Source organism: Scatophagus argus, chromosome 12 (assembly GCF_020382885.2).
Source record: "Scatophagus argus isolate fScaArg1 chromosome 12, fScaArg1.pri, whole genome shotgun sequence".
Taxonomy (NCBI): Eukaryota; Metazoa; Chordata; class Actinopteri; family Scatophagidae; genus Scatophagus; species Scatophagus argus.
Genome location: NC_058504.1, coordinates 15,461,606 through 15,577,087, shown reverse-complemented (window position 1 = coordinate 15,577,087; position 115,482 = coordinate 15,461,606). Strand labels below are relative to the sequence as shown.

At 40.4% G+C, this 115,482-nt stretch overlaps 1 protein-coding gene across 4 annotated transcripts; it reads right to left on the bottom strand.

The window, feature by feature from the left end:
- Window positions 1-31,206: 31,206 nt before the first annotated feature.
- On the bottom strand, window positions 31,207-110,716 carry gria3b (glutamate receptor, ionotropic, AMPA 3b). Of its 4 annotated transcripts, none has more exons than XM_046406394.1 (16): window positions 110,356-110,715; window positions 109,709-109,867; window positions 87,746-87,985; window positions 69,781-69,968; window positions 58,290-58,343; window positions 57,158-57,319; window positions 56,280-56,447; window positions 55,784-55,888; window positions 53,731-53,835; window positions 51,762-51,968; window positions 49,244-49,617; window positions 48,521-48,719; window positions 40,718-40,965; window positions 39,821-39,935; window positions 34,541-34,788; window positions 31,207-32,997 (listed from the first exon to the last, which is right to left on the bottom strand). In XM_046406394.1, exons 1-15 carry the CDS (start codon window positions 110,432-110,434, stop codon window positions 34,543-34,545), a joined length of 2,649 nt encoding a protein of 882 aa, XP_046262350.1. In that variant the 5' UTR covers window positions 110,435-110,715; the 3' UTR covers window positions 31,207-32,997; window positions 34,541-34,542. The 4 variants fall into 4 exon arrangements, 3 of the variants coding, with proteins under 3 accessions (XP_046262350.1, XP_046262349.1, XP_046262351.1); XM_046406393.1 differs by lacking the exon at window positions 39,821-39,935 and adding an exon at window positions 36,237-36,351; XR_006844899.1 differs by lacking the exon at window positions 31,207-32,997 and adding an exon at window positions 36,237-36,351 and having other exon boundaries at window positions 34,655-34,788; window positions 110,356-110,716.
- Between the last annotated feature and the right edge of the window lie 4,766 nt (window positions 110,717-115,482).

The window sequence follows — 115,482 nt, the reverse complement described above, 5'->3', positions numbered from 1 at the left end:
GTTGTTCACAGTGGCGTGTGATTATTACTCAGTACTTTGAAGCAGGAAAACACCTTTCATGACCTTCCTCACTGATTTATTGTCTGTTGTGTGAGTGTGAATGGGAAGGGGTGGTCACTGATGTGTTGTTTATGCATGAGTTTTATGTGTTCTAGCCTGCGGACAAGCTATTTTTCATTGGTGTACTTTGTTTGCAATCTTGTTCTGTTATGTGGGTGGCACATAGAGTGGTGGTCCTGAGTGAAGAACTGATTCAAAACCCTGGTAAATATTGCCCAGTGTTGTTACTGAAAAAGGAGAAGCGGTTGATGATTTCATCACATCATGAAAGAGTGGAAAAGAATTGCAAATTACATCCTTAAACAGACTACACATTATACAATTATATTTAATTACATCTGGACCTTGTCGGGCTGAACAGTATGATAGCAGTCCTGGAAGAGAGTCAATGTCACAGTGAGGTCAGCACCACTCTGTGTACAACACCACCAAATAGTCTAAACATGTGTCACTCAGTTGGACCTGGGGAATAGTATGACATTCATGTTACCAAAAAGCCAGCTGAGGACACTGCTTTAACAAGATTGAATGTGGCACTGTGGTTTCTACATTTTCAACATCCAAGGCAGACCCTACTTTTGTTCTTTTTCAGATGTAGACACTTTGATCTCCACGTCCAGAGGTAGCCTGTGGACCAGTTCATCCTTGAGCCTTGAGATGATGAAACCAGTGCACTGAGCTGGGTTGAAACTTGGGGGCTTGATGGATCACCGGCTTAGATTAGATTTCAGGCAAGTGCCACAAAACATCTGTCTTTATTTCTTGAGGACAAAACCTGACATTTGAGTGCACTTGACCTACAGGGAGGTACACTCTTTCATAATATGAGCTCACCCTTACAGACACTGAGTAATTGCTGCTTTTCGCTCAGTATTGTGGAAGAAATTAATGGTGATGAATGCCTTTTAGAGATAAGAATATGGGGATTTCATCACTGTGAAATGTCTTCAGCATGAAGCAGATCACTATAAAAAGGTAAAAGCCCATGAGAATTGCTACATTTCTCTTACTGCCACTGTATCCCAGTCCACAATGTGTTTCATTTCTCCACCTCATCCACATAAAAAAGTGATTCTAGTCAGCTGCCACTGAAGGGCAGCATTGCCAAGCCATAAATCAATAATACTGCATGCCAGTGTCCTGATGAACTTGAACTTAAAACATAAGGTTTGTTATACTGGGTGAGTAATGAAATTTAAATATTCTGTATGTATATCTTTGTAGAGCTTCTCAGTGGAAAATTGATCAAATATTAAGCATCCTCTCTCTTTCTCTCCGAGGACTTCATTTCTCCATTGTTAGAATATAAGATGCAGTTTTACCCTCACAGGGCCTGTGACTGAGGGCTAAGCCTAAGCATGTTTGCCATGCTTTTCATCCAAGCAGCAGGCACAATGACTTTGAGGAGATATTCAGGACTGGAATAGTTAGGCACAGGCATCTCCTGGGATTTCAACCCATAAAAAAATAAACCAAAAAAAACCAAAACATTTTTATATGAGGAGATGCTTCAGGCTAGTTATTCTTTCAATTTTTTTCATTGTTTGTTTTTGTGGAAAGAGGAGGTCAGATGGCCCTGAGGTGAAGGCCTCTGTCTGAGTCACCTGTACATCTACTACCTTGTTTCAGATCATACAACTTTAATGGCTACGACAATTAAAACCAGTTTTGTCATGATTGGTTTTTTGGCTTGGAAAAGAGGAAGAATAATTTTCAAAACATCCCCTCGGCATCAATGCACCATTCATAAATGGTGTGCCACTCTATCCTCTCTGAGCTTATAACAAGATTTAGAGATTTTCCCTGCCAGATGATGGAGTTCTGCAGGAGGAATAGGCACCCTTATATTTTACCACAGAGAGTTGAGTGGTGGGATGAGCCTCATGACTTCAACAAGCTGTTGGAAGATGATGGCTGTCTGCACTAAACTAAAGGGGTGCCATCTGTGAATTTCTCATTTTCTCAACACGCTGATAAAAGAGCACAAATTAAAGTCAACTTTCAGTTGCCATCATAAGGAATCTAAAGTGATTTATAGCCAGTAGAGTATGATCATTAGATATCACAGTAAATTGTTTTAGACCATTACCTTCCAAGGAGTCATTGTTTCTGCACACTGAATTACAGAGATGTAACGTTGGCTAATTGATATGCTGTGGCATTTGATTTCCTACCTATAAAAGTCCTGCAAATTGGACCACGTCCCCCATTTCCCTGAACAATGATTAATTCATTGCCACTGTGGGTGTCTGCCTTAAGAGTCCTTATCGAGATGGGATAGCTCTGTCTTTCTCTGCCTTACTTTTAACACTGTGCTGGTTTTGTGCTCATTTATTTGCGGACTGTTGTGTGTGGAACTCTTTTGGTTTGCTTAATTGATTTTCTTTATTCCACACAGAATTGGTGCATTTAAGTGGCCTTTTTAACATGCAGAGGATTCTTTTGTGTGTGTGTGTGTGCTTTCTCAGGGCAACAACATTCAGGGGAATCAGTAAATAATGCCATTTTGGAGTTGGACTTGTTTATTTACTGGTTTTGTTTTAATATTATTTTGCAGGTATTTTGCACTTATTGAACAGGGACATTATAAATACAAGCAGGAAACCTAGGGTGACAGGGAGTGGGGGTGGGGGTGGGGGGTGGTGGGGACCTTTTATTTACAGTACAACAAGTACAATAAAAGGTTCTTTTATTGTTCTTGTACTTATATGGTATGCATCTTAACCTCATTCAGTAGCTGTCTAATTAAAGGTTCTGCACAAAACAAAAAGCTCAATCAAAAGTTACAAATGTCCAGAGCAAAATTATCCATTATAAAAAGTTAAATAATTATATGCAGTTTATGGCCTATATATTGTGTAGGATAATTATTATCTTCATATACTGGTAGTTTGCACTTTAAAAATGCATTGTATTTTATTAAAAGAATGGTTTTAAATTGAAAAACCTCAATCTGAGAGTCAGTAAATCTGTTAAATAAATGTATGGGAGTGAAAAGGTACAAGTACCTCAAAATTGCACTTAAAACAGTATTTGTAATTTGTTATTATTCTGTAAATTTGAGATAGTAAATTTGTTAGTAAACAGCATTTATTTTTTATTGGTTTTAGAGTTCTACCAACTCCTGAGGGAAATACACTATATAGACAAAAGTCTTGGGACACCTGACCATTACACCAACAGGGACTTTAATGACATCTCATTCTAAATACACAGACAACTTTGCAGCTATAACCACTTCCACTCTTCTGGGAAGGCTTTCCACAAGATGTTGAAGTGTTTCTGTGGGAATCTTTGTCCATTCATGCAGTAGAGCAATAGTGAGGTCAGGACTCTGTGTGGGCCAGTCAAGTTCTTCCACACCAAACTCATCCAACCATGTCTTTATGGACTTTGTTTTGTGCACTGGGACTCAGTCATGCTGGAATAGAAAAGGTTCTTCCCCAAGTTGGTGCCGCAAAGTCTGAAGCATAGCATTGTCCAAAATGTCTTGTTAGGCTGCAGCATAAAGATTTCCCTTCACTGGAAGTAAGGGCCCAACCCCTGAAAAACAGCCCCATAAAGAGGTGTATCTGGATACTTTTGTCTATATAGCATATCTGGCTCTTTAGCACCATATGCTACACTATGCTCACCAGCATACTCACTAACTTTGGCTGACTGCTGTTTGATGCTGGGGAGGCAGAAAACAGCTGCCTTCTTGAAACAGTAAAGTTGTGGGCTTTAAAACCAAAGTAGACTAACTGTACTTTGTACTTAGGTCCATGAGTAGCCAAGAAAAAGAACTTCCTCTCTTGATTGGTAAAAATTTCAGGATCTCAAGGAGGAAGCAGATGTATTTCACTACAGTTAACCAATGCCAGTTTAAAGTGAAATCGCAAAGGGCTGTGTTTAATATTTGAACTTTCTTTTTGTATTTGAAGTTTGTGCTCACTCTCAAAAAACCTCCTGCCGCTAAAAGCATTTTTTCCTGTGCCAAGTTTTCACAGGCAGTTTATTAAACAGTGATGATTTGCTGTGAGAAATGTATTTTTTTTTTTTTGCCTTGCCTCAAGCTCAGGAATACTCCTCTGTGAGTAGCCTTGTCAGTAACACCACAGCACCATCAGCAGAGACATGATTCTGTACATGATTGTATTTATTAGTGAAAAGCAGAGGACCTGAGAGACATGCAGTACACTCACATAACACAGTGACGAGTGACAAGCTGAGGAAACCCAAGAGGAAAACAACGGTGCCATTGATCAGCTACATAATACTGATATCAAATAAATCCAGAGTAGCACATCACTGTTCGCTTTTAATATTTGAACAATAATTAAGCATTAATTAAGTACTATTAATATGTTATTTAAAAGGCTTTATTCATGCTCAGCTACAATAGCCATTAATTGTAGTATAAATTTAAAAGGAGGCCCAAAGGAAAAACACTTATGTATATGCCAGCTGAAGTCATTAAATCTTTAAAGCTGTACTAGCCTAATCAATGTTTTGCATTAACAATAATTTGATCTCTGCTATTGCTGAAAATATGAGTCAACTCTGGAGTTGTCCTCTGCTCTTAGGCTAATTTTGGCCCTTCTTTCAGTTCACTGTTCTTGTTTTACAGCTAAAACCTGCTGTATGATACAATGATGACCTCTGGACAAAAATGATGATGATGTCCTCTGGACAAAAATGGAGCTAGAAAGGAAATGAGTAATTGGCCTTCATTTGTCTTGCAGTAGAAAAACGAGCTGTTTGTATAAAGGCAGCTGTTTGCCAAAATGTTCACCACATCAGTTTTATTAGGTAATTACTTGCCATTATTGTGTTTACAACTTCTTGTGCTGCCCCCAAATGGCCAAAAAATCACTAATTTCTCACTTTAAGACATTTAAATCTATAATAACTGAGTCGTCCCATGAGGAGTTACCATGTCAAATGTTGTAGCAAACAGTTATCTATTTAAACATCCAGCAGATACTTTATAATGAAACCCAGGCATTTGCTTTACTCATTTGTTTCTGGCCACCTGATAAATGCAAGACCAATAATCACTCTCTTTGTAGCTCTGATTTTATTCTGCACCAATAATAAGGTAAAAGGTTCTTTAGCAGTAAAATGCTCCTCTACATGGGCCAAACTAAAAGCTCATAGTACACCTCAAATAAACTTTTCCCAAAGATGGTTTTTGTCATTTTAGGTTGCTCTTATCACACTAATGTATATTCTAAGTGTTCATTTTTTCCAATAAGTTTGGTTTTAATTAGTTATTTGTTGCTATAAAAAGGAAGTGAAATGCAGTGATTGAATAGCTGAGCTCTTGGATTGGACAAGGTGAGTGTATGGGCTGGAAGTCGATATGATGGCTCCACCACCTGATCAATACCTCACAGCCCCTTTCTCCAAATAACATCACCAGCACAAGGTAATAACTCAAGTATCCCTGAAATTTTGTCTTCATTTTTGGACAGTGGGGAGAAATGGAGATGTGTTGTCCACCTTTACATATGTCAGAGGTGTGAACCTAAACAGCAAGGCTGTGGGCCAGAACACCAAAACACTGAACTGAAAGATGCTAAACCACACATCTGTATAGGTGAGGGAAAACACAGAATTAATTCTTTGATAGGTTCATCACTATTTCACAAATGGACATATGATCCATGGTTTATGTATAAATAGGGATTACTATCCATCCATCCATTTTCTATAACGGTTATCCGTCAGGGTCGCGGGGGAGCTGGAGCCTATCCCTGCTGACTACGGGCGAGAGGCGAGGTACACCCTGGACTTGTCGCCAGTCAATTGCAGGGCCTAAATAGGGATTACCCCCACTTTAAATACTCATATATTTAAAGTGGGGGTAGCATATGAGCCAAGAACACTGAATGGCTAATGGCCAAGTTAGACTGTTAACAACAATGGCTAACAAAAATGCAAATAAAAATCAACAAAAAACAAAAAATATCAGAGTACTTAAAGCCATTATTTCACTCAGACTTTTCACGCTCTGCTGCCAGCTCCATTGTCGAAGGAATGTTTACACTTTGGGTTTTTAGGCATCAAATTGCTCAGTAACCTCTAGCAGGTACTGTGATAGAGAGATCATTTTCTTCTTGTAGACACTTGTATATCTGAATGTGAAGCTGTTAGTCCAATAAAGAGGTGAAATATGAGTGAAATGCATGTTTATATGAGCCTTTATATGTGCCAGGATAGTGGTTTATGGCCTCTCCATTCCCTGGATGTTTTCCACACTGCTTGTTTCTGAGGCTCATGTGAAGCTGCCACCTCTGAGAGTACAACCTCTGCCAGCTCCAATAAACAGTCACTACCCATATCAAACCCTCTAAGCCGGACCAACAGCATGATCAAGAGGTACACCTGAGGTGAACCCAGAGGTAATCTACCCTTCAGCCTCTCTCTCTCTAGCATTCTCTTTTTTCGTTTCTCTATGTCTTTTGTGTTTTATTTGCTTATTTTTTGATGGTTTTCAATGGGAATAATATTTTGCAGTGTTACCTCCTTGATTTGACTGTACCAACTCCTCAACTATATCATGTCATGATAATCTAACACTCTAACGTGCCAGGGTTTTCCATTTCCTACACAGGATCCAGTGACCTTAGTCCATTTCATATATTTCCAACCATGCATTTTGTCACACATCCTTTTTTTCCTGTCTCCCTCAGTCTCACTATTATTCTCAACTTAGAGGCCCCACTTCCCAGCACAGCCATTGCTGGGAAGAAAAATATCGGTTTGCTCGGGTCAGTGTTCATATTTTTCTTGCTTATGGGGTGAATTCACCTGTACTCTAGAAGATGAATGACTCCAGCAATCTCACTGGGAAATGGCAGTAGTTAAACAATACACTCCTCCTCAGCCTCCAAACAGCTGAACAGGCTCCAAAAAAAATGTGAACTGGAGGTGTGAAAAGGCCAACCACTGAAAGTAATTGCTCTTGTGTTCACCAGAGAGAAAGAAAACAACTTACAAAGAAGTTGTTTGCAGCACACCATGAAAGCAACAGATCAAATTGCCCAGGCAGAAGTGGCATGAGTTCAATCACCCAAAAATGAACTAATTCATTTTAAAGCACGAATTCACTGCTATTTTGACTCTCTTTCTGACAAACACTCTCAAACCAAAGACCAGTGTTAATGCTGTTGCACCAGGCACAGTCACATATTGGTGACTTTGAAAGGCAGACAGCAGTTTGAAATGCGTACTCTAATACTCGAGAGGGCTTATATTAGTCTAGGCTTATTTGTATAGTTTTCAACATTATTTCTCTCAGTTATCAAAACAACTTGACAGAGAACTATGATGAAGGGATGACTGCGAGACATACTGTAGCTTTCCAAGTGAGTGTGCAGATCAAACACAGATGTAGTGGGTTTTAAGTAAATTTACTATTTAAATTTGACTGACTGCACTGCACATGCAGTTTTACTATTCAGTGAGCTTACCTTACTGGATATGCAATGATAACCATAACCTCAGGTCTTGTCTGAAAGCAACACTGCTTAAAACAAGAGTGCAACCATGCTTCTGTGTACCTGCACCTACACACTATAGTGCTTTAATCTAAATGCCAACAACAACAACATGCTAACATGCTCACAGTGACAATGCTAACATGATGATGTGTTGCAGGTAAGGTTGAACATGTTCCCCATCTTGGTTTAGCATGATAGAATGAGTGAAGTTCCGATAGCAAACACAGAGCACTGTTGGAGGCTGTCTATCCTGTCTAATCTAGCCATGTGGCTGTATGCCACTTGGCTGAGTGCCACTTGCCTAGGGTACATAGAGTACCTTTTCCAAACCAAAAAAGTTACCAACCACAAATGTGTACAAGTCATACAAACATGAGATTATGCTTCATTGGAAAAACACTATATAGACAAAAGTATTCAGACGCACCTCTTTATAGAGCTGTTTTTCAGAGGTTGTATTCAGTCCCATGTTTCCAGTGAAGGGAAATCTGAATGCTTCAGCATAACAAGACATTTTGGACAACACTATGCTTCAAACTAACAGTTTGGGGAAGATCCTTTTCTACTCCAGCATGACTGTGTCCCAGTGCACAAAGCACAGTTCCATAAAGATATGGTTGGATGAGTTTGGTGTTGAGGAATTTAACTGGCCCACACAGAACTCTGACCTCAACACCTTTCAGATGAACTGGAACTGAAATTGCAAGCCAGGCCTTTTTGTCCAACATTAGTGCCTGAGTTCACTATTGCTCTACTGCATGAATGGGCAAAAAAAATTCTCTCAGACACACCACACAGCCTTGTGGAAGCACAGAAGAGTGGAAGCTGTTATAGTGGCAAAGCTGTCTATGTATTTAGAATGCAATGTCATTAACGGCCCTGTTGGTACTGGTTGGCAAAGGTCAGGTCCCCCAATACCTTTGTCCATATAGTGTATGCTCAGACAGCATGTTTTGGTTTGACAAGAGAAAAGGTTTCCTGGAACAAGAATTTCAGGCAAAGGTACTATATGACTAGTTAACTTCCCCCTCTGCAAAAAAGCTTCCTCAATTATGTTTTAGACAAACTGGATAGACTTTTTTAGAGCTTAGGCACATGCCTCAGTTGTGAGTAGTTTCAAACTCAGTTCAAATCTTCTCTACTGACGATGACTGGTGGAAACTGGAATTTTACTAAATATGACCCAGCAAAGACAGTGATCATTTATAAATGACCATGGTCATCACAGGATGTACTTCCAGCTAAATTAGAAATCCTAGAAAAGTGAATAAGTCAACATTTTTTTAGATTTATTGCAGGTGCCATGATACATAAAGCCCAAGGTTCTCAATGATGTAGTTTTCAAACTATCAAGATTTAATGTTGCCAAGCCCTCAAAGCCTGTTAGTGAACCACGATGACCATAATTCAGTGCACCTATATGACACAGTGCATCTGTGCATCAGAGCATCAGTGCTCCTCTGATTTGCAGTCTGTCTGTGGCAACACAGACCAAATGGAGAATAAATTTGAAATGTGGCCTCAATGCTCAGGTGGAAGCACAGCAGTCAGACTATGTTCCATATGTCATCAGCTCATACGAGTGGACATGGGCAAAAACAACGTCACGGATACAATCTCCCTGTTCCACTGTGTTTGATCAACTAATATCTTAAAGACTTTGTTTTCTTCTTATATGCTCATATTCTGTAAAGGTTAGGTTTGATGTAAATATGTTTACATTGGCCTGAGTATGTTAAAGAAATGAGAAAAAGTAATTAATAAATTCCCAACCAGTGCCTCCAAAAACCTGTAAAAACCTTGGCATTGTGAATTTCGTTTATAATTTCAAGTCAGTATATTTATTTGTTTAAATGCAGAGAAGTCTTTAAATGAGTGCAAATTTCTGCTCTGAATATCTTGACCCTGAAAAGTGCCTCAAACCCCCAACTGTCAGATTGTGTTAAGACTTTTGTGCTGATGATCTCAGCTCCTTCACGCCCTCTATCTCCTTCCCTCCATCTCATTATCTCTCCAAACATCATAAGTTATTCAGAAGCCCTTAAAAGGCAGACCATACCCTGACACAGCAATATCCACCAGGAGCCCGCTGGTTCATTAAAAAACCTAATCAAACATGCACAACACAAACACACACTCACCGAAATACACACAGCAACTAATTCAGCTTTCTGAGAAGCGTTGCCCTGTGGTACTAGTAAGTTCCAGTCTCATATATTCCCTCTTATCACAATGCACGTACAGGTTGTCCCCTCTGAAAAGCCTTTCTGTGAACAAAATAAGATTTATGAACATTTGGAAGGAGCATGTTATCCACAACCTGTCAGCAACCCGTAAAGCTTTGGTCTGTCACATGCGGAGCTGCTGACCTGAAAACATTTTCATTATGTCATCAACTGTCACATACCTTGATAATTTTCCCTTCTGGCATCCAGCATTCAAATTACCCACACCTGGTTGCCATGTTGGTTGCATGTTTTTGATGAAAATCTCTTGCTAAGAAGGAATGCTTTTCAATAGTCTTTCAGTGGAATAGCTTTGGGCTTTATTAGGGACCATACGCCTGTCAGACAACACACTCCTGATGTTGTGTTAAATCCCATACGCAGCTGTGCGTTATTCGGTGGTTCTTAAGGTATGTGTGTGTACGCTGTTGGGTAAACGGCCCTCTTCGGCTTTATTACCTGGCCATGAATCACGAGCCTTCATTACAGCCTGCTCATTGTGCTCTGAAGGTTAAGCAAACCAATTAGAGTTCCCCACACGCCGTTGGGGTTCTCGGCAACAACTGCATCCCCACGTCTTGCATTTTAAATAGGCAGGCGAGGGCTGGGATTAAAGACAAAAAGGAAGTGGAAGCTAGGAATGAGAATGTGTAGGAGGATGGGAAGGGCTCATAGTTGGCACTACAAGAGAGGAGAAAGAAAGTATGGCAGAGAAAAAGAAGAGAGAAGGAGCCAGACTATGAGGGAAAGAAAGAGAGAAAGAAAGAAGCCCTATTAAAAGAAATGACACTGTCATGGTTCACTGAGTGCCTGCACTGGGCGGCAGTACCCCTGTGCTTAATGCTCTCTGGCTGTCAGTGCCACAGTCAGCAGCATTGCCTGGCTGCTCCCAGAGGGATGCTGTGTTGGTCTGTGCTCTCGATTAATTCTGCCACTTATTAGAATTGATACTGGGGAAGGACTCAGCGAACCAAAGAGCAGATCCGATGGGGTGCAGACATGGCACGCTGTAATCATAATGTGAACTTTAATTTTGAGGGTTCCTCGGCAAGACAGATCTGGAGTTTAGTTACAGCCATATCGCCATCAGGTCCTTTGATTATACATACGTTTGAACTCCTGATGCATTGGTTATGATACACGGAGGCCTCTTTAATTGTCTTCACATTCATTTTCCTTGCATTACTTATACTGTCAGGAAGACATAAACGCCTGAATACATCTGCATCAGAAAGAATTTGGCACCACGCATTGAAACTGTGAAAGTAGTCTCATATTCAGGCAAACACCCTGGGGACTCAGGTACGCTGAAGGAACTGTCAAAGAACTGTTTGAGAAACAGCTGAAATTATAGCTTTCATACACATGCAAAGCGGATAAAGGTGCCTGAAATTGGTTCTTTTCAGAATGGTACAAAGAAAGGTCACTGTGTTGGCGAAATGTGACGAGGGGTAATGTTTGATAGTATGTGGCTGTTTTGGTTTTTTTTTTTTTTTTTTTTTGTTCTTTTTCTTGTCTTGGAGGATACAAAATTTACATGACCGTTGACCTTCTCATAAGTTTGTAGACATTTTAAATAAGCTGGAACTAAACTCTGCTTTTGTGCAAGAAGAGGAGACAGAGGGACAGAACAAGGGAGACAGAGAGAGAGAGAGAGTGAGTGATCTCATCCAGGGGATATAAACATGTGAGGCTGGGAAAGGCTGACGCTGGCACACTAAGTTGCCATATTAGCATTTCAGAGGGAATAGTAGAGGAATCAGCTAGGAAACAAAAAGGCTGGATCAGCATCGACTGACAGAACCAAGGACTAATGTTCAGTGAGAAAAAAATCTCCTCCTTCTCCTCTTCCTCCTTGCTTTTTCTTCTGGCCCTGTTCAGCCAGAACATCAGCTGAAGATGAATGGCTGTCGGGTATCTGGTGTCATTGTATCTGGTGTCTTTTAGATGTGCTCATTGTTGGTGCATAGGCTTCATATTGCTACACATTTATCATCATTGTTGTTACAAGAAAATGATCTTTTCTCAATTTTTGTGTCCTCAGTCATCATGAAAAGGTCAAGACCAATTATCAGTGGTGAAACGTACAACTAGTCCGGTGTTATACTTGAGTACTGTTGGAGGTACATGCACTTTACTTGAGTAGTTTGTGTTATGTCTATTCCAGCACAATTCAAAACCAAATACTGTACCATTACACTTATCTGAAACCTTACTTTGCACATTAAGGTTTTCCACACAATGATGCCTTTCTAACCAACATTAAATAAAAATGTTTGCATTAGCTCAACTGATTTTTTACATTGTGGTATTACAACTTTTATTTAAATAACTGATTTTAATACTTTTTCCACCACTCCCAATTATAAAATTTACATTTCTTTTCCAAGGAAATCTGTGTTTAAAAACGCCATGCTCATGTTATAATAAAATAATAAAACAATCATTTATGTTGCCATATCAAATATTTTGATGCAGTTTTTCTTCACTGCAGCCAGAATTATTCTTTGCACACCAAAACACATAAGGGAAAAAGAATGTCTGTGTTTGTCTGTAGAACTATTTACTGTAGATGTTTACATCTCTGTAGAGTTTATACTTGATGCGCGCATTTGCAGATGTATCACTGGCTGAACATGCTGTTGTGTTCCCTGGTGTGTGTAATGTGGCTCCAGCAGCTGCCCTGGCGGTTAGACAGTCCAGCCGTCTCTCAGCTGCCTTCTGTCAGCGGAGCTGGGCACAGGGGTCCCGGCTGCTGCTCTGTCAGCTTGACCTGCTTTAAAACGCCACCATCATCAGAGGAAAAGAGCCTTGAAATGCCTGTTACTGCTGAGCGCCGTCTTCCCATTCACAACCCTCTGAAAGCTCCACTCGCCACAACCTGATAACAGCTCCAGCAGTTTGGATGGCATCCAAATAGCTGCCTATAGTCTTGACTCAGTGAGAAAGGGCAGTCCAAGCGCCCATATTTTCATCATTGTCCTCCTCTACTTTACCCGCCTCTCCTCTTTCATTTGCATTCCCACTTTGACTTTCACACATTCACTCACTTTCCCTGTGCCGGTTCCTGAATTTTTTGTTAAAGCCCTCCTTAAAGGATGATTCAGCACTGATAAACTGTGTTACTTGACAAAGTCACTTCAGCCTTTATAGTGTTCAGTTCAGTTCCTCTCAGCACCAGTTAAATTGTATGCTGAGATGGGAGTTATATTTACTGCCGTCAGCAAGTTTATTATGGCTTGTATTGTTGGTAGGTGCTGTTTCCCTGCGATTTTTTTTGTAATGTCACATCTCTTGGGATAGTTTGTATAAACCAAGGTAAAAGCATTGAAGTTTTATTTTGTTTTTTTTTTTGCGATTTTATGGCCTTTGTAAATTATTCATGTGCTACTGTGTGGGTCATTTTGGGAAAATTACTTTGGGACATCCCTGTTCTCATATTGAACTCACAAGATGTGCAATTTTTTTCTGTTTTTTCTTTTTTGTTCTGTGTCAAGCACATCACTAAGTTTTGTTGCTGTTGTGACATTTGGGCTTTGATAACTTGTCTTGTAAGGTTATGGGTCTTGGGGCAGAAGTAATTCTGACAACAATTTTTCCCGTCTTCTTTTCCCATACCACAGTTGTGTAAGTGGTCAGACATTAACTCCTTCGATATTCCACTTGGAAAAAAAGCAGTCACCAAAGTTCGCTCGCTGAATTAAAACTTGTTCTCGTCTTTCCAGCACCCCAGAGTACAATGCAAATGCTCAAAAGTTCTCCCTCCATTGAAGTTATGTGACTGGAATGTGAGAGCTAGTTTGACCCAGTTTCTCCATTATCACGAAATGTTGAACATGCAAAAATGGGAAGATGAGCCTTAAAATGAGAAGACCCAGTATATCCTTGAGGCATATGGCTGGAATGAAATCTACCTAACCCAGGCAATCTGTTTGCCAGGGAAGAAGACATTCAAGCCTTTTTGATATATTCATGTTGCACTCATCCACTGAGCACCTGCCTTCATCTCATCCCTGCCTTCACTTGCTTCTTGGCTTCTTGTGTGGATGGCTCCAGTCCCACAGGCCCTCTGGCACTCCAGGTAATGGAATCATGAGGCTAGTATCAGTTAGACATAGAGGATGTGAACATCTCGTCTCAGTGTGACTAAAGAGGCTGATGAGACGTGTCCTCGGCTTCCTGTCAAATCGTAAGCCCCTACAGTATCATTATCCCTGACCAAGAGAACACCTTCAGCTGGTGGATAAGCTGATAAGGTGATGTCATTACCTGTATGATAATGTTCGGACAAACATAACATTTGTTATAAATTTAAAGAGCCTCTCCAGACATGTTTTATGAGGTTTATAAAATACAGTGTTTTGAATAATAATTTGTGTCAGGTACAATTTTTCCATAAAAAGTTGAAAAGTTGTTAATATTCATAAAATAAGATCTTTCCTCATTAACAAATGTATGTAAATATATTTCAATCAGGGGAGACTAATAAGAAAGAAAAGTGAATAATATAATTCAAGTAAAATGAATTTAATGAGAATAAAAAGACTTTAATAGACAAAAAAACAGACTTTGGTGCTTAGACCCTGGCAGGAAGTAGATCATCATGGGAAACTCTCTGATGAATGAGGTGCTTCCATACGAAGGAGACTTTCCCCAAAGCTAGACATTGGTGGTGGTGATGAGGGGTGATACTGATTTCATGAAAGGGAAACTTGTAACTGGAAGGTTTGATTAAAGATGGCCAGCCATCACAGTAACAGTGCTGAAGGGATGGTGGTGAGATGCAGTCTTCACAGTGCTGAACAGACAGCTGAATGACTGCAGAGAAAGAGAGAACATTTTTAAAATTTGAGAGCTTGCTCGCAATTGGCTAAAAGAGAAACAGAACAACAATGAGATAATGGAACTTAAACTCTTGGTCAGAAAGCCATGGAAAGTCAATGCAGGCTAATAAAAATATTTTAAAAAAACCCAAAATAGCAATAATGTCTGCATATTGCAGTGCTCTCTCTCTCTCTCTCTCTCTCTCTCTCTCTCTGTCACACACACACACTTTGCTTCCTGTGTTGCCAACTGTAGGCTTCAGCGTGTATTTCTGTTTCTGTTTATTCCCTCACCCCTCTCACTATATAAATCGCCTTTCACTGCAGATGGTGCAACAAACAAACTAAAGCCATTTGAGTCATGTTTCATAAAGGAAAGCCAATTATTGAAAACATATTAAATCATATTCTTTTCTATGAATGACTTAAATTACAACATTTTGGACCCTAATTCACTCTGCTGCATCATAGAAATGTCTTTCTCAGGGTCCAATTTATAACAGGGAATGCTAGTGGAAGCTTAAGGCTTCCTTGCCGCAGAAGGAGGATGGTATCATGATTAATTTAGGCTTATTTTGTCGGCGCAGGAAGCCACAAAAAAGCTCATTACAATCAGCTGGGTTTTGTCACAGTCCGGGCTCCCTCTAATCTCCCGTAGAGAAGCAGAGCGATACAGCCTCTCTGAATATGCATTGATGATGATTGCATGATTTATGCATGAGCGTCATGGCACCTTAAGACTATCCCGCCCAATAGAAGTCCTTGAAATTCTGAAATTAGAGCTTTTGTCACTTTTAACAGAATGTTTGTTTAGGCACTTGACTACATCACTCACCCACTACATCACATTCTTGATATCAGTATCAGTACCCGACTGAATAAGTGTTTAACGTGGAAATATAAGACTGGCTTGTTTGTTTGAATATTTACCGAATGCTTGTACAGCGCCATTAGGAGACATGTTGTAAGCTGTCATATTGTGTTCAGACTACATTCAGTATTCAGTGTGTTGCACGTCTCTGTTTGACTTTGGGCTTTCATCGACATTACCTGCAATTAGGCTGTTGTAATTGCCTGACTTGCCAGCAAAGGACTTGAATTAGGACGGTGATTGATGGTTATATGAGTCACCGGAGTGATGTGTGCATTGACCTTCCACTGAGCTCATCTCATGAAGGCGCTGACCCTTCGATAAACACAGACAAGGCCTCCCAGACAGCCCTGGTGTGTGCGGCTGTTGCAACGTGCCCCAGAGCTTTTCTGTTAGCTCTGATAGATGATGATGCACTTGTGTGTATACTCCTTTTAATAGTTTTCTCGACAGTTGCTGCATTTTGCTAACAATGACCTGAGCAGACACCTGACTCTGGTGTGTGCAGTGGTGGATGAGGTATTATTTTACTTAAAGTAATATCTATCAAAAGTAAAAGTACTTATTATGCAATACAAAGTATTACAGTACTGGGTGATTATCACTGATGTATTAATGTGGAAGGAGGATTTTCTTGTACTAACTGGTCGAGGTGGATCATCGTAGAGTTTGCTGTTCAGTCCATAATGATAGTATACACGTGTTTTTCTTCATCTGAAATGTCACAGAGATGTACTCTTGCTGTGATATTATTAGTTGAAAATGGTTGTTTCAAGCTTATCTTTGTGCTTTCTTGTCTCATAGGTTGCCAAGGAACATGTGTGGACCTCCTGCTGTGGTCCTTCTTGGCACCAACTATTGTTATTAGCACCTGTCATATTTCTACATTATTATTATTGTTATCATTACTACTACTCCTACTACAATCATCACTATTATTGTTAATATATATTTTTTTAGTGTTCCAATACTGCTATTATCAATGTTGCCAGTCACCGCAGATGGTTGCCCACGTAGAGCCGGGGTCTACTCTGAGGTATGTGCCTTCTAAAAGGAAGTTTTTCTTTTTACCACAAGTCCCTACACATGGCTTTCATGATCTGTTAACAATGTAAGGACATGGATAGTAATATATGTGTATTTATTGATCAGAATGAAGTCTATATGCTACACTTTGGGACTCTGTGAGCATTACGTTCCTCTGCACAAGAGAATGAGACATTTACTCCACATTAGTACTGTCATAACCACTCACACTGATGGAACAGTTGGAGATTAGGAGGATTTATGGTGCAGCTGAGGGATTTTAAGATTCTAAAATTTGACTAAATGTATTTTGAAAGTAAGTTTTTTAACATAGGCATACATATGTACGTTTAATGTGGTTTGACAGCATTTCAGTGACTATATATAAATTTAAATGTGTATATAAATGCCATTGAGCAAAATTTTAGATGTTAAATATTTTATCTGCTTGAACCACATTTTCTTCTTCAGTTTCTGTGACTTGAATTTGGTCCCCTTGAGCTCACAGCTAAATAAAAGGCTATTTAGAAATCACATGTAACACAGACCTACCAAAGGACTTTCACATCCATGAGGGAAATTAAAGTCAGTAAGTCATAAATGATACGTGTTAACTTATGGACTCCTTTATTTGCTCCTGTTTTTTTAAGATAAATGTCTGCATTGGCTGTGCATTCTACAGTGAATCGTCCTATTGGAGTTCCATTAATAATGTCTTTTAGTGATTCCCAACGCACATGGGTGGGACTTAACTTGACTGAACTAATTCTGCTCAGCTGTTCTGGAATTAAAAACTCATAGTTTCCCACCTAAGGGTTATTCAACTCAGTTTGTTAAACCTACTTTCAGAATCAGGCCCAGGGTTCACAGTGACAAACAATAGATAATTACTACTCCACTCGGCACTTCTCCATAGCTTTACAAAGATTTTATTATTTTTCAACTCACTGTTTTGGTTTTCTCTTTTGGTTCACTATTACCGCTCTAAAAGCCTAGCACACATCACAGCTGTGGGTACCTTACAGTTGGTTTATTGTTTTGAAAAGCTTGCTGCTTGAAATCATAACCTAACTGTACATTACCTTCCCAGCACCAAATGGCAGGTGGACCCAGTTAAACACACTGAGTTGTTAGAAACCAAAACGGAGATGAGAGGAAATATTGGACTTCAAATAAATGTTAGTGTTTCTTTGAGTCTGTTCGATGTGGAATTGTTTGCTAACGTGCATATTTTCCGCTTCACACTTGCTTCTGAAAGTGAACATTTCTTTGTTTCTGCACACACTCGAATTAGAAGATTCAGGTGGACTGGCACATAAGTTACTGACAGATCAGTGATCGCTGACCATAGAGATTAACAGCTCAAGATGAATGATGTGAAGAGGCATTCCTAACATCTTTGGGAAAATTCTGTCTCTTGGGCAGTGTGCCCTCCAGTTGAAGTGGAGACTGTGTCCTTCTGTTAGCTGATTAGCAGCAACACTAAAAAGTACATACCAATCTTGAGCCTTTGATGTCCATTTGCAAACCGGTACTTCCCCTCCCGCCCATTTATCATCTCCCACTCTCACTTTGCTCGCCAACTTTCTTCTCTCCTCACTCTCTCAGCTCCCTCTTCTGAGCCAGATCTCTTCCATTTTCCTTTTTGCTCAGGTCTGCAGACTGAGACAGACTTATTTAACAAGGCCTGGCAGGCTGGGCGGTGGATGTGGCAGCTGTGTAAAAGAGGTTGATGTGGCCCCTTCTCTACCACAAGAGAGTGAATCCCAGGGAGGGAGTCTCCAGATGGGCTCAGTTTGAGGCAGTTCACCCCTGGTACCTCTAGATGAGCTCCATACGGAATAACACTGCATATCTGAATACTAAGTGCAGGTTGAGAGTAATTAATTACCTGACTGGATTTAGATCTGTATTTACATACAGCACCTGATACTTTTTCCTATTTGTTTGTGCAGTAGTTAAGCTACATTTCTCATCTATACTAACATGAACGGCATACAGATCACATAAAAGTATGTTGTTTTTATATTAATGCTCATGAAACTGCCCTCTGTCACTACGCATTCAAATATGTGACAGATGCTTTGATCTTTTCCTGCTTCAGTGCTCCCCTCTCCTCTGACTTGTACAGGCTGCTGGTGCTCTTCCTGCATGCCTCTGTGCTGATACTGCTTTCCCCTGCATCCCATTGATTCAGGAGCCCTGAGTGATAGATAGGTTTAATAAAGCAAGGTGCAGTCCCTCCAAATGAGCCAAACGTAGGATTTATTACCAACATCTGCATTTTAAGGGGAGTAAACAGGGCCTAAGCTGGGAAACAGTTTCATGATACTCCCACAATCCGAATTCTCGGCCAGAAACATTCAGGCCAACATGCCTGTTACACAATGCGTTTTCCTCTCCCCTGTCCATCTCTCTGTCATTAAAATCTCACATCCGTCTCCATTTATCTTTCCCCTTCAATAAAAGGAGTCACTGATTTTCTGAAGCTCTTCTTGGCATCTCTCTTTCTCTTAGTCACTCATGTTTATCTGTCTTTTTTTCCCTTTGTCTTTCCACTCATGTTCTGATGGATGTTACCTCCTTTTGAGACTGCAGACCGGTTTCCCTTTCAAGTCAAAGCGCTCATCACTAGTTTGTCATTGTGTATAATGGTATATATAAACAGCAGCAAATTTATTTGTTTTGTTTTGTTTTTTACTGTGGTGGTGCTGCTGGGCGCTAAGTGGGGGTGACTTATCCATGCACAGTGCCAGTGGAGTTAAATCTCTGCTCCCCTTGGCACTGAAACAGTAGTGTGCATGGTTTAATTTCAGCTCTGAAAGACTGTCGTGCTGCAGTGATAACGCAGGCCTGTTTGCCAGTGATTGGACTAATTAATAGGCTCATAGATGATTCGCCACTGTCTTACCCGGTCACAGTGGAGGAAGACAGAAAAAGGAGCAAGAGGAAAGGACAGCGCAAAAATAAAGTAGCCTGACCTGTGAAATTCAGACCCTATTTAGAAACGGTAGGTTCAATCAATGACTTTCTTTCATACGACAAAGTGGCAGAGGCTGTAAAATGCCTGAAAACGGCACCCACTGGTGACTGCAATTTTTTTCAAGCATGTTTGCTGTTAAAGCATTTTGACAACTCATTTGATAGTTATTAATACATTTATCAGCTCTTCCACAGCGCTCACACATGTCTTCATTTCCCTTCTTGTATTCCCTGCTGCTGCTAGAAAATGTGATACTCTGAAAGGTTTACACAGGACTTTGTCCCTCCCTCTGTCTCACTGCAGATGACCCACTAAAGCTTTATAGAGCAAGTGTTAGTCTGATAGCCATCCCTCTGTGTAATTACACCCCGAGCTGTGATTAAATGGAAAAAAAGGGAACAAAAACCAATGTTTACCACTCATGAATTTGCCAACTGTATGTTTCACAATGGGGAGTGCTTTTTGTGGTCAGACCAGACAATAGTGTAAACGCATTTGGCAAATTGTCCAACTGTTAAGTCCTGAATTTAAGAGTCAGTGTATTTATGCCCACACTTTGCAACGTTTTACAAACTCACTACACTTTCACTTGTTTTTCACCCTCTGTCTACTCTGTACATCGAGTGCATAATAAACAGTATACAGTGTTTTACATTGCAGTGTGTGTATTGCATGTCCAGTGTATGTATATGTTGTTTGTAGTATTTAATTCACTACAGCTTAATGTATATGTGTATATATGCTGTAAGCCTTGAACTTCCCCTCTGGGGATCAATAAAGGGTTATCTTATCTTAAAAAAAGAAAGAATTACTATTTAAACAAAGTCAGCAGAGGGCAACCTACAAGAGATCCTCAAATATGTGTGATTAACTTACTTCTGAGGCAAGCGTATCTTTGCTAGATTGTTTTGGTGGTTTTTAGCAGGAACTCATGAAGTCATCTGCTGGTGTCTCACAGGCATCTTCACAGAAACATTTAAAAATTTTTTGAAAATGTCTTGAATAGCAACAAATCTAGAGCAAATTCCTACCAACTACTGAGCACATCTGTAAGGACCAAATACATTAGAAACCCAGATACTATACACACTATATAGACAAAAGTATTGGAGCTCCTGAACTTTACTCCAACAGGGACTTTAATGACATGGTATTTTAAAGACATTGATGGCTTTGCAGCTATAACAGCTTCCACTCTTATGGGGAGACTTTCCACAAGATTTTGGAGTGTCTCTGTGGGAATTTTTGCCTGTTCATGCAGTAGAGCAACAGTGAGCTCAGGTGTTGATCCAGTCATGCTGGAATAGAAAAGGGCCTTCTCCCAAATGTTGCCTCAAAGTTGGAAGCATAGCATTGTCCTAAAGGTCTTAGTATGCTGAAGCATTAAGATTTCCCTTCACTGGAAGTAAGGGGCCAAGTCCAGCTCCTGAAGCCCCATAAAGAGGTGGATACAATTGTCCGTATAGCATATCACCAAAACCCAAAAAAAAAACATGTTAGAAGAAGTACTGAAAACTCTGAAGAGCTTAAGTTGGGGCAACTGGACTGGCTTCTTAAGTTCTGATTTACTGGTCACAGGTATTAAAAGATGGTAGACCTACCCAGCCAACACGTGACTACAAGGGGGTTGAATGGGTCTTTGTCGCACACAACCAACATGTGATTTCATAGAAGAGCTGATTTTGAAAACTCATTTTAATGTTTGATGCACATGTTACAATAAGAAATATTTATTTATATTTTCACATTCACTTTATTTGAATGTCCACATTTATGCAACATATAAACAGAAGTAAATTAACTGTCTCAGATGTCTTCTTTTTTTGTTCATCTTGAGCTCACGTAAGAGCTCAGTCCACTTCCTGAAGTCACAAAGCACATGTGTGCCAACGCCACCAAAGAACTTGCCTTGTGTCTGTCCTAACCAGCTGAGCCTCAACCAGGACCAAAGCGCCGTCAGGAGAAGAATTGTGCTGTTTTCCACCCAACCTAACACTAAGCCTATCCATTAAGGTGAACAGTGTGCACCGTGCACTGCTGCCTTAACTACATAACACTGTTTCTCTGCCTGGACCTCTGGGGTCAAAATCATTGTGTATTCCTGAGCTACTGGTTCACAGTTGCTTGGGGGAGTCCGAGAACACAGCACTGTGTTCGTAAGCCATTAGAGCAGGGCTGTAAATGATTCATATTGTACAGGCAGGCACGTTCATGCTGGTGCTGATTTTAAAGCAGCAGCTGAATGATGTCCTCTAACTCAAGGTCTGGGGTCCCTGAGTGAATATTACACCTCAGGTCAGTTCTATTAATGAGGAAGAGGTGATTTCCTTCTCTCTGTAATGTTGTTCACATATGTTTCAGGAGACTTTTGATAAAATGTGGCATTGGAGGGCCATTAGTTCAGGGATGCTCCAGGTGACTGCAAAGCTGATGGTAATCTGCTCTGGGACAATCTGTGCTGGCACCATCCCTGAGTGGGAATGTGTCAATCTACTAGCAGTGAAATGAACACCTCTTATACTTTACACTACTACCTTTTTCCCTTCTCTGGGGGCTCATTCTCTCATTTTTCCCTAATCTCTATCTTTCTTTCTCTTGCCCATCTCCTTTCCCTCCCCGAGCTTGTATTTTGCCTCAGTCAATGCCTAAGAAGATGAAGTGGAAGGATAAGGTCACAGCATCTGTAAAGGCTCTCATTGGGGCTTAATGAATACGATTAATTCAATCGGGGGACTTGTTTGGATGGCCATGGCCTTTGTCCAGTCATGATTAAGCGATGCTATCAGTTATCAATTGTAATGAGCTTTTGTGGCTGTGGGAGACAGGCGCCAGCTGGTGAAATAATAACATCTTCGTCTGATGATAGTGGGTAAGGCCAGACACCTATCTCATCACGACCTAATGATATGATGACATGTGGGAGGTAGTATGGACATAAAATATTTCATAGTTCAGTAGTGGTCAGATGGAAATATCAGTACACTGGTGCATTTATGTACTGTGATAATGTTTATGATATTTCATTTGACAGTGTTTGTTGTTGAAATATATAATCAGTAATAACAAAAGCACATGTCAGCGTGAAAGCAATGTGACAGCGTGAAACTGTTCTCATGTAGTGATGAGTCCAAAGACAGCTATCAACTAAATCTGCAGCTCCTCTGGTTTAGCTGTCCGGCTTTCAACTTTACTGTTTTGGTTCACTCTCCCTGCTTTGATAGTTTTATTTTTGGCCACAGCAGGCAGCAGTTTTCAGCAAAAAAAAGCTCTTAAAACCCACCGTACACTGTTTGGCATCAAATGGCAGACAGACAAAGTAATTGACTATCTGGTGAACCCAGTGGAGCATTTAACAGCTAAACAATATTTTCCCTGGGAAGCTGGTGGAAAGCAAAATAGAGCTGAAAGGAAAGTGAATATTGGACTTTGTCAGCTGACTAAAAGCACATCTCCAAATGAATGTGAATAAACAACCATTTACTAAGTAGTTTGTCATATAAACTTGAAAGTTGGTAATATGTCAGTGCTGTTGAATAGTTCATTCAGTTTTTATCAGTCTAACTCTCAGAAAGAACTCAATTAAGTGTATTTCCCAAAATGTGAAAATGTTCATTAACATGACTATATAGTATGTTGTTTTGAAGCATGTCCATTCCACATGTTTAAATGTTTTAATGATGTTAGATTTTTAACAAATATACCACTAAATTAGTCCAGTTTTAACCCAGATAACTAACAATGCGGTTTGCTTGTCATGTCAGCAGTGTTGCTCGTGCCCACACATACTCACTGAGAATGCAGCATCTGTATGGTCTTTGCCCTCCAGATTTAAATAATTCACACAAAGCACGGTCTCCATTCAGTTTTTATGAGCCCCCAGTGGCAGTTCAAGGCGATTTCAGCCTGTTTATATCACAATCTCCCTTATGTGCCTACATCCCAGTCTTTCTTAATTTTGCATTAGGTTGCAGCCTGTGAAATTTATAACCTCTTTGTTCTCTTCTGTTTTTTAATAATAAGCCCCAACACCATTATAAAGATTCTTTAGGCCTTACAAAGACCTTCTGTCTTTGTAAACACTCAACAACACCATGATTCATGGCACAGGTTATGTAAGTGCACATATGACTTTTAAGATAAACCCAAGGGCAAATTCCTGGATGACTTAGAAGTCTACCAACAAACAGAAACAAACAAGCCATCATGCAGAGGCACCAACAGCTATGGGAAGAGTCTATTCTGCAAGACGGCTGAGCAGAGCTGCACCAGGCCTGGAGTGATGCACTATTCTCATCTCTCTCATAACGTTATTAAAAGTTTGAGCCTGGAGGCCATTGAGGTTTAGCAGAGGATTATTATTTCAAGCTCCCTGCAAAATAAATCAATCCTTTATCAAAGTCTGCAGTCCCCATGAACTGCGTAATCAAATTGAACAGTGTTCTAGGCAAGTATCCCGTTACTGTTCTATTAAATTGAGCTATCGCTGAGGGAGATATGGCTCAAATATAGCCTTCCGCATAAGACATGGGTGTTATGCGCAGACAATTGAAAAATCCCATAAATGTGCCACTGTAAAACATTTTTCCTAAAGGATTCCTTCTTTGAAGATTTTTTTTTCCTTTCTCATCTCACCTTCTGAATGGGGAAAATATTTTGTGTTAAGTAAAAAGATCAGTGTGAGAGTCCATATTAGGCTATGTATGGCTAGCTGTAATGGCCACTATGCATTTTTAATACATTTTTAGACTATTTCACTCTATGTAGCTGAATTCTCATTTACTCAAAACTCTTTGCAGTCTTAACTTTGCGTGAGGTAACCAAAAAGGCCTCTCTGACATTTAGAGAGAATATGTTGGTCGGACCCTTTCCTATTGTTATATCACATTGCTGTAATGCAGTTTCTGAACAAGCGTTCCTCCCGTTTCTCTGGCTCTCTTTTCTTTCTCTCTCTCTCTCTCTCTCTCTCTCTTTCTCTCTCTGGCTTGGTACGGCTGTCTGCTTGCTGTGATTGGATGAGGTCTTCTTGCAGGCTCCGCACTTCTATTCAGCCCGGTCCCTGTTGAATAGCGTCCGTCAAGCGGCAGAGCAGATGAAGTGTTTTTGCTTTTATGGGCAATGAAGGAAATGACACTGAATTTGAAAATATGCTGATGACTACACTTGAACCAGCAATTCCTCTGAATTCAGGAGAGGCTGTGTTTCCAACGCCCCCTCACCCCCACCCCCAAGTTCTTCATAGGGTTTCTCAGAATGTTGGCGGAAATTTCACCTTGGAAATGATGTGACATTATACTGTCCAGGGCAATGGATACAATGCGCATCTAAGACCACACGAGAAGCTGTGTTGTATGCTGGATTTCAGTTTTTTTGTTTATTCCAGTCAGTCCTCTGCACAACGTGGGAATGCATAAATACTTGGATGTAAACATTTTGTAGAACAAGAATGTAATGTCCCTGAGTCAGCAACATGAAATGTACAGGCTGAAACAATTCTGAGGCTGAGAGAAAATCAAGTCATGCACATTTCCAGGCAGACATTTTTACCCTGACCCTATTCCTCTTTTGAGGTATGGAACTGTAAAGCTTATATACAAGCTAAAGAGCTATTTAAAACCTTTCACCTACTAAAAATGTGACAAAACACCTTCTCATTAATTTTCTTTTCAAAACCATGGGCATTTTTGCCTTAGGCAACGTCAGCATTCATACAGAGGCATAGGTATACAGTAAATTTGTATCAATAACATGTACATGTGCAGAAATTCTTTGAAATATATCCTTTTCTTCATGCCTACTTGCAATGAAACTCATATGCAGCTGCTTTGCATGCAACACACAGATGGTGTTTGCACTTTAAACCTCTTTCACTGTAACCTTGTATGTGTTAATAAAAGGGAGAATAGAAATGCAATTTAAATTGGAGCTTTGATTGAACTTTGATGATGCATTGACAGTGTTCTGAGGTGCACCCATGCTACGTACTTGCATGACAAGAAAGAGCCACTCTGCCTTTAAAGCTCTAATTAGCTTCTAGAGGAGCGACTGTGACAGCAACATCACTTTCTGTTCAAAGAAATGGACCGTGTTCCACATCTACTGTACACGCCTTATTCCACAACAGTAATGAACTGAACACATCCCTTTCTGTTTGCCTCATGCAGGTTTTGTTTTTGTTTTTTTTCTTACATTCTCACTTTCAGACGGTACATCTTATTTATATGCCAAAGGGCTTGTAACATTTAAAGTGCTGTCAATTATGAATAGAACCATCAAACAACCAGACTATTACTACATCTTTTCTTCTTCCCCTCACACTCACTCACAAAAACACTCTGGTTTTGGTTTGCTTTTCTGCTCCTCATTCTTGTTATTCAGTAACGTCTGGCCTGTAACTTGTTCCCTTTTGTTGATGGAGTTGTAGTAGAAACATTTAAAACAATGATTGGACTTCATGCACTGTCAGATGCTGACAGAACCTTTTGCTTTTGCTACCCCGAGCCACTAATGGGCTGACAACAACTCAAGTACCAAGTCTAGAAATGTGAAAGTGTGCTTTGATATCCTGTCACGTTAATCTTTGTAGAGTTCTTACTAACTGGGCTCATTAAAATACATTATCAATACTTTCTGGTAAGACTGCAAAAAGACCGGCCTTGGTCGCCTTGCATTGTAGGAAATACAGGTAACTCTGACTAGCTAGGCTGAACACACCAGAAAATCTGGCAGACAGCAAGTGATAGAGGGCTGGTATACACTGAGGCCCAACTGGGGAAAATGAGTTGCAGGTGAGGAGATGGGCAGGGCAGCCAGGTGGTTGGGTGATCACCAGACAGAAAGATAGGATCTGAAATGACAGGAGAACTAGTAAACAGCCATGAAACAGAAACCAAACACTGAGAAGCCTGTGAGCTGGGAGAATTCATGACAAAGGATACATGCTATGTTGCAAGAGTATGTGTTACATCAGCTGTAGTGATCTTGTTAAAACAGGAGCAAATAATCGATGTTGGAATGAATACTATAAATGCTGCATTCAAAGATTTGTTTTTAAATATATGAATTACTTGCTCTACAAATCTCATTCTATGTAAAAAGTACCTTAGCTCTGAGCAAGAAAGCAAACAAGTGTATCTTCCAAAATGTCAAACTATTCCTTCAAGGCTACAATCATTTTAGTATAATTGTAAGTCTATGTGTGACAGTAATTTAAACTCAAAAGATTCTTTTGGGAAACATGGCCCAGATCAGTCAAAGATATTATTGCACATGACTCATGGATAAGTCAACAAATGATGTAGTGACCAGTAGGCCGATCTGTTCTTTTATGAAAATGTGAGAGCCTTATCTCATTCCCCACAGTTGAAAAAAAAAACCCATTACATATCTCCACCCCGCCTTCGTAGGACAAACAGAGTGATTTAGAAAATGCTGCTGTTGAGCAACAACACACAGTTGAACTTTCATCAAAAGCCAATCAGTGGTTTCTAGAGGGATGGACCACAGCTGACTCATATTCCCTTTTGTTATTGTGGGGAAGCAATTATAACATCACAGAAAAAAACTGCTATGGTATTTGGATTACACATTAGACTGTAAAGACCAGTGACCCAAACAAACAGTTACCAAAACAATTTGCTTTTGTGAGAAATCAAACAACTTGCTGCATGGTGGCAGCTGATGACTGATGACCACTTCACTTCATAAGTGTAGACTAAGCTGTGGAATATATTTGAGTCAACATGAATTCTCTTTCAGTCTGCCAAATACCAAATGTGTTACTGTGTAAAAGTCTGCTGCCCTGAGCTATAATGTGAGTAATAATAATACAAGTTCAATGTCCAGATGTGAAATCATACTGAGCTACTCATTTCTAATGGGGCATATTAATGAACCTCTGCAGGACTTCAGCCCCTGCTACTTTGGTTCATTTCTGTCTAATCCAACACTGGAAGTCCTTTCAGTAGCATCCTCTGTCCTACACATGTTGTGTGTAAGTACAAAATCACATACATGAGCAATCAAAGCTGTCATAAATCAGTGTATTATACTCAATGGCTCTGTTTTTGCTCGTACACAAGACTTCATTTCACTTCCAGAGCAGCTGGAATTCCTCAAAGCTTTGATTCAGCAAGATGCTGGAGGTGCTCTGTGGGGATGTTGGTCCATGCTGACTTGAGGTCAAAAGTACCAGCAGATTTTTCTATCCATGTTGTGAAAATCTTCTTTCATCTCGTCCCAAAGGTGCTTAACTTGAGAAGAGAGCTGAGAACCGCTGGAGTAGATTTAATGGAGAATCCACCTTAATGAGTATGTGGTAACTGGTGTAATTTTAAAAGGGGATTCTACATTTTGGCAAATATGCTTGATTGCTTTCTGGCAGAGAGTTTGATGATAACATTAATACCAGTCTTTACTTTTATCTATTTTTTTGATCTAGTCGATTTAAGGTCACAACTAGCAGTTGATCGATTTAAAAGTATTCTCTAAGACGTTGAACTATTTCATTATTTGATGTAGAAAAGGCTACAGGACATTTCACTTAGCACTTAAAGCAAGTTTTGAAACAATTATTATGATAAAATAATTGTAATCCAACTTGTGATTTGAAGTGTATGCTACAATTATATTTCTTAATAATAATATTTTCTTGACAACCCAGCAAACTCTACATTCTGATGAAAGCTCTAGAGGACATCTAGTAAGTGGACCTTAAGACACATTTATGCATTCTGACACAAACGCAAAATACTTTTAATAAATGTCCAATAAAGTGTATTATCATGCATCAATTAATATGCTTACACATGCTGTGTTATACTGTCTCAACAGACCAATTTCAGATGCTACAAACACACACCTACACAGAACAGCATTATAGTCTAAACCATATAGTGTGTTTACTTCATATATTGCTTAGAAACATTTCATTTCAATACAACACTGTTTAACCATCAAGTTTTACTGTCTTACTGAGAGAAAGCAACGTTGTTGAGTAAGAGATATCAATTTCCCCACAGAGCCTCAACAATCAATAATGTAATGCAGCCGCAAGATATTTTTAAGCAAGAATTTCAACATTTTCTATAAAACCTCCCTGGGTGCACCTTTCACTTTTTTGGATGGAAATGAGAGAAATGTGGGAAATCACGACCTGCGGTGTGACTGGGGCACGTTGAAGGAAAATGAAAAACGAAAACAACATTTGGCAATATGTTATGGAGCTAGAGGGTCTGAAAATTCACTTTCCCTTTAATCCACTGCGACATTCATGAAAATGGGGAGATGACGTGCTTTGTGATATGCCACCTTACATTTGTTGATGTCTGCCTGTCTGGCAAAGACACACTGAAGCCATGAAGAAATCCAACTGCAAAACAATTGCAGTTAATCACAAGTAATGTTCAGGTGTACATAGGTTTAAGTTTCACCTGTGTGTAGTTGCAGAAAGTAGTATTTGTTGGACGAGCCTTTTTATGTCTGCCTGTCAGCTTGAGCAACCCTTGCCATTCTCATCTGATATCTGTCGTTGAGGTGTTTTTGGTGTCAGGATCGCAGTTGGCTATACGTGTTTTGTACACTGCTGCACTCGTTCTCTATTAAGTCTAGACCCTGAATCTGTGGTGCACATGACTCCCATGAGGACAGCTGTCTGGGCAGATGCTGGAACTGGCACATCCATCGCCAGAGATCACATAGTGTTTAAAGTCAAATCATGAGTCCTGCCCATTCAGGTTTAGTCAAACAGTAACAGGATCTCCTCTTTGCTATCTGCATGCTGGCTGTGAGTCACTCTTGCATTACTCGCCGTCTGGAGAAGTGGGATTTTGCATAAATGGGAGACATGCCAACAAAACACGGCAGACCTGCATGATTTAAATCAGTTATGATGTTATAGAACAAGTTGGTTGCCATATAAATCTTTTCTTATTATAGAGTATAATGATAAAGGTATTTCTCTTGTAATATTGTCTTATTGTTTCAGTAATACGTTTAAGGCTCCAAATATCTATCTATCGATCTATCTATCTATCTATCTATCTATCTATATATATATATATATATATGTGTGTGTGTGTGTGTGTGTGTGTCTGAAGCTGATCAGTGTCAACTGAACTTGAATGTCAAGAGCAGGTCTCTTCAGGTGCACTTAAAGACAGCTCGAGCTAAAGTAGGGAAAAGGGTGGAATGGAACAACTGAGTTGGAATCTGATTTTTCCATTGTGTCTTTGGAGACAGGAAGATAGGGTGAAAGACTGCAGTATGCTGCAAAGTGAGGCAGCTTGTACGAGGCTTTTTTTTGTGTGGCTCTAATCGAAATATCCTCCACGTGACACATCTTCCCTCTCTTTCTTGCCTGCTCAAGCACACGACCTTGCTTTTCTTCTCTCATGCACGCACACATGTAACCATCTTTCCCCTTAGTGATGGAGCCCATGTTAGATCAGATTAACTTTCACAGCCACAGGCCCGTAGTAGCGGCAAGCACGAGAAACCAGCCACGAAGTTCGACACATTCGAGAAGTGTGCGATGGCACAGTGAGGGACGATTAGCTGTCCTCTGGTGGGAGGAAATGTGCTCCCCTGCTACTGTGACCAAATTAACTATTCATTTCCTTGTCTTACTGTCTGAATGAAAGGCCTTGTCTTAATTTGTTGCCTCTTGTTTTTCTCCTGTTCATGCAGGACAACACTGCCACCGTGTCACCCTTTTCGATAGGTGAGTAAACCAATTCCAGAGAATAGTCTCATGAGCATCACGTCTACTGCAGTGCAGTGCCATCATAGTGCACCACTCCCCATGTTGTCTTGTTCCTGTTTGAAAGCAGTCCAGGCATAACAAAGAAAAAAAATACACAAAAGGAGAAACAGTGATGCACAGGAAGAACAAAAAAAGCAATATCCTTTCATACTTTGTCAGAAATCGGTTGTTTGGATGGTACAGTAGCATTGTATGCAGCCTGAGTGTATTCCACAGGACTGATGCAATGAATAATCCTGAATCATAGCATCTGTATCCAAAATAACAACACAAAACAAAACAAAAACGAACAAACAAACAAACAAACAGGTCTTTTGCCATGTTTATTGGATTTGTTATTTGAGCTATGGCAGGATGGCTCTCTGGAAGCTTAAATTCATTTTTACATGCAGTACAGACTCAGCAACCAGCAAAATGACTGGGAATTCAAACTGTGGAAATAAGCAGGGCTTAGATGTTTAACTGTCCCTTTGCTATATTAATGCAAGTAAATTCTGATCAAAATGTCCTCCCCAAAACACTGCATGCATGTGCAGTATGTTTTGAAAGCAATTGGTAGTTATAATAATACATTATTGATTGTGTCACAAAGCATTTTAGAAAGAGACTGAGAGACAGAGAAAGGGAGGGAGAGAGAGATCACATGCCAGATGAAGCTGTCAGCGGAGCCCTCAATCAGGGGATGCAGAGAGCGAGGGTGAGGAAGATGGGGCTTACTATTGATCCAAAACATGCACACACATTTCCAGTGACTAACGGCTCAATATTGGACCATTACAGGAAAAATTCCTCTATTTGTGTATTTGTCTGGAGGGTGCTGCTCAGCTACTGACACTCCACACCCATGAGTTAAAATGTGCAGTGTGTTTTACCTGAGCAGGAGATGTGATTGTAATTTCAGCAGGTCCCAAATCAGTTTTTATTAGACGGGTTCGAACAGTGTTGTGAAATGACACAGACAGACACACAGGACCCTTTCTGTACAGTTTATTTACAAAATGTATTAAAATTCTTTGTACAGCGCCTCACTAACAAGGTTCAGCAAATTATGCATGCATCTCTTGCTCTTTTGTACCCACTACTATGCCTGGCAATTTTTGTTTGTTTTTTTTTCCTTGTAGAAGGTGAGATGTACAAAAAAGAAAAAGGTGAAACTGATTTCCAAAAGATAACCAGGACTGGATTTCTAACATTAACCTAAGGTCAGTTTGTGAGTAGCAGAGCTCATCAAGCATCACTGTTTTCACATGCAATTTCATAGAAAAAAAAGGAAAAAAGGAGGCCAATCTTTCCTTGTGTAATATAAATAATTTTCATTTACCTAAATGTACACATCTTACACAATTCTGTCTTTATTTTTCTTCACATTGTCAGTTTATATGTATATATATGTATATATACATATAAACCTGCCCATAGTTTCAGGTGATTAGATAATTATCTTCCTAAACCCTATGGAATCACAGTCTATCTGAAAGAAAAGAAATTATTACAGTCATATGGAAATGTGCTAAGCTTCAGGACTCTCCCTGGTATAACCTTGTATAAATCTATTTTCCATTTGAATTCATATATTTTCATTTACTAAGTGAAGTCACCAAACACTGTAATGCTCATTAAAAGAAATCAAATTCAAAGCAAACCACAGCTCATTGTAAAATGTGCAATTGTTAAAGAAAATGGTAAGGTAATCCAAAATACTACAGTTTAAAAGCCATTACTGTTATCCTTTAATTGGATTGCAGTTAATCTACAATTGAATTACCCTTTTTGTTTGGTTTTACTTTCATGTACAGAAGAATCTAGACTTAAGGGAAAGACTGTTTGGAACGACGAACCTTAGCTAGTCAGTGCTCCTTTGATATTTTACAAAGTGTAAATCACAGATTTATTTTTTTTTAACTCTACTTTTCTTTACACGCTCTTTGTCATACAAAACGCACTCTTGGCAGTAGTGGAAGTGTGACTTCTGACCTGGTTCTGTGGTGCGTGAAAACAAAACCAGATCATCATCTCATCTTCATGGGCCCCATCAAACGTTCAGTGGCAGCAGCACCAGAGGTTTTAGAGTACAAATGACACACTCATAATTGTTTCTGGGATAAATGGCATTTCGCTCCAGTGAGATTAATCAATCAATCAATCAAAGCACAAGGTCACTATATGTGACTTACAGCAGTATAAAAGCTAATGTCTAATAAACAGTTTCTTACTGAATAGATCTAATAAAATTATTTGAACACATACAACCAGTGAAAATCTGGCAGCAGAAGGATGAAGAGTAATCTGATCATATTGATTACAAGAAACCAATTAGACACTTGTCACATAAGATTCGTCCTCTTTCTGGCACTTAAAAATGTGCTTAGGGTTGGAAATGATGGCTTTAGTTCTCTCATTCATTGTCCTTGTGTCATATATATATATAGATATATATAGATATCTATGTATCTATATACATATACAGACATATAGATATATATATATCACTGCACTGCACCATTCTTCTGTTTTGTATGCGTTTCAAGCAAAAAGCAATATCATTGTGAATGAGTTGCATTGATAGGACTCAGAGTTCCATAAGGCACTGAGAGGAGGGAACCACATTGGCTCGTCCCATGACCAGTCTAGTCGTGTCATCATTGCAGATTATCGTGCCATGTCCGCTCGAGAGGATTTGGCTTGGAGCTCAATCCCTGTGATCCTGTCCTTTCATAGATGTTTAGTCACAGTTGTAAGGGACAATGGAAATGTTTCCTAAACCTGTGTCAACAAACAGAGCAGAAGCAAACATGAGAAGAGCTGAGGTTTATATCATTGTCAGGGAAAGATTTACATCTGTGTGTGAGTCATGTTGGGCGAAAATATGTGACTGTGAATTAAAAATGTTAATTTAAAAATGAATAAAAACTGACACTAGGCAATTCTTTAAAACTCTATTGCCTTTTTTTTTTATTTTTTATTTTTACAGCCCCTTCAGATCTTGCATTTTTTTTCCCCAACCAAATGTTTGTGGCTAAATAAGCAGTATTTAAAAAGTTCAAAAAGGTATTATATTTAGCCTACTATGACCAAGCCCACTTTAAAGAAAGTCAGATGGGCACAAGCACAAGAAAAAACATAAGTCTCTCATGTAAGTAATCCAAACCTTTCTTCTTTGGCAGCAAATGTAATGCGTTCATGTAGGACAACATAAGTCAACGTAGTAAGTGTACTGAGCAAATATGTTAAATTATCTTACTCCGTTGTAGAGCTGTACTTCTGTTAGTGACAAACAGCAGAACACACATGCAATCAATCCAATCAAATACAAAACTAACAATTTATTTTACAGTGTGCTTATCAGGGTAAGCTCTCCTCGGTTTAGTTCAGTGCTGTGGAACTGCTGTGCAGAGATATTTATGAAATTCCCACTTAATCCTCATCGTGTTCATAGGAAAGTGAGCTTTTAGTGGAACTAAATTTCTTCAGAAGAACCAGTCCATATGGAAGTTATCGACAGTGTGTTCAGGGGACGATGTTTCTAAAGAAAAAGGCTCCTTTTGAAGTTTTCAAAGCTGCACAAATTAATACTTAAATTAACAATGAGTTAAAGTACTACATGCAATGCAACACAGATCAAACCCATTGAGAATCATCTCCCAGTCCTTCAGTTCGTGTTGGTTCATCCCTGTCTGTCTTGTCTAGTTTTTGTCTGTCTAGAGCTGGGTGCAGTCTCCTGCCTTTGCTTCCCACTTCTCCTCCTGCACACCTGTGACTCATTACCTTCAATCAACTCCACCTCCTACCTGCTGTATCAAGAGACCGGTTCATTCACTCCTTCTTTGCCAGATTATTCAATCACGTTCAGTGGGAACCTCTACTGTACTGAGATTTAGGCTGAATACTCAAAACCCAAACAGGTATGTGAGAAAATAGGTTGCTTTTGTTTGAGAGAACCCAATAAGATTAAGACACATTTTGTCAATGTGCTAAATTCTCACACAATACAAAATAACATACAGCGGTTCTGTGATCCTGCGCAACGCAAGAGGTGACTTGCTGAGGTCATGTGATGCAGCTTGAGGCACTATCCATGCAGTCGTATGTTACCAGGCATAAACAACATCTCTGAGTTTTGTATTTGAGTAGACTTGTGTGTTCTTTTGTGCCCAACATGACAACCATAAACAATTTCACAAGCAGCAACAATATACAGCAACACACACAAATGAATAATTTAATCTGCGTGATATGACAGGAAGCTAAATGATTCATCTCTCACAGTGCTCGGGGACTGCGTGGACAGCGAGGGGAGGCGGCCTACCTCTAGATCTTAACACTCTCGGTTCCGTATACGTTGTAGCCTTCTCTGTATGTGGCAAAGTTCTGGGTGTTGGTCGGGGGAGCCGGCTTAAAATTCTGGGCATTCTTGGCCAATTTCAGCCGTTTGGTTTCTTGCCGTGATTTATAACAGAACTCTATCAGAGCCACCATCATGGCCAGCCCCAGCCCTCCAACCAGAATATAGAAGACACCAGCCACATTGCTTAGGCTGAGAGCACTTGTCTTGTCCTGGGGGAAAGTGAATAACACAGTTAAGAGTTTTGCAGTGGAGCGAGGACAACAGAGCAAAATGCAGCCTGCATCCTTCAATCTGAACCTTACATCGCCTTGACTTAAATCTGCTTCAGTAAATCATTGTACTCTATCTTACGGGTACTACGTGTGACAGATAGTGGACTAACTGCTACAAGCAACCAAATATTTAACATGTAATGAGGTGCTAGGGCTAAAATATGAACTAAAGTGATTTTCCTATGGCTGTCACAATGTTGTAAGGAACTTAAGACTGCTGTAGTTTCTCCACTAAGGAGAAAGAAGCCAACATGCTCTAGCTGCTGGTGAATGTAGAGCTTTCCCTTCCCTACTCTTCACGTGCATAAAATGGCTTCTATTCTCGACCATGTTAGGAAGCTGGTCAGTATCGCATAGGTCGATAGCTCTGAAAATCCCTGTCTTTTTAAATCCTCTTAGCGACATGTACGTATAACTCTCATGGCAACATTGTCATACAGTACAGTCAAATTCATAGTAGATGAATGATAGCTCCATTGAGAAAAAAAAAAAAAAACACTAAAGATCAAACCATTTTGCTGCTGCTTACCTACCAAACATATTCATTAAAAATTTGTTCATTAGAGTTTTACTATTTGCAGTTTAACCCTATGAGTATGGAGGGATCATAAAGCTATCTAGCAACCCTAACCTGTAAGCTGAGGCTTTGGCTGTATCTCAGAGGGTTAAATAGTGGGTTTATTACATTCCTCAGCTTCTTGTAATGTGCAAACAGAGCCTCTAACCTCAACTCTGAGCAGCCACAAGATTTAATAGTAGACCTTATGGTGCTCTCGTTGCTGAGAGAAGTTGAATTTGAGTAACTCATCACAATAAGAGGCTTTGCTTGTTCCTAACACCACAGGAGGCCAAAGAATCTAATAGACACATCTCGTTGCAAACTAGTAACAACACAAATAAATCAAATTTTCATTAACAGTTTGGTAAATAGAAACAGCAGCATAATGGTCCAAGTATCATGAATGTCAAGAGTGAAAATGAGCAAAAAGCATTTATCAACAACTGTTAACTGCTGTGATTCAATTAAAATGGTATATCTGAAAGGCACTTTTGCAATTTCCCCACAGTTTTATCATTACAGCTTTCACAAAAAAAGAGTTTGCACATTTTAAATTGCATCAAAAAGTGTCTCATTTCTATGGCATAAAAAAATGTTAAAAAATGAATTTGGGGAAGCAGTGCCTTGTGCCTCATAAAGCCACGTGTAAACTGGGTTACAGTTTATGGCAAAAAATACTAAAAAGAACAAAAAAAGAAAAAAGAAAAATTATGTGTAGCAAATAAACAAAATGTATTCTATAGATGTTAGAGAAGTCTTGTCTTGCATATGAACAGTACGTCAAAATGCAATTTGGAATCAGTACAAAAGACCTGCAGCGACTGACCTTACTTCCAGAGTCCTTGGTTCCACATTCACCCTTATCGTACCACCATTTGTTTTTCAGCTTGTCTAAGATGCCTTGTTCACTGAGTTTCAATACTGCAAGGTTTACAGGAGTTCTTCACGTGGGAAATAACATAAATAACATTATATTATGTTATTTTATGTTATTCAACTTTTAAACTACTACATAATTTACAAAGCGATAAAGCAGGGCTCCTGGCTATGTCAACATCACAGAGAGCAGGCATTCTACCTATTACCTTTATAACCCCTAGTCTAAAGCCAGGACCTACCCGTATCGCTTTGAGTAATCGGCAGACGCTGTTTACAGGGTGACGAGCAGGTACTGAAAGTACAATCTGCAAGTCTGTGAGTATTAAAAAGCATTGGTTTAGGGGCAGCTCACAGATCACAGGAGTTTTCTGACCAGTAGTTAATAAGTTCAGTTCAACCAGGAGCTTTGATATAACAAACAGAAAAATCCAAAATATCATCTTAATCTAATATTTCTAATACTTTTTAGGTTTTATGACCAATTTCATATCTAAGCAACTATGCCCAAAAAGTGAAAGCTTAATTAATTCTTGCATGTTTCATTCTGACATATCGCCAAGGATGCCTTATCTCCCCATTGTGTCAGATTAGTGTCAGATGAAGTGCTTTGTCCCCACCAAACTGCAGAGTTGCAGGACTAAAAGCTCAAAATTATCAGTGGAAGTCTTCTCAAATTTTCCTGTAGCTGCATAATCTACTGTCTGACACAGCTGTTTCCTGCCATCAGTGACTAATTACATTTGCTGTACTGAGGTACAACTTCGAGGTACTCATCCTTCATTCGAGTATTTCTATTTTATTCAACTTTCTATTTCTACTTCTATTCCACTACATGTTCTCGTATCAAATATTGTACCTTCGACTCTACTAGATTTGTCTTGACAGCTTACCAGTGGTTACTACTTACTTTTCAAATTACAACTTTTAATACCCTTCCTGTCTAGTGAAAACCATGTATTGCCAAACAAGCTGATTTTCAATGTTTCTGATAATGAATAATGAACAATTAAATATTCCTTTATGTATTGAGAAAGTCCTCCTACTTCTTAAAGCAAATAAACTAGTTATGCATTGTTACAAAGCTGAAAAGGCTGAGTTGAGTTGACTTTTTAGAGCTACTTGCACATGCTACAAACACATGATCATCTTACATAAGCATGATGTACTGCTGTAGATTTCATTATCAATGCATAAAGTAATTAAATGAGCTCAACCTTAAACAGATGCAAGAAGCAGGGAACATTTTACTGCACAGTGTGTGCTTTGATTTTTGATATTTTAAGTAAACGTTGCTGCTAATTTTAAGATTTAAATGCAAGGCTTTCATTTGTAGTGGTGTATTTTCACAGCATGGTATTGATCTGAATTTTTATTCCATCACTGCTGTTTGACTGCTGTTTGACCATGTATTAGTACATCTATATACTTGGAGTTATATCATGATGTCAAAATGCTATATGTAAGTGAAAATCTTAATCTTCGATTACACAAAATTACTAAAGGAACACAAGCAACTGTAAAGCTGAGTAAACATCATGTTGGGTTGCCATAATATAACATCTGTGGTTTGACTCTCTCTCTGTAAAAAAGAAAGAAATGGTACATCGATAAATGACAGAGCAGTTACTCCCTGAGAACAATGCACCCAGAGGGGATCCACACAATGCATAACGCACTGAGAGAAGATTACACCACTGAATATCCCTCATAGCCAATCTGAAGAAACGGACTGTGAAGACCAGACCACTGTCTTGGCTCAGAGAGACATTGATTAACAATGCAATTACCCCGTAACATGCTCTGTGTCTGAAACTCAATCAAGACTCTACTGTGTTGTGCCTGAGGGCAGGAAAGAGCTGTGAACAGTGAGTGAACAGTGTGTGAGTGGGTGTGCATGCAGCTGTGTGCATGACTATGTGCATCTCCTCATGTCGGTTGGAGCATGGAGCAAGACAGGGCCCAGAGATGCTTCATTTACAGCAGAGTGCTCCAGGCCACATTATTCCAGCTAATCTGTCCTTTCCACTGAGTCCTGGGGAGCCAACACAAACCAGGAAACAGAAAGAGAGCACATACCTGTGCATGATAAAAGATCAGCAGCAGCACAAGAGACAAATGCTTTCAAATGGCTCCCGAGCACGAGCTTTCAGTAGCACAGGCAGGACTCCAGAGCTCAGAATACAGCAATGTTAGTAATGCAAACACTGAGAAAAAAAAAAAAGATTTCCGAATACAAAATCTTTTACAGTAATAAACAGCGGGCATTTAGTAAGACACTTGATACGTAATGCAGCATCTTGCGGTGATGCCATTTTAAAAACGGCTGCGATTTAACAAAAGGCATTCAGAGTGTAATGCTTGTCTGTAATCTAGCTGCTGACAGCATCATTTGTCATTAAACTGACCTGGATTGTGAAGAAAATAATACTCCTGCCTTACATGTAATGAAGTGAAAATGCCACAATGCTTCATGGCATGTTTTCTAAAAGCGACTAAATTGTCATGGTTGACTGGGGTTTCACAATTTCTAACTTCAGCTTTCATAATGGAAAAATCAGTCATTCATTCGTTTAACCACAGAAGAGGGAGAAATCTGATGGTCGAAAGGGTCATCGCAGGGTTATTGATCAACTTGGGGTAGGAACTGTATATAGTAGAGTGAAACCACAGGTACTTTATCAGATGACCCATTAAAAACCAAACAAACAAAATAAAACACAAGTCTTTTGTTTAATTAGAATTCTCACGTTTGCCTGCAATGCTTAGTCCCCTCAAGACGCCGCTGTTCCCCTTGCTTTCCTGTTGGCCTCAGCTGAACAGCCAGTTTGGGGTTTTGAGTAGAATTTATCATGTTGGCATTAAAGTGCATGGGTCCTGGGCCAGTGTTACGGATGTGAAGCAGTTTTGTAGTGAAGTCCTGCAAAGCCATGTATTTTACAGGATTAGCAAATTTCACCTTCAGGAGGGAAGGCTGGAGGTTTATGAACTTTTCAATCTAAAATGTTCCCTCACTGGAAAATTTAAAAGCTTTCTCTTGAAATATACGCGTGTGACTTCATCAACTGCTTTTGCTCAAACTGTCTAAGAGTCCTCGACAAAGTCTTAATGTTTGACAGTAGATGACCTGCCCTACACATGTGCAGGGTAATAAATAAGCTCAACCTTTCACAACTGCAGGGCAGCCACCTTTTACCTGATAGTTTTTTTTTGGTGAATTTCAGAAACCTCAAAGTTTCAAAGAGAAAAAAATCTTATCTTTAACTTTTTACTTAACTGTTCCTAACTACTCTATGAACATTACAGTTTCAATTACCATTTTCACAACATTTTTTGTTGGCTGAGCAAAGGCTCCTGAGTTGATCTGAGCTGTTAAAGCGTCCGGTCAGAGTAGCAGTTAATTTGGTAATCTGCCGTGAAGCAGAAGCAGGTTGGTCAGGGTGGACAGTTGGTTTGGTTATGGTTGGGTTGTTGCAACAGCCTTGCCGATTACTCTGCACTATGGTACCCGATTGTGGTGACATCGAGGCTGACCTTGGAGTCACCTCCCCCGCTGCCGCACTCTCCCTTGTCGTACCACCATTTGTTTTTCAATTTGTCCAAGAGGCCTTGCTCATTCAGTTTTAAAACTGCCAGGTTAACAGCATTTCTTGAAACGATAAAACATAACTTGTAAGAAAATGCACAGGTCCGTGAGAAATCTAATGCAAAGTAAGAATTGTACTAAGCATCATAATGGTAGAGAGACTACCACTGTCAAAGCAGGGGCTTATGCACAGAATACTATCTGTTAATCAGAATGGTCTAGGAAAGGACAAATTGTTTAAGAATTTAAGGAATATGGAGAGATAAGAAAGGCTCATATAAGGTAAAGACAGTGTTAAATCTCGTAAAAGGTGGCATGAAGGATTACGTAGTTTAGAAACTGAAGTGTGCGGGATGGGGACACTTGTCATTGAGAAGAAAAGTAACAACAACAAACATCATGCAATTAACATTCGTCACAAGTGACAGCGCAGCTTTTAAAGGCTAAATTGAAAAACCATTGAACTGTTAAATTAAAAGTGACAACACAACAGTCAGGTAGGACAGTGCACGGGACAGAAGGAGAGATTGAAGGAGAGAGAAAAGCAACAGTAAGAGAGACATAAATATGAAATGACTGTTAGCTTTAGCCTTATTATCTGGAATTGGTTCCTTCCTTCTAGAAATTAGCAACTATTATCACATATATAAAAATGTTGAAAAGCATTGGTTATGATTACTTAACCTTTGTATAAAAGTGCACTGTGTACACAATGGCACACCACTGTTACCTCTGTGTTCATAAAAAACAAGAAGAGGAAGAGAAGACAAATGACAACAGGGGGACATCAGGGTAGGTGGAATACTATAACAACATGGAGAATATTGTTATATTATTCCACCCACCTTAATGCTGAGCCTTTGGGCGTCGCCACACCGTAGCCTTTCGAGTCGAGGTTCCCGCCCACTTTCATGGTGTCGCATGGCTTCCGCTGCTCGATGTACTCATTCATGGTGGACTCAAGGAGAAAGGCGAACTTGCCCTTTGACTTTCGTACCCGGGCTACACCATCAGGTGTGGTCTTAACAAACACTGAGGGTTCAGCAGATTTCATGTATGACCACATCTTCTCATACACTGCTATTTTGGATCGCTGTGCAGAGAAGAAAAGGGGGAAAAAGTAGTTTAGAAATCCTGGATATCGTATGCATTTAATGGATTTTGTAGGATTTTTGTGCTTAATGATCACATCGTTTGAACTGGCTTCATGAAGTATTTACAGACATCTCAGAAAGTGGTGGTTTGATATCTGTAAATACTTCCGGAAAATATAGCTGGTGGACTTTTATAAGATCATGAAGTACAAGAACTTACAAAATCCATTTCTCTTCATCAGCATACATGTACTCTTAAAATATTATGTTGCAGCTTGAGGCTCAAATCCACTGAGCGTTAGTGAGAATCACAGATCACCTGCACAATGCATAAAAGTCATGCAAAATTGGACTTTAGTAGGCATACAGGAATTTGCAAACATGATAATGAAAAAATATCTTCAATAATCACACATATATTGCAGAGAGTTGTGGGTAATCATCATTTATATGTAAATGTGTAAAAGTTTTCAACCAATTTCTCTTAGTGGATTTGAACCTTGGAGTATCAGCTTAATTTGAACGTACAATTTATTACAGTCATTCACTTCATAAACACTGTCCTTAATGTAAAATCTCTGCTGTGACTCAGAGGTAATGTGCATGCGAAGCAAGAGAAATGAACAAGAAAGCGGGTTACACAGACACAAGGCAACCCATCACAAAGTGACACAGATGAGCATTTTCCTGGCGCCTGGGGTCAGGCTTAGCGAGCCTGTAAAATCTGTGGGAGTTGAGCGTTATCTATAATAAGCATCAATTAAATTATTCAATGCCGCTGGATTTATTTTGGCATAGGCATTTCACACTTTGAACAGATCCTGGTCCAAGCCGTGATGAGCCAGTTCCCGAGTGGCTCTGTGTGTGCTGCAAACTGGCACCCAAGTAAAAAATATACTTTCTTTTAGTGAAGGCCAGCAAAATACGAAGGGGTTGGATGGTTGTCAAGAACTGGCTGAATACAAAGATCTGCGGTCAAACAGAGGGCTTATAAATGGAATATACTTCTCCTCCTGCTCCTCCTAACTTCTCAAACATTTTCACTACGATTTTTTAATTTGGATTTTTGAAGTTTTTGTTGGTTAAACCAAGTAATTTGATAATTTAAAACTCTCTACATTTTATCAACTAAATCCATCCATCCATCCATTTTCTATAGCGCTTATCCGTCAGGGTCGCGGGGGAGCTGGAGCCTAGCCCAGCTAACTATGCGCAAAAGGCGGGGTACACCCTGGACTGGTCACCAGTCAATCGCAGGGCATCAACTAAATCTTCTTGATTAAAAAATAATGTACAAGTTCAGTTATAGCACTTGTTAACAGGTCATACAGTCAACTAGGAATGCTAGAAAAAATGTATGATCATGTACTGTAAAGCACTACTTTGAAAGTTGAAAATAAAGTGCACTTGGATAGCTTCTCATGGATACTTTGCTTTGCATATTAAGACATACTGATCAGTACACAGACCGATCACTGTCCTGATTTAGATTTCCTAATGCACTTGTATTAGTAATCAAAAACATAATACTTAACCTAATGAAAGTACTTCACTGGCTTTATGTGATCAAATACAGTTTGTTTCTAGGCATCTGTCCCACAGCATCAGACCAAGGGTGAGGATGAGACGAGGCATTAACGTAACACAAATTAAAAAGTCTGCGTGATGAATGTTCTCTGCTCAGATGAAAAAGCCTTGAAGTTGAGGCACTGGCCATTCTTCTTTTAATGCAAACACAATGGATGGGGAGGGGGGGCATGTTAGATGTAATGTTTTTGTTGACAATCTCATTAAATGTGTTCAATTTGCATGTGTCAGACATCATGGAAAGGACACTAGTTTGGAGGACAATTTCCCCAAAGACCCGGGGCTCATCTGCTCAGCAATGGGCTCCAGACGCCTGCTCAAACGAAGAGAAAAGAATGGATCTGGGCATTGATTACTGACGACAGCGTGTGCTGCCTCTGTGCTTTATGAAGTCAATTCATCAATATCAGAGCAGAGACAAAGTGCGACCAAAACCTAAACAGGCTGATTCCTCGCAACTTAAGTCACCAGTGAGATGGTAAAGGCAGATTCTAATCAAGAGAGAGAGAGAGAGAGAGAGAGAGGAGAAAAGCAAGATACAGTGAGAAAGAAAGAAAGATATTTGATTATTGATTGCTAACACACAAACATGCATACTGAATGAACGCACACACACGGTCTTGTTTCCATCACTTTTGGGGACATTACATAGACTTACATTAATTTCCTGGAGGCTTAACCACCACCTAACCATAACAATAAACATTACTTGCCTCATCCTAACCCTTACCTTAACCTAACCCAAACCTCAAACTAACCTTAAAATAACTCTTCACCCTGATATTTAATGATTTACGATGTGGGGACTTGCATTTTGTCCATATAAGTCATTCAGGTCCTCACAATGTGACTGTGTGAACACATTTTTGTCCCCGCAACAACAGGAATACGCACCCACCCACACACATACACACACACACACACACACACACACCATCATGCATTGAAAGTGTACTCTCATCTTATTACAATGTTATCGTTTACATTCCAGTCTACAGTGGTCATTTAGAATTAGAATTAGAATAGAAAATGAATACATAATTTGCTGAACAATTATATACTGCTCTAAATACAGCTTCATATGTGGCTCTTCTTCACACTATATAATGGTCCGCTACGAACATATTGCCTCCTTCTAAACGAGTCTCTGTTCGGCAACTTGCAAATGGTATAATCTTCCTCCTTTTAATGCCAGATTATACTAAAGCAATCACAATATTGCTCTATTCATGCAGTGCCTAAATAGTCGATCTCAGCCAACCCTCCTACCTAAGCGACACAGTTACATCATCTGTGTAGGTGTTTCTCCTGCAAATCTGTCTGAAGCAGTGAGTTTCCTGCACTCTTGGAACAGTTATAAAGACAAAGTGAGGTCTGTTTTTCCAGTTTGGTGACCTATCATGAGGAATAAAGAGAACATGACACGCCTTCAGCAAGACGAGGTCAAAGGGACCCCAGAGGAAAATGGGTGGGTGCTTTTTATTCGTCTACAGAGAAGTCTTTGAATCATGAAGTCCAAATCATATGCAGATACGAATGCACAGCCACTGAGGCACACAAATGTCTGCATATACAAATAAAGATTTCCCTAGAGAAGGAGCGAACAGTACTGAACAGTTATTTCTTGCATTTTTTAAGAGGGCCAAAATAGTTATACTGTGGCACAGAAACACATGTGGTAAGACATGTAGGAGTTTTGTCACATATTCTTTCTTATATGTTTAGTAACACATTTTTTGCCACCTGGGGACAATGGAAACAAGCCGTAAACAGAATTCAGACATAGTGTTGTCTTTTATAATCTTTGCTTGTTAGCAAACAGTTGCCTATTCAGATATAGAGTAACATTTACATTTACTATACTACTAGTATACTACGTATACTATGTATACGATATGTATATTTATGTATATTTACATTCCCTCTGCCACTGAGGTTAGATGTATATTTGTACATGTCAATTGTATTTTTGCACAGTTGTTAAAAGGAGTGTTGTTTTTTCATTTCACTGTGGATGCACATCCACATGTGACAAATAAAGAATTCTGATTCTGATTCTGATTCTGATTTGTCTTTTAGATCAAGTATTAGGATCAAGTTTAGTCTGTTTAGTCTCTACCATCTCCTGAGGGAAAAATCTTCCTCTTTAGCAGCTAAACATGCCACTACTTTCACCAGCTAGCAGCTAACTGCTAACTTTTTTTTTTTTTTTTTTGTCAGGCCATGATTTGCCTACCAATGTCCTAGATGATGTGAGTATTACTCTTATAAAAAAAGATGCCCTTATTTGAAATCTAGAAATGTTGTTCAAGTCTCCAACAATGTAAATAAAATGTCAAAGAAGGGACAAGTAATTAAAGACCAAAGTCAAAGAAACTGCCCTCTCTATTCTCACCAACCACTTAATCTGTATTGATTCTCAGTTATATAGCATTTCCAGACCTCTGTCCATTGTCCCCCGAACTGCAGCCTGTTTTTTAATTCTTAGTGGCTGCTTTCATTATGGCCTCTGTCGCTTAAGATCCACTGCTTGTGTATGTAAATGCCATCTCCAAACACTCACCAGTACATTTCCTTTTCCTTTTATTTTGTTTTTGGACAACACTTTCCTTATATCCTGTCCAACAAGACTACCTGTATTTCAAGTCTGCAGAAATGAAAGTTGAGGCTCTGGGGGCGCACTTTGTCATTGCCATACGCCCTGAATACCAATCGCTCGTCTTTGATGCTTGTTTCTGGACTTCAGTAGATCCTCTCGTGCCTGCTGTTGCCGCTCATCTGCAGTTTGACAAGGCCCTCTGAGGACAGCGCATTCCCTCAGAGGTTACGCCTATCTTGCCTATCATCACTTTTGTCAGCTTTTTCTTTTATGCAAACAGACTCTAATCTTTAGAGGAGCCTCCCCTTCACTCAACACAGCACCGAACCACATAGTGACAAGCTTGGAGAATTGTGCTACAATGTGCTGCATATGATTGCAGAGCAACCTAAGAATTTCTTGTGTAAATCTCCTTGCTTGCTCCTCTTCATGCAACCCTGGCCTAATGTAGGTCTGCTCTGCATGAAAAAAGCCACTTATTAAACATTGTGTCAGATCATGAAAAAGCTATAGCATCTGCACCACAGTAGTTGGGATGTGAAATTGATTTTCATGCTTAGTAAAATGCATAGCTGACTGCAGTCAAGCTGTTGTACCCATCACCACCACACCTGCAGATCAGCAAGATGCATGATGTTTGCAGTTGAGGCTTTGGGTAATGCATAATCTTTTGAGGGGAACAGAAAACAATGTTGTGGTCGCATTTCTCTGCACAATTATCATTCTTTCTTTGTTAGGCTGTTAAATGAGGTGCATGATGGGACAGCAGTGTGGTTGTCTTTGATGGTTTCACCCCAGTCTTTACACGTAATTAAACAGCCACATCAGCTCATTTTATCATCTCAGCCATTATTACAATCCAGCTTCTCCTTCAATGTACATCTCAAAATGTAACCGAGCCAAGCCTTTTGATGGAATAAAACCTCATCAAGAGGATAAACATGGCCTCGTTGGTGCAACTCATCATTTTCTAATCATCCAAAACACAAATATTCAACTGACTGCATGAAAAGATCCGTGACAGGAATTAAAATGATGAAACAAATAACAGTGGTGCTGCAGCACATGACAGCTGCTCTGTTCAGGAAGACCAACACAAAGCTTGAAGCTATCTCGCATTGTCTCAAGGTAAAGCAACAGACAGGCTGGAGACAGAAGAGAAGATGGTGCCCAAACAAGCAGGGTATAGTCAAGGGAAGAGGAGCCAAGTGCGGGTAGAGCTACGCTGCCAAGCGCCTAGAGCGATTCAGGCTTCCACTGGGCACATCAACAGGCTCCCAGGCCAGCTGTCCTAGTTGGTTGTGAGCATCAAAATTGAGGCTTTCGAGGGGGATCTACTCTAACACCTTTGAAAAATTCCTCTACAGCTTTTCTGCATTCCCAACCACCACATGAAGGCACACACAGTGATCTGCATACTGTGAGGAAATGAGTCATAAATCCAAACTGTCGGTATTTCAGAACATAGAAGAATATCTTAAACCACAAAAGACAATGAGATAATATAACTAATGAAACACATGGTGGTTTCGTAGCTTATTATTACAAGCCATATTCATGTTACTTTATGCTTTCTGCCTCAAAAGGAGGCAGAAAAAAGTATTTTACAAATGCGCAGCACTACTGGGCTTGCTCTGCTTGTCAGGCAGCTTTGTAAAATGAACCAGGTGAAATCATCAAAAATTAAAGGCCGGGGGTGGCAGAGATGATGACATATGTCTTGCTTGAAACATCGGACTTGATTTAAAATTTCCAGCTGGCTGATGCCGTATGGGTCTAATTAAGCCTGAATGTATTTCCTGAAAAACAGATCCGAAATAGAACTTTAACTCCTATTCATCAGTGTGTTTTTTCCTTGTCAGCCCTCTACAGCTTTAATTAAAAGTCCTTTGGAAAAGCGGTTCACACATGTCATTTCTTATTTGAAGACTTGGGGATGTAACTAGGACGCTCATTATACAGAAAAGAGGGAAAACTGTGATTCCCCAGCCATCCCTCAGATTGTAGACCTTTGGTGGTTTCATTGTCAGGCTGGAAACATAATCTGTAATTGGCATCCATCACGCGTGTGACACGAAGACATAAACTGTATATGCAGCTGAGCAGCATCTCTGATGAAAGGAGAAGCGATGACACTTTGTATTGAGGTGCTGTATAAAGAGTAAAGTGCTGCTGTCATTTATGTCATGTTCCCAGGAAATATTATCTCATACGGCCTTTTACAACCAGCTGTACCAGAGCATACAGCTGTAAAACAAAACTCTTTTAAATGTTGAACTCTGCTATCTTATCCCTCTTTGTCTGTACCCCCCCCCCCCCAACAAAAAAACAAACAAAAAACAAAAACAAAAAAAAGAAAAGAAACAAGGGTTTGATTTTGCTTTTCATTCTTCTCAGCAATTTTGACCCAGGGGTGACTCAAACGAATTGTGCATTTCTGCCAACAGGCTGCAGCTGTGAGACATATGAATTGTTTCTCTCCTGCTGATGAGTAATGAGGAATGTAGAATAAAAGCCTGTCACGCTGCCTTTTCGTCATCTGCTGTAGCATCAAGGCTGTGTCATTAATTCTTTTTCAACTTATTGCTCTGCAAATGTAAAGGACTGTACTGCTGATGTAGCCAAGCCACAAGACTTCTCTGAATTTAACAGAAGGCTGAAAAGATATATATATATAAGATACATATATATGTATATAATTGTTATGATATTCAGTGTGATTAAACTCCTGCCTGGTGAGCATGCGGTCATCTTTCAGAGACTAATATACTTTCTCTTCAGATTTTAGTTAATTTATGACTTAATTGGCTTGCTATTCCCTCATGCCGATGGACATATTGCTTATTCCATCTGAAACGTCTTTCAGACTGCTCCATTTGACCTGCAGGGCTCTTCTTCATCAGGTCCAATTTGCCAGCCATGGCTGGCTAGCTAATTATATTTCATGAGCTGACCCTTCTGAGTTTGAGCCCGATGTGGGTGCTTTGATTAGCCTCCTGTTTTTATCACCTCTGAGTCTTCCACGTTGTTATCACACTTTCTGCTGACAGCCCCAGTGCCTCAAGGTTGCACACTGCAGCACTACCGCATAAATTTCACGTTCGTGTCATAAGAGTTCAAGAACTGCTTCTCTGTCAACATGGCTCATTTGGAGCAATCTTGTGCAGGTCAGGAGTGCTGCGCTATAGGTACAAAAAGGAAAAGCTGCGAGGAGGAGTTTATCAAGGACGTTACACAAATTATTTTTTCTGATGCAACAAGCCTGAGTGTAAAATATTAAGTTCTTTGACTGTTTTGCCATTTTTAGCTGAATGAAAACTGAGTAGTAAAGTTCTGTGTATGTGAAACAGTTTCCTGATACTACTCACCCTAAAAAACTCCTTTGTGGAGCCTGAGTCCAGAGTGCCATATGCAATCTCTGTCTGCTTAGCCAGATCTTCGGCACTTTCTATTGGAGAGACCATCCTCTCCACTGTCAAGAAGGCAGCCAGGTTGGCTGTGTAGGAGGAGATGATGATGAGGGTGAAGAACCACCACACACCACCGACGATACGGCCCGACAGAGACCTACGAAAGTAGAGTTTGATGACAGGGAAACAGAATGTAATTACACAGTGGCATGTGGTACCTGCAGCCTGCTAAGATCAATCAGTTGTGTTTAATGCACCAAACTGCATCATCATCAGAATTTCCTTGTAAATTAACATGGTACTGTGTCAGCACTCTAAAACTGCTCATTTCAAAGGAAAGTAGTACAAGTTCTTTAAAATGCACTCTAATCCGAGTCTTTAATTAGCTGTGAAACAATCAGGGTCAAAGTTCATTTCATAGCCTGAAGAAAGTATTGATGAAACCATTTTGTTGATGGTAATTTCAGCATACAAATTGACAACTCAATCAGAAATAAAGTAGTGGAAATAAATATGAAATTAGTTTCTCTTCAAACAATGAACATCTGAAGGAAGAGGACAGGAAATGAAGACGCTTGTGTGACTCTTATTTTTCGCAGTTAAAATTTCGTGTTGGAGTCATCTATTTTTCTCTACAGTAATTCTGCTGTCCACTCCTGGAGTCTATTGGAGCTGACCCACCTGGGAGAGATGTCACAGCCCTGCTGCATGAAAGCGCCCAGTGAGAACCAGAGGGAATTGAAGATGCCAAAGTCATTGGGAGGATCGGGGGGTGTCTGGGGGTCTTTGGTCTCATCTTGTTCCTCAAGGTTCCACTCATAAGGACTGAACCGACTGACCAGGAACAGTACCACGCTCACCCCAATATAGGCAAACACTATACACATCCAGATCTCATAGGCCAGCGGGTCCAGGAAGGAGAAAACGCCAGGCTTGGACTTTTGCGGCTTCTTTATCATAATGGAGATGCCCAAGCTCATAAAGGGCTTGGAAAAGTCTATCACCTCCTCTCGAACCAGAGTAATGGTGAGAGGCGCAACAGCTATATCTGCTCTCTGGAAACAGGGACATGCACAGCAAGCATTAGTCAAGACCTGCATAAAGAAACAGGTCGTTTTAAAACTGTATGTGAATGACTGGACCTGAAGAAAGAGAATAAAGTAATATTGTTATTACACACTTTACACAAGATTATTAGAAATAAGCCACCAGCTGTGACACTTGAACACACACACACACACACAAACACACTCAATGGAAAAGCAGACTGGCATTTGTAGTGTTATGACCTTGGATGTTACACAATGTTACACATTAATACATCTGAGAGTCAAACTGTAAAATTTATCATTCATATTCATGAAATATGGTCACATTCTGAGGCAAGAAGGAGAAAAAGCTCACATGGTCACTGCAAGACTTACAGGGAGACAGCTTGGATAAAAATCTACAATGGCAGATGGGTGTTTGAGTCATGTTTGACCAAATGCTTCTTTAAACAACTCAAGGAGAACAGAACACTTTTCAGTTGTTTAACTCCCTAAAACAATTCACGCTCTTGCTGTGAGACGGTTTTTGTTTACATCAAAACTGCACATTAAAATCATAACAAGTGTAACCTTTGTCAATAAATGCCTTTAAAACTGCAAAAAGGTCCAGCAAAGAGGTTGCTGTGCACATAAAATCAGCAAGTCACAAGTAATTCAGTAGGCAGGATTTCCCAAACCGAGCTCATTTTCGCATTAGCTTTATTTTTCTCATTTTCCAAGCTGTTTGTCTTTATTTCCTCTTTTGCTCTGCTGCTTCAATCACATGATCTTATCAAAACACATCCATGGTGGAGGTGGTGCTTCCCTTTTAGAAATCACAATGGGTTTCTTTGTAAAAGCGGACGAAAATAATTAATCATGTTAGACAGTGTTACTTCTGCTAGTGTGTATGTGATTAATTAAGCAATTGCTTGTCTTCGAAAGAAGAAGGATGATTCTTTGTATTGTGCCGTATTGTCTTTTAATGTTGAAATCGAGAAAACATTGTACTGAAGCAGCATGAGGCAGAAAATGTTTCTTACAAGGTCAAACCAGGAGCAATACGAACAGACCCAATAAACACGTCTGTTTTCTTTACCCTGTCAACACAACACTGTGAGGGGCTATAACCATTTAATCCTCGTGCAGGCGTAAGCAGCACTCAATCAATGGTGAGGGAAACAAAGCAATAAAAAACAGCCTCGGGCCTAACCTTTAAAAGACAACTAAAATCAAATTAATTTACTGGTCAAAAGGTCAAAATGTACAAAACTATTAGTCCCAATTATAGGGGTGACAGTGACGTGATTGGTGTACTTTTTTTTTTTTACCTTCCATCTGCGGGGAGTGGACTTTTCCCATTTGAAAGATAATTTGATGGCGATAGCACATCACACCAAGCAATCTTTCAAGCTGATAGTTGGGAAATTGAACAGATGAGGAAGGCTAACCCTCATGCATTTTGTATTTGGCCCCTGTTCAACTATTGTGGCCTCGGAGAAAGGCGAGAAAAAGCAGGTGGGTGGGGGGTAATTTTGGAATGCTTGAGGTGCTGTGAGAGCTCGAGCGCTCTGTCAGATGTAAAACACGGCATGACCCTTCCCTCATGTGAGCGGTTCAACCTTTATGGAGCACAACACATATGGATCTTGTTGTTTCCAACCGCAAACCGCCATTTAGCTGTTGATGTTAAAGCAGATTTTCTCAGCTGTGAATTTACAATGTGGCATATTCATCATACACATCAAACATTGAACATAATTACACAATCACTTCAAAGGCATACAATCTTTCATTCATCAAAGAGATTACAGTGTGTTTGCCATATGGACTCATTGTTTTCATGTACCTACCTCTGTTTCGGCTGTAAGAGAGAAACAGCTTTCTAGGCTAAGCAAAGAGGATTAATTGCAATGAACAGCACTGAGAAATGATTTCATTTTCTCCGTCTCAAGATGATCACCAACCCCCTGGATGCTTGAGGTTGCATTTGACAAATTCACTCACAGCTAAGCTTCCTGAGACAGCATTAGACCTTGAACTGGGCAAAAGCTGATGAGTTCACAACGGGTTGGTGATAACCTTAAGACAGAAAAATGAGATCTCCTCTCATGTTGAAGTTCCTTGCAAACTGTCATGTAATCAGCGAAAACGAGGCTCCCAGTACTCACCCCATAGACCAGTTCACCCACCATCCCGTTCCACGTCTTGGTCTCGGGGTCTCGGGCTCCGTACTTCCCATCCATTACTATAGACAGTTTGTACTTAATTCCAACATGTTTGGCAATCTCAGATGCTAAATCGACGCAGTAGCCTTCATATCTGTCATTCCCATCCAGATGCATATAATTTTTCTTGTACATCACATAAGGAGCTTCCTGTTGATCCAAACACACGCTGGTTTATTCACTCTCATGCCGTAGCACAGATTGAGTTATACAGGAATATGCATACATGCATTCATATTTGCCCGTGCACACACACACACAGACACACACACACACATACACACACACACACACATATAGATTCAAATTATTATAAGATGCTATAACAACATTCATGCAGTCATGCATACATAGATGATGCCCCACAAATGCACAAATATACACTAATAACAGCAGCGACAGCCAGCAGACACCAAGCCTGATGCACCCGACCCATTTTGAGCCCAAAGGTGCAACTTTGTGGCATAATATAGGAAGGAAGGGAAAGGAAATTTTTCACATTTCTGTAGAAGAAAATAGGCCAGAATTAAGTCTTAAAAGGGCTGTGAGTCATCTTTAGGCGAGGTGTAGGTCAGCTCAGAGGTGGGTGGGGATGGGAATGGGTTTCATAAGTAAATGCCAGTGACAGGACAGGGATCAGAGAGTGCTCATGGTATCTCAACATATTCAAGCACATTTCACCAATGTGCAGTTAAAGGCTTTAAAAGTGTTTCATACACCCCCCCTCCTACCCCCAACAAAAAAGAACTATTCAAATATTCAAAAAATTGCAAAAATAAATAGATAAAATACAAATTAAAGAAAATAATTACATCAGGAGAGCAGCAGCGTGCTAGTTTTTCTCCCCTTTTCAAAACTCTGGTGTAGCTCATCTTGTCTCTTACTGAGCATCGCCATTATCAGACAATAAGACTACTCAGGAGACATTGTCATCATGGCCGAACACAATTAGAGTGCAAGTAAGAGAGCAATGGTTTGTTTGTTCTGTGCTGAATGTATCCCCTCACCTTGGATCCTTTGACTGTTTCCCTCCAATTAACACATGTTTACCTCCTGACTGTTAAGAGATGTTAAAAATGTTTCCTCTCGCTGTTAAGTGACACAGGCCTTGGAATACAAATGAAATCTAACTATGTATAAATGCTAGAGATCCTTGTTTGCAAACAATGGTGTACTGCATCAGGTATTATAACGCCATTATACAGGCAGTAAATTCCTTTTCAGAGGAAGCTATGCCATAAGCCTGACACTGAAATGCCTCACATTGATACTATGAGTTATTACACTTGAGAATAAATAAATCTGAAGTATTTTGTTTGTTTATCATAGTTTGGTCTGGGAGAATGTCAAGAAAATTATCCTTCCTAAAACACTGACTGGAAGTTATACTTCAACACGGAGCACATGTAGGATCAATACAAAATAGATTGGAGAGACGATAACAAGGAAAATACCACACCTACTTATCCGTCCTCCAATGCTGTTTATTTTGCTTTGCCCAGCTGGGGAAACCATTGCAGTATTGTCCTCTAGTCATTCTTCGGCCATTCTATCCCGATTGTCATTGAACATTTACTTGATGAGGTAAGACAGGTCTACTTACGTATGCGTTTGTATGTTTTTTGTAATTGATGGAGTCAACCATTATCATTTATACCATTATTGTGATGTCACTGCTACGACAGGCCACTGAAGTATGGAAAATCAAAATGCTTTGACACCCACACGGATACAGTTGAAACACTCCCCCTTCTCGGACAGACTGTTTCAACATGTAGTGAGTGGATGGAAAGCAACACAAAAAAGATGTGGTTCTACCCGCCCAGGACAGAATGTATCACTCATTGGCATCAACACCATGACCTTGAGTGGCAGAATACGTGAAACATTTAAAACTGCACAGAAAGTGTACCATAATAGTAGTGACCACAATCGTTCGATTTTCCACTGAGGAGTCGTTGGAGACCTGCGGGTCCATAATATTTACAAATCGTGCGTACTCGTTCCAGTACCCAATCTGCAAAAAGAAAACACAGGTTAGTGTTGCATTCCAGCACACTGACGATATGTAAGTGAGCATATAGCGAGGATGCTTCTAAGTATTACTGGGAACTGGGGCTCATTAAAACAGTCCTGCATTTCCCAGAGGCCAGCTGCCTCTGCCCTAAAATAGTTGCAAATGAGTAGAATATTAAAATGGCAGTCAGGTTAATATTTCTATATTCAACGTGAATTTACTGTCATGATCAAAGGTATCATGAAAATCTGCTATTGGTTTTTATGAACTACATCGGTTCAAATAGCCAAATGTGCAAAACAGACAACTTCAATCCCTCCCACCTTCAGCTTCCCAGGTTTTATGGTAAATAATTGATATTCAGGCCTGTGAACTGCATACACGTTTAATAATTTAGCATAATATTCCAGTGGCTTCACAATTTCTTCTGCACAGTCCTGTCATTGCAGTTGTGCTGCATTCTGCTATACAGATGCTTAAGTCAAACCAATGTCAAATGTTTGTTTGCCCATCTGAAATAATGGCTGCTCTGGCTCATGATGAAACGTGTTGCATGTGTCGCTGCCAATATTCTAACTGTTGCTGGCTAGGACTTTCCTCCATAACATCTGGTCTGCATTTTTTTTTTTTGCCTCAGATCTTTAAATGCTTGGGCCAGACAGGTGTAAAACAGTGCAGAGTTTTTAAACACCAAGTGGAGGCGCCAAAAATCAGGAAACTTCTCAAACTTCAGATGCTCCAAGCTGTAGTTTAAGTTGTGAATGTAGTGGACGCACTCTGACTGAAGGAAGCTCTCAGTGTTTGTTCTCTTGTGATATTTGAGAAGGGGATGGATGGCAGGGAGACCGTTGTGAGCCATATCATAGAGAACTGCTACAGAGGGAAAGTCCTGAGCTCACCCTGAGCAGGTCGTTCAGCTATCAGCCCATGCATCGATTGCGAACCCTCTAACTAACTAACTAACCTCTAACTATCAGCAGGGTGGGTGGGGCACCAGGTCCTGACAAACCACTGTGCAGCTCGTCTCATCTTCCCTCGTTCCCTCAATCTATGCCCCACCCAACCTCCCTTCTCTTGCTCTCTCTCTCTGTCTCTCTCCCTGCTCTCTCTCCAGCTCTGGTTAGCTGTGTGTGGATGAGTGCAAGGGCTGTGTGATACTAATTGAAGTGTGGGCTTCAGAAGCCTGAGAGGCAGGCGGCATAATCACAGGTCATATCAAGCTGAGCCCACTCTTATCCAGCTAACAAGTAATTTACAGCTGTCTCTTAGAACTTGGTGGGGTTATGAAATAAATCAGAGGTCACCATATGGGACCAGTTACAATGTCAATGTACCATTGGGAATTAAAGAGTCACAGGAATTCGTTAAATTCCTGTAATGTAATTGGCCATCTGAATGGTAATTACTGTCAAATCATATCTGCACTATCCCATGGCATGTGAATAGCCTTATATCATTTTCCCATTTGAAGGGACACTTTCAGCTATCAGATTGCAGGCTGCGTGTAATTTGTAGCGCTCGCGATGCCTGGCTCGTCACTACTGCTACCTAACAGAGGTAGAGAATGGCTGAAAGCATTTCTCTGCACTGTCCTGTCAGCCCTGCTGGTCCCACATGACCGCAAAAGCCCTCGGTACTTCATCGAGTCAGACGACTGTTTGAAAATATTTTCTGCTCTCACACAGTCATGCATTTCTCTCAGAGTAGTTCAGGGCAACATTTTGGCATGCCTAAACATATGGTCAACATTCACTGTATTTTGCTCTTTACCACAGACAATCAGTAAATCATTTAAAATCACACGTTGGCCAAATTCCAACTTTTGACAGGCAATGAACCAATCTTTGATGTGTGCCAGCTGTGTTTTGATAAAGACCAGGATTTTTGATCAGGTCTGGATTTGGCAGTTGGTAAATGAGAGCTGACTGAGGTCACTGCTTCGTCTTACCTTTCTCGGGCCACCAGTTTTCATCTCGTAAACATCTATGGTGTAGTTGGTCCTGCGGCCGTAGTTGTCAAACTGGATGTTCCCAGTCATACCCTGTACTTGGACCTGCCATTAGGGCCAGACAGACATACAGACAGACACAGAGGCGTGTGTAATAGCCGTCACTTTGCATATATAGCTGGTATTAAGGTGCCCGTGTCTATGGAGCTACTGGAGTGCATGCAGTCTGTTAATCAAATGATGAACTGGATACGCTTTAATAAAAGATGTAGTTTTATGGTAATGAGGGCCTGGATTTGAGTGAGCTCTGTGCAGAGATATCTGGGGGCAGAGGGAGGAGAACGGCTCTGCACTCTCTCCCCTTCTCTCTGTCACTTTCCATCTTTATCACACTCTCACTTGCTATCTTTGCTTCACTTTTTCTAGCCTTTTCTTTAGCTATCAGCTTGCCACTTTCTCTTCTCTCTCTCTCTCTCTCTCTCTTCACCCCCCCTACCGTTTTGAGAGCTCTTTCAATGTCGATGCCTTGGCTCCAAGGTACAGCAGGATTAGCCAGACAGTCTCCAGCGCTGCCCCGGCGAGAGACATCCACACGTTGCCGCCGCAGATACCTGAAGGCCTCTGCTATCACCAGGATGGCATCATGGGTCAGAGCTGAAGTGTACTGAGCAAAATCAAAAGAAAAAAAAACAAACAGCAGAATATATAGTGAGACAGGAACACATAGTGAGAGGCAGGAGATAAATCGATATGCAGGGATATTACTTTTTTGTTCTTTTCAGGACAAAATAACTTATGATATGATTCTTTTTGCATTAGATGTGGTTCATAGTCAGGTCAGGTCAGGCTAGTGTGGGTGGGATGGTTGTAAGCTCTGCTGCCTCGCTTAGGATAAAAATAGTTTGATTAGACAGATTTGATTAGAAAAGCCAAGACTTGTCTCACGGCCAGGGCCTTTCTCAAAACTTTTAGTGCAGCACTGGGGAGAAAATAGGACATAAACGTGTGATTTTATCTCCCATGTACTTCCCCTCCAACTTTGCCTTGACCTTTTCACCACTGAGGGTTGAGCCACTTGTTTGTGGACCACTGCACCATGACAAAATCTAATTAAATGCCATTCAAAATCCATTCCTCTCCTGATCATTGTTTAATTAGATGTAAATTGAAGCTGTAATATAACCTTGCCTTGCACCGTCTATCAATATATTGATTGCTGGCAGGAATGCAAAGCAGAAAAGGAGGAAGTAAAGGGTGGGAGAAAGAGGGAATGACAAAGGCAAACAGAGGATGAGAGGAGACAATAGAGAGCACTTCAGAAGGCAGAGCTGCTGTATTCTGAATGCGCAATGAAAGGCCTTGCAAGCAGAGTACCTTCAGAGGAGTGTTTCGGGCTTCTGGGAATTCTCTTTCATCTAGCCGCTCCCACCGCTGCATAAACTGCTGCACAATCGGGTTCTCAGGGTTGACTATCTGAAACCCTGAAATATTGGCTCCACCGGCGAAGACTTTGTCCAAGCTCACATTAGAAAAACCCTGAGATGAGACATGGGGAAACAGACAGAGGAGGAGAAGACTCACACCACTTGTTTTTCTTGATATGTATGTATGAATGTGTATATATAACACAGGGCGAACAACACAAAATATTAGCAGTAATTCCAGCAGTGAGGAAGGTACGGTGTGCAAGGTGCGGTTATGAACTCTGCGTGAGAAAGCAGCATGTGTTTGCTATTACACTGAGGCAAATGTTTCTCTTCACATTTTGTGGCCTAACCTGAATTAGCTTACAGATAAACAACCTGCCTGTAGACCCTTTAGAGTTTGTGTCAGATCATGCAGAAGACTAAATATTTTACTTGAATCAGGTGCACTACTTTCATTCAGATTGCTTTGCCATGTAAAAACTTAACATTTTTTAATGCATTTCAAAAACCTCTGCTGCTCTATTTGCTTTTAAAATTCACCCTAGAGCCATGACATGGAGTTATTTCTTTTTATGGTAAAATGTTGTTTCTTAAAATGCAGCATTGTGTCATGGCGTGCATGGGCATGTGTCGGACTGCATAATCACACCTTCTAAAGTCAAGGAAAAAGCAGCAGGGAATCTGCAAGTAAGAGCAGGACTGGCCTCCACTGGAAAACTTCATGCTAATATCAAGGCTAAATGAATATTTCCCTCCCCAGACTCGGAGGAAGCGATGGCTGCCCTCCAAATATGGTTAAACAGGTTAAATGCTGTTTATTTATTGCTTAGGACGTTAATTCATAGGTTAATATGGAAAGGGGTCTGACTGCCAGATTGTGATTGATAAGGCATGAAAACTATAAAAGGAAAAAACAAAACAAAACAAAGGTGTGTTTTTCTAGTCTGCGTTCATAGAAAAGTCTATAATGCACTTATTTTGCATGCACGTTTGCGCTCATGGTTGAAGCTTTGTTCCATCACATGCAGCAAAAAGGGAGTCCCACTACCTCCCAGGGGAACGGCTCAGTTATTACTCACAAGATTGGCCAGAATGTAGTGGTAACCACGACTGTTCTTCCCCAGGGTCACTACCTATGGAAAAAAAAATGGATACAGTAAACCACACATGAAATGAGAGCTGAGAGCAGGAGCTTTTTCTGCAAAACCATTAATGTCCTGTTCCTATGGAACAACAACAGAGAGGGAGCAGTTAGAGGAAGTGTTCATTAAGGAGGAGCTGATAATGAGAGAGAACAGGAACAACTCGGAACATCCTTGAATGTTCTGCTCACTTTGAAGTCATTAATGGTGCAGAGCTATAAGTCCTCAGCAACTGTTGGACAGAAGGTAGAAAGAAGGAAAAATATTTCAAAGGACCATACAGTGAGAAAGTAAGATGTAGATCTTGCTCTGCTTTGAAAATATCACACCTTCTGAGCATAACAGCATGTTTCAACCCACGCAGCCTATCTGAAAATAGTAAGTGGTTTTCTAAGCCATTCCATCACTGTGGTACAAACCATATGCTTTTAATCTAGATTTTCTTCATCATTTTGTCTGCAGATCATTTAAATAGTGAAACTCTAAATTGCCCTGGCTTTTCTTGAGCATTACATGGACAAGATTGTAAGGTCTGTTATTTATGTGTTTGCAGTCTGCCGTGTAGGAGCGGCAGAAGGCCATGCAAAAACCTGTCAACAAATCTCAGTTTTCATCTGCATTTAACAAACGCAGCAACACAAGTTTACATCAAAATCAGCATGTTTGCACGTTCTGGCTCTGTCACAAAAACAAACTGTCAGTTTATCATCTGTGTGTGTGTGTGTGTGTGTGTGTGAGTGTTAGGCCGGGGGCTTTGAATATTTGTTACTATTCACTGACGACATCTCCTCTGAGCTGGTGTGGTGAAAATGCAAACTTATATCTTAATATCTCAGGCTCCAAAAAATCTTTGAAGAACATTCTCACCCATTTCAACTGCAATTACAGCTTTTAATGTTGCCATGGTGAACTTCAACTGACCTTGTTGGACTTATATACAGTAGCACCAAACAATCTAACAGTCACCCTGGACTGGACTGAGCACTCTCCCAAATTAAATAAAGCCCTTCTCTCCTTCTTTTATGGACTTCTGAAGGTTGCCCGCCGAAGGGAGGGGAGGTTGCTGGTGGTTTTGTTTGACGGTAGCACAAATACACAAAGCATTTCACCCACACCATCAAGTTTTCTCTGACAGCTTCCCCACCATTAAGGCTTTAAAGTTCCAACACTGTAGGACATCAGACGGAGGGGAACAAATCAAGAGAGTGAAAAAGAAACAAAAAGGAATGATCTGGTTAGAATGCAGAAATAGCAGAAGTTGCTTTTATAATCCATCAGTCTAAGTGACAGAAAACTATGAGAAGAGATCTCTGCAACAATTCTACCGCAGTGATATCAGAGCTGGATGGATTACAGCTTCTCTCAGTGCAATCGTTCACAAGTCTGACTTTCAGACTTTTAGCCCTGCTGCATTTTCTTGGACAAACCCCACAGCTTGACACTCCTTCACCGTGTACTAACCTTGACTCTGGCTGTAAGCTTTCTCACACCTGCCCTGGAGCTGGGCAGAGAAAAGTCTCACCCCCCGCCTGCAGCTTACAGCTCACACCCAGCCTGGCAACGGCTACAAGCGGCAACCTCGGGTTAGAGAACAGCAAGACTCTGATAACACAGAGATACACAGAACCTCCAGCCAGATAGCACCAACCTCTCTCCTTAGCCTTTTTAATTAGGAAGAGGGCAAGACCCGAATCCAGTCGAGAGAGACACGTTTGATCGTTACCAGCTGTGATGCACTGCTGACTGTTCGCAAGACCCTCACATACAGCAGATGGCGATAATCGTCTTTTGAGGGTGTTGACAAGAAATTATTGTCTTCTAAATTCTTTTAGAAATCACTATTATCGGAAAGAGAAATTGCTCAAATTAGAACACAGGAAAACAAATTGGTGCTTACAGAGCTGGTGTCTGTATAGTCCAGAATAAAGATTGGAAATAGCCCGTCTGGTTCTATTCATAGCTCAAACATACACCTACCAATAACTAAAGCGCATAAATCAACATTGGTGTCTTGTTTATTTAATCAAGCAGAAATGTTACTGTCAAGGCTAAAGTTTCCCTCCATCCTCCAATGGTCGTTGAAAAAGGTTAAATGTTATTTGTTTATTTATTGTGTCGGTAGATAATTGATCACTGCCGAAAAGAATTGTTGAACTATTCCTCACATTTTCCACAAGGGGCTGACTAATTATCAGCTTAAAATGGATAGCAAAATCTCTCAGATTATTCTGCACCTCGGATTTTTGTCATCCTTTTTTTTTGTCTTGAATTGATTTCTCCTGCTGTCAACTACCTTTAGAACACCCACATACAAACATAAGCCCGATAAGCACTTGTTCTGTTTCCCAGAGTGACACAGAAAAGAAATTTGTTTAGTGTGCCACCCTTTCAACGCAGTAATTCCTTTTTTTTTCATACGCTGCACCCTTCGGCACATTGATCCACTAGCTGGCTCCATCGCCTTTTGTTCTGCTGGTGAAGGAGAGCCAGCATTTTTCAGACTGGAGTTTTCTGTTTAGCCTGATTAGGACAGACGACTAGGATGACCTTGACTTCACCCTCATCCAGACTTGGCATGCCTCAGCCCTACCAGACAGAGAGACAACTATGTATAACTACAGCTACACATTTTCAGTAAACGCCAGACCATTTTCCTCCAGGTTTGACCTTTCCACTGCAGAGTTGGCCACAGCACAGGGACAGGCGGACTGAAAATGATAGGTTCCCCAGAGTTTGTAAATAAAATACCATTTGCTGAGGTACACCGAGCAAATAATGATGCAGTTACTTTTAGCCTCTTCCTTCAGTCTGACAACCGAAAGAACACAAGGCCTTCTAGCCACACTGCGAGGGCACATTGTTATATTGTAATGTTAAGACTTTTAATACAGTGACCTTCACAATTTTTAAAGCCTAAGGTGATGTTTTTCAAGCTTGTTTTGTGCAACACCCCAAACATATAACATTTACAAAGATACAAACAGAAAGAACAGCGAGGCCATGTTGGAGAATCTAGAAACAATAAATGTTTATTATTTTTCCTTAATAATTGACCTAAATGTTGAATTGCTTATCAAAATTGTCAATGATTATTTAGCAATCCATTACTCAGATAATAATTTCAGCACTAACTGGCATGACATAACTATAGAGATATAATTATTGTTTAGGGGGGGATCATCAATCCTTGTTTGTGAGATCTCATTGTTCCATCCATGAGCGACATTAATAAGCAATTCTGTGAAAACTGTACAGCTAGTCAGTGCCAGAAGATAATAATAAGAATAAATAATAATAATAACATAATATAAGAATTGATATTAGACATGAAATGATTTTTCATTATTAGGAAGTTACAAAAATCATAAGGATCAAAAATAGTGGTCGACCAGTATGGGTTTTTCACTGGTTGATGCCAATGAACATACATATAATATCGTCATGTATAACTGCATTAATCCATGCACATTACAATCTAACATGCTAGTTATCTTAGCCAGTAAGTGTCTATAAATGTATAAATAATATATATGTTATAATACTTTATCTATTTTGCCTTGTGTTTTATATATTTTATTTTTCTTAAGTGTTCATTTTAAGTATTTGTGATATTTATACGTGTGCCTTTAAGCCGAGAATCTCTACAAAATTTCGTTATGTTCGCATAATGACAATAAAGACTCTTGATTCTTGATATTATATGTCAATACCACATATTTAATACTAGCCAGTAATGGTTTTAGATTAGATTTGTTGTCAGTTAAGACAATGGTGACTGCAGAAATATTTAAAAATATAAAAATATATAAACTTTTTCAACATCTTCTAAAAAACTCCCAACGGGGAGCGCTAACATCGTTCCACAGCAAACGAGGCAGTCTGCAGGTGTCTCTATACTGTTGTTTATCGACCTTGTGAGTGCAGGCATCGGCCAGTCGATTACCTCAAAATGCCAACTGATCAAACCAGAGAGACCAGGAATCAGTATTTTGCTTGAGGTCAGCTTCAACCTGAAAACTCATCTGTGTGTAGAAAGTCAGACCCATAGACTACTGGAGATCATGTTTAGAGACAAGTTACTACCTGCCTGGAAGTCAGAGCTGAAGATATAATCTAAATTAATCCTGTTGACATTTTTCAGTTGACCCTTTGCCCGATGAGCTATGCTGAGGTACGTCAGCTAATGTAATAATTTCACAGACTAACAGAACAAGCCGCTGTTCCAGGCATTCTGATTAAGGTGATTGAGATATTGATGTCTAGCTACAATACTGAGAGAAGTAAAATAACATGCTCATTAAGTAAGCCTAGCTGTTTTCTCTTCTACAAACCAGCTTTGGTCAAGTGTACAACCAAACGTATAGTTGGCTCAATCACAGAGTACTGACATTTCCCCTTTGGGAGTTCAGTGAAGGATTACCTCGGAATAAATGTTGATATAGTATTAGAAGATGTAAAAATATAAAAAGCTGCAAACTGATCCCAATCTTAATTTTGTGGGAGCAAAGTCGCAGCTGCAATGCCAGGAAATTTTATGTTTTAAGCAAGGTGCTATTGCATTATGGTTCAAACACCAAATAACAAATAACAGATCATATTTTCATAATATGATAATAATAAGCCGCATGAACCGCTACATATAATAATGTAGAGGGTGCAGAGATGGCAAAGTGCAGCACTTCACACAGGGTGGAACAGAAGAGTGAATTTTAGGTATATGCTTTGATAAAAAAGGACTTTCCTCTTCTTCACTCTCCATTTCTGCCTCGACGGCCTTGGTAGAAGTACTCTTAGTGGAGCTTTTCCTAATTAACAGCCAGTAGTGGCTGAGGCCGAGAAGCTTTTCTTGGCAGTCCCGATTTACACCTCTGAAGATATCAGGGCCATCTACTGTTGGCCTTCACTCAAATACAGAACATTTTAGAGCCACCTCACTCATATTCGGATGATTATGTCTGTGATTGCCCTGAGAACCGAGAACAATGTGAGACTTGATACCTTGGCAGGAAGGAGTCACTGACACTGCAGCTGAGACGCTCTCATGATTTTGTGCCAAAATGTGGCTTAGGAACAGTAAGATTTCCTACTCTACTTTGACTGAAAATGATCAGGGTAATTTTACTTGATTGATAAAGAAAATAAATCTTGCGGTTTGGAGACTGTAGTATTATAAATCTGTATTCTTGATGCACTTTTAACACACCGGTCTCAGTCTCTCATTCAGCAGGTCACATTCTTTTTAACGATAAAACTTTAATCCCATTTAATTCTATAATCACACTTAAGAAACGGCCCTCAACAGCCACTGGTGCCAGGGATTTGTGAGGATGACCCAACCTAAGGCTTTGCATCAAGCAGGAACGGTTTGGCTAGAATTCTGTCACAGCCTTGCTTCACAGACACCAAGAGACAATAAGCATAATTTTTCATATCAGTAGAGACGTTAACTCACCTTCATGTCTTTTTCCTCCTCTATCTTTCAGAACAAATTAAAAGACATCTCAGGTAGTGTTACTAGAACACAGAGGTCAGAATACGTGAGAGGGGTTTTATGTGGCAGATTTTGTGTTGTCAAAGCAAAGAGTGCCAGAGTACATTTTTCAGATATCATTTCAGTTTGTAATACTTCTGCTTACATGTGTTTGCCAATATGTTATATGAGTATACAAATATCATCCCCTGGTTTACAGACTGCTGACACTGTTCCCTTTTTTCACTGTGTCGTCAACAATATTGATTGTTGATGACCTCGTATTTACACTTTCTATCAGCTGCTGGCAACCTATTGCCCATTTTCTTTCTCTCCTGTGACTTTTTATCTCCCATCATCAAATTTCTTTCTCTTTCTTGAATTTCATATATTGCAAAGATTTCACATTCGAGAATATATCCAACTGTGGACTTCCTTCGAGTTCTTCATTCAAGAGCAGAAAGAGGGACATGGAGAATCTCCAATTCACTGTGGGGAGGCAATATGGCCACCCTTCATGCCTCCACAGGCAGCAGAATGTTGTTCTAACAAATCCCCAGATGTACCTTTGGTTGTTTTTCTCTTTCTGTGATTCCTTTTCACTTCTTATTGTTTTTTTCCTCCCTTGCATGAAAATGCAGCTTTGTCACTGGCAGAGTGCTCACTGCCTGCCTGTCTTTGAACAGCTTGTGTGCCCTGGGCCTGTCCCAGACACCATTCTTTAATTCTTTTTTTTTGTTTGCCTCCCCTTTACAATAGTGATGAGCAGGTTGTTGCCTCCAAGCAGAATCCAGCGTGAAAATCACAGGAGGGAAGAGGGTCAGAAAGGAGCATAGGAAATATGATGCTATATGTGCAATCTCACAGATGGATCAGATTAGGCATAAGCATATACTCAGTCAAACACACATGCAAGGATATTCAGATACACTCACTGGCATACACATGCTCAAAAAGCATCATTATGCTACAATACAGAGATGATTCTATTATTCTCAATCACAGTTCTTATTCTTACTGCCCTTCTTTAATAGCGCAAACATTTTTCTCAGCAGATAATATCATAAACCTCGATGGGTCAATCAAACATGTTGATTGGATGGGATTCAGAGAGGCTCTCTCATTTTTGTCATAAGGGAAGGATTGCCATTGGGTAAATTTATCTGCAGTGCTGTGTATTGATGAAAAAGTCCCTATGGGTGATAAATCCTGAGTGGTTGTTACAGCATAAAATGATAATAGCCCGGGTGTGGCATTCGTCTCAGTACCTGAAAAATAATTTGTTTGGAGACTCACTCTGCTCTTATACGAGCAAACACAGCTATACTTGATGCAGCAGTATGCAAATTCTCTTCTTTGTGTCTTTCTACATGTCAAGTGATAAAAAAGCTAATAAAAGTGACACTGAGCTGAGGGGGGATACGACTGAACACAGGGTACACCTAGTGTTTTTGTGTGTGTATGATGAGTCCTTGTCTCTCTAAAGGAATTGTTGTCTCACATCTGAGCAGTTAGGAAAAATAGCTGAAACAATTAGTCAACTATTTGACAGAAATAAAAAAAAAAAAAAATTTTGACAGTCAAAAAAGTGTTTCAGTATTCTAAATCCACTCTTAATTAAGCAAAAAATAAATATTTTAAAAAACAAATATTTATGGGTTTATGTTTCTTATAATCTTTGGAAACTTGGTTTCAAATTTTAGGTATTTCTTAATTCTTAAATTTATTGCTAAATAAGCAACACTCAAAGTAATTATTTACTAATAGTTAAACCTCTTATCAGAACCGTGTGGAAGCAAACAACACAAAAATGTCATCAGATTTTGAGTCAGATGTTACTAAACTCCGATTGGTGCACAGAGTTGCATGTCATCATCTTTTTTTCCAGCCAAGCCCCGCCCACTTCAATGGGACACAGCACAAACAGAAACACACAAATGAAGAAATCTCACATGTGAAATAGCTAAAACTGGTCAGAAAACAAACACTGCCCAGAATTTTTGTAAGACCTTATCACTCAGCTGGAACATTATGGAAACTTAAAGCTTTGAAATGTGAGTATTTTCTGCTTTTCCTGGTCAGACAAATATACCTCTGAAGACTCCACCTAGAGCTCTCATTTTGCCAGTGTATCAAAAATAAATAAATAATCATCAGAAAAATCAATCTAAAAAATATTAATTCAACCCCCAGTTACAATACACATAGTGGTAAAGGAAGTACTCTTACCTACATAAAAGCACAACACAACAGTGTAAAAATGCTGCACGCATGTCATATACATAAGTAGGCAAGATATACTTAAATAAAACTATTTCCATTATTCATGGACCAACATGTAAGCAGCAGTTATTTTTTTTTAGTTCATATGTTTTGAATGAAAATTTTTCATATGCTCAGGGGAAGTCAAAGAAAGCCAAAAAAATGTTGGTCAGTAAAAAATCGTGAGCGGAAAGCCACTGAACCAATACGGAATATGAATGACATATAACTGAAAAAAAAATCCAAATTTAAAGTTTGATTTAAATTTTTTACAGTATTCAATTTACTTGGACTGGGTGTCTCTTTAACCCTTTAGGAGCCTTATTCAAATCAGTAGAGCAAAAATGGCCCAGCAGGACCGAAGCATTGATTGGATCAAAATAGGTGCCAACGAGGAGCAGCATGCAGGGTTGTGGATTGTGTGTGCCACGATTATACCCAATCGTAGAGGCTCAACACTTGCCTTGCCTATTTCGGATAACTCTCCACTCAATGAAGTTCAAGGCCTGGTATAAAGACTTTCATTCTGTGGTGGGATTACTCCGAATGAAATTGTAAAACTAAGCCACTGAGCTGATTCCCATTTCCCCCAGCAATCAGATCCATCCTGCCTCATGATCCTCTCTCAACAGCAGTGACCTTGACAGACTGAAGCGACATTTTGACATTGCGACAGGCAGACACTGGCTTCGGCACATAAGTTTTGTTCAAAATCTCGCTTCTGTCCTCCAGAGATGAAAATCTGTCTACAATCACTGGTTAATAGAACTACAACAGCAGGTAGAAGCAGCAGGTATCCTCATTACTGACAGTGGGTGCCATTTTTGGTGTGATTGCCCTCATGGGTGACAATCCATCGTTGTTTCAATTCAAAATGGTATGGACCAGTAGGGGTGCGGCTGCAGAGTTAAATCAAGCAGCTTCTCTGAATGCCTGTGACTCATTCATATTGGCAGGGCCAGCCAGATTATTTCATTTAGCTCCAAAAAAACCCTTTATTTCCCCCCTTTTGCACTAAGTTTAGACAGAAAAATGTACGTTGATGACAGACGGAAAAGGAGGAAGGGAAAAGAGCTCCCTCTAGAAGAAAAAGAGATAATTCATTAATGGGAACAAAGACAGAAAGAGGAGAACAAAAAACAGATTATTGCCCTGCATCTGTATTATTGTTTGCAAGGGGGAAAACGGGGGAAGAGCCATTAAACTACGAAAACCATTAATATGCCTCACGTGATTTGTAATGAATATTCTAAGCTTTTCTTAAAAGCTGGTGCATATTTATCTCACAAAAAGGAAACAGATTTCAGTATAGGCCCAGGATTGGAGCGGAAGGAAATTTACAGCACAACAATTAAATTAGACACAGCAAATTAATACTAAAAGCCATTCTGTTTTAAACTATGACTCTGGGATCACATTAGATTCATAAAAAAAAACAAGTGAAACTAACAGTCGTTCAGGGGATATTGTGAGGCAGAGAGAAGCCAATATCTAAATGAATGTTAACGAGCAGAATCCAGTTCGGGAGCTGATTGCCTTATAAGCAGGCAGCAGCAAGCAGTGGGGTGTAGAGTGGAGCAGGGTAGGCGAACACAGGAGATGCATGGCATAATAGCCACTCATCTATTCATGGTAATTGTGTTTCCCCTACTACAAGGACTGGTGGACCTTTCATTTCCTCCTCAGGCAGTGGACATGATAGAGGAATGGAGGGGTTTGGGGTTGTTAGAAGAGGATTAAAAAGGATGCATCATCAGTGGTCTCTCCAAATGGATGCTCACGCTCAGACCTCTCAACCTCAATCTCTCAGGCAGCTTAAACACACACTGATTTTGAAACAAGCTGGCCTCAGACTCCAACCAAACAACTCGAACCTGAGCTCCTCAAACAAGCCGTGTTACTGCTGTGCCTAACTTTCAACTTAACACACTGTAAAAACTTTTAATGGGCTTCCCAAAATTCAACTTGTATCAGGAAAAAGCAAATCAGTTTGTTTTCAAAATTAGCTGCTTGTAAAAATCCACACACGAGGCAAGCAGTAGTGCAAATTTTTTACAAAAGATCTTAGTAGACAGCATATCAACAGACACTACAATAGACTGAATAATTCCCTAAATTGAAAGGCCCCACCAGAAACTTCAAGTTAGGGGATTCAAATTAGAAAAGTGTAAATATGCATTTATTTTTGATTTTTTTTTGACATTATCACTTTAAACAATTGATATGCACAGTGGCATTTACATGTCTAGTAGCCATGGCGAAACATTAGTGTCATTTTAAAGTTGTGATTCAGTCAATCTTAATCCTGTGTTTAACACTTCTTTTAGGTCTGTTTTGGTGTCTACGTCTGTCTGAGGGGGAGAAACTCCACTATGCTCCACTATGTTTTGTGAGTGTGTAGACCGTTGTAGGACTGGTAGCGCATGGTCAGGTTTGACAGCTTTCTTCAGATTGAGATTCCTTTATTTGTCATTTTTATGCACCACATAAAAACTCAATTGTGTTTCACACATCCACCAATCAGTAATTCACTGCAAGACAGACTATGAAATAATAAGCTAATAATTAAGAGCTGTCACACCGTGTTAGTCTTGGTTGTGTCTTGTTTTTTGGTTTTGCTCCACATGTCATGTTTCATGTTGTCATGTGTATTTGTTTCCATGAGTTATGTTCCAGGTTTTTAATGTCCTGTTTTATTTTGAAAGTGTCACTTCCCTTGTGTGTCTCTGTTTCATGTATCTTTACTTTGGGTTATTTTGATTGCTTTCTCCTCTCTAATGTGTTTCACCTGTGTCTTGTTATCTTGTCTATTTAGTCCTAGTCTTCTTCGTCACTTTTTGTCAGTTAGTTGTATTTGTGCTTTTCTTTTGCTTCCATGCTATGCTTTGTCGTCATGCCAGGTTTTTCATCGCCACAGTGTTCTTGTTCCTTTGCCACAGTAATTGTGAGATTTTGAGTTTTTGTTATATTATTTTGAGACTATTATTTTGGGCTCCTGCCTCTCCTTGTGACTCTGCATCGGGGGTTCAGCCCACTGCGTCAACTGTGCTTCCGTTAAGAGCACTGATAAATACACTAAAATTACACTAAAATAGAATAAAATGAGTACTAAAATTTAAATGAATTTAAAGTAAAAAATTTATTTTTACAGAACAGTCCCTCCTTCTTTTTTCAACACTAATGAGAGCTGTGAGAATGAGACAAAATACTAAACCTACAGGCTCTAAAATCAGAACAGTGAGTCAAAAGATGCTGATACTATAACACTATATATGCAGTCACCCAATCCTCTGTAGATACTTAAATTGTTGATTAAAGAAGCTTTAAAACAATGGTCATATTGACTTTTAGTCACAACTACCCTTCCCTTCTAATGCAACTCATGAGGATGCTTGATGCTTCACATCCTAATACTCCATCCTCCCAGTTATTGTTATTATTTTATGCTTTGTTAAGTTTTTTTTTTAAATTATTATTTCAGAAAAGGTATGCTGCAACTGTTTTCACTGTATTCATTATGTCTACTAAATGGTATGTAAAATTGGTGGAGTTACTCTTTAATACTAATAGTTTTGTAAATGTAATCTGCTTGGCCATTATGTGACTCAATGAGGAAGCAACAACAGTGCTGCATAGACAGCGTAGGAGTTTGGTTATGTAATGTGCAGGCGCTGAGTCAGTGAGGCTGAAACTCACCTGTTCCAATATGGTGTTGATCCTTTCCACCTCACAGTCAATCACATAGCGCTTCTCCTGCCTCCTGTCCATCTCTTCAATGATCCGCTTGAACTCTGCTGCATCTGTTGTGCTGCTAACAGAGCGAGCGGTCACCTGCCAGTTGTTAGCTACTGCTGCCTCCATGATGGCCTGCAGTATGGAGAAACCTAGAGAGAGGGAGACGGAGAGGAAGAGGGACCCAGAGGATTAGATACAAAAGAGACTGGCACAGTTGTGCAAGAACTGAGTGGCTACTAATTTATTCTAGAGAGGTTTTAGCGTGAATCCAAAGGTTAAAGGCCATCTCATTACAATCTAAAATAGCATTCCAAAGTCTCCAGGCCCACTAAAATATTGTCCAGAGTCTAGACTTTGTGTGCCAGTGTGTAAGTGTGTGTGAATTTACATTTGCATATTGAAAAGGCAATATCATAATGAAGTGAAAGGACATGAATCGTATCTCCATATTATTAAAAGATCAGTGGGTGACGTTATTGCGCTTGGCATCAATTAAATTATGGCATTTAGCTGAGCCACATGTTAACTTTGACAGGACGGTGCAACACATCACAGCCCATGTCTCCTTGGAGGATTGTGCCAACTCATTTAAAGGTAAAGACAATGAAAGATTCATCCAGTCCAGTGGTAAAAAGAGATCATTATACTACCAGAAGAATGGAGAATGAGCCCTTCTAATGATTAATTCACATGTGAAATATTTTCATTTAACAGAGCACTCAGAAACACTATGGTCAAATCACATATCATAGAATGAATAATGTAGTCCTATTTCTGGTGGGATAAATTGCACATAAAAATGGTTTAACTCTTCTCCCATGTACAACAGGCGAGGAATGAACATGAAGGTTATTAATAAAAATCAAGCACACTGCTGGTGTTTCATTAAGCCATGGACAATGCAATTGCAAACTGCATGTACAATAAGCTTCTTATTCCATATCGCTGTTCATTTTTCATCACACGTCCTGTGGTTATAACTGATACAAAAATGGGAAAGAAAGAAAGTCACAGCAACAGCAAATTCTGGCAAGCGTTCAGACGTGCAGATTTTATGTGACGATTAATATCGTTGCATGTGATTGGGTATTATGCAAATTGTCCGACAGTCTGACAGCAGTGGGCAAAGAAAAAATATTTGTCATATATATATATATATATATATATATATATATATGTATATATATATATATATACTGAGAGCCATTTCTCCATACAACGTTATCTCTATGAACCGGCTGCAGACAGCCAACAAAGCCAGCACAGAGACCAAAGAAACAACAACGGCTATCACAAGAAAAGTACCTTGTGACTCTTTTCATTTCTCTGCTTTTGCATTTCTCTTCTTTTCCATTCCATCTGAATGGTCAAGCAGCCTTTTTCTCAATCTGTAAATGCTCCTGAGACTGCTGCACCCTGCATCTCTGCACTCCAGCAGATGGTCTTTTGGTGGGCAGCACAGCGAGTAACAGAGACCAATGCACAGTATGTCATTTGTCCAAAGGAACAGCGGCATACTGCCTGCAGACATCAGCCTGCCGGACCTCAAGGTCATTGGGTCACATCCCCGAGGAGTTCAGCCTATAGTTTATGATTGTAACTTGTGGCACCCTACTGTGTTCAGATGACATGTTGAGGGCATGCAGAGGCACACATATAGTCCCTTTGTGGCTTCTGGGTTGCAGAGCTGTTGAAAAGTACCAACACTTGCACATGAGAAGTGAAAAACCATGTGAAAATAAGAATATGACAGTAAACCTGGACAAAAGCAACAAATTCCTCTGAAGCTTTTCTGAAGTACCATCATCTTTACATGAGCACAGCAGAGGAAGCCTCTCATCTACTATACTTCCTTACATTTCCCCTACCTAAAGCAAAAGTTACAGAATGAAGGTTTGAATAACATGAATACATTATTCATCTTCCTCAGGCATATGCTCAGAACCTCACCAACCACAAACCAGCTGGATAGCATGGCAGTCTTCCCAGCAATAAAAGCTTCTCACATTAAGAGATGTCATGCAGATTAACTGGGTCAAAGCGGTCTCTGCTGGTTTTGAATCTGTCAAAGAATACAGCTGGTATAGGTAAAAATGCCAATGAACCACTTAAGACAAGGTAATCACATTGAGTGTTCGACATGTCATGCATATGGGTTAAAATGATTGGGTGATTATTTGTTTCGAGGCTGCAAGTATCAATACAATCACTGATTTCTGTGCTGCTTGAAAGACACAATAACATGTCTCAGAATTTTAAATGGTAATAGAAGATAGAAGTGCTCACAGGGCAATACTCAAGGGATTTGGACTTCATATATATGAGCATCTGTGCATTTCCAATTTCCATTTCTAAGGTCTGATGTGCAAGAAAAACATGAATTATGTTAACTCTCATTTGATGGCAACAGTGTCCTGTCAATCAGATTAGAATCACACAAGGCTTTTATTTTGAAATTGCTGATTTGTGCAGAGCTCATCTCCTCCTGCCTCTGGCAAACCCTGAACTGTGTTGGAACAATTGGATTTATTTAAGATGCACAGAAGATTCCATGCCTGCCTAGTTTTACATTTGTATGGAAATTAAGAGATGGAATCTGGCGCCGATGGTAAATAGTTTGCTCAGAAATGGACTTTTGCTCCGGGTTTTTTGAGTACAGTCAGCAGAAAAGTTTATATTTAGTGATTTATAATTCAAAAATGAACAAAATACTTTGAGTGCAACTTAATCTGACAGCATCAACAAGACTGATGACTCCTTTTTTCATTTCGACTAAAAATAACACGATTTTGTTATCCTGTGCTTTTCTATAAATATTAACATCTTCCTTGGACCATGGTCCATTTCAGCTTCAGCCAATCAATGAATTCAACCTTCTACACAACATCGGAGACCCTCATAAATGCCTTTTTCTAGCGATATTTATTTCTAACATGCTGAAAAGCTGTAAATTCCATTCACCTCTGCGCCTTCAGCAGCCCCGTTGCGGCGTTGCATCTAAAAATGTAAAACAGTCAAACTACATAAATTATGAAAGACAACAACAAGACTTCCTTATCACCACCTATAAATCCCTGCTGCACAGACTCAGAAGCTGCAGCGTCGTGCAGCGACTTCTGCTGATCGTGCTCCTCAAGGCTAATCACTGAGACAAGGGAAGTTTTTAACATGGTGTAATGCTCGCTGCTGCCAGTCACATACGGTACTGCATACACAGAAACATGCAACGGGGTTGTATAAGATATTTATCCATCAGCGTTACTTACAGTAGCTGCAGTTTGGACAAGCAGACAGGAGGAAGCTAAGAAATGCAATACTGTGGACATGGCCATGAACTTGTACATGTGTGTTCACATACAGTAAAAAAAAACAAACCAAAACAGTAATTGCACTGTCTGAAGGGCTTACTGTGACCTACTGCACATATTTTATTTTTTTCATTTGTGTTTTATACTTTTATAAGCTGCAATTTTTTTTTCTTCAGAATATTATTTATCATAATCAATATTATTCATAGCACGCTAGTCCTTCAGATTCAAGAACGTCATTTAAGTTAGGTAGGGTAGGCAGGCTGGTAAATGTGTGTAAGTTATAAATAGTGGCTGTACTGGGCTCATAATTGAAAAACTGCACTTGTAATCATTGTTTCCCACATACAACACAGGGGACACCAGAGGTAATCTTGATAGAATCACTTAACCCCGAATCCACTGTTTTGAGTCAGTATATTACATGTACAGTTATTTTACTATACTAAAAGATGCCCTGAGAGCACAGCCATTCTGGTGATCACTTCTCTACTCCATTTCCAAATGTAGAGCATCAGTGTTTTGTATTGGCGAACACTGCCATGATTCAGGTCCAAGCTGAACAAAAGTGAAATCAAATGTTTGAGACTGCCAGAATGGACTGAAGATTGCACTGAAACATCAAACACATGCTTCAATTTGTCAAAGCTTGTGTTTAGTTTGTTTTTTAGAGTATAACGTTTATGCCTGTTTTCGTTTCCTTCAGAGCCCTCTGACCTAAGGTGACCAAGAAAACCTTTCTCTACGTTCATTTCCAAACATGCATCTACACAGAATGTTCATGCAGGCTTCGTCTAAAGGAGGCAGAGTTGATGTTCACAGAAAGGTAGTGAAATGTTACTGTGTGCTGGTGCAACTATCTTATAGAGCTGAGAGGGGAGCAGGAGTGGCACTGGTAGAGGGGTAACAGCAAGGGCAGAGCTGTGGGGGTTGTGTGTGTCCAGCATTAAATACATTTTTTAAATAGTTCAAGCTAAAACTGGCTGTTAAGCGTGTCTTTAATCTCAAACACACACTTGAAACAAGTCTGCAGTTTGTGGAGCAGCTTTTGCAGCCATTCTGCGATGGGAGAAAACTCAATTATTTCTGCACTTTCCCTTAAATTTATATCAGAACATTGCAGAGACTGCTATCAAATCCAGACGAAGCCTAATGACGCACTGTGCGCTTATAAATCAGAGCTGTTGCGAATGAGATGCTGTGGCAGCATTGCATAGAGCGGCTGAGTGAAAGCTGCAGTCCTCTTTTTCGTCTGTGAACCGGATCTTAACAGGATGAGTTTTGAAGCGTCACCCGTGGCGGCTCAGCAGTAATTGAATTGAGTTGCATCTAATCTCATTGGCCAGCTCCTTTGGTTCCCTGCCTCTCATTAGGGTACGGTGCAGGCCTCACAGGCCTCTCTCTCCCTCTCTCTCTCTCTCTCTCTGTATCACAGCCCTCTTTCATATCTCACAGCTGATGCAGGCTAACTGGGCAAATCAGAGGAACCATATTGCAAATTTCTCTAAGCGTACACCTCAGCATTAGCCACAGCTGACTGCTGTCTGCTTTAGAGGCACGACGATACTGCTTGCTGATATTACACCATATCATTACACTGTATCATTGTTGGTACTACTACACTAATCTACAGCAATACAAAAATCTAATCTACAAAGTCTAATTAAATAGTGAAATGATGAAATGCAAGTAAATGAGTCACCGTCAACTATACACTATGCAATAAATAAAGGGAACCACAGGCAACTGAGTCCACCAGCTAACGGCAAAGACTCAGAACTGAACAGCAGAAAAACACGACGTAAAGTCATTTCTGAAGGATCAAAATCCAAACCACACACATGAAAAGGAGAGAGCGATCATTGAGCCAACAAAATATGTGGCTGCTTTCTCCTCTAACTTGCCAATCCTCTGGTAAATGAGGGTCTCTGGCAGGCCAAAATGCCCTGCTGAGCACTGTCCAGGGTCTCAGAGGGCATCAGAAACAGCTGAATTGAAACCACAAAGACCATGGCTTTGGCTTATAATTATGGGATTGGTTTGATGCTGAGTTTGGGGACAAACATCTGCAGAGAACTTTAGATGTTCCACTTCTGTTTCCTTACTGTGAAAGGGTCCTATACAAGCAGTTCACCCAAACTTATTTACTTTGTGGTATTGAGGAATGCAGATTGGTTTGCAGATTTCTGTCCAGGTTTGTACATATTTCTACCATTTCACGGAAGAAATTCTGTTCACCTTCACTGTACTGTAGTTAAAGCAGACATTTTCCAGACAAGCATCTGAACCTGATCATTTAAGATCAAAACTTTCTACCACTAAAGGAACAGTGTAAAAGTATAAATATATTTCTGTTTTTTATTTTCTTTTTTTCAGTTGGATTAATCCTGCATACAGGACATGCTGTTAAAGGTCATGTACATATTTCAGGATTACATATCTGATGTTTGCTGTACTTACATTACAGTGTGTCACATGCAGTTAAAATAACAGATATATCAGACAGGTAAGCACATAGTTGGATTTGGTAAATATATAACATTGAAGTTCATACAATAGTCTACAGTATATTAGCAGCTGACAATACTAAATCCTGTATGAGTCATGGTGAAGGCAGCACATGGAGACGCAGCACCAAGTAGGCTCCCTCAAACTTGCTACTCTCATTAGCACTGGAGAAGGAGGCACACGGTTGGGATTAAGAGCGGCACATCGGATGATCACAGCCTACGGGATCTTTCAACCGTTTAACCACACCAGCCGGACCACCGCAGGATGAGAGGAAAGAGTCATGCAAGCCCAGACTGAACTTAAGGCTGCTTCTGGCTAATGCCCGGTCACAGGAAAATGAAATTGACAAAATGGGATTCAGGCTTTCTGCTGGACTTGTGATTACACTGAGTCACAAGAACCTTGGAACTAAACAAAACATGTGTATAATATTATAAATCCCAGCAAACTTAGTGGCCCTGGAGCTCAGAATACGACATGACAGCCCCTACAAGGGAGGTCACCGAATAAGAGTTGAAAGCAGTCATTCCCCCGTGTGAGCTGTCAAACTCTCACTTTTAATTAACTGCATCTCTTTGTGTTCTAATTTATAAATATTCCCAGAGATGCCTGGCCTCCATTGTCTTTTGAGGGAGCCAAAATAAATACTTACAGTTTTTAAGGCCTGGTGAGTGTTTGCCTCTGGGCTAAGTATGTTTCCAGGGCTCTGAGGATCCCTCCTGTGTTTGTGCAGTGGAGATCAAAGTCTTGGGCTGGGGGAGAGGAAAGGCTTTTCCTCTCATTAGTTATTTGGCATAGGCCCACAGTTTATAACCCCTAATCCAAAAAAGTTGGGAGGCAGTGTAAAACAGTGATTTTGATTGATTTGGTTTTCCAAAAAGTGAGGGTTGGGGACCCACAGGTCTTCCTTTGAATAGTCAATGGGATTTGTTGTTCACAGTGTAGAATTATCAGGGAAAAACAAGGTGCATCCTCTGGACGAATCAGTAGTGAGTTTCCTGCGTTTTTTCAAATAACAGCCTATTTAAAAATCTTTTTTTGACCCTTATTAAATGGAATTCAGCATGTAATGTAAAGCTTATTCTAGTTTAACAGCAACACATTTTCATCCGAAAAGGGCATGAACGAGTAGCATCCTCGAAAGGCAAGAATGGTGTGATGTTCATCACCACGTCAGTTCAAACTCATGTCGGCCAACACAAGTTTCCCAACATATGATATATAATAATATCATCATTTCCTTTAATATCATCATTTCCTTTAGCTTATTAGCTGTTCTGCCCAATAAAAGTGAAAAATCTCCCCCCAAAAAGCTACAAAAAAAAGATTCGGAAAATCCAGAGAGATCTCTCCACACAAGGGGACTGCATTAAAAACTGACCTGATTACATAAGGAATATTGTTATATGGGCTTGAGAACACTAAAGAAAAACTATTGTCAGTAATAGGGCTGACCTGAATGCTTTGGAGCTTCCACTGTTGCCGTAGTAATCAGCGTCAAAATCAGATGTTGCATCAGCTGCACACCAAAAAGAGGCAAAAGACTGGCAAAGAGAGTGAGAAACGGAGTGTCTCTGTGGTGTTTTATTAGTCTCAAAACTACTGCTGGTTCCCAGCAAAAGACAAAAGAAAATCCAGGATACAGTTTTGTCAGTTACAGCCCAAAGATGTGGAGAACAGAGAACACTGCTTACAGATATCAGGGAAGCAAGCTCACTTAATGTTCTCAAAATTTTGTGTTTTACTTCAGTGCATACATTCTTTGTATGCTAATTTCAACTCTTAGTAGCTCTTATTTTGCGTCTACGCTACACTGTACTCTATTCTCTTCCTGATTGTTGGAGAATGTTTTCTATTATTAACAAATGGGTTTTATTTTCCATTTGATTTTTCATTAATATTGGCGTTCTCCCTTTTATCTACATTTTTATTTGATTTTTATTAGTTCTCTGAAGTGCTATACAAATAAAAGTTTGTTATTATTATTGTTATTACAAAACCTCAAGAATTTATGTCCACAGTTTCCAAACACTTGCTGAATATTGTTAAAAGAAAAGGTGATTTGGTAAATGGGCCCATCCCACATTTTTTTGGAACATGTTGCTGTATTGTGTATTCGCAAAAAACAATTAAGTTTATCAGTTTGAACATTAAATATATATCTGTCTTTTCACTGAATATAGGTTGCAAAACATTTGCCAATCATTATATTTTGTCTTTATTTTACACAGCATGTTAACCTTTTTAGAATCAGGGCTGTATATCAAACAGACTGCAGTTTGCTGAGAATATATGACCTGTACTCTTGACTTCTCCAGCAGCTACATACAGACGCAACAAAGATGCAAAGTGCAATCAATGGATAGTTGATGAGGAGGAATGAAATGAGAATCTCTAAGTGGCTGTAAAGACATGGCAAATGACTTGCTTTTAAGGAAAGTGTATAACTCTTAAAAAACTCCTGATTTTTAATCTTTTAGGAGATTAAAACACAACTCACATAATTTAAAGAAGGAATAAAACGTTATAGCTGATTTGAAATCAGCCGGTGCTCCAGTACGAGCTTCCCCGCATCTCTGTTCCCAAAGGGGGAAGAAGCTTTAGACGTTTACCTCGACCGTAGAAACGCAGCATTCACCATGAAGTGAATGCCAAACTGGCCCAACAGCGTGCAGCCAAGGCTTTGATGTGGTGTTTACAGTAGGCCTATCACCAAAACAGCCTCACTGCCAAGTGTTGTCCTAATCAAAAAGACAGCGCATGTCAAATCAAACAGAAGCAGCATGCTGTCTGTATCTTTAGAAGCACATACATGCAGGAGGGAGGAGAGTAGCGCTTTTCCACTGTGAAAATCCACCCACAGACTTTTCACAGCTTCTCCATCTCCCCGTGTCTGTCTTTGTTCCCTGGTCTCTCTCTCACTCACACTGCATAGTGTGACATATCAGCACACATACAAGCCTGGGCGTGCACACTCTGTGCCTGTGTGTGTGTGTGTGTGTGTGTGTGTGTCTGAAAGGATTGATCAAGTGGTGCGCAAAACTCTCTGGGCAGCTTTGCCTGATCGACTGAAACAGAAGGAAAACGACAAAAAACAAAACAAAAAAAAAAACACCTTTTCGTGAAAAAGAGTCTGAATATTATTTCACTCCTGTGTTTACGCTTGAGAATGACATATATATTTTATTTGTTGTTTCTACAAACAAATTGGCTCTGTGACAGGGTGTAACATCAAAGCAATCAACTAGCACTATGGCTGCTTGAAGCAAAGGCCAGGACATTTTGTTATAATGAAATAAGAAAAAGCTCCCAGCAGTAATTTCATGGCTACTGAAGCTAGCAGTGGGTAGGTGGTAAAATGGCTTTATTCCACGTTCAGTTAAAAGAGGACACTGAGAGAGCATAGAGGTTTATTGTGTGCTTATTGTGACAGACCATGGCACTCGTATTACTTTTTTTTTAAGGCACAGGTGCTTGACTGTAGTTTTTCAAGGGGTTACTGAATTACAGAGGTTGCTGCCACAGGTTGGATTATCTGTATACTTGGATGTCACTTTGGTGGAGATACCAGTTTATGTGTGCAAAATAAAAAGAGAGAATAGGGCCAATAATGCATAGCTTCGCCCATATTTCTTTAATATTTTTCCTTGCGCTTTTTATGGTTCTCTGATGTGCCCTTTCTTGTCAGCATGTCCAAGCTGATTTATTCTCCTGATGCATGCATAATTTAGTTGTTATGAAGCCGGTGTGAAGGAGAGGGCCACTAAAGCACAAGAGGCGTGTGTGTGTGTGTGTGTGTATAAAGTCTCAGCTGGGTGCAGCTGATGTGGCATTATAGTGGCTGTGATGAGACCACAAAGCCAAGAAAACAAGCTGCAGTTGATATGGACACGGTTGCAGTAGGGAGCTGGCATTCACACTTATTATCTCACATTCTGAGCAGAGAGTTTAAATCAGCAGTTGTGGGTGACAATATTGTACTTGACAAGACATTATTTGTGTGAAATGTGTCAGAATGGCATAAAAATTACTTGCATAACAAACTGAAAGGAAAAAAAAACAGCTGGTGGTTTGTGGTTTTTCAGATTACACAGAAAATCGCTGCTTTGACTGCTTTCGTTAAAAGATAAAATGCAAACTACAGAGACACTGCGCGCAACGACATGTCAACACACCTTCTTAACTAATTATGCAAAAGAAAAAAGCCATAGCCAGTTCCTGCCTTCATGTGTTTAATCACTGGAGTTTGGACTATCCTTAATGCTTTTGGTAGTGTTATCACATTGTTTGATTTGTTATGTTGTTTACAACAGTAAGAGCAATGCCAAATGACTACAATCAAACCAAAGGACAGGCTTGATTTGGTTTGCCATCAAAGGCATCCAAGACAGCAGCGGGAGGCATTAATTATTTGACTCTGTTATGGAACAAAAGCAAGTGTCTCTGGATAGCCAATTAGAGGGACTGCTGAGGAATAGGGAGCAAGGTTCACTTTAGTCACAGTGTATCTGACTCTGCCTGACTGCCCCCCTGCAACCCCTCACATCTGTCTATCTTTCTATCTACAGTAGCTTGGCAGAAAAAAAGAAGAAATGAGGCTAACTATGTGCGGTCATCCAATCCTCCCATTCACAAGCCTCTTGGCCTTGCTGGCACATCACTCTGCCAATTGTGCCAGGCCGGACTTATCTTGTCTCCCTGTTAAACAGCTGATCAACAGTGTCTGTGGAGAGTTATGAGGGTTTTATACAGAGCCAAGTGGCCTTTGATTGATGCAACCAGATTATTATCAATCTGATCTTTTTATGTTTTAGCAGGAAGGCAAATTATTTTATTACACATTCACTGACATTAGCAGCCATTACAGAGCTAATTACAAGTTCAGAATTCTTATCAACTTCCATATAATTTGAGTAATGAACTTCAACGTCAAGCTTACATTATATATACAAAAAAATACATATGATCAACATGCTTTTAAGATCCACATCCAGGAAGATGTGTTATTTCTAGCATCTCATAGATAAGAGAGAAACTGAAGGACTGTAACGAGTGGTTTTCATCAGTTGCACATTAGCCTTTCATAGTAATAAAGTCTACTGTATTCATTAAACTGAGCATGCTGAAAAGCTCAGATCAGATCTTCTGTTTGATATATTTTCTACTCTGCTACAACGTGACTCAAATGTTACACAAGCCACGCTACACTGGCAGCATGTCAGCAGTAAGTGTGTGTGCCACGCTGGCTCCAGCCAGTCATTGTTATCACATGCAGTCAACATCTTCTGACTGGACCAACAGGCCGTCCTTTAATTTCAGCTGTCACTCCAATAAATTGTAATGTGGTCGGTTAACATTATTGTATTAAAATGGCTAAAAATTGTTTTAAATGTAACATTAATGGGTGATGTCTGTCTTTGTGCAAGGGCCCTGTGATTGACTAGTGACCAGTTCAGGGCGTTGTCAGCTGGGATAGGCTCCGGCCCCACCACGACCCTGCATGGATGAAGCAGGTATAGAAAATGGATGGATGGTTTAATGCACAATTTAAAAATAAATAAAGACATACTGACATTCACTATGGGCAAAGTACTGCTTTTACTACAACAAAAAGCTTCAATAATAAATAACAGAAAAATTTCACTTTGTTATCCAACCACGCTTTGGAGCACATTTCAAATAGAAAAAGTTCTAATAATAATCTGCTAATAATAATTATATATATATATATATATATATATATATTTGACTATAAAAATGATAGAACCACATATTTGCATAACTTCATTTGATTTTATAAAGGACCAGTTCTTTTCTATCATTTATTTTGTGCATAAAAACAACAGAAGCACATCATTGCCTCCGCTGTGAGAAACCCAAATTGGCTTGTTTGATTTAGGTTTAGGCCCAGACTGTTGCCTGAGAGACAGCCGCCTGTGCAATAATGAAGGAGCAAGTAACTTTTTTAGAAAGTAAACATATTTCTCTTGAGGATCGGCTCGGTGTTGTTCAACTTCCTCTCCTATAAAGGACCACTGTCAGAACTTTCATGTGAGATTTTCGATTTTTCTGTTCAATAAAAATATAACTGTTTATATTCAATGTTGGCTTTTTAAGACCTTTAATAATAAATGTAACATACAATTGACTTAAATAAACACTGTAAAAAGCCTGCATACATATAGTGGGTCAGAATCTGCATATATTTGCATATTTTATATAAGCTGTTCCCTTTGTGGTTACAAGTGCATTAGCAACCTCTAATGATCAATACTGTGCCTTATTGTTACAGATAAGTTGCTCAATTGACTCTGTCGCTGCTGCAAACATTGACAGAGTGAATGTAAGGAATGCCCTGGAGATATTTTTAGAACGAATATCAAAAAGCAGATTCCACCTGGCAGATTTGTGTTCAAAGAACATTTTACTTCCTGGTGCTATAATGAGGCTGTGGCATCGAACACTATTTCGGCTGTAGTTTCAACTGTCAGCAGTTAAATGATAAAAGTAAATGGCTCTGTGCTTTCTGTGCAGCAGCTACATGTCGGATCGTTTTCCTCCCAACTATATCAAGTTTGCAATATTGATTGGTAGATGAAACGATGGAAAGAGACAACAAGAGGCCTGGCATTGTTCTTAATATCAGTCATCAACGCCTTGGTGTGGCGATGGATATTATGAGACAAGCTAAAATCCTGTGTCTCACAATACCATCATGGATATAAAGAGGTGGCAGCTCCAGGTCTTACCTCAATATATCACTGGCATTGCTCTCTGCAGATTGGTATTCACAAAATGTCAAAGGAAAATAGAAGTGCTTTTACACCGTCAGAGGACTCAATCAGTCATATTTATATTTTCATTCACATTGATTTATTTTTTTGTCTTGCTGCACAGCTCAAGGTGAACTGGATTTTCTCGAGACTGACAAAATCAAAACAATGCAAGGAGACACGGGAGCGTAGATCTGTTCTAACCGTTTGCATAAATGGCTAACTTGCTTATTTCCTACAGTAGCCAAATGTTAGGGCCAATGTCTGTCTAAATACTGCCTTCATTTGTGGGTTTATGAATAGCACATCAACTATAGCCTTAGAGATTTTGTTCAGCTCTTTGTTGGATTTGAAATCCCCGTAACATTAGCGTCATGTTTGGTTAATCATGATCCAAATTGTCACAAAATTTTTTAAAATAGCTATTCTTTCACCCTCATTAAAGGCTCCACAACATGCTCATGCAAATACTTCATTTCACAAGTTTAGTTTCTCGACACAGGATGCCTCCTACTTCACGGTAAGGTCTATTCTCAGTGTTGTGCACTGGAGACTTCAGGTTTCCATGTCAAATTTGTGTACGTTGAACACTAGATCAGGGATTGGCTTCCAAACTGTTTCTGATTGCAAATATCACATGTGTAGACCCGTCTCTTAAAATCACATTTTCAACAAGCACAGAGAAAAGTTACAATTTTAGCAAGGAATGTGAAAACAGCCTTACGGCTACACAGTGAAGCTCAAACATTCAACTGTAGGAACAAGAAGAATTTTGGAGATGGAGTTTTTAAGCAGCCACACAGTGTTTCAACTAAATGACTCAACTTTAGTCTATTTTTCCAACTCGCTCTAGCTCCACACTGCAATACAAAATGCTGTTTCTTCATTCATGTCCTCTGCAAGCATCATCTGCTGACAATGCTGGCTTTTTACAGGGAAATGCTAGACTTAGCCTCAGTCCTTCAGCACAGTAACACGTATGTGACCTTCATGTGGATATTTATGAGCCCTTTTAATACGGTTCTCATTTTAAAATGAGTCAGCTTGAAACATAAAGAGGTCAGCCAGAGACAGTGTTTTTAACTTCTATGTTAACATGGTCATCAGTCAAGCTACAGATGATGAAACCTGCCAGAGACAAGAGTCACTATAGCTGGCAAAATCGACACAATCACCAGGCAGCATTAAAAAGCCTGCTTCTGTCTACATGAACTGCTTTAAAAGTTAGTAAGAAAGTTTACAATGATTATTGTGGTAACTTAAATGACCTGACATTCCCTACCTGATGATCTATTAAGTGTGAACTAATCACACAAAGCTGAAGTAACGATAGATCAGTAACGATAGATAGTAAGATCATTTAGTGGTGAGCAATGGGAAGTCATGATACATCCTGCATTATTTCATGCAGTAAATCATCATGAGGCATGCATTATGCATTATGTTATGCATTACTCAGGTTCTGTAATTTCCCAGCCTGGGATCAATAAAGTATATCTATCTATCTGTCTATCTATGACTTGTATCCTCATCTTAAAGTGTTTCCCAATACGGAGTTGTACGTTATTTTATTTATTGGATTTTAAATATAAACTGTCAAAACTTTCTCTCTCTCTCTCTCTCTGCACAAAGTTCATTGTGACAATGGGCGTGTAAATATCCAGCCAGCATCACAGGAATTGCATTTACATGTGTTTATCCCCCACTGCAGCCCTGGTTGTTTCATAATTCATCTTCTTTTGACCACTTTGCAGCAATCGAGTTGTGACTGTAATAGTGACGGCGTCACTATTACAGTCACAACTGCCTCCAATGGACACCCAGGAAGAAGGGGCATAAAAGAAAACTAAAATCATGTAAGGAAGAGGTATGGTATAGAGGGTAGATAGTGTGAGGAGGAAAGAGAGAGAGCAACTCATAAATCAAGTAGAAGTGAGATCGCTGAATCAGGGTTGATTGTGCCTGGGAGAGACAATAAAGCCTGTAATCATCTGTCTCTCCAGCACAGACCTGGCAATTATCTGCCCATACCTGACCGCCAGAACAGAAAGGGCAAGATCCATCTACCTTCACCCTATACCACGCAGGCTTTTTAAGGGGAAATTCGTCTGCTGATGCAAACTGAAAGGACAGAAAAAAACAATATTCACTCTTAGAGAGGCAAGACCTGAGGAAAAAAAGAGGATTTGCTTGAAAGAGTGTTGCAGGGATTGTGAGTTTTTCCCATACGTGATGTTCGGGGGTGACTAAAAAGAACGAATCGATCAAGATCCGTTTGACTCTTTCATCTCTCTCTACCCACACATGTATTAAAACACACATATCCTGTTAGTACATTACATTGGAGAGATGAGTAGCCTCTCATTAAGGTGGTATAACAATGTCTATATTGGTTACATTTGCCTCCAGTGCGGTTCCTTCATCATAACATCTGCCTTCAAACAGCTTTCTAATATTGGCATTTAGGGTACAAATTTCCCTCCATTTCCCTCTAATACATCTGGGCCCGTCGCACATGGGCCATCATTCTCCAACTGAAAGCACTGCACTAAGTCCTAAAAGCATTTTTGCCAGCCCGATAACAGAGTCAAATGAACAGTGTGGTTGTAATTAATCTTTTCTATTGACTGAATAAAACCTCTTGGTGGAACTCAGTTAGCTGTGTTTTCCCTCCCTAATAGAAGAGTTTGGAGAATCATTACAAAGTTGCTTCCAGTATTGTGGATGATCAATGCTTTCGCCAAACACAAATCAAAAAGCAAAAAGGCACTCAGAAAAATAATTAATCGCAAAAGGTGCTTTGTGTCACACACCATGAGCAGAGGGTTATTTGTTATTTAGATTTATTTGTTCGATTCCTGTTTATCTTCAGCAAAGTTAGATATCTGCCAGAAGCAGCTGCTGACAGGGAAGTACTGTTTCATTTTTTTTTTACCAGTGTAAAGATTATATTTGAGGTCAGAGATCAAGCAGCTTTTCTTAACATGTCAATTCTGGCACAGGAAAATCACAATACACCATAATAACACAATGGATTGCAAGACAATGATCTTCCAGTGTCTCTCAATTAGATGACCCAAAACAATGTCATAGGGAACGAACAAAAAAATCAAATACAGCTCAAATGTAGCTCAGCTGATTAAAAATATATATCCACACGTGCGTTCGAGGAAAATGAAAATCTGAAACAAATTAGAATTGGTGCAATGTTGATGGTTAAACAAATGTATTGTTGCAATAACCTGTAAGAAGCCAGCCAGGACTAACTAACTGTACACAATGCATACGTTCTACCAACATGAGTCAGTAAAAACATGTTATGAAAACTAGTGAGCAAAATGGTAAGTTAAAAGTAATGGATGAACAGTTGAAATACATAGCTAAAGGTAATCCATGAATAGTTGACACACTTAGCTAAACATAATGATAAAACAGCAAAAAGCAAAAGACAGACAGTTGAAAGTGTTTGCTAAAGCTAATAGAAAGGCCCAGCTTCTATGACTCAAAGTTGCAGCCATGAGCAATCTGGAGAAAACCCTGCTGGACTTTAATCATTTAAATAGAAATATTGTAACAATATTCTCTTTATGTGGCATGACCTAACACCCACTTTAATGAAAGCATCTAAAACGTGATATGCGGGTTCTGCTTGAGTTCTTCTGATAGGACTGTGGGGGTATGTTAGCCATTAAAAAGATAAAGAACTCAGTACAATATAGACATGAGCTGCTGTCTGTCAATTTTCCTTTTGCTTCTTTTCCAGAGGGTAAAAAAACATTCACCCTTGAAGAGTATTTCCCATGTCACTCCTCTTGGTTTAGTCAGCAGTCAGTGACCATATTGCCAGGGGAGCTGCACTACCTGATAAGCGAAGGTAGAGGCTCTCTGACACATCTGTCTGCTTGATGAGCCAAGTGTCAAAGCCCCCCAAAGTGCTGGATGGAGTGCATCAATAAACGACTTTAATCCCCTCCTGGGGCCAATGTCCTCCCACTAATAAGGGATCGCCTTACACCGCTGGCAGTAAGAAGAGAGGTAAAAGTGGCTTGGCATGGGCCTCAGCACGGGGATGTTGTGCATAGGGAATTGTCTGTACGCAGGTAACAGGATGTAAATCAAATGCGCCTGCTGTCGCCTTAATTGTTAGACTCAACTGGTATTGTGTGTTCCCCCCCATTTCCCTCCCTCTTTTGCCCTCTGTCCATCTTTTCTCTCTTTAAAGTATATCCCTATTTGTTATCACTCTTGCTCTCTCTAACACCTCTTCTGTGTTTGTATTTCAGGCTTTTTTCTCCACCTCCACTATGTATCCAACCGTGCCCCAGGCAGGCTTACTTGCCAGACAGAAGAGGAAAAGCAAAGGGATGGGGCACCGGCAGCCGGGCAGTACTGGCCATACTGAAGGACGTGTGGGTTGCTAGCATCCTCAGGGAAGATCCAAAGAGTGTTCTAGTCAGAGTGACCCTAATTAACCACATATTATCTGCAGGCTGTGCGGAGGATTAAGGCCCTCAGCTCCGGACCTTACAGGCCTGAAGACCCAAAGACAGAGGACTCTGTGCTAAAGCACACTTCATACTCTCAAGCAAAGCGAGACACCAAGAGATGGGTATGTGAGGCTGGACCAGAAGCAAAGAACCGCAGAGGGAGCATGCTGCACAGAAGACTGGCTGCTTGAAGCACATCTGGAGGTCAGGACCTTTCAACAATGATAACATAAATATAGCAAATCCAAACTTCAACGTACAGTTTGGGAGGAAAGTCCAGTCAGACTTTTTGGGAACCCTCACATCTTCAACACATCCTTCCGTTCCGCCCACGTGCTGTTTGAACAAACTGAAGTTTCTGTAGGAGGAGGTGACTCTATTCTTTTTTCGTGAAGGCTAACAAGCTTATTTTCTCATTTGACATTAGAACACCCAGACATTAACACATTGCCATGTTGACAGCTCGTCATACATCCGGCATGCTGCTGCACTATTGTCAACGAGGCACTGCAATCTGGGAATGACACAAAAAACCTCATTCAGGCAGCACAATAAGCAGCCCCCACAGGCAGGCACAGACTCTGGTTTCTGCAGAAAACATTTTAGCAGCAGCTGTGACATACCTCATTTCAGATGAAAGACTTCAAGTGTACTGTGTTATTATAATGTTTTATGAGCTGCTAGGGTAATTTATTTCATATTTAAATAACACCGATCTACTGTATGAAATAGTGCAGTGTTAACAGTTCAAGCATTTACATGGCTTTCATAAAGTATTACAAGGTAAATCTCTCCTCTGTTAACCATGGTGTGCAGGTACATACTCAAGGTTCGCCCAGTCACCTACCTCGATCTGTGTCGTAGAGGTAGACAAATTTCTGCCACTTGTAGTGAGAGAGCAGGCTGAGGACAGCACCGCGGAGGGCGGGGCGCATCTGGATGACAAACTGCACCTCATTATCGGTGGGGTAACTGGGTGTGACAAAGGAGGTGTGCAGAGCGCCGCAGAATGAGGTCAAGGTGTTCATGGACTTCTTGTCATAGAATCCAAAGATGGCGTACACTCCGCGGGAGAACTGGGAGCAAACTGCGGGGACAGCAGAGGGCAAGAGAACAGCGGTGTTAAGACAATATTCAGCAAAAAAAAGTGGATGCACATCCATAAATGTGTAACTCATCACTTTAGGCAGTGGTAGATTGACTGGGTTATTTAACCCACCAGTCATGACCTGCAAATTAAGGGTTTGTGTGAGTCTTGACCCCTAGTGCACAAAGCCTTTACAGTATATTTATCAGGCATATAATGTAAAAATGTTCATAAGAAGTATATGAGGTTACTGAATTTTTTTTATATTTTATCTAATTGACTTTGACTGTTTGGACATTTTTCAGTATTTTCTAGATCAAATGATCTGTGAGAAAGGGACATGCCATCAGTTTTGCATATCAAGTTCAGTTCGCTTGTGATTAGAGGTACTACTCTATAGTTTAGAGTTTGAAACGTGGGCGTTCAGCAGGCAGGAAAGGGCCAATTAAAAACACAATGATGTTGCATTATGGGGACTGTAGGATTCAGTGCTTTTGGAATTTGACCCATGTGAGTTCCTGCTAAATCAATGTATCGCCCATTTAAACGAGAAAATAATCAGCAGAGTAATTAATAATGAAAAAAATCAGTTGCAGCTCAAATTGACACCCTATGATCCCTTGCGATCACAATATAAAATATATTTTAACAATGGATATTTGAATCTGCACAAGAAAAATGTTTGCCAATACACAATGTATAAAAGCTTGGACTGCATCAGAAAGAGAACATCTCCAGTTACAGTGTGCCCTGCACTGTGACAGGATGTCTACAAAAATCTTGGAGGTGTAAATGCAAGTAAGCACAGTGTGTGTGTGTGTGTGTGTTCTTGTTGGCAAGAAAGAGGCAGCCAAAGGATAGAAATGTCACAGCATTCACAGAGGGTCCCCAGCTCCCACCAAGCGCTCCCACCAGTTGTATCTCTGTTCCCTCATTCACAGTGAACGACTCACTGCAGCACTCACAGCTGTTGTGAGCACTACTGCTGCTTGTTGCCACTCCTGTTGCCTCCTACAAAAGAGCCGAAAAAGACAACTCTTTCTGACTTGAGTGAGACCTGAACATAGTTTCACTTTTGATGACCTTAAACTCACAACCATTTTGCTTTTGTAGTTTCCAGGAAGTCAGCTACAGCTGCATACTTGGCATCTTTGTATGGCTTGAATGACAAATGAGATCTAATGAGAACATAATATAAACAAAAAGGCAAAGCAAGTGTTAAGGAGTACATGTAGGAGTATTGTCCCAGAACGTCAACTTTTGAGGGGGGAAAAAAACAACTCTTTCAACTGAGACGACCAAAGGTATAAGAAAGGAAACAGTTTAAAAAAATCATTTGAATGTTTTTCAAGCAGACAACCACCAATATAAACACTCTGGCAAATGAGCATCTCAACAATACATTTATTTTTCTCATTGCGTGCGCCTATCATGAAATTTGACAAAAAAGAAGAAAAGAAAAAACCCACATTTCAGAAAACCCTGTTAAGGATGTTTGTGTATTTATCCCGCATTCTAGTGGGACAGTGTAAATTGTCTGACAGGAGCGACTTCCATTCAGTCAGAATCCATTAATGTGAACGCTAACATTCAGAGCCACAGATGTGTTTTGCCTGCCTTCTCTATCGTGAATGGCTGTTCACTTATTCTGATTGACTCTCAAGTGTTCCCGCTGGGTAATCAAGCATTCTTAACATTCGTAAATACTTTCCAGTATTTCAGTACAATGGTTGGATGACAGGAGAGGAGGCTCTATCTAATCTTACCTAATGGCTATGATAAATATTTGCTCCTGACAGATATTCATTCAATTTATATAGTGGGATACACCAGATGTAGCTTAGCTCCTTGTTTAAATAAGGATATTTTTTTTTTTTTTTTAGCATTCTCTGAAGTTATTGGTGCTGAGCTGGAAACAGTTCATCACCAACATCGCAGTTTGTATTTTGCCTTCATCTTGTTGGGATGTCAGGTATTATTGATGCAGAATCACAATATTATGTTTCATAGTACTGCACTGATTCACTTTTTAATTAATATTCTACGTGCAAAGAACCGTGACTGCGGTACATTTTGTGTTGCGTTTAAACCCTGACCACCAGACAGCAGTGTTCTGTCATCAGTCATTTGACTCTTTCACTCTAACGTAACAATTTCAGCATAAAGACAGGCCTATGAAACAACACGGTGCCTTGCTTATAGTATCACAATACACTGGACCATAACCCCAGTATAGTGACACATATTGCATCTCCAGATTCTTGCCAATTCACAGCCTCATCATCCCAATCAAGCACAAGATACAATCACACACGTTTACACGCACACATGTTTTCTGTTTTCTTTTTTCTGGCCAAGAGAATTCATCTGCTTTTGTCAAGAACAGCACCACAGTATGTGCAGACCTTCCAGACACTCAGAGGACAACATGACAGCGCTCACGTATTCGGCTCTTAAGCACAATTGCTGTGTGAATGAGAGATCAAGTCACCGGTGGGATTTGCCTCATCCATTTTAATTCTATTCCCTCCCTATCTGTCCTGGTACAGACACCTCTCCCAAGGTATAAGCATCCATTCTCAGCAACACACACACAGACACACACACACACACAGAGGCGAAGCCACACTCACGCATGCAGACATACAAGCATGCAAACACACACACAGACACACACACACGCACACACACACACACTACTGCCTGATAACTGAATCAACAGATGGACAGCAGTATTGTGGTTAAGTGCTGCAGGGTGAGTGGTGCAATCTCCCACACTCAATGGGAGCCAGTAGGAGTTTCAGCCCTCGTCGAGGCCCACTTTTCCCTGCACTCCCTCTTAATTTGAGCCAGCTCTGACACAGAACCTATCCTATGGGGGTAAGATCTGGCAGCCTCTTTCTCTCTGCTCAGCTGTCCTCTGTCCTCTTATTAGGTTGAGCTTTGAGCAAGCCTCAATAACAGATATGTCCATATACCCTCAAGTTGCTCCCTCCCAGACCCCCGCCCATTGTGTTCTCATCTTGTCCCTGTTAGTGATACAGTGCAACCTGTTCAGGGTCGCCACTTCATCTCAGTGGAAAGGTTCATGTGTTGCAGGAATCCCACAAGCTATGTGGGTGATCTGTTAGTGATGTGTTAGTGATAGTGAGCTCTAGGTGGGTTCTCCCATGGCACTGAGGTTTTGAAGGACACAAAGAACGTGTTCTGGCTAGTCTCACTGCACCAGATCTGCCTGCACACAAAACACAACTCGGCCTCCTTTACAGACGTGATATTCACAGCCACATGCATGCACTTCCATAAATAGACACAACCACAATTAATGTAACACTACATACAATTAATGGAAGCAGTGTTATTGATTTTCAATGAAGTGCCAAAAGCCATACTGTGCAGAAACCTTGTTTTCTCACTCTTAATCACTATTGGCCCACTTACATAGTCAGAGGTTAACAAGCTAGCACCACACACTGAGGTTTCACGGGTACTGAGAGTATTTATATGCTGTACCAGCGGCTACAGTAAATCTGAGCTGCAGGAACTTTCAGGTGGAGCTAACAGTGGTGTTGATTGTAAACAGTTAAGCAAATATGTCATCTCATTGATAAAAATGACCCCTTAATTAGAAGGCCAGGAAACTTCAACCTGTTGTCAACTAAAACTGCTGTGAAAACAAAGCAGTGCTGGCTCTTATCACCAACAGCCATAATCACCTGTCAGGGATGATCAAGTGGTTTTTCAAACTACTTCTATGAATCAAACATTTTTGTATAAGGCTGTAACTTTCTTTTTAATCTACATTTTTGTTAAAAGCTGCACCAATTTGCCACCTCACTAATCTGCTGTGCATGTAAATTTCTTAACCATTTCTGTTTTAATAAAGTCTGACTCTCTCGGGTTACATGTGAGTTATATGACAGCAGACCAAATGAGCAGAGCATATACACTGAGAAGTTTATTAATAGGAAATAGCAAGCAAAAAAGTAGTCAGTAGAAACATACTGACCAAATTTTAATAAATGCTTACAGGAAAAATTTGGGTGTGGTGGAGTGATTAATGCGAAAAATACTCCCCCCCTCTATTAGCCGGCTGATGTGCCCTTGAGCAAGGCACTTAACCCCCCAATATGCTCCCCGGGCGCCTGATGCTGCCCACTGCTCCTGTGTGTGTTTCACTGCATGTAATTTGCCGGGTGTTGCATGTGTGTGTTCAACTAAGGATGGGTCAAATGCAGAAGACGAATTCAGTGTGTGTATGTAAAAATATATATACTGCCAATAAAGTTGATTCTTCTTCTTCTTCTTCTTCTTCTTCTGTTTGATTTATGTATTGAATTTCTTGTCATTTGTGATCCTCTGGAGCCAAGCTCAGAATTTAAGCTGTTTCTGCAAAGTTCCACATACTTTATGAAAAGTTCTGGATTACTGAATTGCAGCCCAAAAGAGTCATATTCTCTGTATGTATGTATTCTACACTTGACTCACACTCTCCTAGTTTCTCCACGCAGTACTGATCTCACTCCCCACCCCCTTCAGCGCCTCACTGTCTCTCTCCACCCTCCACTCCTTTATCCTCAACACTATATTTGACCTCTCCTTTTGTTGCCTGTCTTTTGCCTCAGCCATCTGGTCATCCCCCAAAGCATACATCCTCTTCGAGAGTGGCAGTATCTCTCTCCACCTGAGTGCCTTTCTCTTTCCCCTCTCACATTGTTTTCCCCATAATATCGCCCCGCTCCATCAGTGGAGCGGAGATTGGTGTTGGGGAAAGAAAAAGGGTGCACAGTACAGTCAGGAGAGATAGCTGCTTTAGAGATGGGACCCTGCCTTGGCCTCATCCTTCTCAGTAATTAAATAAAAATGAAATAAATGTTGTGCTGCAGGTGGAAATAAGGCAGACGAACCTATCTCATACTCTGAAGGAAAATAACACATCAGTTAATATAATTCAATGATTCTCAGAGTGTCACCTTGAATTTCAATAATGCTAATTTACTCACAAGTCCTCTGACAAGAGTGTGCATGTACACTCAGTCATTAGAGAAGCCTGCATGAGGACTGAGTGGTAAACAACACAAGGATAATTCTCCCTCATCTGCTCCTTCTCTTTTCCTTCTTCTCCAATTTCATTTGCCCTTTTTTTCTTCGTCTAACCATACCTCCTCCTCCTCCTCCCCCATCCTGCTACAGGGAACCATGCATCCCATCTCCAGTTCACTGGTCAAACACACACAGTGTGCCGCCCTCATTCCCTTCTATAATCAGGACACTTGGCAGTGCTATGGGGATGTTACATTTCTGATGCATCACTTGAGATGGCTGGCCTGGAATGCTAGTTCAGAGCGATATATGGTGTCCTGCAGGCATGCTGGGCTAATTCATAAAAAACCTTTTCATGCACTCACATTATTAGGACTTCTTTTGTGGCCCATGAGCCAGGGCTTTGCGCAGCCTTGGGAAGGGGGTCGGGAACAGTAAATGTCAACCATGATTGTATCTCTTTAGCTGTTTTCCTCGTCTTTATTACAAAGCCCACGCTCTTTCTCCTTTTTGGCTCTGTTATTTCTCTTCACAACCACATGTCTTACATTTCCTGCCAATGTCTCAGTGTCACTGTCTCTCTGGTCTTCGTAGCTCCTCTTTCTGGTGCCCCACCCCACATCAGGACCAACCTGCTCTGAAGATGAGATGCTGTCACCGGGAGATAGCTCCTAAGTACCCTCAGGGACTACATTAGCTTTTGTCGTATAAACATGAGAAATTCTTCAAACTGTTAACTCAAAGACGGAGATTCAAGAATGGCTCAACTGCAACAGTGCTGTGAAACGTTAAAGGGAAGCTGACACTAATCCTGCTCCGCCAGCGTCTAGCACCTATTTACTCCTCAGATCAGCTGCTGGGTTAAATGATATCAGTACACACACTGTGGAAAGAGAACAAATGAAAACACACCTGTACTACATATTGTAATTACTTCCAGTAGTTATTGTTGTATTATTGTTTTTCATTTTATTGTTGAACAAAATTTGCTGTTTAATTTTCTGAATGCATAGAAAAATTTAAAAATATTTTTATGCTTCTTGCCTACAGTTGCCATGTTATGATACACTTTATATTAGTGAGGAGATGGAAGGAGTTGATGTGTGATCTGTAAGGACTGACCCCGACAGTTCAGCAAGCGTGTGATCTGTGCATTAAATGCAACATTTAATCATCATTCAGTTTTACAGCTGCTGTTACTTTAAAAAAGTAACAATTACCCAAATCTTGATGCAGCACTGCAGTGAAAAGTTATGCTGTGTTTTACTGTCAAGTGCAATGAGCGAATGATTTAAAATCCCTCGTTTTTGCCTCCAATAAGTGGAATCCCTTTGGCTGTGACATTTGCGGTGGTGTAACATGCTTGTCCTCACAGAAATAGATCATAAAACTGCGATGTTTATTGGAACTTCGGTCTTCCTTGACAGAAATTAAGTCAAAGGGAAGACAGCTAAGCTCTCACCAGAACAGGTTCGGTCTCTCTTTGCCTCTCAAGCACACTAGCCTTCTGTGCTGACGAACTATTACTCATCATGTGTAACCAATCAGATGGTACTATGGGCAGGACATTGAGTGAGACTACAGAATGGAGACCACAGATTTATTCTAAGAGCTTATAATACAATACTGTACCATTTCACTGATTAGATAAATTACATAAATTGACCGTCTGCCTGCCTGACTGACTGACTAACATGAAAAGTCTGTCCATCTGTCTGTCTCTCTGAAATGATACGTCACCCCCATCTAAAATGGTCTGTCCAATTAAAAGCATCTGATTAATTGGTCTGTCCAGCTGGGACTAAATGGCCCATCTGAATGGTCTGTCCAACTACAGTGTCCAACTAAAATCATTCAAATAAAATGATTTGTGTTACACACTGCTTAACAATGAATGCAAAAAGCATTTTTACTTGTTGACAAAACTACAGTTATCTACTTCAGTATACTAAAGCAAAGTAGCAGTTACTTATTTTAAAAAAAGAGCAGCTCTGTTTTAGTTTCTCTCTTGTTCGCCTTGCCAGTTTTAGAAAGCATCTGTGTATGTGTCTCTTTATGTACTTCGGGATTTGACTGCTAGAATGTATGATGGATGAAAGAGGATAAGGAGCCTGAGTTGGGTGATGCTCTGTCACCCTGGAGTTTACCCACCCAGAGATCAGCATCCCCACATGCGGAGGACAGGTCTCTCACTCCCTCAGCTACTGTAGTCAAGCCCTATCATATTTCCTATCTATTATTTTAAACTTTGTTTTTGCTGGTGACTGAATAAACTCTGTACTCACCTCAAGAAATGTTAATACTATTTTTCGAATTTTATATCGAGATTCATTTATTGCTGTAGTCAAGCAAAGGCTTGGGACAGGACTGGAACATACACTTATTTGGCAACAGAAACTGGATGTGTACATTTTATTCTATCTGTTTGTTGTGCACAACTTCAGACTGGAAACACACAAAGCATTTCCTCCTCCTCCTCCGATACAGATACATTAGAAATCACGTCAAAAAAGGACAGTAAATTTAAGGGCTCACATTAGTGTTCCCACATCAAAGAGAGTACTGTTTGTCATGCTGGCTCTATACAAATGAGAATCAGCTCATTCATTCATTCACATCTCATCTCTCATCATCAACATTTCCACTGCAAGGACAGTTATTAGAAGAAACAAGCTCTTATTCCAATATGGCAATCGCATGCGTGAGATTTTTGCTCACAGTTACAGTTTCGATCCAAATGTAAGGATAGGATTTGAGATAACACAAGACGATGTTTCTAAAAATATATGGTTTAAATATCAAAACAAGTTTCTTCCAATAGAAAAAAATGTTCACAGAACTGTATAGATACCAGGTAAACAGTCAAATATGCATTAATGTGTGCGTGTACGTCTTTATTTTTCTCTCTCTGAGCTCAATTCAGAGTAGTGTATCTGACTGAGAAGGACATTATGGAAATCTGTGTGAAAGCATAAAACTTAGACTCTTGTTAGCATGATTTAAATTCTCTTTGAAGCTTTGTATATTGGACCTAAATGACAACCATAGAAAAAACATTCAGTCCATATCACACGGCGACAGAGCATTCTGATGAAGCGTTCACATGCAAACTAAAACAGTTCTAATAAGAAGTTGCTTGACCTCTGCTAGAAAAACAGAATTTAAACCTGATATGATTTGGCTGGTCAAATCTTTGCCAAAGTAAGCTGAGGGAGGACTACTTAAGCAAACTAGAATTGTTTGCTTTTCAAACCGATCCAATATTCCAACTGAAAGTTTCTTGAACAATTTTGAAATGTCACTGAACAAATATGGACAGTATAATATTTTTTCTTTACAGGCACATCTTTTTATATATAGTTTAAAATGGACAGAATCCCATTGATGGTCTGCATTCAAAACACTTGTTTTATCACTAATAATGCCTGAAACATCAGTGGTTTATCTGCACCAAATTACTATGCATATAGTGGTCTGAAGATGCGAAACTGATCTGGAGACCAGAGTGGCGACAGGTCAGATGCAGTCCACGTACATCTGATCATCGGAGTTCATTAACTATTCTCTTTCTTCTCATGTTTTTCTCTGAAGCACTTCAGCTCCCTTCTTCCTTCCACCTGCTATCCTGATGATATCATCCTGTACTTGTGAGAGTGGCTGGTGAACAATCTCCAGGGGAGTCAGTGACTCTCAACTCCATCTCCTTCTGACAGATAGTTTCACCTTCAAGGTCGTACCATCATGCTTTTGTTTGAACACAGAGCAGCACACAGTGCTGGAATCAGCACTGGGTTCAAACACACCTACATACCGCAGAGGACCTGCACATGTGGCGATGTCTTCATTATCATGGCAATGCCCTTTGCTTGCCCAGACAAAAATCATTATGCAGGGCAAAAGAGCAGGGGGTTTGAACAAGAAGGCTCTTCAAATGTTCAATACGTTGAATATTTCAGTAATCCAGATAGCAATGTTGTGAAGGCAGCTAAGAGATTGGACGGTGTGTTGAATAACTTGAGGGAAAGTCAGTTTGATAGGACTGAAGTGATACATTCAGAATTCACACCTTGCATGCTCTTTGCATGTCATTTACTTGACAAATGCAATTAGGGACTATCTACGCGAGCGAGATATCAAACCTAAACCCTTGGCCTTTGCTTCACCTCAAGGGCCGTGTTCCGAGATCCCCGCCCATCACACTGAACAAATAACAATCCCTTCTTCGACAGGCTCATGCAGTCGACCATTTGCTGCAATGCAGAGGCGAGAGGAGTGCTACAGGACTTGTCTTATCCTTTCAAAGATGATCACTCCTTTCACCTTCAGGAAGATTTTACCACAGCACACAGAGGGGACAGCTGCTAAACACTGACCCTTTGAGTGAGGCTGTGCGCATTTTAAGGAGGATTCAGCAGAGTATGAAACATGTAAGGCTTATGATATTCTGTAATTGGATTTCCGAGAAAGCTGGTGACAAAGTCCCTCACACGCCACTAATCCTCCCAATCAGCACTGCGGCCCTAAAGCATGCTCTTCTTTGCAGATGAATATGGAGCAAGAGAAGAGAGTAGAGCACGAAGCGAGGAAGAGTGTGGGGAACGCTGATGAAGACGGGTGCGGATCGCGCTGCGGCTGCGTAAAGACGGAGAGTTGCTGAATGCGTGCCGCCGTGTGTCCTAACACAAACACACATTCTAATCACCATTGCTGTGCTGGGAGTGAGACGAGTTAGATGAGGCAAGACACCCGGGACAGCTGCAAAAAAGGAACGAGGGACACAGAGTTCAACATGTCAGACCGCAGCAGCAAACATTCAAACTGTCGCTGTCAGAAGTGGTCTGGGGCTCTGCCTTCTCAAAAAAACAGGAAAGATTAGCTTCGCTGAATCAGAGGAAACAGTTCACTTTAGGACTCCACGATAGATGCCTTTAAGAAACAAAGACACAAGAAGAAAACTCCGTGCCATATCAAAGAGATTAAAATAATAGTTTAAGAAGATGCCTCCACATTATTCGACCTGACTACAGGAGGACTGGTCTCGCCTGAGAAAAGATTTGTGGTGATATTTCAGGTATAAAGTGCCGCACTTACTGACTTGTTTTGAATCCAATTCCACAAAGCAAGGGAAATACCTGCCAGCTGAAAACCTTTCTCGTTCCTCTTCTTATTTGGATGATTGAAAAAAAAAAAAAGGTAAAGAGTAAACTTTGTAGATGTCTGGCAGGCACCTATATTTTCCGTAAATGACAAAATGCTGTTTTGTTTCTGTTTGTTTTTTGTGATCTTTTTTGTCTCACTTGCTAAACTAGTTTCTGTTTGTCATTTTCTCTTTTCCTCCTCTCTAAGACAGGACAGCAGTGAGTCTTGAAATTTCCATATTCCAGTTGAAGTGGAAGCCATCTGAGTTTAATGCTTCCTGACTGGCTGTTTCAGTCCTTTAGGGAGATTTCTGATCTGTGTGTTTATGCATGGCATATATACACATGCAAAGCCAAGAGTGTGCCACACAGTGCCATCACGAGGGGTAACTATCTGCCATTCTCACGAGGTCCACTTCCTGTGCATGTAAACTAAGTCTTTGCCTCTGGTGTCACTATTCAATTTACATTTCACAATTCATATCCTATCACGATGAAACAAACTGAGCCAAGCTATTGAGGGATTTGCATTGTGAAGCTTGATTACAGAGATGAATTTTAAAATAGAACCTCTCCAGGTCTGTCCCAGCTTTTTGCCTTTCTCTGAAGAATAATGGAATAAGTGAATGAGGACAGGAGATGAGACCAGTTGTTTAACCTTGAAGACATCACCTAAAGAATTCCCTCTCCTTCTCAGCCTCAGTCCGGGCCTGGTTAAGTAGAGTCCAGTGCCACTTTTCATCTTATTAGAGCTCTTCCTGAGGTGGTGCTACATCCCAGAATAATAATGCTGAAGGTAGTAGTGAGAGAGAGAGAGATGGAAAACAGAGGGCTACACCATGAGTGAGCTGTAATCCTATATGTGCCAGGTCCCCAGCATACAAACCCTTGAATATGCCTTACTCATCTCGCTTCTCTAAAGCAAATTTCCCCACGGAAACAAATAAAGATTTTCAGCAAGAGGCTTCACTTTAGAGGCATTTCATATAGAGAGAGATGAGAGCAACAAGCTTTCTCACATTAGATGAAAAGATGTGCTCCTCTTTATTCTCCGTGGACCTTTCATTGTCTGAATGTGTGCCAGGCACCAACGCCGCTACGAAAAAGATTTCTTGTCTGATATGATTACTGTGCTGCAGTATAGTCAAGTCAGGATAAGTTCCAGGTTTAGTCTTAATGACAGTACGATAAAGAGCCACTGAAAAGGGAGGGATCAGCATGGTAGACTGATCAGCAAAAGCAAAGAAGTGCTCAGTGAATTAACTTTTAAGCGACTGTAAAGTGATACATTTGCCTTTAAATAATAATTCAGTTGACCAAAATTACTAAAAGACATATTTTCTCATTAACCTAATAATATTTAGGTTCTAAAAATAGCTTTAATATTATTTACCAATAATTTCTGATTTGTATACCTTCAAGCACAACAGTCAGCCGATTACACAAATTTGCAACATTAGCTATAACTTTATTTGAAGGTAAAACCAGAAGTGAGCACGTCCATAATTTCTGCAGAAATCTCATTGGTGGTAAGCAAGGCGCCAAACTGACACTTTGCACTGTCTTGTATAAATGTTTCAAATTGTACCTGCATTTTGTGCTAATCACATTCTTCAGCAGGTTTTGAAAATAATGTCATTGCAGCACCAATTCTACAAAACTCTCCATGCAGCTAGTGTTCATTACACCTCAATATTTCATTCAGTTACAGCTTAAAAGCTTTAGTCTGAGACAAACCCCTGAAATTGGGAGTGAAATGTTCACTGACTTTTCACAAACTTTGGCCACTTGAGAGCAAATTCCAAACTTAAGCTTCTTTATGCATAAAAGACCCAAAGTCTATCCCCTTACAGCTTAGGGATGGGCCTACAGTGGCAGCAGCAGCACTACAATGGGCAGGAGGAAAATACATTGCACAAAGTATTGAGAAGAAAGCAAGAGAACTGATGAGACTTTTCTGTGCCCTTGACACATTTCAGAAAGGTATGTTACTCAGTCTCACCGTGCATTTGCACTAGAAAGAGCAAAGTACTCCAGCCATTCACACATATTGTACGTACCTTTATGGTTAGTTAATTTCAAAGTGGACATCAGGCTATTTTTGGCTGCTGTCCACTTCACAGCTATTGAGGGTCTAATATTCAATGTGTGCAGCTCACATGTAAAACCTCACACATCCTCAGCACAGTCCAGAAATCCAGCTTGCTTCAGTTCAGTACAGAAGACAGGTATGTGCAGAGCTGAAGGAACAGCTACTGTGCTATACGTTTACAATCCAACTCAAATCACATGCACATACAAACACTGTGTTTGGTCATTTCATCTCTGCATCTTCAGCACTGTGTCTATTTCCTCCTCTATTCCCTTCTCCCATAAACATAGCTAAGCCACTGAACTCTCCCCAAGTCCTTTTTCATCATATTCTCACACTGTCAGGGCTGCAAAGGGCACCGGCATCTGAGAGAAGCTTCCCATTGAGGCCTTTGGAACGGATTCACTCCAAACGGCCTTTTCATTCTGCAGCTGCGATGGATTAGCTCTGTCATGGGTCCAGATGAGGTTTGCCTTCCTGATCTGCACGCCATGCCGGGCAAAATGAAGCCACGGCATCGAGATAAAAGAAGGGAGGAAAAATAAAATTAAGGGACAGGAAACGTGCCGGCGGCGACCCAATGGTCGATGATAGAACACTTCAATATTTCATCACAGAGTCATGCATGGACACACAAACACGGACAAAGGCCTGGGAGCAACCGCCCACAGGTTTTATGTAGCCATGTGTGAAATGGCAAGAGCCACACAACAGCACTCTCCGAATTAACCATCGGAGGCAGAAACAGAGGAGGGTCACGGCTGAGCGATCACATCATGTTCACTTAATTCTCACTCGTGGGGATAGTGAGCACTAACGACAGGAGAACCACGGTAAGATGCGTGTAAAGTAAGACAACACCACCACATCACAATGAGATGTTTTTTTCTCTTTCACACTTACAAAAAACATCCTCTTAAATTAAGCTGGACAAACTGATGAACAGCTATGTCAACCGCCAGATGAGTCAAAGCACCTTGGAGCTTTATATACAGCCACAACCAAATTATTCTGAGCATATTATTTAAGGCCATTTGATTAGCATTCTGCTCTTTGTGACACTCATGCAGATGCAATTAAACTTAGGTGTTAGGTCAATATGAATCAGTGAACAATCAGAAATATATTGGTGCCTGTTGGGGTGACAACACAGATAAAGTGGTTTGAGTGGCCTTGGTTTGCCACTCAGACCCGCCAGAAGATATTTCTGTTTCAGTATCATCAGCAGTTCATTGCTGGGGTCTCCAGTCTACAACTGCAATCACAGTTGCTATAATTGTGTATAAATCCATCCTGTCTCCAGAGGTGTTGGTCTGCATTATGTCTTTCATTACATAAGACGTGTTAAATATTAACCACGGAGGCTATTCATGGCACGGCATGTCTTATTTGCATCTCTGTATCACTGCAAGGAATATGCTAATATAATTTTTTTTTCTACCTCCTTTCCTTCAGCCTGTATGCTAGAGTGCCCGTACACTAGTCTCACAAGGTTATGATGCTTCAGTGGCCCGGCGACTGTGAACTGTCACAAGCAATCAGTTATGATGGAGCCCTTGTTTCTGCACAGACATGCAGCTTTGGCAGGGCTCTGCAAGCAACTGCCTCCTTTGAAACAGGCCAGAAACGTGCGGATCAATCTGCTCAGTCGGCAGACGGAGAGCTGGCAGCTGGAAGCCCCATTGCACTGTGATCCAATATTTACTAGTTAGGAGAGTACATCGTGACACTCCCTGTTGATGTTTTGTATTCAACACAACATCACCACCACGATGCCCCCCTTATTTTTGACTGTCTTCAGCATAGAAAATATACACCACATGCATACAGAGGGAAACCAAAACAACAAACAGCTGATAACGCAGTCCAAGTGGACAGAGATTAGGCAGCACACAGGTGCCAATTAATGCTTTTCTCTTGGCTCCTCACACATAATAAAAGCCCCAAAAGTGTTTCCTTTCATAAGCTGCCTGACCTTGCTCAGGACAATGCAGTCAGCAGCTCCTATTGAGAAAGACTACAGAATTCCCTCTATTTCCTTTGGACCAAGTGAAGCCAGGCCAATGCAGCAACTTCCGATGAGGCACGATGCGGATGTGCTATTCCAGCTCAAGGAGGGGATTACTGATTCAGTGATTATGGGTATTGTAGGGGAGTCTAGTGAATGGCCAATAGCTATCTGAGTGTGACTGCAATGGCTGCAGAAACATAGCTGTAATGGGCTTTGTGGGAGAGATTAAATATATATAAAGAGAGAGATAGAAATGAGAAAGGCGGGAAGGGGGGGGGGGCAAAAGTAAAAAATGCTGACTGCAATGTCAGAGATCTTTTCTGGTGACAAGTTTTGAAAATGCTCTTCCTTTCCTCCTCTTCACTGACTCTGTCCCTGCCTTTTTTTTTTTTTTTTACGTAAGTGGTGCATGAGGGTAAATGACATGTTGAAATGAAAAATTATCTCAGCCACAAACGGCGTATCCCACTCTCCTTGAGAGGTTTTGCTCATTCAGAAACAAAATGGAAAACAGCCATCACATGGAGCTGAGCTGCTGGCAGATGTATCTCCAATGCACCTGAGATGAATAGTTCAGAACAGCAGCCTGGCCCCTCTTCATTTTGCTTAAAATGCACCACATGTACAGGTCTTTTCTTATCATAAAGTCTTTTTTTTTTTTTTCCCACAGAGAACAGCAATGAATGCTTGCAATACACCACTAAGTCTTCTTAGAGTTCCCCTGTGTGGTCGGTCATAGTGTTTTTCCCTGCTTTTGATATGGCCAGCCAGCTCCTCTTGTTCATCACAATGCAGCACTGATAAAATCTTCAATAACAGAACACAGACATTGCTTGTCATTGTTGACTTATAGTTTAGAAACCTCCTTATTATTTGAACAGTGGTGAACAGATGTGCGGACCATAGATGGGCTGTCATGTTGCATCACATCTGCTGCGAAAAACCAGGGCTTGATCTACGTCTTGCTTTCACGAGTTTGTCATAAACCTCTCATATGGGTCAGTGTTGCACGAATTATTCTTAAACCTATTCTTTGTTGGTTGGTATCATTGGGTTTTTATTGCTCAGCTCTGGTGTAAATCAAAAATCTATTTAAGTGTCAAAGCTTTATATAAAGCCCTATATGTCCAAGTCTGGTTAAATTACTGCTGCAGTATGTATTGTATAAAAAAGCATCAGTTATCATGTTCATACAGTACTGCAGTATTGCTGGCTGTTTGGAATAAATGCAGGCTGCAGGGAGATGTTGATATCTTCAGGGTGCCTTGACAGTCCGTCCATAATCATTTCACCTTAATCCCTCTTCTCACTTGCAATTTATCACATCCCTAGAAAATTGAGCAGATAGATAAGGGAAATCAATAAGAAATTCAAAGAGCCCCCGCATCCACACAGTAGGTCTGAACACACCACGAAAGACTGATAACTGTCAGGGCCAGAGAAATCTTTAAAAAGTGCCAATGTAATTCCATGATGTGATTTACTGACCTTCTAAATCAAAAAATATGCTTTTACCCGTTATCTTTTTATATGCAATAGAATATGTAATGGCCAAATGCCCAGTGTTTGTGAAAGATATATGAAGATTTGAAGCTACCACAGCAGCGAGGGAGGAAAGCTGTTGTTTTATCAAACAACATCTGCCAGCCTCATTGATTCCAAAACAAATAACACTCCGACAGCAACACTTCTCCTCAGGTTGGGTTTAAGAGGATCTTTTGATATTCTGATTAAAAATTCATTGTGTTGGATCTGCCTTAGAGTGTGTTCTTTGTTTTCTATTCTGAATCTCATTACAGCTTCAGCTGTGTGCCTGACTTTAGAGTAAATAAATAAAAATATAGCAGAGGGCATCTCATGGCCAGAAAATTAGGTCAAAATGATGTTCCCTTTGGAGGTTTGGCTTTTGGAATTTTTCCAGCCTTTTATGGGTTTGCTTTAAGCTTTAACCCCATGTGACCACAACAAACTATACCTGGTGTTGTAATTAAGCAAGCACGACTTCAAGAAAACCTTAGGAAATGTAGCACAGCTTGTTAGCAATCCAACAGTACTAAATGTATGTTGTGTTATGTACTAATGAAGTGGCAATTACTGTATAACTTGTGCTAATAACTACTCAATAGTAATGTTCCAAAAGAAATAATAATAATAATTTAAGCCAAGGCAGATCATTACACGTGATTGAGAAATCTCATCAACTATGCTGTCAGTCAACCCCTTCAGCTGACGTCCCTGCTCCCCTCACAGAGGCCTTGCTGGTCCCAGAGCATGTGACCTCATCCAGGGCCATTACTGTACCACTCATCTAACTGGGGCCCTCATTCAGCCGCCTCGACAGGCCTCTGAGACCGCCTGGCCTGCTGGCCTCGAAATTGCACCATTACATTACAGTACAGTGGCTCTTGTTTCTCTCTGAGGCTTTTGCACAGTCATGGTGCTTACCAAATGGGTTCGATGCCTGATTTTTTGCATGTCACGTAAATTCTAGCCTGCATATATTTTTAAAATGACATTTTCTTTCTGTTGGCCAGTACAGATTTTTTTTTTTTTTTTTTAACCATGACCTTTACTTTAGATAAAAGATAAAGTGTGTCATAGGAGCTTTGGTACAAAACAGTGAGACCCAGTGATAAATGAGAAGGAGACAGGATGTGTGTGTCTGTCTATGCATGTGTGTTTGTTTGTGGGTGTGTATATGTGTGTGACTCTGTGCATATGTGCACACACATGCATGCATACGAACATTCCATAAACAAATCTCCATCTGTGCCTCAAACACAGCTGGACTGTGATGCCATGTCCCAGTACAACCCCCATAGCCTGGAGAAATCGCTCTTTTGCTCACACACAGTAGTCAACTTATGAACACGCATATTCTGTATACAATCAACCTTTAAAACATTCCTCAGTCAAATTCTTTCTGCTTTTCTTGCACTTGTTTTCTCTTTCTGCAGTCTCTACTCTTCCCCCTACCCATTTCCCTGCTGTGTTTTCCTGGTCACACCTTTCAAACTGAGTTACAGCCTGCAAGGACAAGAAGTGTGGCACTACTACTATCACCTGAGGAGCTTCTCTCAACCATAGCCTGCCTGCAAAAACATGTTGGCCTGTCGCTTTGTTAACCATTCTTTCACACACCACCACCACCACCAACAACAACAACAGCCCCAAAAGCTATACCCCATAATATACACCCTGAGATTTAGTAAGGGTTCTTTCATCTGTGCTTCAGAACATATGCCATTTGCCACATGTAGTCAGTCACAGCGCAGGCCGCCAGTGTAAAGAGACTGTTGCTGTTTCTGGGCAGCATGTGCAGAGCTAACACTCTTAGTATGTGCTGGGCTTAACGGTCAGTCAGTGAAGAAGAAGTTTCTCAGGATGTGTTGTGTCTAGCAGAAAATTGTTTGCGCGCCATGTTACTGAGTTTTTATGATAATCCTAATCAGTGACGTCGATGTTCCACATCTATGTAAATATATAAGCCTCGGCTGGAATTTTCTTCCTGACAGCTACATGAAATGTTACACATCTTAAAGGCCTTTCTGATCGCGATGCTGTACTCAGGATGAAGTTGCTCACACACTGACACCATAGATCATCCTGCATCATGTGAAGTACAGCATCCAGACTGAATGCAGCATACAAATTATGTGCGACAATTTGTGTTTCTGCACGCTACTTCAGACTGACAATACAGCAGCATGAATTCTTAGCATCACATGAGTCAACTGCTATTAAGATGTGTTAAAGAAATAGTTTGACATTTTGGGAAATACACTGCTTCACTTTCTTGCCAAGAGTTAAGTGAAAGATTGACACCACTCTCGTGTCTCTGTAGTAAAAATAACACAATAGCCAAAAGTAGATTAGCTTAGCTTAACCAAGACTGGAAACAAATGAAAACAACCTACAGTGAGACAACAGTGGAAACATTTTCTCATCTTATGCTTGGCAAGAAAACAAAAATGCACATTGCCCAAAAAGGCAAACTATTCCTTAAACCTCATTTTCTCTCTGTTTACTCTGATTTTTGCCTTTGAAAATTAAAAAAAAAACACAATGACTGTGGCTTGTTTCACTCTGTCTTTTTTTTCCTCCCCACTCTTGGAGCAAAAGAGTCTCTTCTACAGTAGCTAACACCAGTTGAAGACGGTGGCTGAACAATGCAGCCAAAGAAGCATCTGCTACTGCCAGGGATTAAGGACCTGGAGGATTCAATAAAAGAAGGGTAGGCACATGTAAAAAGGCTGGCAGAGGGGACACAGACCATTAGTTTAATGACAGAATGAGAAATGCGGAATAGGGAGATGAGATTCAAAAGCCAAGCATTGCGAAATTTGCCTTAAAATGAATCAAGGCGAGTAATCTAATAAATAGCGAAGCAAAGAGAGAGGGGGGGGGTTGGGGGGTGCTTGATGTTTTTTTTTTTTTTTTTCGCCTCAGGTAAAGAGAGAAGAAGAAGAAGAAGGGTAAACAGGAGAGAAAAGGATGGCAGTGTCATTAAGTTGGCTAGCCGTGACCATCAGGGGCATTAATGCTGTCTGCTCTGCTTTCTTTAAACGGGTACCCTTTGCTTTGAACTACTCCTGCCTCCTCTGTGAGCATACCTGACTCCTAGCTTCCACAGCTATTATGGACCCTGCACTGGTAATTACACATTTCACAATTTCTGATGTCACTTCAAAGCAACAACAGTCTTGCCACCAAAGCACACAAAATGCAGCTGCACTACAAAGCCAAGCCTTAAGGATTACTGAAGCCACACATTGTTTTGCTGCCGGTCACTAATTCAATTAATAGCATAAGGCTTTAAACTGACTAGAAAGAAACTGTTCTGACACTAGACTGTGCCTTCATCATACCTAAGGATTTCCATATTTTGTTTCTAAAAAGCAAAATAAACTCCAAGCAAGTTTGGTCTGAACTGCTGTATGTAGATTCTCTTGTTCTTTTGCGTCTGTTATATTAAATTTAAAGGATGTACAGCAAATGAGGGGGAGTGATCTACATGATGAGTCAGAGTAGAGGGCTTTGGCACTGTTTCCTAGAGTTAAGGAAGATTGGACACTGAAGCACAACAACGCCTTCAAGAAAAGAGGAATCCAAATGACAAAAGAAAAAAAAAACAACAAATGCTGTCATTTCAACAGCCCTGCAAAGCTCGAGGTAGCTAGATCTCATCTTGATCAAAGCAATGAAGCTTGCCTCAAAATAGATTTACTCCCCAAACCCGCATAAATACGTTTGTGCAATCTTACTTTGCCTGATAGTAAAATAGATGTGTTATTGCTGACATAGGTCTGAGTCATCCACACGGGGCTATTGATGACGGAGGAAATTTGAATGTCTACTAAATAATTGTGACAGCTTGCAGAACAAACAACAGCACTGACAAACCTAAAATTCAGAACACAGGGGGTATTCACTCACCAGAGGCAAAGCCTCAAAGGCCTTGGAGTCAGCAGATAAGTGATATTTAATAACCGTCATATCTACTTTGTTCGCTACATTGGTAGAGACAATCTGAGGTGCTTGTGGACTGTTGTGAGCTCAGCATGAGCTGTCTGCAGTTTGCGAGCTCAGCTTGACAGAAGTCTCAGGGCACTACCTCGAAAAAAAGTCTCAGATCACGCATTACACAAACCAGATTCGAAAGAAAACTGCAAGACTGTTCTAAGGGCACTCTTAGCTCAAGTTCTGTTGATTATTTTGAAATTAAATGGAGGACTCTCAGTGAGTATAAGACGTCCTCCTGTATAATGTATTTCTGTAAACTTTTAGAAAAGAAACTGAATTTCTAACAGAGCACATTAATAATACGCACATCGCAGCAAAACGACCACTATAATGACATCTCACCATTGCTCCTCTATTTTTGCATCAATGAACCATCAATTTCTTTTAAGCACCGGTTGCTTTGTAACATTGAAACCTCATGGTTTTCTTGAATGTGAAGTTCAAGGCAGTCCTGAGACAGTGCTCTTGATGGAGATGCTAAGACATGGCAGCAAGAAGCAAGAAACGGGGCCACTGCTCCCACAGGAACCCCTTCCTCTCACTAAAGCTGTCTGCCCCTGAATTTAATTAGATTCTGATATCAAGCCTTTTTCTCCTATGCTTCCCTTCCTCTTCAACATGCGTGAAATTGCACGGCACTATCTATTATTTATTCACTCTCATTTGCTTATTGTTTTTTATGGATGCCTTCGTTAGGGCACTTGCAGCTCTGCTGCCTGTGATACGACGCTCTTCTTCATCTCCCTTGCTGCTCAGACCCACCTCCTCTGCAGGTCTGAGCCCAACTCATTTGCTGGCGTTGGTTGAGGAGCTATGGATTTTTCCCCCTTTCACCCAATGACAGCACGGTGAGGTGCTATGAGGGCTGGGTGCTAATGAGCTGACTCCGCAATGCTGGGGGAGATGCTCTGTAACACGGGGGGGAGTCAGAGGAGGGAGCAGGCGGGGATGCTCTGGCACAAGGAGAGTCAGAGGGACCATTATGACCATGCCACACACCACAAAGGGGTTTGAGGAAGTCTCCAAAGTCAACCATTCAGGCAATCTGACTCATCATTCACAAATTACAACCTAAAATAGCATTTTCATTTCATTGCTATTCTTTCTGCTTTTTGTCCACTCTTTTTCTGCTGATTTCAGGAAACTACAGCCAGTGGGGATGGGGGTGGGGGATTAAAAAAAACAGAGGTTATTTGATGGATCGGCCACAGCACCAGTTGCACCATGGGAAGTATCATAACCACATAACAGGACCCATACTGAGGCAGGGGGGAAAAATCAAGTGTTGCCTATTTTTTTCAGTGATATTTATCCAACATTGCAGCATGAAGTTTTAAAATCCACTGCTTCCATCCAATTTTTCTCCATTACACAACATATGAAAACCACCAGAACTGAGTCCTTGACACAGGGTTTGTGTAACTGGCTGTCTCAAGGCCAGTATGTATACAGCATGTTGCCAAAGGGACTTACTTGTGGAATTCATAGATCTGTAAAATATGACCTCTGTAAAACTCAAAACAAACACAGATGTTGTAAATGTGGCAGCACTACTGTGGTTTCCAACCATTGCTGCTGTCTATAACATGCATAAAGATAATATAAACATTTCTTTTCTTTTCTTTTTCAAAAGGGGGTAGGGGGTGTATGCATTCTGTGATAAAATCCAAAACAGCTGTTTTGGATGAATATGGAAAGAACTCTGTGTAGATTTTTTAACTGCATTGGCACATTCCCGCATTTCCCATTGAGACTTTCTGAACTAGAGTGAAGTGAGATGAACTTGAGTGCATCCCCTGGATTGAAATGTCTATAAGCTCCACAGTGTATGAGTTTGACATAAATAATTCTGCTCATTCTGCGTGGACAGAGGCGGTGTGGAATGTGGACATGGCTGAAAATAGAGGCACACTTACACGCATGGGTGACCGAAAAGCTGTTGGACGATTCGAGGTTGTCGACATTGTAGTTGAGGTGGAAAGGCTTTTCAGTGGTGTTTTGGTTGGTGTTGTAGAGTTGGACAGCGAACCTGAACGCGCTGTGCTCCTGCACCGTGGAACGCATGAACAGCCCCCCTTAGAGAAAGATGAAAACCAAAGATCAGACAACACTGTCACAGACGCTTCAGCGCCCTTGTTTTTAAGTCTAAGTGTCAGCTTTGGATCTCATTTTATTCAGTGAGGAAGAACTCCAGTCGTCCCATTGTATTCTGCGGAAGGCTGCTATTTGAAAAAAATGAACTGTCATGCATTTTTGACCGGTTTGGCTGTTTGTAACTCTTCAGATCGAGCGGGAGTAACTGACGGTCTTCCTTTTAACTCCACTTATCTTCAGCCCAAGATTACAATTACACAGTCAATACTAAATGTAGCTTCATTCTATGCAGTTTTTCTTTAAACGAGCAGCATCTGTTAAAAAAAAAAAAAAAAAATCAAGTTAGTCTCTATCATTGCGCATAGCTCCGCGCTCCAAACGGATCCCTCCGGTATGAAATTGCAGCCTTGTGTGATTTTAGCCACACAAATCCCAAATGTGCAGCATTTTAACAGAGCAAAACACTTACCGATATTAATCTGATTGGGGAATCCTGCGAATGATCTGTCAAAGAGCCACAGCAGGAACAATACCGCGCGTTGTGCCATTTTCTCCGACCTATCTGTTCAACTCCTTAAAAGGGTCTGTCTGAGCAAATTCATATGTTATGGATGAAAGCCGGGCGCGATGGAAATCCAGTGGAAAGATGATGGTCGCTCACAGTGCACCAATTAGGTTCATTGAGGTGCAGCCCAGCTGCAGAGCAACTAAGAGAGAGAGTGGGAGAAAGGAGGGAGGGTTGGGCTGGTGGGGAGGTTGGGGTGAAGGAGCTGATCTGAACTCCGATTGGACCCGTCGCGGCGGGCCGGTGTGGGTCAAACTTGATCTGACGTTAAATTAAAAAGCCTCAACCGACTTGATTATGACGGCTTGGAATAAACGCCGCACTTGTCAATATTAGCCTTCTGTTGGCCGAATCAATAGAAACGCTGCAATCTCTTGTGGCCAATGAATGAATAGTCCGGACACTTCCAGCTGCTGCATGTCTACGGAACCCGCGGAGAGGCTGCACCAACGCGAGGCGAACACGGAGAACTGCCGTAATTTTCCACAGAGGTGACATGTCTGGAAAGTTTGTGCTCAGGAGTATCCGCGTTGCGTCTTTTCCCATCCGTCCTGCAGATTTACTCTAATAGCGTTCATCTCGCCAGCGCGGCATGTTTAAGGTTAGAAAGAGGTACAATTCAAAACACGAATACAAACAGAGTGTGGCCAAACACAGGGACACAGAGTCAACAGAACTGTCTATGGTCCTGAAATTGGTCACGCCTAAAAGTCACTAAACAAAACTTTGGCTCGTTTTTGTTTTCTATTTAGCGCACCACGAATGTCAAACAGGCCTGTAAAACAACAGATTCAGGTTTCTTTGGAGGTTTCACCATAAACAACGAACTGATATGTGAGTAACGTGCTTCTCCTTTTATTTACTTTAAGTTTTACTCCGTCTCTAATGAAACATCTATCATTCCTGTGATTCTGCCTAAGAGAGAACAATTAAGGGATTACTGGCCCATTTATCACCCTCAGCAAAGTGCTTTGAAAATTGAGTTTTTAATTGCATTGCAAATGGCTGGGGCTTCGACTATTGATACTGCAAAAGCACCAAGTTCCCTTTAACATCAGTTAGATGTCCTTTAGTCTTGTGTATGCTGTGTATTTTTTTTGCCCTAATTTTATTGTCCTATAAACATAGAGCACCTATGAAAAATAGAGTAAACTGCTCTCATTGGCCCACCCTGTAAGGCTGATTGAATGAATAAGGCCCTGCTGCAGCCATGCAGCTGGCTAAGTATCACTGACAAACAAAAGTAGATGGATACAGGCCATATTATCTTTGCTAATTCAGCTGAATTACACAAGTGTAACTGGGATAATGTGTTTGAAGGGCTGCTGTTAATCATTCATGTCGATCAAGTAATGCTGTGGTGTGACCCAGCCATCAGAGGGGACGATTTCCTTTCCAAACGGGGTCAAAGTTGGTCTTTATTCCCACAACTCAGCTGCTCTCTGGGGATGAAGCTGGGCTGACATCACATTGATTCGCTGGTCCCCACAGCCTTCATGTCAGAGTCACATGATGTTGGTTGCATGACCTTAATGGCTGAAGTCATAATGACCAATGTCAAACTGTGACCCGCTGACTTCCCTGGTTGTCCGTTTCTGCAATACCGTCATCACATCACACCTAAATGTGAAACATCAACAGTTATTTTAGTAAAAGTAAGAGGCCACCTGTGATGCTGGTTTACTAAAATGTTGGGTAAAACAATTAACTTGAAGAATACCAAAGGAGCCATTTAATTTGTCATTTACAGTATGCTGCTTCTCAGCGTGAACTGAGCTAATCATGCATCATTTCAAACAAAACCCATAAAGAAAAAACATTAATCGCTACGAGGGGAGCCCGAGCAGTTTAGATAAGGCCATGATATAATTGATATTAAATGGTGATGATTCTGCCACTTTATTTGTAATTAGGACATTCTGGCCATGCTGCATTATCCTCTAGGCTCAACTACTGCAGGAATTCAATTTTGTCACAAGTGTGAAAAATTACAGATATGATCTATGTGAAAACAAATATATGATATGCCATCTCCAATTTGAAAACACTCACAGGACTGTTACTTTAGCAGGCAAAATGAAAAGAGTGAAAAATAGATGAAAAGATGTTGCCTTTTATCTCATGATGGTGATGAGTCACAGGATATGGCTCTGAGCAGGGAGAGCTTCACCAGCAAGAATTATTCATTTGCCCCCTGCTTTCTCTTCCTATCGCAACAGGATGAAATCTTCATCCTCGCCTCTTCGAGGACACGTGCAAATAAGTTAGAAACCATAACATTTATTTTAAAAAAAGTCTCAGTGGGAGTCTGGGGCCCACAAGTGTGATCATTTTTAGTGTTAAGACTGGGAAACTGGAAAACTGGATAAAGACTCAGATTTTAGTGGTTGAAAAGGGGCTTGGTACACAAGAGACCAATCACAAAGGGCAAACAAATCCAGACCTTCCACACAAAGACAGGAAGTGGGAGGGTTTGAATTGAGAAACAAGGTCAGTAACAAAATAAAATAGGAAAACATAAAACAGAACTATAACATGAAAGCATGACTAAACTTGACAGGAAGTGCCAGCACCACTCCTTCTAGGGACGTTGTGCCATGTTATCTCCAGTGTGACATGTTTAAGGGTAGAAAGAGGTATAACAATGAGCGAATAAGAGATGGAAAAATTCAAAATACAAACACCCACACGCTCTCTCTCTCTCACTCACACAAATTGAGTTGCTTGCTGGTCCGAATATACTCCAGGTTCTTGTTGTCAGTCAAAACCAGGAAAGGGTGCTCTGATCTGTGCAATCAAAGACGCCACCCCCCCAGAGCCACCTTAACCACCAGGCATTCTCTGAGAGTTTCCCTAACAGGACAGCACAGGCAGGAAGCTTCTTACCCTCTGGTGAGTGCAGGGAGAGCACTGCCCCAATGCCAGTGTCTGAGATATCCACCTCCCCCACAGACTGTAGACGTGGTCTGGGAGCGTCAAAGACGAAGGGCTCAACAATGGTGGGTTAGGCCAGGGGCAGCCACTATACTAAAATCACCGTACCATCTGAATATTGTTGCCTGAGAGCACAAAACCCAGGAATGAGACAGCTGAAACATATAACTTATACGTCTATACCTTGAAGAAATGCCTGTTATCCAGGAGCTGGTTATCCAAATTAACAAACAAAACACATCCCAAAGAACGATGTTAGGCTGGAGGCTGCAAGGTAGACAGAGACAGAAAAGTCCTTTGGTGGGAGCCAATCAGCTGGAGACTGAAAGTTGCTGGTCAGGTAGTGCTTCTGTCACCCTTCACATCGTAAGCTTGATGTTAGCTGTGTAGTGAATTTTAACATCGTCGTGGTAAGTTAGCAGCCTAGCTAATGTTCAATACACAAGCAGTTAGCCCCAGCTTCCCGCCAGTGCTTCTCGCCAGCAGATAACTCTATTGGAGCTGACCATAGCTGACCAAAAAGTTCCTGTCAGATCCATTGTTATTCAGATGTCTGTTTATTTTATTTTATTAATAGTTGGAGTACAATATAGTAAGAAGTGTGTCGTGTAATTTTTCTGTGACCAAGAGAAAACAAAACATGAACATAACTGACTTGTCCATCCTTTTCATGTCATACTGTTGTGAGACAAGAACAAAACTGGCTCAGTGCACACATCTGCTCAGCATCTTCTTAATAATGATCACGGGCTTGGCACCCAGTGACTTTCAGATACAGAAGCAGGTGTTTGGATAAATTCTTAAATCTTCTGCAGATTTCCTTAGAGCTTTAATGTAATGGGTTGCAATGCATCAAGGTCATAATATGCAATGATGACTTCAATTTAGCAAGACTAATTTTCAGGAAAAATAAAGGTGTGCACCTCAGAGAAAATTGCTTTTCGTGTTAAAGATTTAAATAGTGAATAGCTTGTAAATTCAATATTTCTCTGACTTGTAATATATGGCCAGGACTGGTCGCATTATATTTCATTTCCTTTTGCGCATCTGACTTGACTTACCTTTCAATTTCTCTTTTTTGTACCATTTAGTTGCACTACCTCACATCAATGCCACCCTGCTGAGGAACAAATTTTAGTAATCATAGAAATGGGTTTTTGCACTGAAAGACACATAATGAGAGGGGGGTGAATTAGTGTTTAGGAAGGATGCAGTTAAACAAGCATTATGCAGCTCAAACTCAGTGTTTGGAGAGCTATTCCAAGAGCCCATCAGTCTTGGCCAGATGCTGGAGGCTGATAAGAGACTCTGCTCTCAAGGAGCTCTTCTTTATTCTGTCAGTGCCTCTTCCCATGAAAGAGACTCTGGGAAGGCAATGGCCTAAGGAGATAGAGAAGCACTTGCCATTGTGGTGGAGTGTCACACAGATGTAAAGAAACAACAAATCTGGTTGAATAAAACATTCTATGTGAACAACGTACAATGTGAAAAAAATCACATTTGGTTTACAAAGTATTAAAGAAAAATATTGGATTAATCCATGCCGTGTAGTAGAACATTGTGAGGGAAAAGAAGCTCGGGATGAATGCAAATTTCCCAAGAGGAAACTGAAAACGCATCATGTGGCATAAAGTAAACAATGTGACATAGTTCAAGGGATGAGGAACAAAGTGCCTACCCCAATTTCACTATTTGAATGCAGCTGCGTACTGCGTCACAAACCCATCACACGCTTTGGCTCCTAAGCAAACACTCTTTGGCCTGAGTGTGACAGAGGCGGTGTTATCAGCTGCACAGGCTGACACACTTCACTCTCTTGCCTCGGGCTTTGCAGAGTCAGAACCATGCGACCGGAGCAGTCAGCACAGCGCGGCAGGAAGACATCTTCACCACATGAGGTTTGAGTTTCACGGAATAGTCCGTGTGCATGTCGCATTTTGGACACGTATGTGTAACGGATGAACATGTTCATGCATACACATGTACACCAGGTAAATGTTTTATGGTTTAGCATGTTAACAGTACATAGGTGGTCTTCTTAACATCATTATAAAGCAATTTCTTGCTTGATCATGTTAGGCTGAAGTTTAAAGGCTA

Bases quoted from the DNA above. Each gene is read 5' to 3' on its own strand.
- gria3b (XM_046406394.1), bottom strand. From the start codon at position 110,434: ATGGCACAACGCGCGGTATTGTTCCTGCTGTGGCTCTTTGACAGATCA. The intron at 57,320-58,289 runs GTGAGTAATAAC...GTCTCATCTCAG, and splicing joins ACTACATTCTGGCCAATCTT to GGTTTTTCTAATGTGAGCTT. The intron at 34,789-39,820 runs GTCAGCCTCGAT...ACTTTCCCCCAG, and splicing joins GCGGGGGAGGTGACTCCAAG to GACAAGACAAGTGCTCTCAG.